General features: G+C 53.3%; 10 protein-coding genes, 1 non-coding gene and 1 pseudogene across 16 annotated transcripts; 6 read left to right on the top strand and 6 right to left on the bottom strand.

Annotated features, from left to right (window-relative positions):
- The first annotated feature begins 9,081 nt into the window (after positions 1-9,081).
- JUNB (JunB proto-oncogene, AP-1 transcription factor subunit) lies at positions 9,082-10,921 on the top strand. Its single transcript, XM_070416236.1, has one exon. The coding sequence runs from the start codon at positions 9,373-9,375 to the stop codon at positions 10,414-10,416; it is 1,044 nt and encodes a 347-aa protein (XP_070272337.1). The 5' UTR covers positions 9,082-9,372; the 3' UTR covers positions 10,417-10,921.
- A 2,718-nt stretch (positions 10,922-13,639) lies between these two features.
- PRDX2 (peroxiredoxin 2) lies at positions 13,640-16,712 on the bottom strand. The gene is made up of 6 exons (XM_070416232.1): positions 16,607-16,712; positions 16,023-16,134; positions 15,789-15,942; positions 15,107-15,229; positions 14,510-14,640; positions 13,640-13,959 (listed from the first exon to the last, which is right to left on the bottom strand). Exons 2-6 carry the CDS (start codon positions 16,123-16,125, stop codon positions 13,874-13,876), a joined length of 597 nt encoding a protein of 198 aa, XP_070272333.1. The 5' UTR covers positions 16,126-16,134; positions 16,607-16,712; the 3' UTR covers positions 13,640-13,873.
- Positions 16,713-16,761: 49 nt separating this feature from the next.
- On the top strand, positions 16,762-24,042 carry THSD8 (thrombospondin type 1 domain containing 8). 4 transcript variants are annotated; one of them, XM_070416234.1, is made up of 3 exons: positions 16,762-17,070; positions 23,048-23,253; positions 23,913-24,042. In XM_070416234.1, the coding sequence occupies exons 1-2, from the start codon at positions 16,920-16,922 to the stop codon at positions 23,245-23,247; spliced, it is 351 nt and encodes a 116-aa protein (XP_070272335.1). In that variant the 5' UTR covers positions 16,762-16,919; the 3' UTR covers positions 23,248-23,253; positions 23,913-24,042. The 4 variants fall into 4 exon arrangements, 2 of the variants coding, with proteins under 2 accessions (XP_070272335.1, XP_070272334.1); XM_070416233.1 differs by lacking the exons at positions 23,048-23,253; positions 23,913-24,042 and adding exons at positions 17,797-17,884; positions 19,746-21,159; XR_011471581.1 differs by lacking the exons at positions 23,048-23,253; positions 23,913-24,042 and adding an exon at positions 19,778-21,159 and having other exon boundaries at positions 16,988-17,070.
- Positions 24,043-24,177: 135 nt separating this feature from the next.
- RNASEH2A (ribonuclease H2 subunit A) lies at positions 24,178-29,336 on the top strand. The gene is made up of 8 exons (XM_070416231.1): positions 24,178-24,387; positions 24,587-24,658; positions 24,786-24,912; positions 25,016-25,103; positions 27,562-27,699; positions 27,805-27,892; positions 28,905-29,028; positions 29,145-29,336. The coding sequence occupies exons 1-8, from the start codon at positions 24,261-24,263 to the stop codon at positions 29,278-29,280; spliced, it is 900 nt and encodes a 299-aa protein (XP_070272332.1). The 5' UTR covers positions 24,178-24,260; the 3' UTR covers positions 29,281-29,336.
- A 1,644-nt stretch (positions 29,337-30,980) lies between these two features.
- RTBDN (retbindin) lies at positions 30,981-34,432 on the bottom strand. Its single transcript, XM_070416230.1, has 5 exons — positions 34,264-34,432; positions 33,495-33,561; positions 33,271-33,381; positions 31,894-31,990; positions 30,981-31,414 (listed from the first exon to the last, which is right to left on the bottom strand). Exons 1-5 carry the CDS (start codon positions 34,430-34,432, stop codon positions 31,187-31,189), a joined length of 672 nt encoding a protein of 223 aa, XP_070272331.1. The 3' UTR covers positions 30,981-31,186.
- Positions 34,433-39,256: 4,824 nt separating this feature from the next.
- Positions 39,257-73,523, top strand: MAST1 (microtubule associated serine/threonine kinase 1). Of its 3 annotated transcripts, XM_070416229.1 has the most exons (27): positions 39,257-39,321; positions 42,785-42,816; positions 44,821-44,909; positions 45,286-45,361; positions 47,235-47,313; positions 50,280-50,440; positions 50,570-50,645; positions 50,822-51,031; positions 54,752-54,853; positions 54,933-55,065; positions 55,142-55,209; positions 61,711-61,796; positions 61,885-62,093; positions 65,940-66,078; positions 66,196-66,328; positions 66,453-66,618; positions 66,719-66,820; positions 66,973-67,095; positions 67,532-67,641; positions 68,974-69,152; positions 69,228-69,478; positions 69,791-69,997; positions 70,209-70,438; positions 70,750-70,872; positions 70,965-71,101; positions 71,911-72,098; positions 72,184-73,523. In XM_070416229.1, exons 1-27 carry the CDS (start codon positions 39,283-39,285, stop codon positions 73,443-73,445), a joined length of 4,710 nt encoding a protein of 1,569 aa, XP_070272330.1. In that variant the 5' UTR covers positions 39,257-39,282; the 3' UTR covers positions 73,446-73,523. The 3 variants fall into 3 exon arrangements, with proteins under 3 accessions (XP_070272330.1, XP_070272329.1, XP_070272327.1); XM_070416228.1 differs by lacking the exons at positions 39,257-39,321; positions 42,785-42,816 and adding an exon at positions 43,069-43,172 and having other exon boundaries at positions 69,231-69,478; XM_070416226.1 differs by lacking the exons at positions 39,257-39,321; positions 42,785-42,816 and adding an exon at positions 43,069-43,172.
- Positions 55,412-55,518, top strand: LOC139011982 (U6 spliceosomal RNA). The gene has a single exon (XR_011471771.1). It is a non-coding gene; the product is annotated as a U6 spliceosomal RNA (small nuclear RNA).
- LOC139010070 (cytochrome c oxidase subunit 7A2-like, mitochondrial pseudogene) lies at positions 58,386-58,618 on the bottom strand (annotated as a pseudogene).
- A 237-nt stretch (positions 73,524-73,760) lies between the features above and the next one.
- Positions 73,761-76,106, bottom strand: DNASE2 (deoxyribonuclease 2, lysosomal). Its single transcript, XM_070413996.1, has 6 exons — positions 75,881-76,106; positions 75,616-75,763; positions 75,440-75,518; positions 74,979-75,134; positions 74,691-74,888; positions 73,761-74,292 (listed from the first exon to the last, which is right to left on the bottom strand). The coding sequence occupies exons 1-6, from the start codon at positions 75,973-75,975 to the stop codon at positions 73,913-73,915; spliced, it is 1,056 nt and encodes a 351-aa protein (XP_070270097.1). The 5' UTR covers positions 75,976-76,106; the 3' UTR covers positions 73,761-73,912.
- A 990-nt stretch (positions 76,107-77,096) lies between these two features.
- On the bottom strand, positions 77,097-81,157 carry KLF1 (KLF transcription factor 1). Its single transcript, XM_070413995.1, has 3 exons — positions 81,024-81,157; positions 79,561-80,386; positions 77,097-77,749 (listed from the first exon to the last, which is right to left on the bottom strand). Exons 1-3 carry the CDS (start codon positions 81,108-81,110, stop codon positions 77,574-77,576), a joined length of 1,089 nt encoding a protein of 362 aa, XP_070270096.1. The 5' UTR covers positions 81,111-81,157; the 3' UTR covers positions 77,097-77,573.
- A 5,481-nt stretch (positions 81,158-86,638) lies between these two features.
- On the top strand, positions 86,639-92,375 carry GCDH (glutaryl-CoA dehydrogenase). The gene is made up of 11 exons (XM_070416224.1): positions 86,639-86,819; positions 86,908-86,943; positions 87,233-87,376; positions 87,523-87,585; positions 87,860-88,030; positions 88,663-88,792; positions 88,875-89,091; positions 89,568-89,671; positions 89,937-90,062; positions 90,380-90,540; positions 91,802-92,375. The coding sequence occupies exons 1-11, from the start codon at positions 86,729-86,731 to the stop codon at positions 91,873-91,875; spliced, it is 1,317 nt and encodes a 438-aa protein (XP_070272325.1). The 5' UTR covers positions 86,639-86,728; the 3' UTR covers positions 91,876-92,375.
- Positions 92,376-92,492: 117 nt separating this feature from the next.
- Positions 92,493-94,777, bottom strand: SYCE2 (synaptonemal complex central element protein 2). The gene is made up of 2 exons (XM_070416225.1): positions 94,301-94,777; positions 92,493-92,984 (listed from the first exon to the last, which is right to left on the bottom strand). Exons 1-2 carry the CDS (start codon positions 94,667-94,669, stop codon positions 92,781-92,783), a joined length of 573 nt encoding a protein of 190 aa, XP_070272326.1. The 5' UTR covers positions 94,670-94,777; the 3' UTR covers positions 92,493-92,780.
- Between the last annotated feature and the right edge of the window lie 6,500 nt (positions 94,778-101,277).

Below are 101,277 nucleotides of genomic sequence, written 5' to 3'. Positions count from 1 at the left end.
CAATGTGGGCAGAGAAGAGCAGTGATTGCTAGAATGGGATGCAGAGAGTCATACTGTTGGGGATCAATGAAAGAGGTCAAAAGCCCTCATTTTGTGGCAGGGGCTCTGTATTTGGGGGAAGGATGCAACCCCCCACTTTTGGTGGGGGAAGTCCCCCAAATGTGGGGATGGTCTGGAGACCCCCATTTCATAGGGACAGAGTGTACAGGTCTGGGCCAGCAGCCCCCAGCTAGTTTGGGGACCCCACCCCCTCCTGTTTCCAGGAACAGCTGGGCCCAGCCTGTGAAGTATTGCTGGGAAGCCGGTGACTCAACCCCTCCCTGCGGCCACAGCTGGACCCCCGCCCGCACCCTCCAGCCTTCACATCTGGGCAGAGACCCAGTCATGAAGGCTGGGATGGGGACCCTGGGATCGTATAATTGGAGGATGGTGCCCTTCCCCCAGGGCTGACTACAGCTATAGGGTGGACACCACACCACATACCATGGGGGATTCTGACAGGCGCTCTGCACTCCAGACACATCGCTCCAGAAACTTCCATCTTGTCCCCCTCCTCACATCTGTATGTCTGAGTCCATGTAAAGCGTGCTCACATTTTGTAGGCATGAGATGGAGTGTTTGTGATTGTATGCACATGTAGGTGTGAGTCTTGGTATGTCTTGGAGCCCTGGGAATTTTATGCAACAGGCTATCTCTGTGTGATTTGGTGGTGTGTGGGATTGGGGGGCTCTCAGGGGCTGGAGTACATGCTCTCTATTGAGACCTTGCTTTGTGTCTATATACCTGTGTCTTTCTTTGTGTGAGAAGTATGTGACAACCAGTACCTCAATGTGGCTTTAGGGTGTGTTTCTGTGTGAGTGTGTCCTACTTTCTATCATATATCTTTCTGTGACATGTGATCCTGTCATGTGTCCTTGGCTTGTCCATGACCCCACAATAATATGGATGTCACTGGATGTGGCCTTTGGGTTTGTCCCTGTGACCCTACTTGACTTCATGCGCCGTTTGTGATGACCCTCATGGGTCTCCATGTCCAAGACTTTGTGTCTTACTTTGTCTTTTTTAAAATATATATATTTTTATTGATCTCAGAGAGGAAGGAGAGAGATAGAAACATCAATGATGAGAGAATCATTGATCGGCTGCCTAATGCAAGCCCCCCACAGGGGATCAAGCCGGCAACCCAGGCATGTGCCCTGACCAGGAATCGAACCCGGGACCCTCCAGTCCGCAGGCTGACGCTCTGGCCACTGAGCCAAACCAGCCAGGGCGTGCCTTACTTTGTCTTGATGGTGATGGTGTGGCTTTGTCAGAGTGCCTGTCTGTGTCCCCACCACAAACGGTGGGTGACAGGTGTGTCTGTGTCTATGTGACCCCATCCCGTCCGCTGCAGGGCTGGCTGGGCTCTGACGGCTTTGCCACCGCGTGGCCGGTGTCTCCCGTCCCGGGGAGCGCGGTGGGGGGGCCCTGGGCGGGCTGTGACCTTGCTGGGGGGCGCGCTCAAGTCACGGGACACAGCGCTCCGTGGGGAAGCGATGTGCGCACACCGGGTCGGGCGCGCTGCATCCTGCCTGGCTCTGCTGGGAAGGCTCCCGCCCCGGCTGCGGGGGCGCGTGCGTCGTGCGTGACGTGAGACACGACGGGGATCGCTGCGTGCGTGGAGCCCGACGCGGTCGTGCGTGCGAGCGAGCGCGGGGAACAGGGATGGGCCGGCTGAGTGTGCGCGTGCGGGGGCGACTGCTGGGGCGCGCGGGGCAGAGCCCGGCCCCACCCGGGCCTCGGGGCTCGGGGCGCGGGTGAAGTCCGGGAGGGGGGCGCCGTTAACCCCTTCCTGCCCGACCCGAAACTCGAGGCCCCTCGACGGAGCGCAGGGGCTCCCCCCGCGCCTGGGGGCCGTCCCTGCTGGGGGAGGAACCCCTGTCGAACCGAGACACCCCCCCCCCCCCCGGTTACCATGGGAACCGGAGCTTTCCTGCAGACTGGCCGCTAGCCCGGTGTCCTCCGCTCCCGAGCTTCCTCCGGCTCCCTGGTCTGCAGATCACGCGCTTCCCGCTCCTGGTCTCCAGGGAAGGGGGTTGGGGTCGGCGAGTCCCGGCCTGTGACTCAGGCCAGGCTGGTGGTCCCCTGGCCGCAGCGAACCTTGCTACCCCTTTCTGCCCCCATGACTCACCCCTCTCGGCTTTCCCCTGGAGTGACTCAGGCCCCTGGGGAGGGGGGCTGCGGACTCCGAGACCCCTCAAAGGGAAGGGGGCCGAGAACCAAAACCTGGGGACCTCCTGCTCTGGGGAAGGGGGTTCCTCTCTAACGGAGGGTTGGGGAGGGGATGTCATCCCCTGTCTGGCCCTAGCCAAGGTCACTAGGGGTTCCCCCCCCCTTGAATTAGCAGCCTCCCCCCACCAGGCCTCCCGGAACCCAGCCCTCGGCCCTTCCCCCACAGCCCACAGGAAGTTTTGGCAGAGCCTCTCATGGCGATGAAACGGTTAAAGCCGTTTTCTTATTCATTTCATCCAGGGGCCCCTTTTGACTCAGAGCAAGCTGGGCGCATGCCCCCTTGAGCCGAGCCTCCTGGGGGCCCAGGTTCATACTGCACCCGACATGTACCATTTTTAGAGAGAAAAAGGAAGGCGGTTGGTGCGCTGGCTGGCCTTCTTGGCTGGCATACCGAGACCTGGGTTCAGATCCTGCCTCTGCTCTCCTTGCTGTCTAGGTCTGTTTCCCCATCTGAAAATGGGGGAGAGTTATGTCCAGCTCATAGTGGCATGATGGAGATTAGGTGAATAATGGATGAGATTTTGCATCCAGAGCTGGGCACAGAAGCAGGAAGGGGTCTTGGCCCACAGAAGGACCCAGGCTCCTCTTGTCTCTCAGGCCTGAGTGTCAGGGTGTCTAGCAGGAGCAAGTCCTTGCCAGGCAGGCCTTGCCCCACCCAGGCACTCCGAGGCCTTGGGGTTCATCTTGTCCACCCCTGCCCTGGGCAGGCACCCAGGAAGTGAGAGGCGGGACAGGAATGAAGCAGAACCTGTTGGGCCTGTCGCCTCCCTACCCCCACCCTCATTCTGGGGCCTTGACAAGGCCCCCACGCTGCAGCCCCACCCCCCTGCTACCCTGGACGCCTGGGTCCTGACCCAAGGGTGGCCCGAGGGAAGGGATGTTGGCGGAGGCAGCAGCGTCTAGGGAACATCCTGTGGACTGCTGGCTGGACAGACCAGACGGGAGGGTCAGCCCCTCCCAGGGCAGGGCAGAAGTCAGCTAGGGGCAGAGTAAACAGGGCCCAGGGAGGCCAGACTTGCGGGGGGTGGCAAGGAGTGTACACATACGGTCACTCTGAGAGAGCCAGTCCAGACACACATACCCCTGGCCACAGAGAGACTGCCAACCTGGGACACAGTGACAGGGTCAGACACACATCTGGGCAAGATGACCCAGCAACGGCTGTCTCACAGACACAGTGGCAGGGCAGACTCAGGAGCAAGACTGAAATGCTGCCAAACACACAAAGCCATCCACAGGCCAGAAGCACGCAGGCAGGGTGTTCGTGACAAGGATAAATCAACTTGGCGTACAGGCAAGATGGACATACTAGCCATAAGCACAGAGAGACATTCAGGTGAGCACCAAGCCTGGCTGATCCAGTGGCATGGTCACACACACGCTGCGACAAATGTAACAGGCCAGAAACACACAGGACACACACACAGGGCTGGGCATGAGACATAAACAGACAACGCATGCATGTTGACAGACTCGGAGAGAGAGACAGTCACTTTCAGCACCAGCTGTACAAGGGGTGTTCAGACACTGTCAGACCTAACACACAAGACAAAGCAACATGTGCACATCCACTCACACACTAGCAAGATCATCAAAAAGATACTCAGAAGCAAAAGGGAAAAACATAAACCTATGTTGAGATGGAGAGGACACACACATACAATGACAGAGAGCCCCTCCGCAAGTTGTACACACACTCAGAAGGCTCCAAAGGACACCAAGACTTACAGGTACACACTACCTCACTGGTAACATTCACATGTCAGGCCCACTGACAGATGGGACAAATGGGAGAGGACAAACTGACATATTTACACATATGATCTGGACAGATACATCAAGCAGAGAGAGGCAGACAGGCCACAGTCAGACATTCATAAACATGTTGGCACAGAAACACCCTGACAGAACCTGTTGGCTAGCACGCATACACACACACCAGCCACAGAGTTCACACATATACATACACACACACATACACACACACACACACACACCAGACAGGCCACAGTGAGACAGTCATAAACACAATGGCACAGAGACACCCTGACAAAAACACACACATACCAGCCACAGACCTCACACACACACACACAGACCTCACACAGGTAAGCCATGGACCTCACACACACAAACACACATACACACCAGACAGGAATAAGTTAGCCATATGACCTCCAAACAGCACATGCATAGAGGCCAGCCACATGCAATTGATACCACAGACTGGTGGTCCATGAGGTCTGAAAAGTTGGCGACCGCTGCCATAGACCATAAACACATACCCACCATCCTCCCCACCCCCAAAGCAGACAGACCCTACACAGCCCTGCAGGGTTGGGCCAACACACAGACACAAGCACTGGGGAGACAGGCCTCACACACACTCTCACACACCCTGACAAGCCAGTCCTATGCAGCCCCACAGCCAACCAGCCAGGCACACGTGCTCTTGGACCATCTGAGGTACTATGGAGCTCTGGGCTTCCCAGTCTGTCTCTGTCCCCCTCCCCCCACAGATATCCCTGAACTTCCTCTCTCCAAACATTACCCCCAACTTCCCTCCCTCCCTGCTATTTGTCACTTCCTGGGAGGCCTGGCTCAGCTGCCTCAGTCCCTGGTGGGCTGTAGGCCTTTTTTCTTAGCACATCCCCTGTAAAGGGGGCACCCAGAATCTCAGCAAGGCCCAGGCCCCTCAAGACCTCACCAGGAGTGTGTGTGGGGGGAGACAGACTTAGTTTTATGGGAAACTCCCCTCATGCCCAGCTGAGTCAGCCTGAGGAGACAGCCTCTCCTTCCTGCTTCCAAGAAAACCCAGCAGCTTCCTCTCCAGCAGAGGGGGTGAGGGACCCCCAAACCACAGAGGTGGGGGAGGGAGGTAGCTGGCAGGGCAGGGGTTCCTGAGGGAGGACTTCGTGATTCTCAGCCTCTTCCTGCACGGCTGCCTGTCCACACCCAGGGGCAGGGACTCGGGAGGTTAGGTGCTGTGACTTGTGGGTTCTCGCCCTGGTTTGCCCAGGGCTGACTCACTTGCAGCCCCCAGCCCAGTTTCCTGGTGAGGGCCCCACTGGTCAGTGGGGTCAAGGGAGGAGGGGGTCACCAGACTATTTATAGGAAGGAGAAGTCCCTCATGTCAAAGCCGAAAGCCCCAGAGAGACTCGTGGGTGGGGGTACGTGAACTTCCCCCTTATCCTGTCCCCACCCGAGGCCCTGGGCCCCTGGGTGTGGGGGAAACTTGGGCACAGAGTCCTCCTCCAGATGCTGGTCTGGAGCCCAAGGGCTGGGCAGTCCCCTGCTGCATCTGGGCACCCAGGCCAGGGGGGGGGGCTATCCTCCTCCTGGGGGCCTTGGCGCCAGTGGGGCGGCTTGAGGGGGTGGTGCCCAGGCCACAAGGGTGAGACTGGCAGGGGCCTGGAACCGGCTGTACCAGCTGGGCTGGGCCCCCGCCCTCCCTGGCTGGCCCATTCCCCACCCCCTGCTCAAACACCCTTGCAGAGTGCATGGAGCCACTCAACCTCACTCCAAATACTGGCCTGTCTCCCCTCCCACCAGCATCCCTCCACCACGTGCCCAACTCCATTTCTCTCCGGATTAAAGAAGACCCTAAGTGAAAGGGCCTGAAAAGCTTGGCATACAGTGGTCTGATTATCCACAGTAGAGTGGCTAATGCTCTGGAGCCAGACAGCTCAGGTTATATCTCGTCACCAGCACTTATAGCTGTGGGATAGCAGGCAAGTTCTTTTCCTTCCCGTACCTCAGTCTTCTCATCTGTAAAATGGGGATACATAGCATGCATTTTGCTAGGTGGCTGGAAGCAGACAATTAGTTACTCTACTTAAACCACTTAGAAGAGTGTCTGGCCCATGGTAAGAGCCATATAAGTGTTAGCTATTAAAATGATAATTATTATTTCTCTGTCTGCCTATTTTAAGTGTCATTGCTGTCTGTCTGCGTGACACTAACCCTGCCCCCAGTTTGTCTCTCTGACCATCTCTCCCTACCCTGACCCTCACCCCCATTCACCCATTTTTCTTTGCTGTGCCTTTCCTTTCATCTCGACCCCATCTGGGCCAGTCAATACTCCCCTAGCCTGGCCAGTCTCAGCACTGGCCAGGGATGACTCACTGTGGCCTCCTGGCCCCTGGGACCTGCAGGTTGGCTTCCTGAGATATACCCTCTGGCCAGACCTGCCCAGCCCCCTAACCCTGCCCACTGCGCCGCCCCCACAGGGCCCCGGCCAGATGTCAGCTGCAGTTATTAGCATGGGCGGGAGACACAGGCCTTGGCAGCATGCCTGCCAGACTCAGCGGCCACTGGAATCTCCCTTGAGCCTGGGGCGGGGGAGGGGAGCAGTTCAAGCTAGGGAAAGAGCGTGGGGGCACCCAGGGGTCACAAGTACCTCCAAAGACCAAAGACAGGGATGCCCCAGCTTCTAGGGGACCTTCCTCTCCACAGCCACTGCTCTGTTGGACTTCCCCTTGCCCCCACATAGCTCAGTTTCTCTTTAACGTCTTTCATTTTCCTTCTCTCCTCCACCCTTGGTGAGTTCTGTACCTGCCCTACAAAGGCTGGCTAGCCCCAGCCCTCAGCATCTCTCTACTCTAAAGAAACTGCCATCATCCAAGAAGATAGAGGCCTCTCCCAGAGAGACTCAGCGTCCCACCTCTTGCTCCAGTGGCTCACGTCTTAACTGTTTTGAAGTCCCACTTTAAGTCTGACTAGAAGCCTCACCATCTAAACCTTCACCCTGCCCTTACTGGGGAAGGGCCTCTGGGTTCACCAAGATTCTTCCCTTGGGTTTTCAGGTCCTTTCAGATGAAGGAGGTACCCTGGGGAGAGAGGGATCCCACAAGGTATTCTGGATAGTTGACCGAACCCCCAGACTTAAACAGGAGTAGGAGTCCTTGCCCACATGAGTGTGGGAGAGGGCACCCCAGACCCTGGGGTTGCTTGTGGGGAGGGGCCCCAGATCTCCGGGCAGAAAGGATGGGTACCCCGCCCAAGGGAGGGGTCAGCGTCGCCAGCCCGCCCAGGCGCCAGGGACGCCTGGAGGCATTGCCCGCCCCCTCCGCGCCCCGTCGGGCTAGGGGCGAAGTCCGATCCAGGCCCGCGGGCAGGCGGGGACCTGCCAGGCTAGGTCGGGCCGGGCCTGGCAACACACAGCCCCATAGTGACTAGGTGGGGCCAGGCCAGGCGGCCGTGGCTGGGGCCCGGGGGTGGAGGCTGGGGCTGGTCGGGACTAGCCGTCGGGGGCCCGGGCGCGCCCTGGGACCTGGCAGATGCCCGGGCTCCCAGCTCCAAGCTTGGGGCCCAGGGACAGCGCTGGCCCCACCCCTTCCTGTGCCCTTATATGGGCGTCGAGGGGGAGACTCCGGGGACCGCACCGCCCCCCCAGAGGAGCGCGGACTCCGGCGTGTTGCCACGGCGACCAGGACCCGCTTCCCTCTGCTGGGCTAATGGAATCGTTCCCAAACTGCCTGCCTCCAAGATCGCTCGTGGGCACCACGGGCTGAACCATTGCTGGCGGGGGCCGGTAATGGGAGGCCTCTGAGGCTGGGCATGTTGGGCGCACCCCGACCTCCGCGGGGTCCCGCGCCCAGGTTCCTCTTCCGAGGCGCAGAGCCGGGCCCGATCCAGGGCGGGGTGCAAGGTCCCGTAGGAACCGAGTGACGGAGGCTGGGCCGGGCTCCTTCCCCCAGGGCTGTTGCCACACTTCCTGCCGCGGAGCTCTTCCCCGGCCTGTTTCTAAGGAAGGAGTGGGGTAGGGCGACCGCGCCCGGGCCTCCGGGCTAGGTCCAGGCACAAGGAGCTGACGCGGGGTCGGTCCAGCCCAAGGTTCCTGGGGATGGACTTCGGGATGGGGACAGAGCACGCAGGCGCCCGGAGGTCACCCACACGACGGGCGTCAATCAGGGAAGACCCAGTGGTCCGACTCCTCGGGGTCCTCAACGGCCCTTCCTTCCCTCCTGTCTCAGTGGGACCTCTGTCATTGTCATCTCAGCTCTGAAGGTGGCCCGACCCTCCTCATGCTCCTCCATCAGGGCATCGCCAACGACCCCAGGGACCCTGACCTGTGACCGTGTCTCCCTATCCCCCACATGTCCCCTCAGTGGACCCCAGGACCCTCATTCACTGCCTGCATATCTAGAGCCTCCTTCCCAGTTATGGGAGACCTCAGCCTCTCCCATGGACTCCATCTCCCCCTCCCCACACTCATCCCTTTTCCTGGGTCCAGCGCCTCCCATGAAAATGCCAGTCCCTCAGTCCCTCTGTCCTCAGGACCCCCCTTAATTCCTGAGCCAGGCGTCTCCTCTCCTTACCCCTCTCCCATTTTCCCTGCTTAACCCTTCCTTCTCTCTTCTATGGGGTCTCCCAGAGTATTCACAGCCCTCCACCCCCTCTCGGATACTACCGGCCCCTCAGACCTTCTGTGCACAACTGGGGGACCCCCCCAACACCCCACACACACACTTGCTCTGTATCAGTTCCTCGGGTCCCTCACCTCGTACTCCAGGGGTATCATCGCCCTCCCTGGAGCCCCTCCCCGAGGGCCTCGGACCCTCCCAGCAGCCCCTTCCTCGGGCGCCCAGGGATCCCCCTGAACCCCTCCCCCTGCAGCCTCGCCAAACCACCCAGCCCGTGGCCGCTGTTTACAAGGACACGCGCTTCCTGACAGTGACGCGAGCCGCCTCCTCCCCTTCCCCACGCTCCCGGAGGGGGGCGCGGGCCCGGCTCGCGCGGCGGCCAATCAGCGCGCGCTTCCGCAGCTGACAATCGCCGTATAAAGGCGGGTGGCTCGGGCGGAGCGGCCTGGACCTTGAGCGCGGCAGGCTAGCGTCGGAGCCCACGGACAGGGGGAAGCCGGGGGAAGCGACACCGAGAAGGCGAGCGCACCGGAGAGGGGCCGAGGGGCTCGCGAAGCCGCACCGAGCTCCCGCGCACGGCAGCCGGCGGGCCTCTCCCGATCGGCGCCAGCCCCGGAACGTGCTTCCCGGCGCCCAGTGCTTCCAGCCACCGCCGAGGACAGCGCACCGCTCGCTCGCAGCAGCGAGGCCCGGGGCGGCCCCGCAGGGACCTCCCCAAACCGCCCGGGCCGCCCGGATGTGCACTAAAATGGAACAGCCCTTCTACCACGACGACTCATACGCAGCGGCGGGATACGGCCGGGCCCCGGGCGGCCTCTCTCTACACGACTACAAACTCCTGAAGCCCAGCCTGGCGATCAACCTGACCGACCCTTACCGAGGTCTGAAAGCACCCGGGGCGCGGGGCCCGGGCCCGGAGGGCAGCGGTGGTGGCAGCTACTTTTCCAGCCAGGGCTCGGACACGGGCGCGTCGCTCAAGCTCGCCTCCTCCGAGCTGGAGCGCCTGATCGTCCCCAACAGCAACGGCGTGATCACGACGACGCCCACGCCCCCGGGACAGTACTTTTACCCTCGCGGGGGCGGCAGCAGCGGAGGCGCGGGGGGCGCAGGGGGCGGCGTCACCGAGGAGCAGGAGGGTTTCGCCGACGGCTTTGTCAAAGCCTTGGACGACCTGCACAAGATGAACCACGTGACGCCCCCCAACGTGTCCCTGGGCGCCAGCGGGGGGGCCCCGGCGGGGCCTGCGGGTGTCTATGCCGGCCCGGAGCCGCCTCCCGTCTACACCAACCTCAGCAGCTACTCCCCAGCCTCTGCGCCCTCCGGAGGCGCCGGGGCCGCCGTTGGGACCAGCAGCTCGTACCCGACGGCCACCATCAGCTACCTCCCCCACGCGCCGCCCTTCGCCGGCGGCCACCCGGCGCAGCTGGGCCTGGGCCGCGGCGCCTCCGCCTTCAAGGAAGAACCGCAGACCGTGCCCGAGGCGCGCAGCCGCGACGCCACGCCGCCGGTGTCTCCCATCAACATGGAAGACCAGGAGCGCATCAAAGTGGAGCGCAAGCGGCTGCGGAACCGGCTGGCGGCCACCAAGTGCCGGAAGCGGAAGCTGGAGCGCATCGCGCGCCTGGAGGACAAGGTGAAGACGCTCAAGGCCGAGAACCTGGGGCTCTCGAACACTGCCGGCGTCCTCCGGGAGCAGGTGGCCCAGCTCAAACAGAAGGTCATGACCCATGTCAGCAACGGCTGCCAGCTGCTGCTAGGGGTCAAGGGACACGCCTTCTGAGCACCCCTGCCCCGCACGGACATCCCACCCCCCAGCCTGGACGGCTGGGCGCGCGCCTAACACCGGGTGAGGGTGCAGGCGGTGGGCACCCGCCCCGGGGCATGGGGACGCCGAAAACCACACTGGACTCCTGCCCGCCCGCTCTGCGCCCAGCCCTTCCACCTCAACGTTTACAAGCCCCCCTTCCACTTTTTTTTTTGTATTTTTTTTTTCTGCTGAAAACGAACTCGATTCATATTGAATATAATATATTTGTGTATTTAACAGGGAGGGGAGGAGGGGGCGATCGCGGCGGAGCTGGCCCCGCCGCCCGGTACTCAAGCCCGCGGGGACACTGGGAGGGGACCCCTGCCCCCTGCCCTCCCCCTCTGCACCGTACTGTGGAAAAGAAACACGCACTTAGTCTCTAAAGAGTTTATTTTAAGATGTGTTTGTGTGTGTGTGTGTTTGTTGTTCTTTTTATTGAATCTATTTAAGTAAAAAAAAAAAAAAGGTTCTTTATTAATTTCTGTTGTCTTTTTTTCCAAGCCGGGCGGGCGGAGGGGGGAGAGGACGGGGATGCCCCCGCCCCGCTGCTGTTTGTGGTTCGCTTCGGTAGCTGTCCCCTCGCCCGCTCTGCCCAAGCACCTCGCGACCCCAGCCCAGCCGGGGTGTCCGCCCCGCTCGCGGTCCCGGATCCCGGGGCGGGAAAGCCCAGGGCGAGGACGCGGTCCAGCCTCCCGCACCTGGGGCAGGATGCCTGCGGCCAGACGCGCAGTGCGCAGGCGCAGCCCCACCCAGGCGCGCACGCCGGGGCTTTCCCTGTTGACGCAACGGAAGCGCTGCCCATATATGGGCGGATTCTGTCCAGTGACGCGACCGCGGTCTCCGGGCAGATTCCGGGAATCCCCTCCCCCGCTCTGCCCGGCAAGGGCCGCGGCGCCCGGAAGGAGGCCGGGATTTTCCCAGGCGGGCGGCTGCCTGGGCCCGGAAAGCCCCAGGCCTGGGTCCAGGGCGTCCGTGGTGGGTGGGCCGCGCTCCCGGGTCCAGGGAGCCGCCCCAGAGCCTCCCTCCCCCGGCTGGCGCCCGGGCCCCGCCGCGCCCACGCTGTCTGACCTGACCCGGGTCGGGGTTTGCTGCTGCCCGCGCGTTTGCCGCCGCGGTCCCCCTCACCTCCGCCAGGAAGGGCGGCGCCCGCCTGCCAGTTTCCCCTCCCGGTGCCAGGCCAGCATCGGGGCGACTGCCAAGTCTGGTCCTGCCGGGGTGGCTGGCCAGGCCGCCGCGCCTCCGTCGCTCTGGCGCGGGGCGCCTTTCCCCGCAGCTGTGACTGGTCTGTGGGCAGCTAGTGGCCGCAGCCTCGGAGCTGGCAGCACTCAGAACAGCAGAGACACCAGCCCACAGGGGCTGGATGGACAGAACAGACACTTCATTCATTTCTAAAGTCCTGAACAACCCAGCCCTGGAGACACAGCCTAGACCACAGCAGGCAGATAGACAATAAACAAGGAAAGAATGATCCCGAGAGGGTGGCAAGTGCTAGGAAAAGAAGACACAGGTGAAAGCGGGGCAGGGTAGATGAGCTGCTTTGGAGAACAGATGGGGGACACAGACCTTTAATGAGACCAGATTTGAAGCCCAGCCCCGGAAAAACCTGGGTAACAGCATTCTGGGCAGAGGGAACACATGCAGTTCCTGTGGCCAGAACGAGCTCAGCCTGTTAAGGAACAATAAGAAGCCAGTGTGCCTGGAATAGAATAAACCAGGAGGGTGGAGCTGAGGTTAGGGAAGACCACACAGGGCCTTGGGGACAAGTGCAGATAAAATTCCAAGGCTGAGATTAGTGACATCGGTGGGTATTGGGCTGGGCAGCAATATTAATAATGGGTCTGGATTAAATGAGCTTGTCAGTCCTGTTCTGTGGAAGTAAATATGGGCTCAGGGTGGCAGAGGCACTTGCCTGGACACATACAGAATCAAACTGCACTCCTGGGAAAATTGCCTTGCTCCTGACACCTGCCTCCTGCCTCCCAGCCTAACCCTCACCCTTCCACCCTAGGCGCTGACAGGCAGTTCTTTCAAACTTCAGAGGTGGGGGGGGGGGGGGGGGAGAGCTTGCTTACCAAGCACGTAGCTCAAGTTCCCACTTTAAAAAAAAATGTAGCTTTTAGAGAGGAAGGGAAACACAGATTTGCTGTTCCACTTAACTTATGTATTCAGTGGTTGCTTCTGACTAGGGGTCAAATCCCCAACTTTGGTGTATTTGATCTAACCCAGTGGTTGGCAAACTGCGGCTCGCAAGCCACATGCGGCTCTTTGGCTCCTTGAGTGTGGCTCTTCCACAAAATACCACACGCGGGCACGCACGTACAGTGCGATTGAAACTTCGAGGCCCATGTGCAGAAGTAGGTATTTTGTGGAAGAGCCACACTCAAGGGGCCAAAGAGCCGCATGTGGCTCGAGAGCCGCAGTTTGCCGACCACTGATCTAACCAACTGAGCTACCTGGCCAGGGCCTGGAGCTCCCACTCTTGGCTCTGTTCTCAGGACTGGGTCCCCATCCTCTTTCCCATAAAACTGGACTCTTCTTCCAGGCCCAGGAACCCTCCCTAGTAACCATTCACTGGGCCCTGAGCTTTATATACTTTATCTCTTATTTTTATTTTTGTTAATCCTCACTCGAGGATATTTTTCCATTGATTTTTAGGGAGAGTGGAAAAGAGGGAAAGATAGAGAGAAACACATCATTTGGTTGCCTCCTGCATGAGCCCTGACCAGGGGAGGAGCCTGCAACCAAGGTATGTGCCCTTGACCAGAATTGAACCCGGGACTCTTTGGTCTGCAGGCTGAGGCTCTAGCCACTGAGCCAAATCGGCTAGGGCCATACTTTTATCTCTTTTAACATGCATGGTGATCTGGCTTGGTTGTCTTTATTTCCATTTTCCTGATGAAGAAAACCAGGAAAGATCACATCTCAAAATAACATTTAAACCAGCCTGGCTGATGGTAAGATGTGGGGACTGCCCTGCAAGGCCATGTTCAGGGACTTGCTCTTGGCAAGGGGCAAATAGCATCCCCTACAACTGCCCTTAGGCCAACGGTGAGAGAAAACAGTGTACATGAGGTAACACTGCCACCCTGTGGTGAAGATAAGTAACTACAGCGTCAGTTTCTCAGGCCAGAGCTTAGGGGAAGGGGGTGGGGAACATGGACTGACAAGAGACAGAACAGACCACACCAACACAGACTCACAACTGTCCCTAATACTTTATTGGTCACCTCTAGGCCTGTGCCCGGTTGGGGAGTTCCAGCAATGGGTCACCACTCACCACTCACCACTCAGCTAGGAATATAAGAAGGCCTTGGCCTAGCCCTTCAGGGTCAGGACTGAGGAATTTGAAGGGGCAGGCCTGGCCTTTCCTGGGCCAGCACAGGCACACAGGTGGGGGCCAAGAGCCGAAGCTTGGCATCTGTCGGCCAGCCTAACTGTGTTTGGAGAAGTATTCCTTGCTATCATCCACGTTAGGCTTGATCGTGTCACTACCTGGCTTCCAGTCAGCGGGACAGACTGTGGGAAGACACAAGGATGTACATGTGAGGCTACAGCCCCATATTCAAGGCAGGGCAGCAGTGACAGGCAAGGTGAGATCCCGAGTTGCAGAAGAAAAAGCCCAGAGCCAAGTGGTCCAGGCTCAAGACCACACCACATGTTGACAGAAGCCCCCAAGTCCAATTGCAGGGCTTGTAGCTGATATTTTTATTTCTTTTTGGCCCCTCTAGCCCCATCTTTTTCCCTCAGCTCCACCCCTACTAGACTTTGAGAGGCTATGGTCAATCTGTGTCCTCCACCCACGAAGGAGGTCTGATCCCAACTAATTTTATTAAAGTCTGCCGTGGCACACATCTTCTCAAATACCTTTTCTGCAGACTTTTATTACTTCCCAGCTACCCACCCTTATATTGGGGTATCTCCCCAATCAGACTAGAAACTTCCTGCAGATGAGGCCCTGAGCTGAACATTCTTTGGAGCCTTCACATCCATGTTATATAGGTGATAAAGCGGGCAGTGAATGTCTACATGAGTGACAGAGGGGGCATGTGAATGTGTGTGCACTCACCTTCCCCGTGCTCATCTGTGTACTGGAAGGCCTGGACCAGCCGTAGAGCCTCATCCACAGAGCGTCCCACAGGCAAATCGTTGACAGTGATCTGGCGAAGGACACCCTTGCCATCGATGATAAAGAGGCCCCTGAAGATATGAGGGTTCACAGTGAAAAGCTGGTAGCTCCCACTGGCCGGGCCGGGGGAGGGAACACCATCTCTCTTCCAGCCACAGCAGCGGTTCTCAACCTGTGGGTCGCGACCCCTTTGGGGGTCGAACGACCCTTTCACAGGGGTCGCTTAAGACCACCGGAAAACACATATATAATTACATATTGTTTTTGTGATCAATCACTATGCTTTAATTATGTTCAATTTGTAACAATGAAAATACATCCTGCATATCAGATATTTACATGACGATTCATAACAGTAGCAAAATCACAGTTATGAAGTAGCAACGAAAATAATTTTATGGTTGGGGGCCACCACAACATGAGGACCTGTATGAAAGAGTTGCGGCATTAGGAAGGTTGAGAACCACCGAGCCACAGGGCTAATGGCAGGGAGGACATTGCCCAAGAGTGGTCCCCTCACCCTGGGGACCCCATTACCTGTAGGCAATGCCATCGTCTTCCTTCAGCACGCCATAATCATGGGACAAACTTCTGGTTACATCAGACAGCAGGGGGATGTTCATGGGGCCCAAGCCGCCCTCCTTCCGGGGGGTGTTAATCCTGGGAGTAGGGGAGACAGGGCTGGGACCTCAGGATGCCTGGCACAGCAGGGCACGCACCCTGTGGACCTGGGTGTGATAAGGGCTGAAGAAGGGGTGCTGGAGGAGAGAGATAAGGGGCTTTGGAGCAAGGCCCTGGAGGCCCCACCCACCCCACCCTGATGCGGGTGCAGGGGCTGTTTCCCACAGCTGGGAAGACTAAGCTAACGCTCTCATTCCAACCAAGTGGCTTCACATGTGCTGGTGCCCATCCTCCTCTCCAGCTGGGCCCAGCCCTCCACTCCCTTGAACTGGAGTTGCCACTTTCTTGAAATAGTTGCTGGGAGGGAGGCTGCTTTGCCCTAAATGAGATAAAGCGTTTGCAACTTCACACCAAGCAACTAGATTCCAAAAGCTAATTACTGTTGTCATCATCGGTAAAGACTTGGGCGTCATTGTTTCCAAGATGTGGGAAGGGAGGTGCAGAGGATGAGCAAGGCCACACTAGAACACACAGCTGGGACCCGGTAGAGGCAGAGGTCTGGCTGCACCCCTCCCTCCCTGCGGGTCCCCACTCCTACCAAGCCAGGTGGGTGAACTGCGAGTCCACGGAGACCCCCAGCACCTCGCAGCCCAGCTTGCGGAAGTCCGCGGCGCGCTCGCTGAAGGCGATGATCTCGGTGGGGCACACGAAGGTGAAGTCCAGCGGGTAGAAGAAGAGGACCACGTACTTCCCTGGAGGAGGGGGAGGGAATGGAGGAGAGTGAGGGCCCTGCACCGCCGCGCGCGCCCCGCCCCCACCTGGGCCCCCTCACCTCTGTAGTCGGAGAGTTTCACCTCCTGGAAGGCGCCGTCCACCACGGCGTTGGCCTGGAAGTCCGGGGCGGGCTTGCCGATGCACGCGTTGCCGGAGGCCATGACTGAAAGCTGAGACCCCCCGCCCCCTCCTGCCTGGTCAGTGCGCCCGGGAAGACCCTTGTCCTCCTTCCCAAGGTCACGCTGGGTGCTGGGCCCGGGGGCCGAGTCAGAGGGCGAAGGCAGGGGCCCTGTCCGGAACCCTCCTCGGTACCGGCTGTCCGCGGCTTCTGGACCACCGGGGACCCCTCCCTCCCGGCCAACAAGAGCGGCCCAGCCGCTGCCGCCCGGCCTCCCATGAGCAAAGTGACCTCAATGCGGTGGCGCGGGCTCGCCGCCCGGGGAGGAACCCCCGGGAGGAGCCCCCGGGAGCAGGGGGCGGGGAGCAAGCCAAGCTCTGGCCTCGATTCCCCAGCCCACCCCAAGGACAAAGGCGGCCACCAAGGCGGGTGGGGAACAAAGGCGGCCAGGCCGAGGCCCGGGAGAGGGCCGGAGAGACTCTCAGGGGGCTCCCCCCAGCCCCGTGCGCTCCAGGCGTCCCTACCTGCGTGGGGGAGGATGGAACGCGCACACCAGCAGACCCGCGTGGACTCGCGTTCTCAGCGCCAAGTGAGCGCAGGGCCGCGGAGCCTTATATGCGCGGCCGGAACCGTGACGCTCAGGACGGGGCGTGGTGACGAGAGGAGCGGTCGGGTCCACCGCCGCCGTCGGGGAGGGGGACCAGCGGCCGGGTCTGGGGGAGCCGCGCAGCCGCGGGCCGGGTCCACTGTGCCCACCCGTGAGGGCAGTGAGGGCCCCGCAGATCCCGCGCGGGGCTCGGCCCCCCCGGAGCGCGCCGGGAGCGGTTGGAGTCCCGCATGGCCCGGAGCTCAACTGCGCTACTGCTGTCGCCTCTGATGCTCCTGCTGCTGGCGACCCCGGCGCAGGTCTCCCCCGACTACCAGTACTTCGGCGAGCAGGGCAAAGGCGACACCTGGGAGCAGCTGCGGCTGCAGCTTCTGGGGAAAGGTAAGTGCAGGCGGAGAAAGGTGCCCCAGCGCCCCCCTTTGCCAGCTGGCTGCAAACGGACCCTCCTCAGTGGACTTCAGATCTCCGCCCAGCCTCGCACTTGGCGGCGTCCCTTGGGCTGGTCACTTTTCTCCGAGGCTCAGTTTTCTCATCTGTAAACTGAACTAGAGACTGCCTTTAAGCCGCTTACACGTGGAGAGGGGGCGTGAGCTGGGCCCACGCAGACACATCCCTAAGCACACGGGTACGTGGTAGGAAGCACAGAGAAGGGAAAGGAGGTAGCAGGCCAATTGCTGACGCCTGAGAAGGCCTGGCTGAAGAAGATAGGTAATTAATACTGTAGCTGGACAAGTGGAATGAAGTTAACTAGAAGAGGACGCTCTGCCAAGAAAAGGCCGGAGCCTGCAAGCGGGCCACGTCAGAACAAAGTCTTGCAAGCAAGACTTATTGTTCAGAGGCAGAACTTTCTTTAAGGTGATAAATAGTCCATGAGGGCATGGAAAGCCAGGGAGGGTACACTGCTGCAGGTGGAAAGGGTCTTTGTATAACATAGGAAATTAATAGTGTAATGTATAACTTAGCTCTGATGATCTCATAAGCATGCCTGTTAGTCATTGTCACTTGCTGTACTCCATTGTTATTTGCTGTACTCCCCAAATAAAAGCCATGAGGGCTTTGGGGGCTTTGCTACACGCCTGAGCGAGCGGTAGCCCTCTGCTTCTCTAGACTCAATCCTGCACGCCAAGCTCATCTCAGCGTCACCGTTCACAAAGAACATCAATATCTGGCGCCTGAACAGAACAGGGACCCGAAGGTGAGTGGTTGGGATCGGGCAGGACCGAAAGGGAGATGCCAGCGCAGAGTACCCGGAACTTTCGGCAATAGAAGCAGAGTCATGGGGAATAGCCCGTCATTGCAGAGTCAATATATCGCTGTCTTGTGATCATTATTAAAGAGCTCAGAGGTAAAAGTGAAGGATGAGGCTTTTAAAAAATTGTTTAAGGCAGTCCAGCAGCACTGTTGTTGGTTTAACCCAGAAGGAAAACAGCAGTTAAATCTTAAGTTGTGGAAACAAGTTGGAATGTCATTAAGGCGGGCTCATCATCAGGGAAATGCTATAGAGGCTGATGTGTGGGCTATTTTTAATGTCGTAACGTCAGCTTTACAGCCTTTTCAGTCTGATTCTGAAGATTATGAAGAAATTCCTTTGAGGTCTCGAAGTGCTGCACCAGGAGCTGGGTGTTTAAGTCCTGAGCCTCTCCCTCCTGAGAAATTGCAACCCCCTGAGCAGCTCCCGTTAGAGGTCCTGAACTGAGGGAGTCAAGAAAGGGACAGAAAACTAGCTGTCAAAATGAATTAGGAGGTTATGAAAGAATAGCCTCAGCCAGAGATTCAGAGCTGGATGTTTCATCTTCCGCTGAGACGGATGGTGATTTTTACACTCTCCTTAAGTTAAGGGAAAGAAAGAGAATAAAAGTCCTCAGGAATTGGCTGCACCGCCGCCGAAAAGTGAAAGTAAAACGGCACTAGCCTTTAATCCGGTGTTTGTAGCTGAGCCTCCACCCCCCTCCTGAGGACACAAAGAGCTGCTAATGCTCAATACTCTCAAGGGTTAAATTTATACAGGTTATAGATTAATTAATTTATATATTATTAATTATAATATTAGTATATATAATATAAATATATATTATTAATTTTTGCATATTAATTAATATAGAATTAATTTATACAGATTATAAATTAATTCCTTATTATTGGAATACAATAGCTAAGGTAGTATTAGCCCCAGGGCAATATCTGCAATTTAAATCCTGGTGGTGGGAAGAAGCCAGGAGAGTGGCGATGATTAACACCCAACAAAATCCACCTGGATGTAATTTTGACCAGTTAACAGGAACTGGGACATATAGTAGCTTACAGCAACAGGTGCTGTCAGAGGATGCTGTTATGGCACAGATTAAAGCTTGTTGCTTAAAGGCTTAGTCAAAAATGGAGAAGGCCGGCACCCCGGCCCAATCATTTTCTAAAGTTATACAAATAATACTAATATAATAATAATAACAATCTTATATAAATAATTAGTAATAATACTAATCTTCTTGCTGATGCATTAAAAACTACAATTCCCATCCTGTTAAATGCTATGGATTTGGAAAAGTGGGACATATGAAAAAGGATTATAGGAAGGCAAAGGTCCCACAAGGGAAAGCTAAACATGCTCCCAGAGTTATTAATGCAAATTATGAAGGAGAAATATTAGTTATAATGTCTGCTTCTAGTATTACAAATATAAAGGCTGGAGAAAAAATGGCACAGTTATTATTACTTCCCTATAAACAAATAGGGCATACAGCACCAGTTAAGTGAACTGGGGGATTTGGTAGCACAGAAAAAAAGGTTTTTTAGCATACAGTCTTAGGAGGCCAAAGACCTCAATTTTTACAGTTTATTCCCGGAGGGAATAAAACTTATCAGCCTGGTAGATTCTGGGGCTGATCTAACTATAATTTCTACTTTGCACTAGCCTCGATCTTGGCCAGTATACAAGGTGAATACAGATGCAGTGTCAGCTGCTAAAACACATTGGGACATAAAAAGGAGGTCCCGGTAGAACAACCTATCATGTATCAAGATATTACTACAAATCAATGGTACCCGACTACCGTTTTAAGGTGGGGTCGAGGCTATACTTATGTTTCCACAGGAACTAAGAAGTTCTGGATTCCTGATAAAAGAATCAAGTTAAGGCCTGGCGAGCAAGAGGAAGTGTGACGAAGCAGGACTAGAAGACCGGTTTGCGCAGCTAACCATCCAGAGAGGACAAACACATGGGGACAGGTGAAGCGCCTATGCCAGGAAGGGAAACATCTTGTGACTGACCATGGAAGGCCCTGTAACTAATGACTCTAATTGGATGCCTGGACTTTTTAAAGATCGTGGGCCTATGAAACCAGATGAAGAAGGGACAAGAATGTACAAGTATTTGACAGGAGTTACTGGAATGCCTGTGTGCCTGGGACTGGGTAATCATTGTTTGCAATTGGGTTATAAAGCCTAGTTGAGTGTGGCTAAAAACACCACTAATCCTTGAAAGGACCAGTCCAATGGACTCAAAGTACTGGGGAAATATCTTATTTTAATTGTACCTTGTTAACTTGTGTAAATAACTCTGTACCTTTTAATCACAGTAGAGAGAGCTTGTATCTATTGCGAGCCAGAACAGGAGTATAATTACCTGTACAGATGGATCGACTATGGCAGGAAAGTTCTCTAGCTGGAGCTCTCCAAGCCATTGTGGAAGGAATATTGAAGAGGTCAAAAAGGTTTATTGGCATGCTAATCGCTGTAATTCTTGGGTTAATTACAATAACAGCAACTGCTGCAGCAGCTGGGGTAGCATTACAGCGATCAGTCCAAACTGCTACTTTTGTTCAAGACTGGCATAAAGATTCAGAACGGTTATGGAGTTCTCAACGGAAAATTGATAGTCAAACAATGAACAATTAGCCGATCTTGAACAATCAGTAGTTTTATTAAGGGACCAAATCGTTAGCCTGCAAAGGCGATTACAGTTAAAGTGTGATTGGAACCATACTGGTATATGTGTCACCCCTGTACCTTATAATGAAACAGCTTTGCTATCTTCTCTGTCATGATTCAAACCTGCAGCAAAACTAAAAAGGGGGAAATTGTAGCTGGACAAGTGGAATGAAGTTAACTAGAAGAGGACGTTCTGCCAGGAAAAGGCGGGGGCCTGCAAGCGGGCCACGTCAGAACAAAGTCTTGCAAGCAAGACTTATTGTTCAGAGGCAGAACTTTCCTTGAGGTGATAAATAGTCCATGAGGGCATGGAAAGTTCAAGGGAGGGTACCCTGCTGCAGGTGGAAAGGGTCTTTGTATAACATAGGAAATTAATAGTGTAATGTATAACTTAGCTCTGATGATCTCATAAGCATGCCTGTTAGTCATTGTCACTTGCTGTACTCCATTGTTATTTGCTGTACTCCCCAAATAAAAGCCATGAGGGCTTTGGGGGCCTTGCTACACGCCTGAGCGAGCAGTAGCCCTCTGCTTCTCTAAACTTAATCCTGCATGCCAAGCTCATCTCAGCGTCACCGTTCACAAAGAACATCAATAAATGTAGCTGATGTGACAAGAAAAGCAAAAATTGCAAAGATTTAGGGAGAAGAGTGTTGCCAGGGAGCAGAGAAAGCATGTGCCAAGGCCAAAAGGCCTGATGGAATGTAACCGGAACCCAGACTCTGCTGCCTGCTGCCAGGAAAGTCAAATTTGTGAGATAGATGCTGGTGAAAAAGAAAGAGGTTTATTCAAGTGTTGGCCACCTGAGAAGATAGGGGACTCTTGTTGAAAAGCCCATCTCCACATCTCAGAGCGGGCCGAGGTTTTTAAAAGTATTTTTAAAATATATTTTACTGATTTTTTTACAGAGAGGAAGAGCGAGGGATAGAGAGTTAGAAACATTGATCAGCTGCCTCTTGCACATCCCCCAGTGGGGATATGCCCACAACCAAGGTACATGCCCTTGGCCGGAATCGAACCTGGGACCCTTCAGTCCCCAGGCCTACGTTCTATCCACTGAGCCAAACCGGTCAGGGCTGGCCGAGGTTTTTATAAGGAGGGAGAGGGAAAGCAGGACAAAGAGCTCAAGGGGCGGGGGTTGAAAAGTTCTCTCCTGGAAGACCAGCAGAGTCCATTCTGATAAGAACCTCAAAACTGGCCAAGTGATGGTCTAGTGAGCATGATCCTGGTTTTACCACTGAAGGTCGGCAATCCTCCTAGAGCTGGGATGACTGTAGGCCAGAGTCTGTATCTTCTGAGGTTAGTCCCTCTGATTCTTTTCGTTGTTGTTATTATTAATCCTCACCTGAAGATATGTTCTTCCATTGCTTTTCAGAGAGAGTGGAAGGGAGGGAGGGAGAGAGGGAGAGAAAGAGAGAGAAAGACATAAAGAGAGAGAGAGAGACAGAAAGAGAGAGAGTATTCAATGTGAGAGAGTTCCTAGGATTATTTTACAAACATGCTGTTTACCTACAAGTTACATATTAGTCCAGTCACCATCTGCAGAAACAATGTCAAAAGAATGGTGGGGTGGGTTACAGTTGATCACTGTTGCAAGAAGAATGAAAGAGGCCAGTGTTCTGTGATGGAGGTTTGGTGAGTTAAGGCCTGTCGCACAGAGGCCAGGGAGAAGTCAGTCCAAGAACCCGTAAAGCGGGGAGTGTAAGCGCTCTCCGTAAGTTGTAGTTGTTTTAGAAGTGATCACGCTCCTTGTTTTTGTTCCTCGAGCTAGCCCAGTGCCAGGGGCTTTAAGTATTGTTATTATGCTAATCATTCATTTAATTTACCAACTGACAGACCTGCTGGTCAGGTGTCACTGTGCTGGCCTGACAGGCTCATGATCATGTCCCTGAAGATGAATCAGCGTCTGAGGGTGGGCACAAAGGGTGTGGTGCCACAGTTTTAACTGGCACAGGTGGGAGGTGTCAGTTTGCAGTCTCTCTGGGTCACTTCCCAGATGTGTGAGCTGGGAAGGGTGGCTTGCTCTTTCTAGGTCTCAGTGTCCCCACCTGGGGCTAATGGGGTCATCCATGGGAGGCACCTGGCACAGAAGCACAACCCTGCAAACATGAGCTGTTGCTCCGCCGGTGTGGCTCAGTGGTTGAGCATCCGCCCATGAACCCAGAGGTTATCGGTTTGATTTCCTCATGGCACAGACAGGTTGTGGGCTCCATCCCCAGTAGGGGGCATGCAGGAGGCAGCTGATGAATGTTTCTCTCTCATCGATGTTTCTATCCCTCTCCCTCCCTCTGTCTCTAAAATCAATTTAACAACATTAAAAACAACAACGACGAACTGTTGCTGTCAGTGTTTTTAGCCTCCTCCCTCCCTAGAGGAGGGTCTAGGGGTACATAGGTTCCCCCCATACACATAACACCTGACCCTCCATCCCTAGACGCAGAGGACTCGATCCTTGGCCCGTGGGGAAAGTGGCGCTGTCTGTGCGACCTGGGCACGCAGGAGCGCAGCCGCGAGGTGCTGGGCACAGCGCCAGACCCGGTGTTCATGGACCGCGAGGACCTGGTGCAGGTGCTGCCCTGCCGGCTACGCGATTGTTCATCCTGCAAGCCAATGGACTGCGACTGGAGGCCCTGAGTCCGGGTTAGAGGCGGGCCCGGAGGAGGCGGACCGGGTGGGCTGGGAAGTCCCCAGGGTGGGCGGGAAGAAAGGAAGAACGGGGGTGGGGTGGGCGCAGAGGAGGTGGGCATCGGGAAGGGAGACCTGGAGCCCTAGGTCTAGGGCTTGAGGCTGGTGGGGGGAGGAGAAAGCTGAGTCCGGAGATGTGAGCAGAAAGGACGTTATCCGGGCAGAAAGGAAGATAGTGGAGGAAAACAGATGGAGGAGCCGTGACCCTGAGGAAGGGCCATGAGCCTGGTGAGAGCTGGGGACCCCCAGGCAGAGGAATGAGCCCTGCTGAGACCAGAAAATAAGATGGGGGAGAGGAGAAGGGCGGGGTGGGGGACAACTGACCCCTGATATACAAGAGTCTCTGAGGTCTTGGGGTCTCAGACCTCCGTTCGGAGGAAGGGGAGGCTTCGTCCGAATGAGACAGAGGCTAGTAAGGGGCGGGCGGAGATCCTGATGAGGCGCCGAGAGGCAGGTAGATGAGAGAGGCAGTCCAAGGCCTGAGCCCAGTGGGGTGGGGACACCTCCTCCAGGGCGCCTAGACTTTGTGGAGGGACAGGGATCGCGGTGGCAAACGGCCTGAGTCCAGGTGGGGGACGGGAGTTCTGGGAGTGTAATGCTATTTCATCTTACAGGCCTGACGGGGCCGTTCCCTTCCAGTTCCGCTCAGTTTCCCGTTTAGTTCCCGCTTCTCCCATCTGCCGGGGCGGGCGAGGCTCGGGAGACCTCGGAGCGGGGCTTGGAAAGCGACCCCTCCCACCCGGTTTCTGAAAGTCAGAGCCCTGGGCTCGGCCTCGGGAACTACAATTCCCAGCCCGGCCTAGGGCAGCGGCGTCGGCGTCGGCTGCGCCAACGTCACGGCGGCGGGAGGGTTGGGGGCGTGTCCTTCGCGCTGATTGGTCAGGTCCAGCCACTGAGGAACCTGCGGAAAACGCGCGCCGAGACCTGCGCCTGCAGACCGGGTTCCTGCGGCCGGTAGTGGCATGGATCTCGGAGAGCTGGAGAGAGACAATACGGGCCGCTGTCGCCTGAACTCGCCTGTGCCGGCAGTGTGCCGCAAGGAGCCGTGCGTCCTGGGCGTCGATGAAGCAGGCCGGGGCCCGGTGCTGGGTGTGTCCCCCGGGCTGGGGTGGAGGAGGGACGTGATCAGGGGGGTGCACATTGCACTGGAATGGGAGCCGGGATTGCACCGGTTCCGTTGTGTGTGAGGTGATAGCCATGGCATTGGTGATGGCACCGGAAAAAGTGGTGATAATGGAACAAGGATGGCGGCTTTCATGGGCTCACTGGTTGGACCCCATTTTTCCAGGCCCCATGGTTTACGCCATTTGTTATTGTCCCATGTCGCGCCTAGCAGATCTGGAGGCCTTGAAAGTGGCAGGTGAGCCCTTGGTGTATGTCTGGGGAAGGGGGTTCCTGGGCCTGTGCAGGGGCGGATGTACACTGGAGGGAGAGAGCAGGAATTGGGAGAACCAGCTGCTCCCCTTCTCTCCCAACCCTTTTCCCAGACTCAAAGACCCTGTCGGAGAGCGAGCGGGACAGGCTATTTGCGAAAATGGAAGAGGATGGGGACTTTGTGGGCTGGGCACTGGACGTGCTGTCTCCAAACCTCATCTCTACCAGCATGCTTGGGCGGTGAGGGGTCCCCAGGAGGGGCCTGGGTAGGGGGGCAGCCAACTTGGGCTGGAAGGGATTGGTGGCTGGAATGGGTTTGACTGGGCTCTGTTCCCCACTGCAGGGTCAAGTATAATCTGAACTCTCTGTCCCATGATACAGCCGCTGGGCTGGTGCAGTATGCATTGGACCAGGGCGTCAACGTTGCTCAGGTGAGCTGTTGAGTTGCTCCATTTGATCACCTCAGGATTAAGTGGGAGTATGAGTGCAGTGGGCAATTCAGCATCAGACATATGTAATACCTCAAAAATATTTATTGCTGCTGTTGACTTCCTACTGCTTTTCCTACCCTAAATATGTGACCCACTAAGGACCATGGTGGGGCCCCAGCCCCACCCCCATCTATCTCTACCCTAAAAGCTCAGTGTCCGGAACAAATCCCACATCTGTCCACCTGTCCTAGCCCAGGGCACTCTCCAGTCCTGGATGCCTGCCCCATTCTCTTCCCTGGTTCCCCCACTTCCAGCCCCCTCTCCTACAATCTGCTCCCAAACAGCAGCAGCTGACAGTCATTTTTTTTTTTAAATGTAAATCTCAACATTTAATTTTCTGAGTACAGTGGAAATTAAATCAGGAACATTCACAGCCAAGGGGAGCCAAATGAGATTAAATTACCAGAGAGAAATATAAGTTGGCATGGTATCGAGTGCTCTGAGACAAAGAACCAGCTGTTTTGAGAGAATGACATGGGCAAATACACTTGAGGGAGGGAATGGAACAAGGGAGGCCTTGCTGACGAGGTGGCTGAGATCCAGAAATGGAATGTGGAGCTGATGATGCCATACTGGAGCAGACAGACAAGGGCCCTGCCCTTGGGTTCATGCCCAAGTCAGGGAGATGGATGTTCAGCTAGTAAACAAATAATAAAGGTGATTTGTGAGAACAAAAACTGCTACAGAGATCACTTTCCCTCTTACCTCTCTGCTCCGGCCATGGGGCCTCCCCACCTCAGGGCCTTTGCACTGGCTGTTTCCTCTGCCTAGAACAATTTCCAGATCTCCACCCACAAGGCTCATTCATTCCTTCATCTCTTCCAGGCCTTTATTCAAATGTCATCACCTCAGGGTGACCTTCCCTGAATTGCCCACCTCCATTTAAAATGACAGCCACTTCACCCAGCTGGTATGGCTCAGTGGTTAAGTGTCAACCCATGAACCAAGAGGTTACTGGTTTGATTCCCAGTCAGGGCACATCCTTGGATTGTGGGCTCAATCCCCAGTAGGGAGCATGCAGGAGGCAGCCGATCAATGTTTCCCTCTCATCGATGTTTCTACCTCTCTATCCATCTCCCTTCCTCTCTCTATAAAATCAATAAAAAAATTGTAAAAAAAAAATGACAGCTTCCAATTCTTCCCTATCCTTTATTATTTACCCGGTTTCTTTTTTTTTTAAAGATTGTATTATTTAAAAAAATATTTTTATTGATTTCAGAGAGGAAGGGAGAGGGAGAGAGAAATAGAAACATCAATGATGAGAATCATTGGTTGGCTGCCTCCTGCATCTGTGCCAAGGTTAGCCCCTCGCTGTCCATGACCGGCTCCCAGCATCCCTTTAGGCAAGGGGCAGGTGTGGATGCCCTGAGGGAGGGACATCTCAAGTGCCTGTCTTGCCCACATGCTGTACTAGCGATCAAGCCCACAACCTGGGCATGTGCCCTTGAGTAGAATCAAACCCGGGACCCTTCAGTCCACAGGCCGACGCTCTGTCCACTGAGCAAAACCAGCTAGGGTTTACCCTGTTTCTTGTCTGTGGCCCTCACCAGGGTGTCCCCTCCATGAGAACATGGATTTTTGTCTGGTGTGTTCATTGCCTTGTCCCCACTATTAAGTGCATCCCATGGTATGCAGTAGGTGCTCAGTAAATGTAGACTATTGATGTTCTTTGTGAACGGAGACACTGAGGCAAGCTTGGCGTGCAGGATGAAGTAGAGCAGAGGGCTATTGCTAGTCAGGCAAGTAGCAAAGGCCCCCAAAGCCCTCATGGCTTTTTTTGGGGGAGTACAGCAAATAACAATGGAGTACAGCAAGTGACAATGACTAACAGGCATGCTTATGAGATCATCAGAGCTGTTATACATTATACTATTAATTTCCTATGTTATACAAAGACCCTTTCCACCTGCAGCAGGGTACCCTCCCTTGAACTTTCCATGCCCTCATGGACTATTTATCACCTCAAGGAATGTTCTGCCTCTGAGCAATAAATCTTGCTTGCAAGACTTTGTTCTGACGTGGCCTGCTTGCAGGCTCCCACCTTTTCCTGGCAGAACGTCCTCTTCTAGTTAACTTCATTCCGCTTGACCGCTACATAGACTGAGTACAGCTTGATCAGAAAAAGACTCTTTGGTTCAACAATAAAGATATAAAAATAAACAAATAAAGTTTAATTTGTAGAACTGCAAAAAAAAAAAAAAAAGAAAGAAAGAAAAAAGACTCCCTGGGAGGTGATGCTTGAGCTGAGACCCCTGAGAAAAATGCATCCTGGGACGAGCCAAGAGAAGAATATTCCAGGCAGTGGGAACAGCAAGCGCAAAGGCTATGAGGCTGGCTCATTTGCACAGTTGTTTGTCTCGATGTTTGTTGAATGAATACTTTTCTGCCACCACTGCAGGTATTTGTGGACACTGTGGGAATGCCAGAGACATACCAAGAGCGGCTGCAGCAGCGCTTTCCCGGCATTGAGGTGACAGTCAAGGCCAAGGCAGATGCTCTCTATCCCGTGGTCAGCGCTGCCAGCATCTGTGCCAAGGTTAGCCCCTCGCTGTCCATGACCGGCTCCCAGCATCCCTTTAGGCAAGGGGCAGGTGTGGATGCCCTGAGGGAGGGACATCTCAAGTGCCTGTCTTGCCCACAGGTGGCCCGAGACCAGGCCGTGAAGAACTGGCAGTTTGTGGAAAAACTACAGGACCTGGACACTGATTATGGTTCAGGCTACCCCAATGGTGAGTGGATAGTGGTAGGGGCTGCTTTGGAGCTGTCCTGAGATAGTGATGCTGGTGGTAACTCTGACAAGGCAGTCCTGAGAGTGGTTCTTCTTACCCTGCTCCGCAGTGGGGGAGGCTGAGGCCCAGACTGGGGGCCACTTGCTCACAGCCATCATGTGGCAAAGCTGGTTTCCAGCTGGCAGGCTCCTTCCTCCCTGCTCCCTTCCTCCCTTCCTCTCTCTGCTCTCTGGAGCCCCAGTGAGAGACTGAGACCCATGGTGGGTGTCTGTCTGTTTGTTAAGGGGAAGGGGGCGGGATGAGGGGCCCTGGCTTATGTCCCATGGCCCCAGCTTAAATCCATCGTTTTCTCCCAGTATGAGACTCAGTTTCCTTGTCTGACATGGAAGTGATTGTGCTCCCCCAACACACACACATAGAAGGGCAGAGTTGAAGATTCAAGGTGGTTGGGTTCAAGGAACCCCTTGACCCTTCTGAGACCCAGGAAGAGACTGGCAGGTGGGTGGGGCGACACAGTCTGTGATTGGAACTTAGATGAGCCAAAGTGAAGAAACCAGGTCCAGGCCAAAACAGTCTGGCCAGCATTTGGTGCTTACTGAGTGCCTGATGCATGCTGTGTAGGGTCAAGCCTTGGGGACATAGCTGTGAGCAAGACAAACAAGGATTTCCCTGTCCCCACTGAGCTCATGGTTACATGGGGGGAGACGGACATTAACCTGATGACCCACAAATGCTGGTTTAATGACTGTTGTCCTATGGGGTAAAGGAGAGGTCTCAGAGGCAGTCTTCTTAAATTGTACCTGAGCAACTGTTGGCCAGGTAGAGAGTCTAAGAAGAACTGCCTGTGCAAAGGTCCTTGAGGCAGGAAGATGTCTCAGGTAGTGCAAGGTGCCTTAGATACTCAAGAGGAGGCCTGAGATGAGATCATGGGGCCTCAGATGGAGTCTAGGGAGCTGGGGCTTTATAACAGAGCTCAGGGGCTGTCACCATTGCCACTCCACCCCTTCCCTAGATCCCAAGACGAAAGCATGGTTGAGGAAGAACGTGGAGCCCGTGTTTGGCTTTCCCCAGTTTGTCCGGTTCAGTTGGCGCACGGCCCAGAGCATCCTGGAGAAGGAGGCGGAAGGTGTTACGTGGTGGGTGTCCCAGAGGTGCTGTGAGGAGGGAGGGAGGCTAGGGCTCATCCCAGCCTGGGTGGGTGCACCCCCACCCCCAACAGCAGGTGGTCAGTGTCACCACCTCTCGCCTACAGGGAGGACTTGCCAACAGGGGATCAGGAAGGACAAGGGAGGATTACATCCTATTTCAACGAAAAGCCAGGAAACCGTCCCCATCTCCCCCACCGGTACTTCCAGGAACGTGGCCTAGAGTCAGCGACCACTCTCTAAGAGCCAGCCTGTACCCCTTTTACCTTCAGTTTGTGATTAAAATTGCTTTAAGGAAAGCCAGGCATGGGGGTTGTACTTTGGGGTGGAGGTGGCTGGACCCAGCCGCTGACTTTTGTAATCTAAACAAGGTAGTGGGCACTGGGTGATTGATTTTATTTTTTAAAAATTTATAAGAGTTTATTTGAGCCAAAATGAGGACATATGCCTGGGAACAAGATTGCAAATGCTCCCTGGTTCTATTTAAAAATATATACTTGTGTGATGCAGAGTTAGGAAGGAGCACATTGAGAAGCACCCTGCCCCAGCTGACAGGTGGGCTTACCTGGTATCTCAGTCTGTTTGGGCAGCAATAACAATATACCAGACTGGGTGGCTTATTAACATCAGACAGTTATTACAGTTCTGAGGATGGATGTCCAATGTCAGGGTGTCAGCATCGTCATGTTCTGGCGAGGGCTCTCTTCCGGGTTGAATGCTGCCACCTTCTCACTATGTCCTCACATTGGGGAGAGGGGGAGGGATCTCTGTGGGATCCCTTTTATACGGGCATTAATTCCATTCCTGACAGTCCCACACTCATGACCTAGTTGCCTCCCAAATGTATCACCTCTTTAATACCATCATCTTTGGGGGTCAGGATTTCAACATAGGCATTTCAGAGGGGACACAAACATTCAGACCATAGCAGGTGCCTCCTAGGTCCCTCCAGAGATAACCCATGTTACAAACATTGGTACAGGTATATTCTTTCCCTAAGTTTTTGTTTTTTACACAAATAGGAGGAAACTATACCCTACATAGTGCACATTCCTCTTTGTGCCACGTATGTCTTGGAGGTAATTCCAAATGGGTATCTAAAGACCTGCCTCATTGCTTTACAGCTGAAGAGCTCTCCGTGGCATGACTATCCTGTAGTTTAATGCCTCTTAATAGACACTGAGTTATCGCTCAGCTTGCTGTTAAACCTGTATAGTAGGGAATTACGGGAATGGGCCATCATTTCTTGTGCACAGCTTTGTAGGATAAATTCCCAGAGGTGGGGTTGCTGGGTAAAAAATGTATGTGTTTATCATTTGGAGAAGATATATTTTCCAATTGCCCTCTGTGGAGGTTTGTACCTAATGGCACTCCCACCAGTAACGGAAGTGAGCACTGAGGGCAGGGAATGAACCTGAGCTATTTCAGCAGTGCCTAGACACAGGAGGCATCCATCAATCTTGCTCTATTGAATTAAAGAGACCTTGCCCCTGTTTGCCAGGTGAGGATAAAGAGGAGGAGGATTAGTAGTGGTGCTTACAATCCAAATCCCGAACCTGAGTCCAGTCCTTTGCCTTAGGGCAGTGGTTCTCAACCTTGGCTGCACATTAGAATCACCCGGGAATCTTTAAAATTCTGGTTTCTGGGCTCGGAGGATTTGGAAGAATGGGGAGGAAGGAAGGCGGCTACTTGTGTGTCGGGGAGCTTCTTGCTGGTTGCACACAGTGGGAGAACACACCTCCTACCCCGTCGGTCAGCCCTTCTCTGACCCCGTCCCTCCCCCTCCCCCCATTTCTAGCACCTGCGTATTCCAAATGATACACCACTGTGAATCAGCCCCGAACTCGGACGGGAGGGTTAGAGTGGGACCCATCAGTCTGGCAACTGTCTTTCCCACCTATTTCCCCAAGAGGCTGCCACATCAAGTGCTCTATTGGCCACTTTATTCGGGGGAGAGGGGGAAATGAGCTAGAGTTGAGTTTCTCTAGTAATCGGAGAGGAGCGAATCTCTGGGGTTCTAGCGAGGAGGGACAGGGCTCCGGGAACTAGAAGGCAGAGAGGGAGAGGGGTGGAGCTCTGAGTGACTATGGGGGCCGGGCAGGGGGTGGGGAGTGGAGGGACGCCTCTTCCCTCTAGGGCCGGGCGCCCCCTAGGGGCCGCTGCCGCTGCCACTGCCGCTCCCGCTGCCTGCCACGTCCTGGATCCAGGTGCGAAGGTGGCGGGAGCGTGGGAAGGCGGCCTCCCGGGCCCTGCGTCCCTGTCTGCGAGTCGGAAGCACCGAGATGGAAATGTTGAGGCAGTCGCCACCGCCAGGAACTACCACCGGCAGCGTGTAGCCCGGAGCCGAGCGGCAAAGGTCCACCCCGTCAGCGAAGGTCTGGGAGGAGGGGTGGCGTTAGGGCCCGAGTGGGCGTTTTCAGGAGGGGGGAGCGGGGGGACTTACGGAGGGAAAGACTGGGAGTTCCTTAGTAGGGGCCAGGGGAGCGGTCTTGGGGAGGACGGTTCCCGCCTCTTGGTCTTTGTGGGAGTATGGGGGAGGGGGCGCGGGGACTTGAGGGCGAGTAAGTAGTTCTTACTGGGTGCCAAGGGGCTGGGGCCTTGGGAAAGGTGAATGGGCTTCTGGACCTGCAGACTGTGGATGGGCCTAGAGCAGACAGACCCTTGGGAAGAACAAAATAGGTCTCTGTGGGCCTTAGGGAGGCTACAGGCTTACGCATATGCCTTCCACTGTGGAGGTTGGGCTGGAGAAGGGGGAAGGGTGGGAGCAGGGTCTTGGGGTGCTGGAACAGACTCCGACCGAGGCCATAGTACGGGGAGGTTTCAGCCTCTTCCCCGAGCCCGCTGTCCCATGCTCACCTGCCCGTAGGTCCTGCAGCCGGGGTTGCAGTCCCTCTTTTCTAGGGGTGGGAGGCAAGTCGGGCCGCAGGTGATAGCACTTTTGCAGATGGCAACCCTGGGGTTGGTGTGTGGAGAGAAGGTGGGTAAAGGAGCTGCGGTTGCGTTCCAATGGGATTCCTGCTCTCCAAGGATCTGTGTCTCTCCCCCGCCCCCTTCCAGGTCCTGCCTCTTAGTACCACGCCCCTACAAACACCACCCTCCAGATTTCACCCCGCCTCATATTCTCTCTATCTATCTATCTATCTATCTATCTATCTATCTATATATCCCTAGCCAGTTTGGCTCAGTAGATAGAGCGTCAGCCTGCAGAGCAAAGGATCTCGGGTTCGATTCTGGTCAAGGGCAGGTACCTTGGTTGCAGGCTTCCCCCTTGCCCAGGCCCTGGTCCGGGCATGTGCAGGAGACAACCAATCAATGTGTTTCTTTCTTTTCTTTTTCTTTTTTAAAAAAATATATGTATTTTTATTGATCTCAGAGAGGAAGGGAGGGGAGAGAGATAGAAACATCAATGATAAGAGAGAATCATTGATCGGCTGCCTCCTGCACACCCCACACTGGTGATCGAGCCTGCAACCCAGGCATGTGCTGTGACTTCCTGGTTCATAGGTCGATGCTCAACCACTGAGCCATGCTGGCTGGGCTCGATGTGTTTCTCTCACATCAATGTTTCTGTCTTTCTCTCTCTCTTCCACTCTCCCTAAAAATAAATGGAAAAATATCCTCTGGTGAGGATTAACAAAAAAACAAACAAAAAAATTTTAAATTGATTTCAGAGAGGATGGGAGATGGGGAGAGAGATAGAAACATCAATGATGAGATAGAATCACTGATCAGCTGCCTCCTGCACACCCCACACCAGGAATCGAGCCCACAACCCGGGCATGTGCCCTGACCGGGCATGTGACCTTCTGGTTCATAGGTCACAGCTCAACCACTGAGCCACACCAGCCAGGCCCACCCCATATTCTCTACCCATACCCAGAGCTTGGTCACCACTGGCCGAGTCCCTGCCCATCACAGACCATCTGCTATAAGCTAACCCTTTTGTTTGTTTGTTTATCCAGGTTTTCCCTTTTAGCTTCTGTTTTCAATCCAGAGGCTCCTGCCCTTTATTTAAAAACCGGTTCCTGGGAGGCCACGCCTCCCTACTGCCCATCTAAGCCAGGGGTTCTACAGGCCCCTCCCCTTTCTGTCTGGCTTCAAAACACCAGGCCTCATACTTTAGAACCTGGCCACGTTGGAGGTAGGCATGTCCCTTCAAACCCTAGGACCCGTAAGCTGCAGATCCTGCCTTCGGCCCCACCCACAACATAGGCCATTCTTCCCACCTCCTACCAGGCATGGCAGAGCTCCGGGCAGAGCAGTTGTGTCTCGTGTACCCTCAGTAGCAGGAAGCGGAAGCGACTGCGGAGAGCAACTTGGAGGTGTCCCAGAAAGGATCCGCACCTGGACATTGGGAGAGACAGTACTGGATGGGTCAAGATGCCAGGGGGCTCTGGCCCCTGGTTGGGCAACTGGAGCAAAAAGCACAAGGAAACACTGGGGGGTGCTGTACTCGCCTGGGGCTAGGCTTCCTGCAGCCCTCCGAGAGGATTCCAGGTTCCAGAGCCTCTGGCGCGTTCATCTCTGAGGGACAGCAAACAGGGCAATAGAGAAGGGAACTTCTTTCAGTTGAGGCTTTGGATCCTCATGTAGGGCTGACCTCAATAATATAATTCCTCTCAAACATAAAACAAGATACTTTGAGGTGCAAGTAACAATCATTTATCATAATCATAATCAGCTAATTATTTTCATGTCCCTAGTAGTGGTATTAGTGCTCAAATGCTTGCATACACCCCTTTACAACACCCCTATGATTTCTATTATTTCTCCCACTTAAAAAAAATTTTTTTTTTTATTGATTTCAGAGAGAAAGGGAGAGGGAAAGATAGAAACATCAATGATGAAAAAGAATCATTTATTGGCTGCCTCCTGCACACCCCACACTGGGAATTGAGTCTACAACCCGGACAAGTGCCCTGGCTGGGAATCGAACCCTGACCTCCTGGTCCATAGGTGGATGCTCAACCACTGAGCCATGTTGGCCAGGCTCTCCCACTTATTAATGGCCCACATAAGGCCAGAGAGGTTAAGTGACTTGCCTAGGGTCACACAGCTACAAAGTGGCAGAGTTTGTATTTGAACCCAGACAACCAACATTCTTAAGCACTAGCCCAGGCTGCCCACCCTGGTCACTCTAAGTTCCTGTTATAAGGAAATTGTCATTGCTGTGTTGGACTGTGCATTCTTGGGAGTTAGGGGTTAGGCAGGGTCTGGAGTGCTCACCTGCTAGGTGCAACTGGCCTGTACCCAGATCAGCTGCCAGCCTATGGTGTCTCTGGGACCTAATGGGGAGTGCACGGCTCCCTCCACATGCCCCTAGCAGGATCCATGCCAGGGTCAGTTGCAGGACCCAGGCCAGGCCCCTTGGTCGTGTACAGCCCCTGCAGGCCATGTCCACCTGAGATAAGAGTCAGCTCAGTTATGGGTGAGGTTTGGCTGTCCTTTTCTGTGAGCTCAGGGTGATCCTCTTGATGTACACTCAAGGATGGTACCAGGCAGAGCAGAGAATTGGCAGTTGGGAGGCATTGACCAAAGACCTTAAAATCCCAGGGGGCCACCGAGGCCTGGCTCTGACCCAGGAGTCCGCCCCCGCCCCCCCCATCCCAAGTGTTACCCAGTGTTACCATGCTGCCCCACCGCCCTCACTGCCACCAGAACCTCCCACCCTTTCAGCTCTTGGACAGCCCCCTCCAGCCTCAGAACTAAGGGGACATCTCCAGCTCTTTCAATGTCTTGCCCAGTAAGTCCTGTCTTCTGCCCAGTCTCCGCCCTCCCTCTCAATCCCCGCTGGCCCCTCTCATGGTCACCTTCTCAGTCTACAATCGGCTTAGGGGCTGCTACTCAGGGCTGGGCCTTTGGAGCCAAGCTTGGCTGTGGCAGGAGTCAGGTTCTGCCGCTGGGGTCCAAAAATCCCAGGTCAGAAGACTGAGAGTCTGTGGAGACAAGACGATTCCCCCCCACCTCCACCCCCATGCCCCCTTGGGGCCCCTCTCACCTGTTAGCAGGACTAGGGTCTAGGGTGCTGCTGAGACACCTCAGGGTTAAGTCCAGGAAACGGACTAAAGGGGCGTGGTTTGATGCAGGGAGGTGTTTTCCAGCACCACGCCCCCTGCCCCAGCTGACCAAAGGCTGAGGACCTGGGACTGGTATATGTACATACATCCTTGTCTTTATTGTTGAGTTGTGGCATAAACTATGGATCTATATGTATGGGGAGTGTGTGTCATGTCGAATGAGGGTGTGTGTGTGTGGCTGTGTGTGTTTTGTGTTGAATGTATATTGTGTGCAGTTTAAAAAAATATATTTTTATTGATTTCAGAGAAGGGAGAGGGATAGAGAGATAGAAACATTAATGATGAGAGAGGATCATTGATTGGCTGCCTCCTGCACACCCCCTACTGGGGATCAAGCCCAGAACTCAGGCATTTGCCCTTGGCCGGAATCAAACCTAGGACCCTTCAGTCTGCAGGCTGATGCTCTATCCACTGAGCCAAACTGGCTAGGGCTGTTGTGTGCAGTTTATATGTGCCTATTTCTTGTGTGGCTGTGTATGTGTTCAAATTCTGAATGAGGAGAACTGTATGTGTTCCAAGCCAAGTGTGTCCAGTTGAGTAAGAATCAGGTAATAAATGTAGGGAAGGGGAGTATAGGATCAGGTTAGAATGGGTGTCCTGTGAAAATGTTGGATCAGTGAGTAGATAAAGTCAGTGGGTAAAGATTGTTTTGTTTTAATTTTAGTTTTTTTTTTAAATCCTCACCCAGGGATAGTTTTCCATGGATTTTAGAGAGGGTAAGACAGAAAAATATGTGAGAGAAACACATTTGATTGGTTGCCTCCTGCACATGCCCCAAACAAGGACTGGGCCAGGGAGGAGTCTGCAACCAAGGTACATGCACTTAAGTGGAATCGAACCTGGGACCCTCCAGTCTGCAGGCCAACGCTCTATCCACTGAGCCAAGCCAGCTAGGGTTAATGGTTGTGTGTTGTTGTTTTTTTAAATATATTTTTTATTGATTTCAGAGAGGAAGGGAGAGGGAGAGAGAGACAGAAACATCAATGATGAGAGAGAATCATTGATCAGCTGCCTCCTGCATGCCCCACATTGGGGATTGAACCCACAACCTGGGCATGGGCCCTGAATTGAACCGTGACCTCCCGGTTCATAGGTTGATGCTTACCACTGAGCCATGCTGGCCGGGCAAAAGGTTGTTTTTTAAAAAACATATGTTTTTATTGATTTTATCGAGAGGAGGGGAGAGGGGGAGAGAAACATCAATGTTCAGAGAATAATTGATCAGCTGCTTCCTGCATGCCCTCTACTGGGGATTGAACCTGAAATCCTGGCATGTGCCCTGACCAGGAACCAAACCATGACCTCCTGGTTCATAGGTCAAGGCTCAACCACTGAGCAACACCAGCTGGACAATGGGTAAAGGTTGTTGATCATAAATGTTGAATATGAATGAACAGGAGGATGTTGTGCTGTGTAGAAAGGGTGTGTCTGCATCTGAAATATGTATGTGTGTCCCAGTTTGTGTAAATGTGTGTCCCTTGAAACATTTCTTCAATTCGTTCAACGAACATTTATTGAGCACCTGCTCTCCCTCAGATTCTGGGGATGCAATAGTGCCCAAGACATGCAAATCTCAATCCTCATAGACCTGACATTTTAGTAGGAGAGTCTGATAAGAAAAGCAGCCCTTGCCGAAACCGGTTTGGCTCAGTGGATAGAGCGTTGGCCTGCGGACTGAAAGGTCCTGGGTTTGATTCCGGTCAAGGGCATGTACCTGAGTTGCGGGCACATCCCCAGTGGGAGATGTGCAGGAGGCAGCTGATCGATGTTTCTCTCTCATCGATGTTTCTAACTCTCTATCTCTCTCCCTTCCTCTCTGTAAAAAATCAATAAAATATATTAAAAAAAAAAAAAAAAGAAAGCAGCCCTTCCCTAGCCAATTTTGCTCAGTGGATAGAGCGTCATCCTGTGGACCAAAGGGTCCCGGGTTAGATTCCTGTCTAGGGCATATATCTTGGTTGCAGGCTCCTCCCCGGCCCTGGCCCTGGTTTGGGCTCATGCACGAGGCAACCAATTGATGTGTTTCTCTCACATCCATGTTTCTGCCTTTCCCTCTCTTCCATTCTTCCTAAAAATCAAAGGAAAAGTATCCTCAGGTGAGGATTAACAAAAAAAAAAAAAAGAGAGAAAAGAAAAACAGACCTGCAGTTGGTATGTGAATGTGTGTGTGTGTGTGTGTGTCCATGTGTTGTTTTGGGATGATCATGTGTCTGCATGTTCAGTGAGAGTTTGTGTGTAGCTGAGCTTCCTTTGGTTTTTGGAACTGTGTGTGCATGCTTGTGTTTGTATGTGTTGTGTGTGTTTGCACTTGCTGAATGTGTGTGTTTGCATTTTCTAAGTATGTGCAGAGTGAGTTTTTGTGTATATATGTGTGTGTCTGTTTGCTGAGTATGTGTGTCTGTTTGCAAAGTGTGTGTATGTCTGTGGAGTATTTGTTTGCAGAGTGTGTATATATGAGTATGTGAGGCTGAGCATGTGTTGGTATGTTCATGTTTGTGTGTTTGCAGAATGTATGTGTATGTGTGCATGTGCCTGTGCTTGTAGAGTGTGCACATATGTGTTTTTGTGAGTGATTACCACAAATCTCTCTCCATTTCTTCTCAGGCTAGTGCAGAGTTTTTGTCTATTTTACTGACTGTTGTACTTCTAGATCCCAAAACATTAATTTGCACACACTAGGTGCTCAATACAAGTTGAGTAAACGAACCAATTAGGAGGCACTGTCTTTGGGCCCTTCTGTGGGCATCCATTGGTATCCTGGAGGCGTCAGCACCAAGACCTGGTGAACCTAACTTCCCCTGGCCCATTTTGGTGCAGTCCAGGGTGCTTGTAGGTCTACGCCTCCCGCCAGCCATTCCTCTCCCCTGACCTCAGCCCCCAACCCTGCGCGCAGATTTCAGCACCGCGGAAGGAGCTCCCGACAAATCAGCACCACGGAGAGCACCCACAACAACACAAAAATGCGGACCAACAGAAATGAAATAGATTACTTAGGCAAAGGCGCAGATATGAGGAGACAAGCGCCCAAGGGACACCCAGACCTAGCCCCCTCTATCCCCTTGTTTGAGAAGCTCGTGTCGCTCCTGTCTAGTGACCACGACCTCCACAGCGCCCAGGCCAGTTATGGGCCAGACTCTTGGGAAGACCCCAGTTTCTAATTCCTAGACTTGGCGTGGGAAGCTCTCTGATGCTTTCCACTCTCTGGGAAGCATGGTCAGTATGGCTTCAACTATGGGAACACCGCGGAGGGGGGGGCGGGTTTGAAAATCGCTCCAGCTTCCCACCTTCCCAAAGACCAGCTAATCATCCCTATAAATACAGACTGGCCTGGCCTGGCCTGGCTCTTTAATCCTGACAGGGAAGGAGGGGGTCACTAGCGAGGCTGAAGAATCTCTGTTTGGGAAAGGGGGGCGGTATGTGGATGCAAATGTTTTTCTGAAGGGGCATCTCCCGTGAAGACGGGTCTTCTTGGTGAAAATGTCACTTTAAAATCTCTCTCCTTGGGATATGGGGAGTCTCGTGGGTGGGGACAATTTCCCACAGAGAATATGGCATTTAGGGGGCCGCTCATTCACCAGGCTCCCCACGTGAAATGTCTGTCACCCGTGGGACTTTGCAGAAGTGTTTCTTCCTGGGGGAGGGGAGCTGGTGAGAGCAGGACTCGCCTCTCAGTGACCATCTGTCTCGGGAATGATTTTCTGGGTGATCGGAGAGTTTGATTGGCGAGGGCCTCCCTGCGGAGACGATGTCCCCATGGGAATGTGTCCCTGTTGGGTCGCGGGGGCACCCCCATAGGAAACATATCTGTGAGGCTATCATTCTAGGTATTTCTTGCGCTGGGCTCTACCCATGAGCATGTCTCTCCCCTGGGGCGCCTCCTCATAGGGGTCCCTCGGTAGCTCGGCTGTCTCTCCGGTTATCTGGAGGCTCCTCCCCCGCCTCCCCCACCCCCCAGCGCAGGGGACCTTGGCCGAGGCCGGGCTCCAGCGCCCAGACGCAGTGACGGTGCCAGACCCGCCCCACTTCGCTCCGCCCCCGTGCCCCCCCCACCCCCCAGCCGCCGACGCCGCGGTCCCCGCGGCTTCTCACTCCCTCCCTCCTCCCGCCGCCGCTGCCACCACCGTCGCCTCCCTCCTCCCTCCCCCGGGCTGCAGCCGCCTCTGCCGCCATGGACGACTCGGGCCTGATCCGCCGCCGGAGGCTGCAGGTAGGTGGTTGCCCCGGCTATGGGGAGCGGAAGGGGTCGGCGCCGTGGGGCGGGGCCGGGCTGGGGGCCGAAGAACTTGCGCCGGGGTTCGCCTCGGCGCCCCCTCACCTGGCCTCGGGTTGCTACCCGCACGGAACGCTGTGGCCGAGCGTCCTGCCGCGCTGGGAGCCCCGCCCCTCAGGCGCCGCCCGGGGATCCAGGGCTCTGAAGGAGGGGGTGCAGCTCCACTTTGAGGATAGCCTGCGGGGCGCCCGGCCCGCCGGAGGGGAAGGGGCCGAAGTCATCACCCTGCAACTCCGCCGGGCTGGGGTGAGGGGGTCCAGAGCAAAGTTACTGCCCCAGGGCGCCCGCCCCTCGGGGCCGCCAGCACCAGCGCAGCCGTAAACATGTTTGTGCGGCAGCCTCGCCCCTCGCCACCTCAGGCGCCTTTGGAGGTGCGGGGACCCTCCGGAGACGTCCATGCACCTGCCCAGCCACCAGGCTGCTTCCTACTGACCTAATTGGACAGGCACCGAGACAGCCTCGCTCTCTATTGCCCTCCCCTCCACGACACCTCCCCCATCCTCAAGTCCAGCGCAGCTTGTGGGTGGGCGGGAGCGATTTTTAGCTCCTTGCAGCCTTAGAAGATGCTGGTCTCCAGGCTGCGCAGGCCCGGGAGGCGTAGGCCCACTGCTCGGAATCGGACACTGAGGACTGTTGTGGAGTGTAGGGAGGCGGGGACACATCGGGAACTCCCACTTCCAGGACGGGTGGGGATTGTGACGCTGAGAAGGGTCTTCTCCTGTCTTTGGTGTGTCCTTCTAAGGGTTAATAGAGCGGTTTGGTGTTGCTCCCAAATAGACCCCAAAGGGAAAACTGATCAAAGCTTCACCCCAAGGCCTGCCTGGGGTCTGGTCCTTCTGAGCCTTTTTGGAGCTCAGTCCTGTGCTAGATAATCCGGAGGGGTTTAGATAAAGCCTTACGGGGTCCCAGACCCAGGCTACATCTCTTGTCTGGAGCTTGGGAAAAGCAGCGGGGGGTGGTTTCCAACCCTCATTCAGGGCCTTGTCCTTTTCCGGACTTCTCTAACCCACCATCCCTGAGGTTGGAGGCCAAGGTGAGCTGATCAGTCACTGCAGCAGGAGAAATCGGGGTCAGACAGCAGGAAGGACTTTCCAGGTGTCTGGATGATGCTGGAGCCAGACCTATGGTGCAAAGCTATTTTGCTTTCACACAGAGCTCAGATGGTCTCATCTGGGAGCCTTGGACTCTGTAAGTCTTCCCTCTCCGTTCCAGGCCTGACTTAGGAGAAAGGGTTCTGAGGAAAGGGAGGGAGCTGCGGCAAAGCCAGAGCAAGTGCTGAAGGAGCCAGACCGGGTACGCGCTGTCGGATCTCCAGGAAAAGGGAGGGGAGGGGCGGGGCCTGCCTGAGCTGTGCCTCCGCCCTCCAGGCCGGCGCCGATTCCCATTGGCTCAGCGCCACGCGGGATTTCTGTCTCCCGCAAGACCACACCTCCAGCCCAGGATCCTCCCACTCACCCTCCAGTCCACCCGGAGGCAGCCACTAGTTTTTGCCACGGGCGCGAGTCTTGCTCCTACCTCTTCCCTCTGGCAGGGTCGGGTTAACCGGTTCGTTGTCTGGATACACCCTCACGCTGGTGCAACCCCTTAAGAACTGTCCCACAACCTCTGAGCGCCCGAGGGCTCCCTGTGAGCAACTGGGATCGTTTGGACAGCATCCGGGTTCCCATGCCCTGTTCGCAGCGCCGTCCATTAATCCCAGGGAGATGGAGCATCTGCTTGGCAGAGCCATTCTGCAGCTGGGGATGGATGTGACGTCTGTTACACTGACGCCAAGGATCCAAATCCTCTACGGCTCCAGTTTGCCCCTTTGTTCGACCTTAGAATGTTTAGGACCGCGAGCGGATGGAGCTAGGTTTGAGGACTTCTCCGGGAGGGGCTTAAAGGTTTCTCAGGAGCTCACCTTCAAAAGCCAAGTGTACCGAGGTCTGGAGTCCAGGGCTCCGTGGCCAGAAAATCCAGGTCTTGATTTCACTTGGGCCATTGCAGTCTTGCAGCCGGCCAGGCTGGTCCAACATGCAGCTCATTCAAGCTGATCCTGCGAAGAAAGGGGGAAAACCCGGTATGGATTTCAAGTCACCCAGTGGCTCTGTGGGGCAGGACTGCTGCTGTAGACATTGTGCCCTTTGACCCCAACCATACCTGTGTCCTCTGTACATGGGAGTGGGAAGTCCCTCTGGCCCATCTCCTGTCACGCAGGGTGTCCATCCACAATAGTTCCTGTTCCTGTGACCTAATATTGAGCATTAACTATGTGCTAGGTATCATGCTGAGGTGTTAGGCACCTGCATCATCTCACAGAATTCTCTTCGAGGCACAACTATTAGAAGGTCATTTGCCAAGAGGCAAAGCTGGGATTTGGACCCAGGGCTTTCTGCTTTCAGGAATCCCAAAGATGATGAATTTCCTCCTGGTTGGAATCCCCCAAAAATGAATTTTTGAAACCGTCACCCAAATTTTGCAGCCCTACCCAATCCCCTTTATTCACACCAGCCTGTGGACTCAGGACTGGCTGGAAGGTGGCACCCCTCTCCCCACTGCTCTCGGAAGAGTTCAGACCTATGCAATTTCTGGTCCCTGTAGTGACTTCCTGTGTGCTTAGCAAACAGAATATGACCATTCTCTGATGTGTACACATAAAATTAATGGCTACTAATTATTATCACTGCCATTATCAAAAAAGACCACCTAGCCATCGTCTAATCCCCAATTCAAATCTCCGTTTTGAGCCACTCTAACTATCCCCATCCCCAACCCTGTGGATCTGGCTGGGAGTGGGATAAAACCCTTGGAATGTGGAGGATTCATTCATTCATTCATTCATTCATTCAACCTTTCATGCTTGAGCATGCCAAGTTCATTCCTGCCTCCATGCCTTTGCAGTTTCCTCACCTTGAATGCTTTCTCCACAGATGCTCCCATCTTAAAAGTCACCTCCCCAGAGTAGCTCTCTCAGACCTGCGTGACCCCTCCTAGCCATTTCTCATCATATCTCCTCGCTTAATTTTTGTTAAATTCATGACACTCATTACTGTCTAAAACGATGTCATTCACTTCTATATTGATATTTTTTGGTCTGCTTTCCTCTTCTGAATGCTGGTCCCAAAAGGGCAAGAATTTTTGTTTCATTCAGTTCTGTGTCCCTAGTGCCTAGCACAGTGCCTGGCATACATACAGCAGGTGCTCAAGAAATATTTTTTAAATAAAGACTCCTATTTCATTTGCACATACATACATTGAGATGCCAACTCAGGAGTCCTCTATGGGGCCCTGTGCTGGTCTCTGATGTCAGGGGAAGAATCAACCTGATAACCCTCCCCGCCCCCCTGCAGTCCTCAGCGCATGGCCGGCTGTGGCTGCTGGCCCATGCTGACCTCTATCTTTTTGCTCCTTTGCCTTCCAGAAGGATTTGCCCCTGCCCCGGAAAAGCAGCAGGTGAGCCTTGTGGAGACATGCGCTGGGCTGGACGCCCCTTCTCCAGCCAGGGTTGGGGTGCAAGGCAGGCGCGGGCGGGGCCTGGCGCATTGGTGTCCAGCAGCGCCCCCTCCTGGCAGGCGGCAGCCACACGGCCCTTCCCGCCCCTCCCCTCCCCTCCCCTCCCCTCCCCCGCCCTCCTCTGCCCGCTGCGGCTTCAGCCTCCGCCCCGCGCACTCGCTCCCCGCGCCGCCGCTGCTGCCGCACCTGCCACCATGTCGCCACCGCCGGGTCATGTCTGACTCTCTCTGGACCGCGCTTTCTAATTTCTCGATGCCTTCCTTCCCTGGTGGCAGTATGTTCCGCCGCACCAAGAGGTAGACCCCCGATCCCTCCCCCAAACCCTGACCCGGCCCTCCCCCACCCAAGCCGCCCCTCCAGACGCTACTGCAGGGCGGGGCCCGGGACCCTGCACCCGGTCCAGCTGCGCCAGAGGTGCCCGCGCTGCGCCTTCCTGCCAGGGATGGGGCTGAATGGGGAGCATGGAGGGGTCGAGGCTGGGGGTACGCTGGAAAGGATCGCGGTGTGGGGGGGGTGCTGCTCCGGGTCGGGGGATGCAGTGCCTTTGTCTGCTGGCGCTGTGGGCTCTGGCAGCTCAGGGGGGGTAAGGGAAGAAGGGGAGGGTGGGGGCTTGGCACCTTCAGAACAATAGCCGAAGCCTGGCCTCTCCCCCACCCCCACCCCCCACGCCGCGTGCTCAGGCCTGGCTCACATGCTCAGTCACTGCGGCGGCGGCGGGGCGGGGTGGGGGGATTGAGGGGAATTTAGGGGCTGGGGGCTCCCTCCTCGGAAGCTTGAATACTGAAGGGCAGAAAGGAGGGGGGTATTTTTACCATAGCACACACTCCCCCCCAACACAGCCTCAGACAGAAAATAGTGACACACAGTGTCACGTAGGACATGAAGTCACACACACATATACACACACAACAGCCCTAGTGGCCCAGATACATCCGGGGAGCGCCACGCATACCCAGCCAGACAGTGGGCATAGGTCAGAGACCTGTACAGACCCACGGGGTCACCCCCAATGTCACACAATAACAAATAAACCCACAGGTACACTATTTCGTACACCCAATAAGATGTTACCTGTATGGTTGGTTACCTGTAACACACATGATTTTGCTACCAGAGATGCACACACACACGTGGCAATGACATCCATGCATGCAGTGTTACAACACATGATATCATCTAAGCATGTCGCATGCTATGTCACACGGATGCCAGAACAAATGGACACAGGTTCTCTTGCAGAGCATGAGATACATAATATCACACATTATCACGTGCAAGACTCATACAGGGTTGGCACACACAATCGCATGCTCAGACATGCCCAGCGTCACAGGGTGTTAAACCTACACACAGTAAATGCCACCCATGGACACTCACGGTGAATGTCACATGCAGACGCAAGGACAGCATCTCATACAGACTTTGCCGCATAAAGACATAGACACAGCTGGAGCAGAAATCATGCATCACACAGATTTACAGCACACACTGGCATATCCATCATGCACCAGTGACATCACACATTGGGTCATATAGACACACAAAAGTACAGGTTGTATCACACAAGTCAAACACAAGGACCGTCACACATGATGCCACGCTAGTGTGGATGTGCCCAGCGCTGAACTCACACACTGGGTGCCAGCCACATGTCTCGCACAGACCTAGACATACAGACACTCGGTGTCTCCAACAGTGTCACACAGACAACATGACTGTCACTCCGTGACGGAAACTATACCCCACATGGTCACACGTGGCTCCCACGGGATGTCTTTCACATACACGTCCCACCTGCATCCCCTCCATTCAATCTGTATCCTCCTTGACTGTCTCCTCCCCTGAGCAGTTTTCTGGGGGCCCTTCCCACAATGGGAGGGGGCTGGTCGGGCTCACAAACTCCCTGGGCTGCGGCCTGGCACCTTTGCCTCTCCTTCCCTGCAGCTGCCGTACCAGTAACCGGAAAAGCCTCATCCTGACCAGCACGTCGCCCACGCTGCCGCGACCCCACTCCCCACTGCCTGGACACTTGGGTGAGACAGGTGGTGGGTGTGGACCAGACTGGAGGAGGCGTGGCCACAGGAGAGGGGTGTGTCCATGCCGCAGGAGGGAGGGCGGAGACTGGACAGAGGATAGCGTGGTCAGTCCGCAGTGGCGGGCAGAATGAAGGGTCCATACCCGAAGGGCGTGGCTATGGCAGAGGAAGGCAGTATCGACCTGAAGGGGCTGGGCTAACTCCGTATCCAAAACACCTTCGGAAGGCGGGGCCACAGCGAAGGGGGCGTGGCCCACTCCCTCTGGGACTAGGCTAAAGAGGGAATAGCTGCTGCTTGCAGCCGCTTTGGGGATCAGGGAGTCTGATGGGGTTGCCACCAGCCTAGCCTGAAGACCCGCCTCTTTCCGACACAGGTAGCAGTCCCCTGGATAGCCCCCGCAACTTCTCCCCCAACACCCCCGCCCACTTCTCCTTTGCCTCTTCCCGAAGGTGAGTCCCTGTCCGCTGGGCCCCAGAACCCTGTCGGACCCTCCCCACCCACCGTCTGGGCTGCCATCTGTTCCCTTCCTAATTGGGCCTGAGTCAGGACCGGAGGGCTCCGCTGAGTGCCCCAAGGTCCCCGCGGGAACCAGAGCCCAGCCTGGGGGGCGGGGCCTATAAGGGGGTGGGGCCAACCGCCTGTGCGAAATCCGGGGCGGGAGCGGGTTTCCTTCGCTGAGCAGCGGAAGCCCTGGGTCCGCCTCGCGCCCAGCGCTCCTGGCCAGGTGTTTCCATAGCAACAGGACGGGGGACAACAGAGAGGAAGTGCGCAAGCGCAGACTCCGCGGTGCCCTTCTAGGAACTCTGGATGCCCATTGTGGGGGAGGGCGCCTGGGGCCATTTCTTGAGCGCCCAAGAGGAGGAATCTCAGGTTTCCCTCTAGGGAGGGGGTGTCTGCGTGTTTCTGGAGTGTCTCTAAATGCATTTTCTGGGGCCTCTGGCAAAATTGGCGGAGGCCGAGAGATTCCTTGAATATTTGGGAGAGAAACTTCTGGAAGTCGCCAGTGTGTGTGGAGGGGTCTCTTTTTCTTTGAACTTGACTCATTCTAAAAGCGTTGTCCGAACACATGCTGTGTTCTGGGAGGTGAGCATAGGGGAACGACACCCCCTCTGAACGCAGAGTTGAGTTGGGGTGGCCGGCCAGAGAACCAGGGTTACTGCAAAGGCTGGTGAAGACTGTGGTGGGAGTCACAGGAGACTGTGAGGACGGAGGGCCTTTCCCTGGGGAGAGTGGAGGAATGAAAACCAGAAAATGGCTCCAAGATTGGGCCTAATGTGGTCACCTGCACGGAGGGTGGGCTGAGCAGGGCAGTGCCTGGAAGGAGGGAGGAGTCCAGTGTGCGGGAGTGTGTCCTTGTGACTGTGCCCTCGATGTATGCCATTGTGTGGGAGTGTAAGTTTGTGAGGTTGTGAATATGTGAAGCAGCCTGTGCCTACACATGTGTCCATGGGGAGTGTGTATCAGCATGTGAGCGTGAATGTGTGTGAGTGTGAATGTGTGTGTGTACCTGTAGGGTTGTCAATGTTTGTGAATGTGTGAGGGAATACGCACCTCCCTGTGTGTCTCCATGTGAGTGCGTAATCTATGTGGGAGTGTGAATGAGTGTGTGGCTGTGTGAGAGTTTGAATGTGTGACGGTGCGTGAGGGTATCTTGAATGTATGTGTGAATGGGAAAGAGTAGAGAGAGTGTGTGTGAGGGAGTGTGTAGCTGTGTGTGTATTAGAATGCAAGTATTGGGGTTTTTGTAAGTGTCTGTGTGTATATGTGGCTGGATGCCTGATTTTGCAAGTGCAATTGTGTTAGGGTGGAAAAGTGTGATATTTGGGTCCAGGTATGGTTCACCTGTGAATGTGTGTGACTCAGTCCATGAGCACTAGTCACACTAACACTAGTGGGTGTGGCCAGGAGAGAGAGTGACCGATGTGAGAGCCTGTCTCAGTGTGTGCGTGTCTGAGAAGACCCAAGGGGTCTGCTTCTGTGAGCTTTCTCATGGGGGGGGTCCTCTGGGGTTGATTTTTGGGGTCCTCTGGGGTAACTTTTTTGAGTGGGCTGTTCTGGTCCTCCTTGGGATCCTTGCTGGGGACCAGTGTGGCCTGAATATGGCAGGAGAGGAGGATTATGGGAAGGAGCAGAGGAGACTGGTGCCTGACTAGAAGACTTCCCCTTTACCTCCTTGACTTGGAGGGCCTCCGGGAATCTCAGAGCACAGATATACGCCCCCAATCCCTGCGCTGGCCCTGGCCGGTGGCTTCTCTCACAACCTGAGAAGTGGAGGGGACTGGTGGGACCTGGTAGCCTCTGAGCACCTTGGCTGGATTCCAGGGCGGACGGACGCCGTTGGTCTCTGGCTTCGCTCCCTTCGTCTGGCTATGGCACCAACACACCCAGCTCCACTGTCTCGGTGAGTGTCGTCTGGGTGGGCAGGGGATCCTCTAACCCAAAGGCCCACGCCCAGGCCAGCAGCTGGGCTGGCCTTATTGGGCGTTTTGGGTTTTTCTTGTCCTCGGAGAGTCACCTGTCCATCTATTAGTGAGTTGCAGGTCCCACCCTTTCACCCCCAGCCCTGTTCTCTACCCTCACTATAGCTTCTTGGGGATCCTATTCATCACCAACTTATTTTACAGATAATGACATGAAGCCATTTGCCAAGTGTCCAAAGCTAGCCAAGGCCAGTGTCTGTCCTTTATCCAGAGCCCATTTGCTCACCCACTGCAATACCCAAAGTTCCTCTGTCCATCTGCCCCCTTTTCTACCTGTGTGTCTGGTTTGCTCATCCATCCACTGGAATGCTGTGGAGCAGATATTTAGCATGTGACTGTCATGTGGTGGGTGAGCTCTACAAGCTGAGCAGGGTCCAAGGATTCACAAAGCCCTCATGGAGGGAGATAGACCAGTAAGAAGGCATTTACAATGGGGGAGTGGAGCTGTGATGGGAGTAGTGTAAGGGGAAGTGGTAGCAGAGAGGAGGCAACTGACTTCGCTAGGGGAGAGTCAAGTAGGCTTCCTGGAAGAGTTGGCATTGAAGCCAAGACGAAGGATCAGCAGGAATTTGGCAGGTGGAAGAAGGGAGGGAAGCGTGTTCAAGGAAGGTGGAACAACAGAGAACTGGCCACATTGGGAAAGTTGAAAATAACCTTGTGCAGTTGGACTTTGGGTTGGAAGTAGAGGAGTCAAGGTGAGGCAGGCCAACACCCTGATTATGCGAGGGCCTGTTGGCCAGGGCAGGGAGGTGGATTTTATTCTAAATGTAGGGGGAAGTCATAGAAAGGCTCCCCCCCCCCGCCCCCCCGTATCCTATTACAATTTCAATCTGAACTATTTGAAATTGTGCTTTTGTAGGTCATAGATTATGTGCTTTTAAAAATGATTTTAGTAGATACTGATGGGGTAGAGAGTTTTAGGCAGGGGAGTGAGTGATGTGATGTTTAAAAAGAGCATTCTGGCCCTAGCTGGTTTGGCTCACTGAATAGAGTATTGGCCTGTGGACTGAAGGGTCCCAGGTTCGAATCCAGTCAGGGGCAGAGGCCTGAGTTGCAGGCTCGATCCCCAGTAGGGGGTGTGCAGGAGGCAGCCGATCAATGATTCTGTCTCATCATTGATATTTCTAGCTCTCTCTCCCTCTCCCTTCCTCTCTGAAATCAATTAAAAAAAATATTTTTTTAAAAGAGGATTCTGCCTACAGAATCAAGTGGATGTCCTTGTGTCTCTCCACTGATATCTGTGGGTCTGTGTTTGCCCTGACTGCATGCCAGGCCCTGACCAAGGACCAAGCAGAGCCAATCCCTGTCCTCAAGCAGAGCAGCCAGTAATCCTATATAATAAAAAGAGTAATATGCAAATAGACCGAGCGGCAGAACAACCAATCAAAGTGTAATATGCTAATGATATGCTAAGGCTGCTCAACAGCTTGCTATGATATGCACTAACCAACAGGGGGCAGTCAGTCAGTTGGTCAACCAGTCGCTATGATGTGCACTGACCACCAGGGGGCAGATGCTCCCATGTGTAGGTTAGCTTGCTGCTGGGGTCTGGCCAATGGGGACTGAGCAAGATGGGCCGGACACACCCTGGAGCCCTCCCCAGCCTGTCGGTGCACTGGTGGGGTCCCTCAGCCTGGTATGCACCTTCTCGCAATCCGGGACCCCTCGGGAGATGTTGGAGAGCTGGTTTCAGCCAATCCCGCAGGCCACTCCCCTTGGGAGGGTGCCAGACACAGGGATGAGCCTCTCCCAGTCGGGACTGATTGGGCGCAAGCCCGCAGCAGGTACAATGGGGCCAGGATGAGCGGGAGCAGCAGGTAGGAGCTGCAGGCGGCATTGGACTGCAGGTTTTGGCCGGATCCCTGCAGGACACCCAGAGGGACCCCACCTGTGCACAAATTCGTGCACTGGGCCTCTAGTAACAAATAAATGAGTAGGAGTCGAGGTAACGCAGGCTGAGACCCTGATTTTGCTGGGGCCTGTTGCCCAGGGTAGGGAGGTGAATTTTATTCTAAATGTAAGGGGAAGTCATAGAAAGGCTTTTTACATAAAGATGTAATAAGTCAGGAGACAAATACAACAAGAAGAAACAAGAGAGGGCAAGCACAGGAAGAGATAGGTGTGTGTTCAGAGGAGGCCTCTCTGAGAGGTGACATTTAATCCATAGTCGATGTGCTCCAGGCAGAGGGAACAGTCAGTGCAAAGGCCCTGAGGCAGGAGTGTGTCTGCCTTGTTCAAGGTTTATCAAGAAAGCCATAGCCCAGCTGGCACGGCTCAGTGGTTGAACCAGTCGACCTATGAACCAGGAGGTTACGGTTAGATTCCCAGTCAGGGCACATGCCTGGGTTATAGGCTCAATCCCCAATGTGAGGCATGCAGGAGGCAGCTGATCAATGATTCTATCTCATCATGGATGTCTCTCTCTCTCTCTCTTCCTTCCTCTCTGAAAAAAAGAAGAGAGAAAGAAAGCCATAGCTCTGTGGCTGGAATAGAGCAAGTGAGGGGGAGAGTGAGCAGAGGTGATGACAGAGAACAGGGCCAGATGTTAGTGCAGAACCTTGTGGGGTGTGGGAGGGACTTTAGTGTTCATTCTGAGTAAAGTGGGAGCCATGGCGCGTTCTTAACAGAGAAGGGATGTGACTTGACTCTCCGGTGTTAACAGGCTCTCTCTAGTCACATCTGTGTCTGTGTTACTGTTACCATGCCTGTCCTCGTCCCTCTGTTGCCTGGAGTCCCAACCTGGGCCCTGGGATATCCAGGATCCTGGTCCTAATCAGGCCCTAATACCAACCTTGCCAGTAGTCCATCCACCCCAGGAACCCCAGGCCGGGGTCCCAGGATGTGAGGGGCCCGCAGTAGCTCTGACCCTCGTTCTGCCCCTCCCCAGTCTTCCTGCTCCTCCCAGGAGCGCCTCCACCAGCTGCCCTACCAGCCCACCGTGGACGAGCTCCACTTCCTCTCCAAACACTTCGGCAGCACCGAGAGCATCACGGATGAGGATGGCGGCCGCCGCTCCCCCGCCGTGCGGCCCCGCTCGAGGAGCCTCAGGTGGGCCGGCATCCCCCAACTCCAAGCGGCATCCCCCAACTCCAAGCGAGTCTAGGGGCTTGTGCACCGCGAGGCCCCGGTCCCCGCGAACAGGCGGGGGACTGGACAGGATGGGCTTCTCTCCCACAGCCCCGGGCGCTCCCCCTCCTCTTATGACAACGAGATCGTGATGATGAACCACGTCTACAAGGAGAGGTTCCCGAAGGTGAGGCGGGGTCGGAGGCGGCTGCGGGGCGGCCGGGCGGCCCGAGCTCTGCTCGCCCTAGCCCCGCGCGCCCCCTGGTGGCCGGCGCGCTCAGCGCAGTCTCCTGCGGCCACAGCCCTGGGGCTAAGCCCAGCCCCGAGCGCTCGCTCACACCGCCTGGCCCCCCTCCTCCGCAGGCCACCGCGCAGATGGAGGAGAAGCTGCGGGACTTCACCCGCGCCTATGAACCTGACAGCGTGCTGCCGCTGGCCGATGGCGTGCTCAGCTTTATCCACCACCAGATCATCGAGCTGGCCCGGGACTGCCTGACCAAGTCCCGCGATGGCCTCATCACCACCGTCTACTTCTACGAATTGCAGGAGAACCTAGAGAAGCTGCTGCAGGATGTGAGTGCTCGGGGAGGCCAGCCCCATCCCTGACTCTGCACCCCCACATCAAGCCAATGCCATCCTTCACCCCACACCCACTCGCGGGGCTCCTAACACGTTCTAGGCGCTGGTGGGGAGCTGAGGATTCAGGGGTGGAAAAGAAGGACATGGTTCTGATGGGGAAGTAGGTATTTAACCTCCTTCAGGTCTTTACTGTCACCTTCTCATGTCCGCTTTTTATTTTTATTTTTTAAAATATATTTTTATTGATTTCAGATAGGAAGGGAGAGGGAGGGAGGGATGGAAACATCAATGATGAGAGAGAATCATTGATCAGCTGCCTCTGGCACACCCCACATTGGGGATGGAGCCAGCAACCCAGGCATGTGCCAGGAATCAAACCATGACCTCCTGGTTCATAGGTCAACGCTCACCACTGAGTCAAACTAGCTGGGCTCAGGTTGGCTTTTCAGACCCGTCTATTTAAAATGTCAAACTTGGGCCCTAGCCGGTTTGGCTCAGTGGATAGAGGGCTGGCCTGCAGGCTGAAGTCCCAGGTTCGATTCAGCAGGAGGCAGCCGATCAATGATTCCTATCATTGATGTTTCTATCTCTCTCTCCCTCTACCCTCCTCTCTGAAACCAGTAAAAAAAATAATAAAATAATTAAAAATAAAATGTCAGACTCTGCTCACACTCACCACCCACTGTCTCTTTAAGATTTTACCTTAGCACTTAGCACCATCCATCACAGTGTCTGTTTTTTCTTATCTTATTTCTTGTCTCACCTACTCCAATGTCAGTCCCACAGGTGGGTGATGAGATTGCCGGTTTGTTCACTGTTGTATCCTGACTGTCCTGCACATAGTAGGTGGTCAATAAATGTTGATTAAATGAATGGATGAATAAATGAAAGTAAACAAGGTAATGTCCCTACTCAATGATAATGCATAGCATTTTTTGAACACCTAGTATGTGCTGGACACTGTGCTAGGGCACTGGGGACACAACAGTGAACAAACCAGAGAAAGATTCCTGCTTTGCTGGGGTTGCCATCCTAGTATGGGAGATGGGCAGGAATATGAAAACAGACAAATGAAGGGAGTCAATGATTTCAGCTGATGTTTAAGGCTATGGAGCAAATAGAATAGGGCAACCAGATGGAGTGTTAGGGCTTTCCTTGTAAGGTCCAGGAGGCCTCCCTTGAGGAGGTTTCTTTGAAATTGGAAGAAGAAGAATGAGGAAGTGGCAGCTATAAAAAAAAGCTGGGAGGAATGTGTGTTGAGCAGGGTGAGCAGCACATACAAAGGCCCTGAGATGAGGAGGCAGTCTGGAAAATTCCAGGAGCGCAGAAGCCAAGTAACTGTACTATTTTGAGAAGATGAGGTTGGATAAGGGTATAAGGACCAGAATATAGGGCTCTGGGCTCCTGGCCCTCTGCCCTGAAGGACAGCATATTGGTATGATTACATACTTTGGCATCAAATCTGATTTGAGTTTGGATTTTGCCACTAGGTCCATAGGAGTCAAGAGCACAGACTGCAAACAGTATATATTCCCCTCAGGTCATCGCTTATGTACTGTGCAGCCTTTGCGAAGTCACTTAACCTCTCTGTGCCTTTTGCTATAAAAAGGGGATTCACTCATTCTTTTTTATTTTTTAATCTATTTTTATTGATTTCAGAGAGGAAGGGAGAGGGAGAGAGAGATAGAAACATCAATGATAAAAGAGAATCATTGATTGGCTGCCTCCTACATGACCCCCTACTGGGGATCGAACCCACAGCCTGGGCATGTGCCCTTAGCCAAAATCGAACCTGGGACCCTTCAGTCTGCAGGCCGACGCTCTATCCACTGAGCCAAACCGGCTAGGGCCTCACTCATTCTTTAATGCTACAAATGTTTATTAAGAATCTAGTCTGAGGCCAGCACTGACGTAGAAGCTGAAGAGTCCCTGCCCTAGGGGAGCTGATATTTTAGCCGGAAGAAACAGAAAACAAACAATAGGCATCAGGGCTGGGATTAGGATGCTGTACGTGATTGATTCCCCCAGCCCCCAGAACATTGAAGTAATTACTGAAGAAGTTGTAAAGTAGGTATATTCAAACTTAACATTATTTTTTTAAACAATCTAGTAGGTAGGTGTTTATTTATTTATTTATTTGTTTTTAATCTATTTTTATTGATTTCAGAGAGGAAGGGAGAGGGAGAGAGAGAGATAGAAACATCAATGATGATTTGCCCTAGCTGGTTTGGCTCAGTGGATAGACCGTTGGCCTGCAGACTGAAGGGTCCCAGGTTCGATTCCAGTCAAGGGCACATGCCCTGGTTGTGGGTTCGATCCCCAGTGGTGGGCATGCAGGAGGCAGCCGATCAGTGATTCTCCTCATTGATGTTTCTATCTCTCCTTCTCCCTTCCTCTCTGAAATAAATATAAATATATTAAGAAAAAAAAAAAAAAGAGCCCTAGCCGGTTTGGCTCAGTGGATAGAGCGTCGGCCTGTGGGCTGAGGGGTCCCAGGTTCGATTCCGGTCAAGGGCATGTACCTTGGTTGCAGGCATATCCCCAGTGGGGGGTGTGCAGAAGGCAGCTGATCGATGTTTCTCTCTCATCGATGTTTCTAACTCTCTATCCCTCTCCCTTCCTCTCTGTAAAAAATCAATAAAATATTTTTTTTAAGAAAAAAAGAGAAACATCAATGATGAGAGAGAATCACTGATCAGCTGTCTCCTGCACCTCCGCACCCCTTCACATTATTTTAGGTTAAGTATTTTATTTATAATTAATCCAGAATTTGTTATACTTTTACTTTCCTGGTTTTAGTGGAGACAAACGTATCAATAATAACATTTTTGTAAAAACCATTAAAGATTTTGAAAGCAGGCATAGATTGTCACGTACCTTCCCTTTTGCTTCAAGCTCCAACATGCCCGTGCACGGCACTTGTTGCATCCTGTCCTTATTTAAATTTTGCTCTTTTGCTTGTCACGCATTTTATGCATTCATTTTGATTTTTCAAATATCGCATTAAAGTGCTAGGGATCTCAAAGGGTAAGGTTTTTGGTGCCAAGGTGCGTGCCTCTTCCCCTCACCCTGCTGGGCATGACAGAAAAGTTCATATGTGAGCTGTTTGAAGGGTATTCATGTGATAGAACAAGGAATAGGGTCATGGTGATTGAGGTGCTGCCAGGAAATGGGGTGCAATTTTAGATTGGGGTGGGGAGATGAACTCCATCCGGTTGCCCTGTTCCATTTGCTTCATAGCCTTAAGCATCAGCTGAAATCATTGACTTCCTTGATTTGTTTGTTTTCATGTTCCTGTCCATCTCCCATCCTAGGATCTGAACCCCAGGAAGGCAGGAATCTTTCTCTGTGTTACCAGTGCCACTGAGTTGCATGGAGGTGACAACCGAGTGGCAACCTGAAGAAGGAGAGAGCCACTCAGGGATCTGAAGGGAGAGCCTGTCAGTCAGAGGGATGCTGACTCAGCTCACATTATAGGGCTGTTTTGAACATGAATTGAATGAGTGAAGGTTTTTGGACAGTGTCTGCTATAACAACAGTGATCGTTATTTTTACTGTGAGGCCTGTGCCTCAGTGTTCTCACCTATAAAATGGGACAACAGCAGCAGTGTGTAGCCAGTAGGATTGGGCGAGGGGCCTGGCTGAGGCAGGGCTTGTGTAAAATTTGCCATAATCCCACCCCAGGCCAACCACATTTTGTGCTCCCGTTCCCAGGCTTATGAACGTTCCGAGAGCTTGGAGGTGGCCTTTGTCACCCAGTTGGTGAAGAGACTGCTCATTATCATCTCTCGCCCGGCGAGGCTGCTGGAATGCCTGGTGAGGGGGCTGGGAGAGGGGAGGGGGCTGGCGGGGGCCCCTCCGAGCCCACCGCGAGCCCGCCCCTGCCCTGCCTCAGGAATTCAACCCCGAGGAGTTCTACCACTTGCTAGAAGCAGCGGAGGGCCACGCCAAGGAAGGGCACCTGGTCAAGACAGACATCCCTCGTTACATCATCCGCCAGCTGGGCCTCACCCGGGACCCGTTTCCAGGTGACAGCTGGGGGCACAGGGGCCGGAGGGAGTCCACTGGGACCCTGGCCTCCACTCACTCTCGGTCCCTTCCTAGACGTGGTGCACCGGGAGGAACAGGACAGTGGCGGCTCCAACACGCCCGAGCAGGACGACCTGTCTGAGGTAAGGCCGGGCGGCAGCAGTCAGCACTCTGGTTCTGGCTGGATAGGCAAGGTTCACCTCCTGGCTCTCTGCCCGCAGGCTGGGTAGATCTGGTCTCTGCTCCGAGCCTCAGTTTCCCCATTTGTCAAATGGGTTAATAATAGGTCTTCCTCCATGAGCCTTTTTCTTTTTATGGTAAATTACACATAACATAAAATTTTTAGTGCTTGCTTCGGCAGCACATATACTAAAATTGGAACGATACAGAGAAGATTAGCATGGCCCCTGCGCAAGGATGACACGCAAATTCGTGAAGCGTTCCATATTTAAAAAAAAAAAAATTTTAAATGAACAATTCCGTGTATTTAGTACATTTACAACTTGTGCAGCCATCACCTCTATCTAGTCCTGGAGGATTTTCATCGCGCAAAAAGGAAACTACAGTGGGGCCTTGACTTACGAGTGTCCCGACTAACGAGTTTTTTGAGACACGAGCCATCTCTCGGCTGATTTTTTGCTTTGAGTTTCGAGCTAAAATTCGGGTTACGAGCCAACTTCAGATACCCCACCGCTAGTTGGTGCAGCGAACGTCACAGTGAACGCCACAACATCAGCCCACCATCATGTGTCTCACTTGTTCACTTCTTGATTTGACATACGAGTAATTTGAGTTACGAGCTCCGTCACGGAACGAATTAAACTCGTAAGTCAAGGCCCCACTGTATACCCATTAGGCAGTTATTCCCCATCTCCCCACCCCTGGCCCATGGCAATCACTGACCTGCTTTCTGTCTTTATGGATACGCTTGTTCCGAACACCTCACATACATGGAATTATTCACTCTGTGGGCTTTTGTGTCTGGCCACGTGTTTTCAAGTTTCATTCATTTGTAGCATGAATCAGTGCTTCATTCCTTTTTGTGACTGAACAATATTTCATTGTATGGATAGGCCATATTTGTTTATCCATTGTCCACTGGTGGACACTTGGGTTGCTTCCATTTTTTGGCTGTTGTGTAAATAGAACATTTGTGTACAAGTATTTGTCTTGAACAACTGTTTCAATTCTTTTGGTATATACCTAGCGCTGGAATTGCTGGGCGATATGGTAATTCTAGGTCTAATTTAGAGAGGAACCACGCATGGGGTTTTGAGTGAGTTGAGTGCCTCTCTGTGTTAAGAGCTCAGCGAAGTAAAATATGCCACAACCCCACTGCCAGGAGAGCCACTATCTGCCATAACGGCCATGCGTGTGCTTCATCTAAACTGTCTAGTGTTTTTCAAAACTTTGAAGCAAAATATAGAAATCAGAAGATTTTTGACTCAAATCTGGGGTTGGACCTCCTTTTGAAAAAAAATCAGAAGTTCTAACAACACTATGGTGGGACCAGTTGGCACTGAGTGGGGGCTGCCTTATGATATGGGGTACCTTCCCCCAGTGACCCATGGCCCCCACCTGGCCTGCCTCACCCCTGAAGGCATTTGAGTTTCTAATCTTTGTTTCCGATTGTATCTATTAACACACACACACACACACACACACACACACACACACCTTTCCTATATATATGTAAATATATATATATATTTAAAAGAATCTCACTATACATGCCATTTGTTTAATTTTTTGAATAGGTAATGGAATGACATCACTCAAAAGTCTAAAACTCTAAAAAGGTATTTATCTTTGATTGTTGTTTGTAGGATTCTACGTAATTTCATTTAATCAAACTTGTTAATTGAGTGATTCAAATCTTCCATCTCCCTATTCTTTTTTTTCTTTTTCCTGATTGATCTCATAGTTTCTGAGATATGTGTTAAATCCTTGTTTTGAGCTATTGCTCCCTATAATTCTGTCAGTTTTCGTGTCAGATATTTTTAGGCTATCTTGTGTTGTTTCATTCATGTATTTATTCCACAACCAAAATCATAACTTAAAAGTCGTAACATTTTTAAAAGGTAAAGAAAGGAGACTTTGTATCACAGCTGCATTAATAAAATAGACATTAGTCTAAAATGCAACATGAAACAGGTGTTCTGTTCCCATGTGGAATAAATACATAATAATTACACATAAAATTTTTTTAAAATATATTTTTATTGATTTTTTATAGAGAGGAAGGGAGAGAGATAGTTAGAAACATCGATGAGAGAGAAACATCGACCAGCTGCCTCCTGCACATCCCCCACTGGCGATGCGCCCACAACCCAGGTACATGCCCTTGACCGGAATCGAACCCGGGACCCTTCAGTCCGTAGGCCGACGCTCTATCCATTGAGCCAAACCAGTTTTGGCTACACATAAAATTTCACTAAAGATCTGAGGTGAGGCAATATCCCTTTAAAACAAACTATCCAGTGAATAGAGGCATGCTGCCAGTAATTTCTATGAACATTTTACTGCAAGATGGAAAACTCCCCAAGGTAACTGCAAACTCAAACCCCTTGTCTCATGCACCTGGCCTTGGCTTTCGTCTTCCTTCCTCAGACACATCCGAATCCAGAAAGGCTTCTGCACCCCATGCTCAGAAACGCCACCATGAGTCCCCAAGGACCTCAGCACAAACTGCTATTAATAAGCCCATATGCAGCCCTAGCCGGTTTGGCTCAGTGAATAGAGCATTGGCCTGCGGACTGAAGGGTCCCAGGTTCGATTCTGGTCAAGGGCATGTACCTTTGTTGCAGGTTTGATCCCCGCCCCGGGTCGGGGTGCATGCAGGTGGCAACCAGTCAATATTTCTGTCTCTCTCTCTGTGTCTCCCCCTTCCTTCCACTCTCTCTAAAAATCAATGGAAAAATATCCTCAGGTGAGGATTAACAAAAAAATAAATAAATAAATAAATAAATAAGCCTATATACAGCCTCCAGGGAAATCAGCTACACGAACTCGAAGAACCGCAGCATTTCTTTGAACATTAGTTTTAACCGTCCAATGAGCTCTTTCAGGCCAGGTGCTTGTCCTAAACAAACCAAAATATTGTCTTATTATCTTTATTTTTCCTTGAAAATGTTAAGAAAGCCATTCAAGTAAAAAAAATTTTTTACAGAAACCATAAAAATTCAAAGGTTTTATGCCCAAAAGGAAACCAGTTCTTTGCAGCCTAACTCATTTGTTTCTGGGCTGTGAAGAGGGAGATGAGGCCTCCCGCTGTCATGCCATGGTGGTCTGGTGAACATTTGGTCAGGCAGGCATCGTTTTAGATGGATGGGCACTCCATAGATTTCTGGAAAGTTTTCTGCAGTTCTGGAGCTTTGTTTTTCCGGGCATAATCATATGCAGTAAAATCAGAAGTTGGTGTGGTGGTGCTTCTGTGGAAACCACAGGCTTTAATCCCTTAGGGTTATAGGCCTCAGAAGCCCATGCTCCCACCAATTTCTGCGTGAAGCCACTAAACTTATAGTACACTAGAGGCCTGGTGCACAAATTCATGCACGGTGGGGTCTGGCCGGCCCACCCCAATGGGGGCCTATTGGGCCAGGCCAGCGGGGAGGAGGGGCTGCGGGAGGTTGGCCGGCTGGCCCCACCCCGATCAGGGTGTTGGGGGCCCATTCGGGGCCAGGCCAGCAGGGGGGTGATCGAGGTCCAGATCAGGCCAGTTGGCTTCCACAGTACGCACCATAGCCACCAATTGTTCTGGTTGTTCTGGTCGTTCCACCATTCCGGTCGCTGGGTTTTTATATATATAGATGATGCCCTGTGTTTGGCTATTCACAGCTGTTGCCTGTGAGACTGCCCCAAGGAAGGTTTAGGCTACATTCTTAGGAGCATATCAGTTCAATATTTTTAAAAAATATGTTTTTAGCCAAAACCGGTTTGGCTCAGGGGATAGAGTGTCGGCCTGCGGACTGAAGGGTCCCGGGTTCGATTCCGGTCAAGGGCATGTACCTGGGTTGCGGGCACATCCCCAGTAGGAGATGTGCAGGAGGCGGCTGATCGATGTTTCTCTCTCATCGATGTTTCTAACTCTCTATTTCTCTCCCTTCCTCTCTGTAAAAAATCAATAAAATATATTTTAAAAAAATATGTTTTTATTGATTTAGAGAGAGAGAAAAGGGGGGGAGAGAGAGAGAGAGAGAAAAAAACATTGATGTGACAGAGAAACATCAATCAGTTGCCTCGAGCATGCACCTTTTTTTTAAACTTTTTTTTTTATTTAAATAAGGAGAATTCTTTCATATGGAAAGAGTTAGTACAATCACATATTTGAAAGGAGAAACAATAGGTACTGGACCGGAGGGAAAGGGAAAGGGGTGAGTGTGCCACCAGCCTGGTGAACCCATGATTCCATTCCCATCCAAGACAAAAGCGTCCCCAAAATAATGTATGAACAAGCTGCACATTACACCTTTAGCCATCGCCTGCCCTTTCAAATATCTGGTCTATGTGAAAAGACAAACAGAGGAAAGGCCAAAATAAAAGGAAACAAAATCCCTCTCAAGAACAAAATCCCCAAACCCTTTTCACTACGAAAGGCGTGAGGTCCGAAGCTTGCAGCACAGGATCCCCTGGGAGGCTTTGCAACAGAGCATGCACCTTGACCAGGATCAAACCCACACTGGGAATTTGCTCTGACCAGGAATTGAACTGTTGACCTGTCAGTGCACAGGACTATACTAACCAACTGAGCCACACTGGCCAGGGCTCATTATTTTTTTAATCTCATAGATCTTTTTGTGTAATATTTATGTTCATAATCTCTTTGTCCCTAAGAAAAATAAAAATAATTTTCTAAAAAGGTATACAGTGAAAAATCTTAGATCCACCCTTGTCCTTTACTGCCCTATGTGCCCCCAAATATTATTAGTATATGTGTTGCTGAGTACTTCCCAAATATGATTATACTAGAGGCCCAGTGCACGAAATTCGTACACTCGGGGAGGGTCCCTCAGCCTGGCCTGTGCCCTCTCACAGTCCAGGGGGATGTCTGACTGACGGCTTAAGGCCCGCTCCCATAAGCTATCAGTTGGACATCCTTAGCGCTACTGCGGAGGTGGGAGAGACTCCTGCCACTGCCACTGCACTCGCCAGCCGTGAGCCTGGCTGCTGGCTGAGTGGCACTCCCCTGTGGGAGCGCACTGACCATCAGGGGGCAGCTCCTGCATCGAGTACCTGCCCCCTGGTGGTCAGTACGCATCATAACAACCAGTCATTCCACTGTTCTGTCGATTTGCATATTAGCCTTTTATTATATAGGATAGTTCTATTTTACCACTTTTTTTAAAAATATATTTTATTGATTTTTTACAGAAAGGAAGGGAGAGAGATAGAGAGTTAGAAACATCGATGAGAGAGACATCGATCAGCTGCCTCCTGCACATCTCCTACCGGGGATGTGCCTGCAACCCAGGTACATGCCCTTGACCGGAATCAAACCTGGGACCTTTCAGTCCGCAGGCCGACGCTCTATCCACTGAGCCAAACCGGTTTTGGCACACTTTTTTTTTAATACAAAAGTATATAGTACATATTATTACTTGCTCCCTCCTGCCCCCAATAAAATACTTGGGAGAAGTTTCTGAATCTATATACTGATAGATTTCTAATTTTTTAAAAAAATATTTTTATTGATTTCAGAGAGGAAAGGAAGAGGGAGAGAGAGAGATAAAAACATCAATGATGAGAGAGAATTATTGATCAACTGCCTCCTGCACACCTCCTACTGGGAATTGAGCCCTCAATCCCAAGCTTTGACCGGGAATCAAACCTTGACCTCCTAGTTCATAGGTCAATAATGCTCAACCACTGAGCTGGGCAATTTCTCATTCTTTTTAACAGCTGCATAATATTCCTTTATTCAAATGCCCATTATGAGTTTATTGAACCAATTTCCTATCGATGAACATGTCAATTGTTTCTAATACTTGCAATGAGCAAGATAGTACATATGTCATTTTCACATATGCAAGCCTATCTGTAGAATTATTTCAAAAGTGAAATTGCTGGATCAAAGGGAATGTACATTTATAATTTTATATACACCGAAGTACCTTCCATGGGGGTTATACCAATTTATTCTCCCAAAAGCAAGGTATAAAAGTACCTGTTTCCCCACAACTTTACCCACAGAGTGTGTCAGCCTTTTGGCTTTTTTTCTTTCTTTTTTCTTTTTCCTTTTGCCAATCTGCTAGGTGAAAAATGATATCTTGGGTAGTTTTAATTTGCCCTCTGACATTATATGTGAGGTAGAGCATCTTTTCATATGGTAAGAGCTCTAAAGTCTAGTTCACAGATCTTGCCTATTTTTTCTCTTCAATTGCTAGGCTTCTAGTTATGGATTTCTGGGAGTTCTTTCTATATTAGGGTGATTCTTTTGTAGGCCTCTTTCCTAATGGAAAAAAGTTGGGAATATAGCTTCAAAGTGAGACCGTCTTGGGCTCAAGGCCTGATTTTGTTGCTTCCTCACTGTGGCACTCGGATGAAGGATGCATCCCCACCGTGCCTCAGTTTCCCCATGGCTAATGGGGTAACAAGAGTCTCCATCTTACCATGATGATGGTGGTGGTCTCATGTTCCCCCTTCAGGGCCGCGGCAGCTCCACCAAAGCTAAGAAACCGCCTGGCGAGAATGACTTCGACACCATCAAACTCATTAGCAATGGTGCTTACGGGTGAGCCACCTGGGGCTCTGGCGGGGGGAGGGTAGCGGAGGCCGGGTGTCTCGAGGTGATGGCCGGTCCTCGCTCTCTCCCCCTGCAGCGCTGTCTACCTGGTGCGGCACCGGGAGACGAGGCAGCGCTTCGCCATGAAAAAGATCAACAAGCAGAACCTGATCCTGCGCAACCAGATCCAGCAGGCGTTCGTGGAGCGCGACATCCTCACCTTTGCCGAGAACCCCTTTGTGGTCAGCATGTTCTGCTCCTTTGAGACCCGGCGCCACCTCTGCATGGTCATGGAGTACGTGGAAGGTGTGGCTGCCTGCAGAGCTGTAGGGAAAAGGGAGATTCACGCTGGTCAGGGCTACTGAGTGGCCTGCCTGAGCCCCCGGCACCATATTGATGATCCACCTATTCACCCATCCAGTCACTGACCATCCATTCCATCTGTTCATTTCTATCCAGCCATCTATTTAGTTGATCTGTTTTCATTTTATTCAATATCGAAACATCCATCCAATTGTCCATTTATCCATCCATCCTTCCATCTCTTCATTTGCTGTTTTTCCACCCATACATCTGTTTATACATTACACATCTATTTTATTTTTAATCCTCACCTGTGGATATTTTTCCATTGGTTTTTTAGAGAGAGTGGAAGAGAGAGGGGAAGACAGAGGGAAGTACTGACGTGAGAGAAATATATCGGTTGGCTGCCTCCTGCACGTGCACTGACCAGGGCCCAGGCCAGGGAGGAGCCTGCAACCGAGATATGAGACAGGTGCCCTTGACCGGAATCAAACCCTGGACCCTTCGGTCCTCAGGCTGATGCTCTACCCACGGAGCCAAACTGGCTAGGGCCATTATACATCTATTTTTTAAAAAAAATTAATAGACTTCATTTTTTAGAGCAGTTTTAGGCTTCCAGACTAAGTAATTAGAAAGTACATTGAGTTCCCACATACCCCTTTCCTCCAGTCTCCCTATTATTTACATCTTGCATTCGTGTAGTACATTTGTTATAATTTATGAACCAATATTGATACATTATTTTTTAAAAAATATACTTTATTGATTTTTTACAGAGAGGAAGGGAGAAGAATAGAGAGTTAGAAACATCGATGAGAGAGAAACATCGATCAGCTGCCTCCTGCACACCCCCTACTGGGGATGTGCCCGCAACCAAGGTACATGCCCTTGACCAGAATCGAACCCGGGACCCTTCAGTCCGCAGGCTGATGCTCTATCCACTGAGCCAAACTGGTTAGGGCAATATTGATACATTATTAACTGAAGTCCATAGTTACATATTAGATCCACTCTGTGTTGCACATCTATTTTCCATTCTTCCATCTTTTTATATGTCTGGCCATTTATTCATTCATAAATTATTCACCCACTTACACACCATCCATCCATCTACCAATACCTATTTATCTATTTATTAATCCACCATCCATCCTTCCATTTACTATCTGTATTTTTATTATTCACCCAAATCTCCATTCTAGCAGCCATCTCATCTAGCTATCTCTATCCACACATTCATCTACCATCCATCCATCAGTTTATCCAGCCATCTAGCCATCTAGCCATTCATCCAACCACCAATGTATATATTTTTCATGTTTATCCAACCACTCATGCTGATAGTTATCCAAATACTATTATATCATTGCCCAAACCCACACATACTATGCTTATTAGGATACACACGTGATCTTCTGGGGCTGCAGTTATACCACTCCTCAACCTCAGTCAGCCATCCATTCATTCAGCAGATGTCCCCTCATTGTCTCCCTTATGCACCTGCTGTGCTAGGTGCTGGTGGCACAGTGGGGGCCAGACAGGCGCACTCCCCTCTCATGGAGATTATATTCTGGGGAGACAGACAATAAACAAAACAAGCAAAGGCAATAAGGTCATTTCATACAGTGAGGACAGTCATGAGGACCTTAAGGCTTAAGGAGGCCATAGGGACATAGGCGGGCAGGGGCCTCTCTGAGGCCTGCACTAGACCTGGAAGAGGGCCCCCAAGCACAAAGTCTGTTAGGTGAGAAGGCATCTGGTTTTGAGGTAGCAGTTTTCAGCTGGTGCCACAAGAATTTTTAAAACATGCAATACCTGACTTAGCCAGTGGCACTGACCTCTTTTTTTTTTTTAATATATTTTATTGAATTTTTACAGAGAGGAAGGGAGAGGGATAGAGAGTTAGAAACATCAATGTGAGAGAAACATCGATCAGCTGCCTCCTGCACACTCCCTACTGGGGATGTGCCCGCAACCAAGGTACATGCCCTTGACCGGAATCGAACCTGGGACCCTTAAGTCCGCAAGCTGACGTTCTATCCACTGAGCCAAACCGGTTAGGGCCTCTTTTTTTTTTTTTCTGTTAGATTGTCAAATAAAAAAAATGACTACAGCCAGAACAACAATGGCTGTTTGGTGTGGATGAATCAAAATTATACCTATTTGTATTGGTCAGATTGGCAAAAATAGACATTTTCTGGTGTGCTGAAGAATTTTAGTTATTAGTTTATGTGTGCCATGAGATGAAAAAGGTTGAAATCGCTGTTTTGAGGAGCAGCAATGGAGCTGGAGTCAAGTGAGCAAGTGAGAGGGAGGGTGGGGGTAGATGAGGGTGGAGAGGTAAGGGGTTAAGCCTGCAGGGCCTTGCAGAGCCTGGACTGCATTGGGTTTCATGCCAAATGCAACAGGCGGCCACTGGAGGGTTTTAAGCAAAGTTGACATGGTCTGACTTACGTTTTAATGCTATTTATTGAGCTGCTGTGTGGAGGAGAGAAGAGGGAGACCAAGATGGAGGCAACTGCATGGGTCTGAGGTCAGGCAGAGGAGAGAAGTGGGTGGAATTGGGATCTTTGATGGGTTGAGCACACAGTAAGTGTGCATTCTTGGGCCTCCTGAACAAGGCCCAGCCTTAAAGTCTCATTTGCAAGTCAACCCAGCTTTGTTCTCAGTGTAAGTGTGTGTCAGTATTACCTGGGGTTGTGGCCAGATGCAGATTCCTAGGCTCCATTCCTAGGTCTGATCATCAGTTTCCTGGCAAAAAACAAAAAAAAAAAGGAAGACATTTAGTGATTTGTGAGCAAAACATCCATGTTGCCTTCAGAAATGTCTGTATCCAGATGCTCAAACCATGTCATCAGGAATCTCTCCATTTCTTGGCTCTGCTCTCCCATGTGTGGGCTTCCCTTAGATAGGCCATAGTGAGGTGTCATCCAGCAGATCCCACTTACATCCTGCTAGTTTAGCCATCTTTGGGGAGAGTGGAAAGTTGGAGGGCTGAGCAACTTGGGTTTGCTGCTGCACTGGGAAAGAAATCTGGTCCTTGTGAGAAAAAGGAGGAACGCCTATTGGGGGAGCCTAACATATGAATGCCGATCACAGTAAACCTGGTGGGAACCAGGAATCTACATTTTAAGGCACAAGACATTCAGGATTCGAACTCCAGGAGATCAAGGGCGGTGTTCCCAGACGCAGTTGATACCCAGGCAGCAGTTGGTACCCACCAAACCTCATTTCCACCAACTCCCTCCACGATCCAACCTCTGAGTCTCAGATCAAGCCAACTTTGGAAGATGGTTAAGGGGACAAGAGGAGCCCTGGCTGCTGTGGCTCCGGTTGGTTGGAGCCTTGTCCCGTGCACTGAAAGGTTGCGGATCTGATTCCCAGTCAGGGCACATAATCTGCGTTGCAGGCTCACTCCCCAGGCCCAGTGTGGGGATGCTCCAGAGAGGCAGCCCCATCCATGTTTCCCTCCCTCCCTCCCTCCCCCCCTCCCTCCCTCCCTCCCTCCCTCCCTCCCCCTTCCCTCCCTCCCTCCCTCCCTCCTTCCCTCCCTTCCTCCCTCCCTCCCTCCCTCCCTCCCTCCCTCCCTATCTCTCTGAAAAGGTCAGTGAACCTGTCCTCAGGTGAAGATTTAAAAATATATTAAACATTTATAAAGAAGACAGGAGGAGCCTGGTAGAGGGCACTTCCTGTGGGGCCCGGGAGAACGAGGCGCCTCGCTGTACTTCCGTTTTCCTTCGCTGCAAAATAGGGGCATGTGAGGTGGGGACTGGTGCTGTCGTGCATGTGGAGTGCACAACCCTGGGGCAGGGGTGCTTCTCTCTTTACATGGGCCTCCTTCACACGCAGGCGGGGACTGTGCTACCCTGCTGAAGAACATCGGGGCGCTGCCCGTGGAGATGGCCCGCATGTACTTTGCCGAGACGGTGCTGGCACTTGAGTATTTACACAACTACGGCATTGTGCACCGTGACCTCAAGCCTGACAAGTGAGCCTTGACTTTTCCCGTCACCCCCGCCCCCTGCCCCTATGTAGGCGCTGGCATGGAAGGGCCAGGAGGGAGGTGGGCAAGCCTCACCTCTGAGACCCCTGCTTGTGTTTGCAGCCTCCTCATCACCTCCATGGGCCACATCAAACTCACGGATTTTGGCCTCTCCAAAATGGGGCTCATGAGCCTCACCACCAACCTGTATGAAGGCCATATCGAGAAGGATGCCCGGGAGTTCCTGGACAAACAGGTGTGTGTGTGGCTGTGGGGGGAAGGAGCCAGCAGGGCTTCGGGGCTCAGGGTGGGGTGGGGAGTGCCGCCCCCCTCCGAGGCCCCTCCTGTGGCCAGAGTGCAGGCTGACCGCCTGCCCCTAGGTGTGCGGAACCCCAGAGTACATCGCGCCCGAGGTCATCCTGCGCCAGGGCTATGGCAAACCGGTGGACTGGTGGGCCATGGGCATCATCCTCTACGAGTTCCTGGTGGGCTGTGTGCCCTTCTTCGGAGACACGCCCGAAGAGCTGTTTGGACAGGTCATCAGCGGTGCGTGCCTCCTTGGTGGCAGGTGGGGGGCCTGGGGACACGGGCAGACCCAGGGCCTTTTGTACCCAAAAGTGACCCCCCCCCCCACCTTGCTCTGCAGATGACATCCTGTGGCCCGAGGGAGATGAAGCCCTGCCCACAGATGCCCAGCTCCTGATATCCAGCCTCCTGCAGACCAACCCCCTGGTCAGGCTTGGGGCAGGTAAGGGGTCTGCTGTACCGAGAAGCTAAGGGCTGGGCTCCAAGTGCTGTGGCCCTGGAGTAGGAGACGGGGGTGGGTGGCCGGGCTCGGGAGCTGGCCCTAAGCTGTCGCAGGGATTCTCTCCGGGACCCCATCCACTCCTCCCTTTCCAGGGGGTGCCTTTGAGGTGAAGCAGCACAGTTTCTTTCGAGACCTGGACTGGACAGGACTGCTGAGGCAGAAGGCAGAGTTCATCCCCCACCTGGAGTCCGAGGATGACACCAGCTACTTCGACAGTGAGCTGGGAGAGGGGGTGGAAGCTGGTGAGAGGGACCATTGGGCAAGGCCTGGGCTGGAGCCCAGCTGGGTAGGAGACCCGCCGCCCAGACAGAGGAGAGGGATGGCCTGGCATAGGGGTGAGGCTCAGTATGAGCAGTTGGTAGGAAAGGAGGGTGGAGCCTGGATAGCAGTGAGTTCTGGAGTTGGGCCTGGGCTACTGGGCAGTGCTAGGACCTAGAAGGAGGCAGGGCAGGGGCTGGCTGGAGGGGAGGGGGGCTGGGCCATAGATGGGGTCTGCGGGTGTGGCCTCTGGACGCTGGGCTAATGGAGCCTCTGAGAGTGGGCAGAATCCCAGCCTGGAAGCAGGGCCAGAATCAGATTCTAGATTGGGACGGGGCCATGGCGGCGCCTGCAGCCCTGAGGAGTGGTCACGGTCCACCCCCCCATTCCCAGCCCGCTCAGATAGGTATCACCACGTGAACTCCTACGATGAGGACGACACGACGGAGGAGGAGCCTGTGGAAATCCGCCAGTTTTCCTCCTGCTCCCCGCGCTTCAGCAAGGTGAGCCAGGCTGGGTTAGGGTGGGGCCAGACCCGGGAGGGTGGGGCGAGGTCGGGAGGCGGGGCTTGGGGGGTGGGGGGGTATCTTTTTCTCCAGCAGGATGAGGGCGGAATTGGAGGTGGGCCTGAGTGGGCGGGGTTGCGGAGCTGGGGGAATCCCGGTAGGCCCCAGGTCCCCCGGCTGGGGAAGTTACTGAGGGGGCGGGACTCTGAGAGTGACAGGGCCTGGGTGTACGGGAGGGCTTTTGGCATTGGGTGGAATCTAACAGGAATCTGGACAGCAGCGGTACTGAGGATTCACAGTGGGGCGGAGCTAGGTCTAGATGAGGCGGGGTCGGGACCTTGGGGTGGAGAGGATGAGCAGTGGGGGCGGGGCAAAGGTGCACGAGGTCTCGCCTGGAGGAGCAGCGTATAGTGGTGTGGAGAGCCCAGATTGGGGTACATATGATTGGCTGGGAACTGGGAAGGTGGGGCAGGAAGGAGGGCAAATTCGTTAAGATATGAGTAGGATTGCCCTAGCCGGGTTGGCTCGGTGGATAGTGTCGGCCTGCGGACTAAAAGGTCCCAGATTCGATTCCGGCCAAGGGCACATGCCTGGGTTGTGGGCTCGATCCCCCACATCGGGGAGCATGCAGGAGGTGGCCAATCGATGATTCTCTCTCATCATTGATGTTTCTATCTCTTTATCACTTTCCCTTCCTCTCTGAAATCAATAAAAACATATTTTTTGAAGAGATTATGGGCAGGGTCTAAGGCAGCGGTTCTCAACCTGTGGGTCGAGACCATCGGAAAACACATATAGCATATCAGATATTTATTTTTTTATTTTTTATTTTAAATATGTTTTATTGATTTTTTACAGAGAGGAAGGGAGAGGGATAGAGAGTTAGAAACATCGATCAGCTGCCTCCTACACACCCCCTCCTGGGGATGTGCCTGCAACCAAGGCACATGCCCTTGACTGGAATGGAACCTAGGACCCTTCAGTCCGCAGGCCAACGCTTTATACACTGGGCCAAACCAGTCAGGGCTAGCATATCAGATATTTACATTACAATTCATAACAGTAGCAAAATTACAGTTATGAAGTAGCAACGAAAATAATTTTATGGTTGGGGGTCACCACAACATGAGGACCTGTATTAAAGGGTCGCGGCATTAGGAAGATTGAGAACCGTATATGTGGTGGGGTCTGAGCTGCAGATTTGTATGTGGTTGGGCGACAATTCAGAGATGGGCGGGGCCCAGCCTTGGGAGAGCGGAGCGTGTCCAGTAGCAGGAAGCCCATTGGTTCGGGAGCGTGCCTCTCACCACCGCTCGCCCTCCCTTGCAGGTGTATAGCAGTATGGAGCAGCTGTCGCAGCATGAGCCCAAGACCCCGGTGGCGGCAGCGGGGGGCAGCAAGCGGGAGCCGAGTGCCAAGGGTCTAGAGGAGAAGGTGGCCGGCAAGCGGGAGGGCCTGGGTAGCCTGACCCTGCGCGAGAAGACCTGGAGAGGGGGCTCCCCAGAGATGTGAGCAGGGGCAGGGCTAGGTTTGGGGAGCGGGAATGAAGAGGCCTGTCGCCTCTGACGACGCCCCCCTTTCAGCAGCAAGCGCTTCTCGGCATCCGAGGCCAGCTTCCTGGAGGGGGAGGCCAGTCCGCCCCTGGGTGCGCGCCGCCGGTTCTCGGCGCTGCTGGAGCCCAGCCGCTTCAGCGCCCCCCAAGAGGATGAGGATGAGACCCAGCTGCGCAGGTCTGCCAGGCCCACCTCTGACCCCCCAGGCTCACTGGACGCACGGGTCCCCAAAGAGGCAGCTCAAGGGGATGGCTCTGCCAGTGGCGGGGACTCCGAAGCCAGTGAGTGCCCCCTCCTGCCGCCTTCCCCAGCTCCCCCGCGGCCATAGATTGAGCATTCAGTAAGCCTGGTACTGTTTCTGGTCTGGGTTCTCATCAGCCTGAGGAACGGGGTACCCCGCATTCCACGCTCTCAGTCAACAACGCATTTGAGCACTTCTGTTTACCAGGGGTTGTGCCGGGTGCATGTCACCTGCTCCCAGGAAACTGACATTCCAACAAGGGTGAGACGTGGGAAAAGCATTCCAGGCAGAGTGAACACAGGCCAGAGGCCCTGACCTTGGACTGCCTCCTCACCCACCTGCTCTGTTGCAGCGGACCAACCACGCCCAGGTGACCTCTGCCCACCTTCAAAGGATGGGGACCCATCAGGCCCGAGGGCCACCAATGACCTGGTTCTGCGCCGGGCTCGGCATCAGCAGCTGTCAGGGGACCCAGCAGTAGAGAAGCGGCCTTCTCGAACCGGGGGCAAAGTCATCAAGTCAGCCTCTGCCACTGCCTTGTCCGTCATGATTCCGGCAGGTGATGCTGGGCCCCACCTGGCAGGGAGGGCCTGCCCCCATTTGTGCCAGGACAGGCCAATGAAGACGCTGCATTTTTCCTGTGCACAGTGATTGGCACTGGGGTGGACCAATGAGAGCTCTGGGACTTTGACTAAGGAGGTGGGAGGAGCAGATACTGGGAGAGCTGTGATCGCTGGCCTTGACCTCTGACCATGGTTCTGTGTCTGCAGTGGACCCTCATGGAAGCTCACCCCTGGCCAGCCCCATGTCTCCACGATCTCTCTCCTCCAACCCGTCCTCGAGGGACTCCTCACCCAGCCGGGACTACTCACCGGCTGTCAGTGGGCTCCGCTCCCCTATCACCATCCAACGCTCTGGCAAGAAGTACGGCTTCACACTGCGAGCCATCCGCGTCTACATGGGTGACTCAGACGTCTACAGTGTCCATCACATTGTCTGGGTGAGCACTCATGGGTGGGGTCTGTGTTCCAAGATGGGGGGTGAGGGAGAGAAGCTCCCCTTTAACCCCCAGAAATGAGGGACAGTTCATTCCGGATCCAGGACGCCTGGCTGAGATTCCTATGACCTTCAGTGCCCTTCCCCCTCTGAGCTCCAGTTTCTTCAGTTGTAAACTGGGAAGAGTAATTACTATTTCATAAGGTGTTACAAGGATTCAAGTAAATGCAGAGCTAGGTGTGGGGCACATCAGCTTAGGGAGCTTCCTGGTTACTGATCCTGTTAACCCTGCACCGTGTGGCGCCCTGTCCCCAGCACGTGGAAGAGGGGGGCCCAGCCCAGGAGGCAGGGCTCTGTGCGGGGGACCTCATCACCCACGTGAACGGGGAGCCTGTGCATGGCATGGTGCATCCTGAGGTCGTGGAGCTGATCCTTAAGGTGAGTGCCAGGGAGGTAGCGCGCTGGGGAGAGGGGAGCGGGGGTCCTGGGAGCTGGAGCTGCCTGAACATTTGCCTCCCTTCTTCCCCCAGAGTGGCAACAAGGTGGCAGTGACCACAACACCCTTCGAAAATACCTCCATTCGCATCGGCCCTGCCAGGCGCAGCAGCTACAAGGCCAAAATGGCACGGAGGAACCGGAGACCCTCGGCTAAGGAGGGCCAGGAGAGGTGGGTGGGACCGAGTGCGGAGGCGGGGCTATACAAGCAGGCATAGAGGAACACTCCAGGGTTTGAACAGTGGGCAGGGCTAACATGGGAGGGCCGGGCCACAACTGTGGACAGGAGAAAGAAGTGTGGGGGCTACCGAGTAAAGAGCAGAAACGAGAGGACGTGGGGGAGCGGGGGGGGGGGGGGAGCACGGGCGGGACAGTGCCAGGTGCCTGAGCTGGAAGAAAAGCGTTGGGTTGTGTCTTGGGCGGGGCCAGCAGACATGGATTAGCGAGGGCACAGTCCAGGAGGTGGCCTTGTCCTTTTGAGTGTGTGTAGTCCACTGGGAGGGCTAGGAGAAGGGGTTTCTACCTGGAATGAGCGAGCCAGGCAAGGCTGGGCCAACTGAAATAATTCTTCCCTAATAGGTAGGGGGAGCTGGGAGAGGGAGGTGGGGCCAGGAGAGTGTTCTATTTTGATTAGTGGGTTTGGCCTGAACAAGTCGCGAGTGGGGATTTACTAGTGAGGAGCCAGACTGAACTGAGTCAGGTGAACTTCTTCCCTCCCTGATTGGTGAGTTGTAGCAGGAGAGGGCGGGACTAGAGAGGTGGGAGGAGCCAGAAGAGGTTGGTCCTGCTTTGATAGGTGACTCCAGCAAAAAAATAGGTGGGAGGAGCCAAGCGGACCCAGGTGGGAGGCTCTTTTGGTTTTGATAGGTGGGTTGTAGCGGGAAAAGGCGGGGCCATAGGAGTGGGCGGTCCCAGGGGCTGAAGCCGAGCCGGGGGTTGTGAATTTGGTCTAAGGTAGACGGCCCTCTCCTTACTCCCCAGCAAGAAGCGCAGCTCCCTCTTCCGCAAGATCACGAAGCAGTCGAACTTGCTCCACACTAGCCGCTCGCTGTCGTCACTAAACCGCTCGCTGTCGTCCAGCGACAGCCTCCCGGGCTCGCCCACCCACGGGCTCCCGGCTCGCTCACCCACCCACAGCTACCGCTCCACACCCGACTCCGCCTACCTAGGTAAGCTCTGGGCCGGCGCCGGGCGGCGGAGGCGGGTCCCCCCGCGGTGCCGGCCCGCGGAACACCCCCTCTTGCCCACCCTCAGGTGCCTCGTCCCAAAGCAGCTCCCCCGCCTCGAGCACGCCCAACTCCCCGGCGTCCTCGGCGTCGCACCACATCCGGCCCAGCACGCTGCACGGCCTGTCGCCGAAGCTGCACCGCCAGTACCGCTCCGCGCGCTGCAAGTCGGCCGGCAACATCCCGCTGTCCCCGCTGGCGCACACGCCGTCCCCCACGCAGGCCTCGCCGCCGCCGCTTCCCGGCCACACGGTGGGCAGCTCCCACACGACCCAGAGCTTCCCGGCCAAGCTGCACTCCTCGCCGCCGGTGGTGCGCCCCCGCCCCAAGAGCGCGGAGCCCCCGCGCTCGCCGCTTCTCAAACGCGTGCAGTCGGCGGAGAAGCTGGGCGCCTCGCTGGGTGCGGACAAGAAGGGAGCGCTGCGCAAGCACAGCCTCGAGGTGGGCCACCCGGACTTCCGCAAGGACTTCCACGGGGAGCTGGCGCTGCACAGCCTGGCCGAGTCTGATGGGGAGACGCCGCCTGTCGAGGGGCCTGGTGTGCCCCTGCAGGTCGCTGTCCGCCGCCTGGGCCGCCAGGAGTCACCCCTCAGCCTGGGAGTGGACCCGCTGCCGCCCCAGGGCACCTCCAGGCCGACGGGGGCCTTGAGTAAAGAGGAGTCCCCCGGCGGTGCGGAGGCCTGCACCCAACCCCGCGCGACGACTCCCGTAGTCCGGACCCTGGAGCGGGATGCCAGCGGCACGCGGCACCAGAGTGTGCAGACGGTGCAGACCGAGGATGGCTTGGGTGGGGCGGCTAGGGCGGTCGCCAAGGCCGCACTGAGCCCGGTGCAAGAACATGAGACAGGCCGGCGCAGCAGCTCCGGTGAGGTGGGCACGACCCTAGTGCCCATTGTGGTAGAGCCCGAGCGGCCTGGGGCCAAGGTCGAGGTGCCCCGGTGTCTGGGCTCGGACTCTAAGGGGTTGCAGGGATCCGTACCCCTGGTGCCTCCCGCACCAGAGATCCTCCGAGGCCCCGAACGCCGGGGGCTGGAGATGGTGGAGGAGCGGATCACGCAGAGCGGGCCTCGCTCCAAGCCCACCTCCCCCAAGCTCTCCCCAGAGGCCCAGACCCCTTCTGTAGCCCCTACGAAAAATGCAACAAGTAGCACAGGGCCCCCAGCCCCACCCACTCCCCTGCTCCAGGCCACCAAGCCTGAGGTGGGGCTGACTTCCAGGTACCCCGCTGAAGCTGTGCCTCCATCAGGCCTGACCAAAAGGGCCCCCTGCCCCATGCCCCCTGGCCCATAGCTGAGGGGGCCGCTGGCCCTGCACTGTACAGCCGCCTGTATACATATGTACACATATAAATAAAGTGTGTCTGTGCTTCGTGAGCTTTCTGAGGCTTGCCCCACCTCCCTGGCGAGGCAAGGTTTTAGCCCTCCTGCCTGTGGTCTTGTTAAGGGGAGGAACGCCAGTCCTGGTTACTATAGAGAGGGGAGGGGAGTCTTATGTGGATCTTTCCTTGTGGTCTCACCTATGAGCCAGCTGCCCCTGGGCCCCAGGAAGCTGCAACGCTGTTCTGAGTCCCAGCACCCACCTGAAGAAAAAGTTAACAGCCCCATCTACCACTTTCCTTTTATTCCTCATAAATTTTGAGTCAAGTGTTATGGTTCCCATTTTGCAGATGAGTAGACTGAGTCACAGGTTAAGGCACACAGTTAAGGTCACACAATAAGGGACTGAACTGGGATTTAAACTGAAGTCCAAACGGGCTCCTATATGCTCTGCTGGGCTTTCTGCAGATGAGGTGCTGCTCTGCTCTTACAATGTTCCCAGGCCTTCACCAGAGGCTGGAAGGCTTTCCAGAAGGCAGGCAGCTTGGTACATAGTGTGCCCCCACCTCGGTGCTCCTCTGCACTGTTCCGATTCATGTCACCCACACAGGCCCAGGGCCCTTCTGGGGCTACACACCACTTGGAGTGGTCCTTTGAGGTATTGAAAGTGGGCCCAGCTGGTCCAGGGAAGGCTACCTGAGTCACATCCAGCACTTGCTGGGCCCCGGAGCAGTTGGAGGGCAGGATGCCAGCAGAGTGTTGCCAGAACTGGACCTGCAGATTGCTTCCAAGGGCTTCTGCCAACCAGCCGGAGTATAGGTCTGCAGAGGATGGAATGCGGGCATGGGCAGGGTCAGGGTCAGTGCTAGGGAATCCCTAGGCTACTGGCCCTCTCTGAGCTCAGTTTCCTTGGTTGTCAATTCCTGGCTAACAGCTCTTACTAAACACTACATTCATTACTTCATTCACAACAACTCTTTACAGTAGATATTAATACCCCCATTTTCCCAGATGGGTAAAATGAGTCCAGGTAAATGATGTACCTACCACACCACCAGAAACCAATGGCTGAGCCCAGGCCTGTGGGTTGTGTATCTCTCATGTGTTTATGGCTCCCAAAGAGTTCTAGTTCCCACCTCCAACTTGCTCTCAGCCATGGACACACCTGACACCACCTCTGCAGAGAAAGCATTCTTCAACCCACACCCTCAGGGCTCACCATCTCCAAATTTCCCAAATTTGGCAAAGCTCTGGAAGGTGGCCCCGGCCTTCGATGTGAGTGTCACGCTGCTGTTCCAGGGTCCGTCGAGAACATGGTGGCCCTGGACCACCTCCCCCAGGTCAGGTAACTTCTTGAGGAAGAGCCCTTCCAGCTGGTGGGCATACACATTGGGGTAGGTGTAGCGCAGCTGTCTGCCTGGAAGGCAAGGGGAGGAGAAAACTAGGGACTGTTCCACATCCTGGTCTGGAAACCAGGGAATCACCCTGCTTCCTTGTCCCCACTCACCAATCGTTGAGAACTGGTCGAACGGAAAAGACACGCAGAGGAGGGTCTGCCCATATCTGTGGGCTTTAAGAGACCAGTTGTATGCAGCGGGTGGAGGGAACCCTGGAACGCTGTGGATCAGCCAGAAGCCCTCGTCTTTGTCCAGAAGCAGCACACCTGAACCAAAAGACAGGCTCAGGGGGAGCTGCTCAAGGCATCCCAACAAGCACATGTGCAGCCAGGAACGTCCTGGGTTTGCAGGGAGTGTGGAGAGGGTGTGGGCAGTCTCTGGACCGCTGCTGAACTCTTTCCGCAGCCCACTGTTGTCACAGTCCAGAGAGAGGCAGCATTTACCTGAGATAACCTGTTACCCTGCCCCTGTGTCCTAAAGGAGCCCCCTCCCGCCCCTGCAGGTCAGGAGTCAGCTGGGGGAAATGCATAAGGAAGCCAGAGCCCTTCTCCAGCCCCCAGTCTGGCCTCACCCTTCGTGTGCCCGCGGCTGGAAGAGTTCTGAGTCCCGTAGTTATTAGGTGGCTGGTCATTGTAAAGTAGGAAGGCAAGCTGGGGGAGATGGATGGGGCGACATGAAGTTTTCCCCCAGGCGGGGCCCCCCGGAGTCCCACCTGGGTTCTGCCGGCTCCCCCCTCTCCCCCTTCACCTGGCTGGTGTTCCGGTACAGCGGCAGCAAGCTGCGGCCTACGGCGCCCTTCAGGCTGTCCATGGACCCCGTACCGTCGCGCCAGCCCCCTGAGCCCGCATCCAAGTACTTGTACTTGTTACTGGCCGGCAGCTTGTAGACGACGAACCTGGAGGTTGGGAAATGGACAGAAACGGAGGAAGGGGAAGAGAACAAGCCCCCGGCTTCACCCGGGTGCAGCCATCCGCAGTCCGGCCCGGAGGGCACGGTCGGGCCCCGCACTCACCAGTCCACGGGCTGCCCGGAGTCCCCGTAGCAGGTCAGCGTCCCTGCCGGGACCCAGAGCAGCGCGCCCAGGAGCAGCAGGCTCAGCGTGGCCATGGGGCTGGAGTCGGGGAGTCTGTGTTGGGACCCCGAGACGCCGGATCACGAGTTGGACCAGGCCGGGTCCTTGGTGACTTTCATTTCCCCAAACCCTCCAGAGTACCCAAGGCGGAACCTCTCGGGATGAAACCCCGCCCCTGAGATGAGAAGCTGAGATTTGAAGAGGCAGGCCCTGCCCCTGGGGGCGCGGCTTCCTTTTGGCGGTCACTCCCCTAAGATCCGGTCCTCATTCATCCAGCCTACGGTCGCCTCCTATTTCCATTGGATGCGCCCCCTGATAGACTCCACCCCCTGACGGCTCAGACCACGCCCTTTGACGGCCCAGTGGTTTTGCGTGTCGCGGCCCCGACTCTACTCCTGGCCAATCACCGCTCACGTTCTTCCGCTAGGCCTCGCCTCTGTCTCTTTTGATTCTTGTTATCCCAATCCACTCTCCCGCCAGACCCTGTTCCTCCCTCGGCTTATGGGTGAGACACAAATTTATTTATTTTTTCCTTTCCAGCTTTACAGCCTGAGGTCCAACTCTTGGGACTTTTGCTCTCTTAAGGAGAGTTTGTGCCTGGCCGGTGTGGCTCAGTGGTTGAGCATCGATCTCTGAACCAAGAGGTCACAGGTTCGATTCCTGATCAGGGCACATGCCCGGGTTGCAGGCTCAATCCCCAGTAAGGGGGCGTGCAGGAGGCAACCGATCCATGGTTCTCTCTTATCATGGATGTTTCTATCTCTCCCTCTCCCTTCCTCTCTGAAATCAATAAAAAAATATTTTTATTTAAAAAAGGGGAGTTTGTGCTCCTTGTCCTCTCCCCTGTCGTTCTGCATATTTTCTTGAGCTAGCCAAGGGGTCACTGGATCATGGCATGGTGAAGGGTGCTGTGATTCTGGGGCCGGACTGGGGCCTCTTAAAGGGAGATGGTCCCTGTAAATGTCCCTGGGGTTAAGGCAGGAGGCAAGGAGGATGTAGCCTGATCTTGGGGTGGGGGAAAAGGGGAGGCCAGGCCTGCAGGACCCTGAGGGGTATGGCTGAGGTTAGGAGGTGAGTGTGAGAGTATGCCCCCCCAAATCACCGCTGGGGTTACATCTTCTTCCCATCATCCAGCACCCAAAACTCACAAATCCAGGCCACAGCTGAAGCTTTATCTAGGAAGAGCATTGGTACAGGACCCATAACCATTCACAACAGACGCCAGCCACTACGCGGAGCTGGGACGTTACAGTGTGAAGAACCAGGGTCTCTGAGAAGCCTCACCCCATAACCCCTTCCGCTGTCCAAGGCCGCCTGTGAGCTGGTCTGAGGGTCCAGCTCTCCAAGGGTCTGTCTCAAGTGTTTGAGTGTCCATCTGAGTCCATTTATTTGGAAGTCTGTCTCGTTGGGTCTACGTGACCCTGGGAAGTCTCTGTGTGGCTCCCTGTGGCTCAGAACATGTGGGAGCTCCCCCAGGTCTGCCTATGGGCCAGTCCTTGTTCTTCCTGGGGATCTGTGGGTCGAGAGTCCGGGCCAGGATCCATCCGAGGGAAACCGCCCTGCGTGGATCTGCTCCTGTTCCATCCCCAGACCCCAGGAAGGTCCAAGTGCCGGGGGTGGTGGTGGGGTTGGCTCAAATGTGACGCTTCATGTGCAAGGCCAGGTGATCCGAGCGAGAAAAAGCCCGAGGGCAGAGCTGGCAGCGGAAGGGGCGCTGTCCCGTATGTTTCCTGTAGTGGCGGGTCAGCTCGTCTGAGCGCGCGAACCGCCAGCCGCAGCCGTCCCACGTGCAGGCGTATGGCTTCTCCCCTGGAAGGCAAGGAGACCATGAGTGCCACTGTCTGCCCCACTCCTCCCTCAGGTCCGCCACTGCATCTGGCCACACTCCTTTGCTCAGCCTTGACCAGGACTAGGGTGAGGAGAGCGAGGCGTTTAGGGTGCAAAATTTAAGGAGACACTCTCTGGCCCTCTGCAACCCCGACCCTTCTTGTTCCGAACCTGCATCTGGCGCCAAGCCTGTTTTCATCTCCTGGGCCCAAGTCATATCCCCTGCACCACTGGCCCATTTCCTGGGCCCTGTTACCCTCCCCCTGTGTCCTAAAGTCATCCTACCCTCATCCTTTGGCCTGTCCCCTATGGTCCAGACCCCTCCTTGCTTCAGGGGCCCCTCCAGCTACTGCCCAACCCTGCCCCTGGCCTTGACCCTTAGAATCCCCTGGTGTTCCAGGCCCTGTCTGCGGTGATTACGCTCCCTGCCCTGCCCCTCACTACACCTGGCCCCACCATCTATGCGGACCCCTAAAGCAGCGGTTTTCAACCAGTGTGAAATACCTATTTAGTCAGGGTCACTGACTCCTTTACCCTTAGGTTGTTAAATAAAATGACAACAACTAACAAAACAATAGTCACCCATTGTGAGTGCCCTGTTTTGAACCATAAATATTTAGGTCATATAATAGAGTTGTATCTTATTGGTCAAGTCTCATAAGAAGGTTACATCTGATTGGTTAATTCTTGGTACCAGAAATCCTTATATGCAAGCATAGGCATCTGATTTTTTTTAAAAGTCACTTTAGAGCAAAAAGGGTAGGTAATTACTTTTTTTTTAAATCAGTCATTTTACCTATTTTTTGTCAGATCGGCAAAAAAATATAACTTTTTTTTTTTTTTGGTGTGCTGCAGAATTTTAGTAATTAGTTTATGTGTGCCAGGAGATGAAAAAGTTTGAAAATCGCTGCCCTAAAGCATAGGTCTCACTCTTCCTCCTCCCCACCTTTATTCCACAGCCTCACTCCGAGACCAGCTTCTCCTGGGCCCACCCTCCTCTGTTTTCCAGCTATTTCTCCGTATCTTCCTGGAACCACTCTGCATCTGAGCACATGAAGCGGACTCTGCCCTGTATCTCCCCCTGAGCTCCTACCAGGGACCCTACAGTCTGGCCCGCCGCCATGCAAACAACCTACTCTCTATACTCCTGGCTCCGTCCCCTGAGCCCCTGACTCCGCTCCCCGCTTGCCACAAACCTGAACCCTGCATCTTTGGCCAGGCCCCTGGCTAGCCAGACTTGGCCCCTCCCCGTAGTCCCTCCTCCAGCCCCGCCCCCTACACCACTTGCTAGGCTTTCTGCTCCTCAGCTGGGGCCCAGATCTCTCTCTTTAAAAAGTATATATATTCGAGGGAGAGAGATAAAAACATCAATGATGAGAGAGAATCATTGATCGGCTGCTCCTGCACGCCCCCTACCGGGGATCGAGCCCGAAGCCCGGGCATGTGCCCTTGACCGGAATTGAACCCAGGATCCTTCAGTCCGCAGGCTGACGCTCTATCCGCTGAGCCAAACCGGCCAGGCCGGGGCCCAGATCGTACCTGTCAGTTCCCTGAAACGTAGCTCAGATTTTCCAGGTGCTCTCTCTGCCTCCACCCGCCTCCCACCCCCGCTACTTGGCCCGTAGCCCTGCTGCTGAGGGTCCCGGTCCGCTTCCAGCTGCCTCTGTCGCGTTCCTCGCCCGGAGACCCCGCGTAGCCCCTCCTGTCATTACGGACCCGCCCCCTGGGCCGGGCCTCTAGCCCCGCCACTCTGCTCCCGAGGTGCCGCCTCCAGCCCCACCTCCGAGCCTCACCCGTGTGGGTCCGCAGGTGCGCCTTCAGGTGCGAGCTCTTGGTGTAGCTCTTGCCGCAGCCCGGGTACGTGCACGTGTGCGCGGCCTGCCTCTTGCGCGCCCATGAGCGCCGGCTGCGCTTGGATTGCACGGTCTCCGCGGTCCCTCTCGGGTCCCCTGCGGTTCCCCCGAGTCCCGCACCCGCCGTTCCCGGTCCCAGACAATTCAAGAAGGAGGGGGGCGCGGCGGAGCCGGGGGCGGGCGCCGGGAGCCCGCGGAAGAGCTGGAAGTGCCCTTGGTACTGCGGCGCCGGGTACAGTGCTGGGTACCCGGAGAGCAACCCATAGGGGGCGCCGGGCGCCGCAGGCACCGAAATCCCGGTCCGCGGAAAGTAGCTGCCGGAGGAGCCCGCACCCGGCCCCGGGTACACTGGCTGCAGCGGCAGTGCCTTGGGCTCGGGAGCCTGGACCAGGGCTGGGCTCACGAAGGCGTCGGAGGCTGGAGCTTGTGGGACCGGGCGCGCCCAGCCCGGGTGCTCCTCTGGACCCAAGGGCGCAGCCACCAGCCCCAGGCCGCCCGCGTACGCTTCCAGGGCCTCGGGCTGCGGGGGGAAGTGCGTTCCGGGACCTTCGCCCGGCGCCAGAGCGCAGGTCTGAGGCAGGCCGCTGGGCTCTGGGCCCGACAGGTTGGTGAAGAAGAGATCCAGGTCCCAGGCAGTGGCCGGATCCCTCTCGTCGTCTTCTCTCTCCCCAGGCGCGTCCTCCAACTTGGGCCTCACGTGGAGGAGCGGCCGAGTCTGGTCCGGGGGACCTGGGCCCAAGTCCTGCACGTCCTCAAAGCGCCACCACTGCGGGAGGGAGCCCATAGCGTGAGACTTCTGCGGTCCCCAGGGTACCCTTCCCGGAGACGGAGGGGCCTGGTGACCTGATGGGGCAGGCTGGTCTGAGGCTCCAGAAGGGGGTCTTGTTTGCTTGTCTGTGTTGTCTGTCCCACTCCCTCACACTGTCCCCGACCCCCCACCCCCCACCCCAGCTTCAGGGACAGAGGTCTATAGGGTCTGGCTGGCGACTGGAGATAAGACTTACACTATCTGGAGTTGTACTTAGGCATGGGGGAAGGGGTGGCAGGGCCAAGAATGGGAGGGGGGCAGCCTTGCCTCAATTTCCCCCCAGAAACTCCCACTCCTTTCCAATCCCCCTATAAGATTAATTCCCAAGATTCTTGGATGTCCTCTGGTCACCTTTGTTCTTTCCTCCTGATACCTGGCGTCCCAAGGAGCCTAGACCACCACGGGGTTCAGCTCCGAGCCGTAGTTTTCCAAGACAGAAATAGGCCCTCACACCACATTCAGATCCCTGCACGGGACTGAGAACCCCCAGCCCGGCCAGGTCTCTGGATCCCAGGGCTCGATGCAGACCTGATCCTCAAGCTCTGTGACTGCAGACCCGACCCCAGCCAGCCACCTAGACCCTGCCTGGCCTCACCTTGAGGAGGTCTTCCTGTGTGTCTGGAAAGGGGCCGAGGGCAGTCAGCGTACTGATGGAAGGCAAGGTGGTGTCAGCTGTGGCCATGGCTGGCTGGTGCCCACCCAAGGGCCTCAGGTCTCCTCTCCCTTGTGGCCTCGTGGGCTCTGAGGCTCTGATGGCCCCTTGGAAGGCTCCTCTCTGCTCTCAGCTGATTGGCTGCAACCCCTGATAAGGGTCAGGCAAGGCGGGGGGTGTCACCATTTCTGGGGAACAGAACTTGCCTTGGCCTGTTTGGCACAGTGCCTTAAAGACTGACCCTGCATCCAAAGCTCAGTCAGATGTTCAGGGGCTAGAGGTCCAGAGGTTTGGGGGTTTGGGTGTTACATAAAGTGAAGTACTGGCTCCCCCAAAGAAGGAAAGACTTGGAGGCCTCTCATTTACCTACCTGGAGAGGGGGTGACAGGCAGAATGGGGGTTCTGGGAAGGGGCTTCCAGATCCCCCTCTCCCTCAACTGGGGCCCTGCACACCCCTCCGTCTCCCCCTCCCCCAAAACAGAAACAGCCGTGCTGATGGCGGGACTTGGCACAAGCTCCCTGCCAGGCCAAGCATTATCAGACACCCCAGACGGTGGAGGCTGCTATCAGGTGGGGGCCCACACAGCCAAAGCTCTGTCCCTGGTGAGTGGCAGGGCTAGACGCTGGAGCTTCACGTTAGCTTGCCTTGAAATTGCCTGGGTTATGAACTTTCAGGGTCTGAGCCCCGTGGCAGGAGGGCCCCCTGCTCATCAGCCTCCACTGCCTACTGCGGACTCCCAGGGAGCGCTGCGGGGAGTGGCTGTGTGGAGGCTGAAGCTGGTGCCACTACAGTTGGGTCTGGGGAGAAGTTGGCCGCCTCACCTGGATGGGATGAAACCATTGGATTGGACCACAGGAAGCACCTGGCTTGCTGGAGACCCACTCCAACACTGGCCCTGGTCCTGCTACTGCCTGATTTCTGTCCCACAAGGGGGCAGGATCCAAAGTGCTCCACCAGGACCTCCACTGTGGTGCCCTGGGGTCCCGGGGTGGGCAACGTGAGCACACATCAGAGACATATAGTTCACACATACATTTACATATGTGACATATGTAACATGCAGTTACATAATGCCACAAATTCCTGGTCACCTCAGCCACACTGACCATGTAGACCCTGCCATGTACTTGTCTGTGCATCACACACATAAACCATGTAGTCAGGAAGATACAACCATGTGCTGTTTAGTTACACAATGTTGTAGTCACATAATCCCTCAGACATAGAATTCACAAGCACACGGAATTACCCAATCACATACAATCAGACAATTATAGTGGCGTGGTTTAGCTACAACTAAACAGACACAAGGGCATTCTGAGATATGTGGTCACAAAACTATAGAAGACGCAGTCACACAATCCTGTCAAACATAGATGCAGCCTCAGACACAAACACACAGCCCTTTACAAACACACAGTGATGTAGTTCTACACACAGCTAACATTAGACACAGCCTCAGCCACAGCCACAGCCACACAAAGGACCATACGAAATCTACAACCTTTTGCAGTCACGCCGCCTATTACTGGTCACACAACTGTACAGATGCCAATGTCCGGCCATAGGGGCACACTCATTCAAACGCAGGCAACTGCACCAACATGGAATGAAACACCCTAATGGGAAAGACACAGGACCTTGCCCAGACACAGACACACAATCAGAGGTGGTGTGCCACAAATGCATCACACAAGAAGACAAAAAATTATGTGCTAATAAGTTTTTTGGGTGGGGGCAAAAAGTAATGTAAAAGCCAGTTCTTCACACTGACTAGAATGACTACAAGAAGAAGAAGAGAAAAAAGGAACATACCAATTGTTAGCAAAGGTGTGGAGCATTAGAACCCTAGGACACTGCTGGTTGGAATATATTTTTTAAAAATTTCCTATTCAAATCCTCTGCCCATTTTTTAAAAATATTTTTTTATTGATTTCAGAGAGAAAGGAAGAGGGAGAGAGAGATAGAAACATCCATGATGGGAATCATGGTGGATCAGCTGCCTCCTGCAAGTCCCCCACTGTGGATCGAGCCCATGTCCCAGGCATGTGCCCTTGACTGGAATTGAACCTGAGACCTTTCAGTTCGCAGGCCGACGCTCTATCCACTGAGCCAAACTAGCTCGGGCTGCTGGTTGGAATATTAAATGGTGCAACTACTGTGGAAAACAGTTTGATGATTCTTCAAAAAGTTAAACTTAGTGTTACCATATGAACCAGCAATTTCCCTCCTAGTATACACCCAAGAACTGAAAACAGGGACTCAAACACAGCAGCATTACTCACAACCGCCAAAAGGTGGAAACAGCCCAAATGCCCATTATGAAACGAGTGAGTAAACACAATGTGGCCCCTTCATACAATGGGATGTTATTCAGCCATAAAAGGGTTGAAATTATAATACATGTTACAATGCGGATGGACCTCAAAACAAGTGAAAGAAGCCAGTCACAAAAAGCTACATATTGTTCTATGAAATACCCAGAAGAGGCAAACCTATAGAGAAAGAAAGATTAGTGGTTGCCAGGAGTTAGAGCCGTGGTTCTCAACCTTGGCTGCACATTAGAATCACCTGGGAATCTTTTTAAAATCCTGATTTCTGGGCCTCATCCTCCGGAAATTCTGTTTCTTTGTTACTAATGTTGTGGCCCCACCCCATAACAAAGAAACAGAATTTCTGGAGGATGAGGCCCAGAAATCAGGATTTTAAAAAGATTCCCAGGTGATTCTAATGCGCAGCCAAGGTTGAGAACCACTGAGTTAGAGGGAGGAGGGAGTGGGAAGTGACTGCTAATGGGTACAAGGTTTCCTTTTGGGATGATGGAAATGGTCTGGAACTAGATAGAGGTAGTGGTTGTGCAACACTGTGAATGTACTAAATGCCACTGAATTGTACATCTTATTTATTTTAATATATTTTTGTTGATTTCAGAGAAGGAGAGAGAGATAGAAACATCAATTATGAGAAATATTGATTGGCTGCCTCCTGCATTCCCCATTCTGGAGATTGAGCCCGTAACCGGGGCATGTGCCCTTGACCAGAATCGAACCCGGTACTCTTCAGTCCTCAGGCAGACACTCTATCCAAATCAACTAGGGCTTGTACACTTAAATGGCTAATTTTATGGGACTTTTACTTCAGGAAAACAAATGGCTGGAATTAGAGTGGTTTTCTGGAGAGAAAACCCGTCTCTTCTAAAAAAAATTTTTTTTATTGATTTCAGAAAGGAAGTGAGAAACATCAGTGATGAGAGAGAATCATTGATCAGCTGCCTCCTGCACGCCCCCTACTGGGGAATTGAGCCGGCAATCCGGTCATGTGCCCTGACCAGGGAATTGCACTGTGACCTCCTGGTTCATAGGTCGACACTCAACCACTGAGCCACACTGGCCGGGCAAAACAGAGTCTCTTTTAAGGAGACATCTTGGTTTAGGACAAGGCACTAAACAGGCGTGCTGACTCTGAAAGATGAGGCAACAGAGTAAGGGGCCAGAGAGAAAGAGGCATTTGGCTTCAAGATGAGGCTTCTGGGAGGATGTGGCCTGTAGGAATACTGGACTTTGAAGGACAGCAAGGCCTGAGCCTTGATTTTGGTTTCCCCCTGGGCATAGAGAACTCCAGCACCCACAACAGCTTCGGGGCAAGGAGCTTTGGAAGAAAGGAAGGAGTAGAAAGAGGTCACTGGCTCCAGGAGGAGGGTGGTGTCCAGAAAAATAAGAGCTACGCAGAATCCCAGATATTTCAGGGTGGCGTTGGACTGCCTACTGTGTGAGGAAGAAGATTCAAATAATTTTATTTTTATATTAAGGAAAATTCAGGCCCAGAAAGCGGGAGAATCCAGGGACACCAAGACCTCAGGCACTTGGGGACTTGCAGGCCAGAGATCACATTCAGACACAACCCCACAGTTACTCCCATCACACCCAGTCACAGTGTGTGAGGCAGAGCGTGCTACACACACTACACTCCCCAGAGTATCTATGTGGGAAGAAGTGTTCCTGGGTGGGCAAGGGCCTGTTCTGGGAGTTGGGAGGCCTGGATCCCAGTCCTGGTGCCTGCTCGGCACATGGCCCACTGTGACCTTGACCAAGTCTATTTTGCAATCTGGACCTTATTTTCTCCAAATGGGAATGGTCAGGATATGGTAGATGTGTGTCTTTCATATATAGATATGTTCAAGCATGATGCACCCAGACATATGCAAACTGCATAAATGCTCTTTTTTTAAAAAAATCTTTTTATTGGTTTCAGAGAAGACGGAAGAGGGAGAGGTAGAAACCTCAATGATGACAGAGAATCATTGATTGGTTGTTTCCTGCACGTCCCCTACTGGGAATCGAGCCGGCACCCCAGGCATGTGCCCTGACCGTGACCTCCTGGTTCATAGGTCGACGCTACACCTGCTGGGCCATAAATGTTCTTAAAAGCGACCTAGGTAAGTAAGGCCACTCACTCAGGCATATGTCACAGGCAGGCACATAATTACACACAACTGCACATAGGCTAAAATACACTGACATATATAGATATACACAATCACAGACATAAACACAAATATCTAGTCATATTATCACAAAGATAACAGCCACACCTAGAGAGAAAACCACCGAAACACAGACACACGGACACACAGTCACACAGATACAAGCTTGCAGTCACACAGACAAGAAATTACAAAGACATTCAGCCACACTTAGGACCAGTCACCGACAGTAACACAACCACTCAGTCAACAGTCCCAACGCCACAGGCATAGTCAGTCCCACCCACATTCAGATACAGTCACTCTAGCACATGGACACACAGAGATGCTCGGAACCACCGAGCGCAGAGAATCGCACCAGGCCGCACACAGGCACACACTGTCACCTGCGGCGACCCGTGCTTCGGACAGACCGGCAGACAGGTTGGGCTGAGGTGGCCCGTCAGAGCCCACCTGCTGCTCACATACTCCGCACCCCATTAGAGGAGACCTCCAGGTCTGGACTTATTTTTCTCCTGCCTCAGTTTCCTCCTTTAACCCCTAATTCCTTCGCACACGCCTCCTGCAACTGGCCAACCAAGAGGGGGCCGAGCCCCCTCCTAGGGCCAATTAGAGCAGGAATACAGGTGGCCAATCGGGTTGGCAGACTCGTGTGCGTGCGTGTGCGTGTGCGTGTGTGTGTATGTGTGTGTGTGTCCCTCTCCCTCCCCTTCTCTCCTCTCTCTTTCCCTCCCTCCTCTCTCTCTCTCTCTCTCTCTCTCTCTCTCTCTCTCTCTCTCTCTCTCTCTCTCTCTCTCTCTCTTCCCCCCCTCCCCCTCTTTTCCTGTTTTGCTCCTTAAAGGAGCTCTCGTTCCTCGGTCTGTGTCCGCGGCTCCCTGGGACAGGCCTGCCATTGCTCCTTTAAAAAGCAGGCCCGTGAAGGAGCCCGTCTGAGGACGAACCAATGAGAAGCCCCATTCGGCCTCCGCCCCTCCCACCCCGCCCCCCGCCGGAGGTCAAAAGCCTCCGTCAGTTGTTCCTTGGCCCGTAAAGGGAGCTGGAAGGCGCTGTCTGGGGACTGGCCAGAGGGGCGAGGGGCGCAAGGGACCGGGCCTGCGGCGGGAGCCACCCCGCTCTGACGTCCCCGCGCCTCCAGGTGCCGTGGTTGCTGCGCCCGCCGCCCGCATGGCCCTGAGAGGCGTCTCCCTGCGGCTGCTGAGCCGAGGACCCGTCCTGCGCTTGCTGCGCGGATGGGGCTCGGCCGCGGCGCTGACCGGTCAGTGCCGGGTCGCGGGTGGAGTGGGGAGGGTGGAACTGGAGACTCCAAGAGTTTTCCGGGGTGATTTCTCGTCCTGTGTTTTCAGAGAAGGGCGGGAAGACTCAGAACCGACCGGACAAATGTAAGGACCCCTCGTCGCGCGTGCGTCTAAGGCCCTTGTCCTGCTGTCTGTCTGCCCGGTGGGCACTGTCCCAGAGTCCGAGGGCTGCCCGGGCAGGGAGGCAGGGCCGTGGCTAGGGCCGGAGGCACTGAGTCAACAGTGAGTTTCCGGGGGAAAGGCCCCCGTGCCAGTCCTGTTTGCAGCCCACATCCGACCTGGGCCCGATGGGGTGGAGGATTCTGGGAGAGGCGCGCGGTGGGCTGAGGGAGATGTGGGCTGGGCTGAGTTGAGCCCCTGCTCCCTGTCCCAGCCTCGCGCCCTGAGTTTGACTGGAGGGACCCGCTGGTGCTGGAGGAGCAGCTGACAGCTGATGAGATCCTCATCAGGGACACTTTTCGCACCTACTGCCAGGAGCGCCTGATGCCTCGCATTCTGCTGGCCAATCGCAACGAAGGTGCCCAGGCGGGCTAGTGGGCACCCTGTCCACCATACACACCACCTCTGCCTACTCTAGCTGGGCTTCTGGGCACCTCTGTCCCTGGGGTGGGGTCTCCAGTGGGCCAGAGGTAGGCCTGACCTTGGTCATCTGTCCATTTGCAGTTTTTCACCGGGAGATCATCTCGGAGATGGGGGAGCTTGGTGTGCTGGGCCCCACCATCAAAGGTAGGGATAAGTCTCTCTCCACACTCGACAGCCCCACCTGTGTGCTGGAAAGCCCCTTACTTCCCGGAGCCTGTTTCCCAGTCTGCAAAGTGAGGCTGTTGTCCCTCAGTCCCGCTGTAGGGCTGAAATGAGTAAACCCTCAAGCGAGGGCCACCTTAGCACTCCCTGCTTGGGTGCCCCTATGTATCTGTCTCTTGGGCCTCAGGAGTCACTGGTCCCAGCTGGCAGGCTTTGCCCCCCATTGCCCTGTCTCCTCTCCCCACTCCCCCACCAGGGTATGGCTGTGCTGGAGCCTCATCTGTGGCTTATGGGCTCCTGGCCCGGGAACTGGAGCGGGTGGACAGTGGCTACAGGTCAGCAATGAGTGTCCAGTCCTCCCTCGTCATGCACCCCATCTATGCATATGGCAGCAAAGAGCAGCAGCAGAAGTACCTGCCCCGGCTCGGTGAGTGGCTTCCTGTGGAGCTTGGTGGAAGACAGTCCCCGTGGTCTGGAACTCAGGGATGGGGCTGTCCCCTGAGCCTACCTTCTCTTCCCACTTCAAGGATAGCACCAACGGCCACCTGTACCCTCTGCCAGAGCCTGGGCTTCATCCCATAAATCCTGGCCATCTACTCCTAGGTCTCTCTTGACTCGGGCCCCTGCTCACAACCATCATCTCCCTCTTGATTTGCTTTGTTTCCCCCATCCCAGCCCAAAGTTTAAAGTCTTAACTTCCTGACTGGGTCCAAGAGGCCTCATCTGTGGTCACTCTCTTGATGTGTTGCCCTAGTCAGACTCAGTTATTTGGAACTCTAAATGTACCACTGGGCCTTTGCACATCCTTTTCCCACATCCAGGACTGCTTTCTCCACGCCTTCTCCTGTTTAGCTTTCATGCCCCTTCAAGAGATTTAGGTGACTCCTGTGGGTCCCCCATCATGGCATGTGACTATGGCAGGGGAGAGGGAGACCTGTCCCTTCACCACCTGAAGTGCTGTGAAGGCAGGGCCAGATCTGCCTTAGCCTGGCTCAGTGGAGAGGGTGACCCTTTTCAGTTGAGGGTGTAAATGAGGGACACCCTGTCTCATACCTACAGCCAAAGGGGAGCTCTTGGGCTGCTTCGGGCTCACAGAACCCAACCACGGGAGTGACCCTGGCAGCATGGAGACCAGAGCCCGCCACAACCCGTCCAGCAGGAGCTACACCCTCAATGGGGCCAAGACATGGTGAGGGGCCTGGGTACCTCAGGTGGGTAGGCAGAGGCAGAGGGGTGGCAGCCAGATCCTCACTGTCTGTCCCACCCCCTAGGATCACCAACTCGCCTGTGGCCGACCTGTTTGTAGTGTGGGCTCGGTGTGAAGATAATTGCATTCGGGGCTTCCTGCTGGAGAAGGGGATGCAGGGCCTCTCGGCCCCCAAGATCCAGGGCAAGTTCTCCCTGCGGGCCTCAGCCACGGGTATGATTATCATGGACGGTGTGGAGGTACCAGAGGAGAACGTGCTGCCCAATGCCTCCGGGTTGGCGGTGAGCAGAGCCACCTTGGGAACTGGTGTTGGGTCACATGCTGATTCACCTTTCTTGGGCAGGCCCTGTGTTGGGGACCAGACAGACATGGTCCCTGTGCACGTCCCTTTCTGGTGATTATCTTGCTCATACTGGCTCTGCCCAGGACACATTGAGCCAGAATCAGCTTAATCCTTTGACACATGCACATCTTCCTGTCTCCTATGTCAGCTCCTATATCTGAGCAGTCAGTCCAGATCCTGGGCTGGGTAGAACTGTGTGAAAATCAAGAATGAGTAGGCACTGAGCAAGGCCTGCCATGCATGAGCTTTGGTGCCAGGGCTGCGTGTGATTTAAGTGGCCTCCCTAAATCCCCCCATTTATACTGACTATGTGTCTGGGTGTCTGAGGAGAGTGTCCCCCTCTTCAGAGCTGGTTCTGCACACACCCTCTCAGCTCTTTCCTGATGGAGATAAGGTCCCCTTTCAATCCTATAGGGTCCCTTCGGCTGCCTAAACAACGCCCGGTATGGCATTGCCTGGGGTGCACTTGGAGCTGCTGAGTTCTGTTTGCACACAGCCCGGCAGTACACCCTGGACAGGTGAGTGGGGGCTGACCTGAGAGCTTCAGGTTCCATCCTGTACCCCACTGGTGACTCCCCAGCCCAGCCCACCAGACCTAGGCTCCCTGCTGTGTGAAATAGCCGGGGAAGGCCCGCTGAGCAGTGATGGGTTGAGTCAACGATGGCCAGCACGAGTTCGGCAGGGACTGAGGCAGCCTGGAAAGGCTACCTGGGCCAGTGGAGCCCTGGGAGAGGACTGGAGAGTGGGCCCCCTCTTTAACTTACCCTGACCTTGCCTGCCTAGGATACAGTTTGGCGTCCCACTGGCCAGGAACCAGCTGATTCAGAAGAAGCTGGCGGACATGCTCACCGAGATCACACTGGGCCTTCATGCCTGCCTGCAGCTTGGCCGCTTGAAGGATCAGGACAAGTAGGGGCCATTTGTAGTGGGAGGCAGAGTGGGACAGCTGCCACAGGACCCTGTGCTTCTCCTGGGCATGGTGGTTGCTGGCCCTGAGAAGAAAAGTCCTTCCTACCTGGTGGCCCTTGGGGTCCTGATCCCTTTTCTCTTGGCCTTGATGGGCCAGGGCCCACCCTTCTTGTCCCTCATGGGGAGCCTGGTGCCTGCTGCTTTGACTGTCACATGGGGAATCCTCCCCCTGGCTGGTTTGTCTAGGGTGTAGGGGTGCCTGGAGCAGGATCAGCTCTTTGTAATCAACACTTGTTACATATCTGTGTTGCTTCCAGGGCCACTCCGGAAATGGTCTCCCTGCTGAAGAGGAATAACTGTGGGAAGGCCCTGGACATCGCCCGCCAGGCCCGAGACATGCTGGGGGGAAATGGGATTTCTGATGAGTATCATGTGATCCGGCATGCCATGAACCTGGAGGCCGTGAACACCTATGAAGGTGGGGCTGGATTCTTCAGGGAATGGGATGGTTGCAGTGGCCTCACTATCTGGGGAAGAGGGGCAGGGACAGCTGTCACCACTGGCAGCATGATATGAGGCAGCTCCCACCCTATATTCCTCATCTGAGTGGCTCACACTGGGACCTGGGATGTGAGGTGCTCTCTGATCTTTCATGTTGCTTGGAGGTGTTCCCAGGAGTGCTGATGGCTTTCTCAGGCAGCCCCAGAGTGGGGCATGATGCCCAGTGAGCTGGTGATACAAAGGAGAATACACACAGGCCACTCCATGTTATGTTAAGAGAAAGAGAACCATTTGCACTGTGGTGTTTGCAGCTGGCAACTGGATGTGATGCAAATGGGGTCTGGAACCCATGCCTCATGGGAAAACAGATGTGGAAAAAGTGGGACTGAGTCCTTGAAGGTGTAGGAGCTTCCTAGGCAGAGACGGTGAAATAGCTTCTGTGTGCTATTCTGGATGGGACATTCCACAGACTAAAAGAGGGAGGGGTGGGGGGATCCTACAGGTGGGAATGACCCTTAGGATAAGAAGAAAGGGTCTTCAGATGATTTTAGGAAAGGGAAGGGAAGGGTCAGGTGTGCACTTTAGAGAGTAAACAATCATTTTGCTCCATATAAGGGAGACAGTAATCTTTGCCTTCTGACCCTGGAAGCTGAAGAGCAAATGAGAGCACGGAGGCATGTAAAGTGTTACCCAAACTCAAGGGCAAGTGGCAGCCTCAGGACAGAGTAGCTCAGCTGGGCAAACCATTAAGTGATGTTTGCTTTCGCATCCTTCCTGTGGATGAGAAAGGGCCTGATGTGCGTCCAGAACCCATCAGAACTCACCACCTCCATGGGAAGGAAGCATGGCTGGGTTGAAAATCAAATGTTTAATGAACTGTGCAGGGCTGGGGTGGGGTAAATTTGCCACATGTTGGGGACACCAAATCTGGGCCCATGATGGTGGCTGGACTCCCTGCCTTTGGGTCTGGCACAAGCTTTTTGTTTTGTTTTTTCTAAGATGCATTATAGAACTGTGAAAAACAATTTTCTCAGTGTGGCCAGAATGGTGGCCTCTGAGCCTTCTCTTGGTGGCTGTCACTAAGAGGTAACTTTCTCAGAAGCTGTCAGCATTCGCCATCTTTATGGGCTTGTTCTTCTTCCAAAGTAGTAGCCTGGGGAGGGGAAATGAAGATTGACTTTAAAGGGAAGTGGTAAGCTGTTAAGACACCAAACTAACTTTGTATTTATCTTGTCCAGGTACTCATGACATTCACGCTTTGATCCTCGGAAGGGCAATCACAGGGATCCAGGCATTCACAGCCGGCAAGTGAATACACTTCACCCAGGAGCCTGGATGGTACCGAACCCCTTCCCAGGGAGCAGCTGTGCTCTGCGCTTACTCAGGGAGGTGGCAGATGGAGCCAATTTTTATGTTGGGAGGTGAGAGACACTGATTTTTAAATTACAAAATTTCCCTTTTGAAGTCACTCATATGTGCTCCTGATAAAGAAGACGGACTCTGTACCAAGTTTCTCAATCCAGTGGACCCCACTTAGCTTGGAACAGAAGCTTCTCTTGACAGGAAGCAGGGAAAAGAAAGAGAGTGACACAGAAGCAACCTCTGTGAGACCTGATCTGGTGTCTGACCGAGCAACAACCCTCCCTCTGAGTTCCCTGTGTACCCGCTGACCTTCCCATCTGGGGGATAAGTGCCTTATGCTGACGTTGGGGCAGAATGTGGGGGAGAGAATAATAAAGAGTCTGGGAGGGGGGCAATGGGGTGAAAATTGGGGACATCTGTAATACTATAAAAAAAGAGCTGCATGTCTGATCCTCAGTGTTGGGCCACATTTACTTGTAACCACTACATGAGTAGTCCTTTCAGTCACAGGGAAATGAACATGAGTGGGGGCTGGGAGGTACTCATGTGGGAATTTCTTGTGCCCCCACAGTGACCTGGCCCTTGTCTGCATCTTTGCCTCTGCTGTAATAAGTAAACCTGGTTAGGCACTGCTCAGGGCTGTGGGTGGAGGGGACTTTGTCCTTTCTATCACCACAGAGCTGGCCACACAGGAGTGGGAAATAACAGTGGGCTGGCTTCTCAGCTCCAACACCCCATGTTTACAGGAGAGTATGGCGCCACAAGCGAGATGGCAGGAGCTCCCGGTTCTGTTACATTTACTTTCATCTCAGCCCCTACAACTCTCCTCCTGCAGAGCCTCCTGTATGGGTGTAGTCATACCTCTGGCTGGACACACAGGTCTTGGAAGTCTTTGTACACAGTCTCCACAGTGTGGCACACTTGTTTGAGCTCTGTTTCCAAATGGCTGATCTTTGCCATTTTCTGGGTGAACTCTTGGAGCTTTTCCTGAATGATCTTGTTGTGGTGATTATAAAGTTGATACATCCTCTCCTCTAGCTTCTCTGTCAGATCTGAAACCTTTTAAACAATATGACATGTTTTTGAAAAAATCAAACCAGAGGCATCATAAGACATGTGTTTTAAGTGGCTCCCTAATATTTCTGCAGTTTATCATTAAAAATTGTTAAAAAAAAAAAAAAAAGGCCAGCCTGTAATGGCTCTGTGGTTGAGCATCTACCTATGAACCAAGAGGTCACCGGTTCAATTCCAGTCAGGGCACATGCCCTAGTTACGGGCTCAACCAATGATGTTTCTCTTTCATCAGTGTTTCTTTTTAAAAATTATATGTGTATTGACTTCAGAGAGGAAGAGATAGAAACATCAATGATGAGAGAGAATTACCCCGATCAGCTGTCTCCTGCACGCCCCCTACTGGGGATCGAGTCCGCAGCGTGGGCATATGCCCTTGACTGGAATTGAACCTGGGACCCTTCAGTCCCGCAGGCTGACACTCTAGCCACTGAGTAACACCAGCTAGGGCCAATGTTTCTATTTATCCCTCTCCCTTTATCTCTAAAATCAATAAAAGCATAGTTTTAAAAAATGGTAAAAAACAACTCCAGTGAGTAGGAGTGAAAATTGCCTATATTAAGAAAAAAATTTTAAAGCAAGATTGCAAAATGATGTATACCGTATAGGCTCCACCAGGTTAAAAAGAAAGTACATAACAGAGACTAGAAGAAAATATGCAACAAAGTAGCCTCTGGGTGGTGGGATCATAGGAATGTTTTCATATTTTTTTCTGCTATGTTATGCTCTATTTAATTTGCTATGTGTACTGGTAGAGATGGGAGGGGGCAAAAAAGGTGGGGAAAAGTCAGCCTGTTGTCAAGAGATGTCCTACTCCTGAGATCCCGTGTGCATTCTGAAGAAGCATCAGGGGTAATCATTAACACTGTACCTGAACATAACAGGCTTTGTTAGACATAAGCCCTGGTCATGTTGAGGGATCTCTACTCTGCCACCAAAGCCATTTGACTTCCGGAGGAAAAATGGTTGTGTTAACACAGATTATGCCTCAATCCTCTACTCCCAATAGCCATTAGTCCTGGTGTGTAATAAGGTGACCGGGCTGTGGGTGCAGCTAGGCCTCGGTCTCTCATTCTGAAAAATTATTTCTAAACCTTACTTTTCCCATCTATAAAATGGGTCCATTCTTTGCAGAGCTGTTGGAAGGGTAAAATGAGGTAACAAATGCAAATTGCCTGGCACCATGCTGGGACCATAACATACTCCACAGTGGTTCATTCTCCTACCCTTCACCTTTTAGATAAGGGCTTTCCCTGCCCCACCCACTGGGGTTTTGCAGTGTGTGTGTGGGGAAATCTTATCACCTTGATCTTGAGGCTGTCCCTGAAGTTGGTCATGAGTGCATGGTCCTTCTGCCTGCTCTCATTGATGTTTTCGATCAGCTCCTGGGCCCTCTTCTTCAGGATCTCAATGCTAGAGTCCAGAGATGAAAAGTAGGGTCCCGACTTCCCTTCCAGCATCATCAGCTGGCGATTGGCACTGGAGGTGGCGATAGAAGGGCTAGAAACCTGACTTCTGAAAGTATAGGAAACCGAGGTCAGCCCCAAATTCTCCCCAGAGTGGCTGACATGAATTAGCTCCATGGTGGGAGAAGAAACAGTGTTGTGTATCTCCTGTGGGTGACGCTTGGTTATTTCATGCACCACTTCTGCCCTGAGAGGCAGGGATGACATCCCTATTTTATAACTAAGAAAACAGACCCGAAGGCACACAAAAAGCCTGCCCAAACTTCCAGAACAAGAAAATCTGCCTGACCCCGAAACACATAGTAATTTTATAACATCAACTTGCTGTTCTGAAATGAGCATCAATAATTCTATTTATAAATAGTATAGATGCTTTCTTAGATGGATCTTCCTGTCACCAACCTGCTGTATTCCTTTCTAAATTTTTTGGGTGATGTCTGCAGCCTGCAGTCGATCTGGGGTTTAGTGTACCTGCAGGACTCTGCTCCCACTAGATGAGGCAGCCAGTCAAGAATTATGTTAAAAGATTTTTTTAAATGCACAAAAAAGTTAGTTATGTTTGTACACTGTATACATAACTATAGTAATCTAATTCAATTAAATGTCATATTAGTAAAATGGTAAAAAAAGTGACGGCTGTCTAATAAAGCTAAATTGAATGAATAAAAGTGAGTCTAATTTTTAAAAAATATTAAATCAGGTATGGGGAGACAACTATAGATTGGAACAAAGATCATAAAAATCTAGAAGGATCTGGCCAATGTGGCTCAGTGGTTGACCTATGAACCAGGAGGTCAAGGTTCAATTCCTGATCAGGGCATTTGCCTGGGTTGTGGGCCCGATTCCTCGTATGGAGCGTGCAAGAGGCAGTGGATCAATGATTCTCATTGACATTTCTATCCCTCTCTACCTATCCCTTCCTCTCTGAAAGCTATAAAAATATATTTAAAATAAATAATGTTTTAAAATCTAGAAGGACTCTGTATACAGATCACTTTGTCATGGCTTGTAAGTTTTCATTCTTCTTTTAAAAATATATTTTTATTGATTTCAGAAAGGAAAGGAGAGGGAGAGACAGAAACATCACTGATGAGAGAGAACCATTGATTAGCCACCTCCTGCACACCACCCACTGGGGATCGAGCCTGCAACCCAGGCCTGTGCCCTGACAGGGATTCAAACCTTGACCTCCTGGTTCATAGGTCAACGCTCAACCACTGAGCCAAACTGGCCGGGCCACTCTTCTTTAAAAACAAAATTGGAAATTGTAGGTAATACATTATTAATGAGGTATATGGGGGAAAAAGTTGCAATCTGGTCAGCAGACTTATTAATGTTTTAAATTAAGATAAAGTGTTTAAGCCCTGGCCAGTGTGGCTCAGTTGGTTGGGGGTCATCCCATGCACTGAAAGGTTTCTGGTTCCGTTTCCCTGTCAGGGCTCACACCTGGTTTGCAGGCTCCATCTCTGGTAGGGGGGTGTAGAAGGCAGCCGAGAGGCAGCAGATCTATGTTTCGTTCTCACATTGATGTTTCTCTTTTTGTCTCCCTTCCCTTCCTCTCTAAAAATCATTTTAAAATCTTTTTTAAGAAAGGTGAAATGTATAAGGCAAGCTTTATTTATTTATTTACTTATTTTGCTTTTTCTTTGCTTTATCTGCCAGCATGTTCTATCTGCCAAGCACCTTGTCACTGCTTTGGGGTCTGTCTGCTCATCATCTTTACCTCATAACTGAGGACACAGGCTCAACCTGGTTACTTTCTCAGGATTAACAGCTAGTCTGTGGCAGAGCTGGGTGTGGCACCCAGCTGGCCCAACTCACAGCCCATGTCCTGCTTCCTCCTGGGTCCTCAGTTTCTCTTTTATCCTTTGAGGTCCTCCCAATTCTGAGACTTGGAGGTGCCAGCCACCACAGGGATTCCTGAACATGCCAGTTCATACACAACTATAAAGTCTGCCCTGACTGGAAGCCAGTCACTGCTTACTTGGAAAAATACATCTTGATTTTTAAAATATATATATATTTTTGATTTTAGAGAGGAAGGGGGCGGTAGAGATAGAAACATCAATGATGAGAGAGAATAATTAAATGGCTGCCTCTTGCACGCCCCCTACTGGGGATTGAGCCCCCACCCAGGCATGTGCCCTTGACCAGAATCGAACCCAGGACCCTTCAGTCCACAGGCCGATGCTCTGTCCATTGAGCCAAACCAGCTAGGGCTACATCTTGATTTTCTGATGCTTTCTTCATAACACTATTTTTCTTGGCTTTTTCCTGACAGCCTGAGCTCTTCCTTTTGGCTGAGAAGAGAAGTACAGTGAAATCGAGGCCCACGGATCTAACTGTCCTGGTCCTCGTGCATTCCTTGCCAGATTGCTTCTTGCCTCTGTGTCCTTGCACCTGCTCTCTGACTCAACCCATGAGACCTAGCCAGACCACTGCCTCCTTTCAGAAGCTGTCCAGGACCCCCGTACCTATCACTACGTTAGCTTGTCACTACTCACAGCCCTATCTCCCCAGAGAGATGGGTCACATTTATCTTTGCATTCCTAGCATCCAGCAAATAGTAAATCCTCCACTGTTTGCTGAATGAATGAAGGACACCTTCTGTCAGACCTATTCCTCCCTCCTTTGGCTTCTCACAAAGCATGCAAGTTCAACAGCCTCCAAGACAAGACACTGTGTCCAATGCATTTTAAGATGGGAATGCTGATATTTCTATAGCAAACATTTACATCAGCTAGAAAGCAACAGACCAACTAAAGCAGTGGTTCTCAACCTTCCTAATGCCGCGACCCTTTAATACAGTTCCTCATGTTGTGGTGACCCCCAATTTCATTGTTTTTGTGTTTTTTTAAACCAAAACTTGCTCTTTATTCCAGTTCTCTTTACCTACTACAGAAACTTTTTTTTTTACTGCTTAAAGTATTACAAAGGGTATTACATATGTGTCCTTTTTTTTCCCCCCGCCCTTGACAATCCCCTGGCCTCCCCTACCCCCCAGTGTCTTATGTCCATTGGTTATGCTTATATGCATGCATACAAGTCCTTCGGTTGATCTCTTATCCCCCTCCCTCCTGCCCCCCAACCCTCCCTGCCCTTCCCGCTGCAGTTTGACAATCAGTTTGAGGCAGGTCTGCCTCTGTATCTATTATTGTTCGAAAGTTTATAATGGTCTTTATTATCCATGAATGAGTGAGATCATGTGGTATTTTTCCTTCATTGACTGGCTTATTTCACTTAGCATAATGCTCTCCAGTTCCATCCATGCCGTTGTAAATGGTAAGAGTTCCTTCTTTTTTACAGCAGCATAGTATTCCATCGTGTAGATGTACCACAGTTTTCTAATCCATTCATCTACTGATGGGCACTTAGGCTGTTTCCAGATCTTAGCTATGGTGAATTGTGCTGCTATGAACATATGGGTGCACATATCCTTTCTGATCGGTGTTTCTGGTTTCTTGGGCCCAGTTTCATTGTTACAAATTGAACATAATTAAAGCATAGTGATTAATCACAAAAACAATATGTAATTATATATGTGTTTTCCGATGGTTTAGGTGACCCCTGTGAAAGGGTCGTTCGACCCCCAAAGGGGTTGCGACCCACAGGTTGAGAACCACTTAACTAAAGGCTCTGTGAGCATTCTTGTCTTGTTTGCTAAGCAATTTACAACCTCCGAGCATACAATTACTCTTCTTTGTTAAGGGGAGGTGAGGCAGAAGGATACGAGTTCAGATCTGTGACACAATGACATTTTAACATTCAGACTTTTGTAATATCTGGATGCACATGGAGAACACAATGCTTCTAAAAGGACAGCCATGCTTTGCACAGTGGTGATGGAGCTGGGGTCATGGGTTCCAACACCTGGCTTTAACTTCGCTAAGATCTCAAACACTAACTACCCTTCTGTTCTAAACCCTGGGCTCAATCACTTCACTCTCTGGCTGATGGTCTCAGCCCCTCTTCCCTTCTATTCTGTGCCACACCCACTTGCCAAAACCCCACCCTGGCTCTCTATAACCAACCGCTGTTTCCTCTCTCTCTCTCTCTTTCTCAAAATATTTTTATTGATTTCAGAGAGGAAGGGAGTGGGAGAGAGAGATAGAAACATCAATGATGAGAATCAATGATCTGCTGCCTCCTGCATGCCCCCTACTGGGGATTGAGCCCACAACCCAGGCATGTGCCCTGACCAGGAATCGAACTGTGACTTCCTGGTTCATAGGTTGATGCTCAACCATTGAGCTACACTGGCCCAGTCAAGCCTGGTCTCTTTTCTCACTCTCAGGAACCTGAGCCACACTGAGAAAATCATGACCTAATAAACAAGGTCACTACAGCGTCCTGCTCTCCAGCCTTAGGGCCACTGGGTATCCTGTCTGTGCTCTGGTCATTCCTCCCACCAGCCATACCAAACCATCATTCTCCCATCCCTGACCCCACCACACTTGTCTCCCCTTCCCCTGAACAGATACAGAAATATGCAGGCAATAACCCCCTCCACTGTTCACACTGCCCTTCTTTTTTCCAAACTCCCAGCTGGGCAGGCAGGTGAGTCATTCTGGGCTCCCAATCCCCTGCCCTGTATCTCACCCTCTTGTGTATTTGTCTACTTCCTTTGGCGGTTCTTCCTTCCCACCCCCAGGGCATGTCTCCTAGCATTTTAAAAACACCATCAACACATCCTCTCCCCTCAAACATCAGGTCTTCCTCAGCGAGTCACCTCCCTCTTTACTCCCCATCACCACCAAGATTCTAGAAAGTGATGCCAACGCTTTCTGAGCACATTTTCTCACCTTCCACTCGCTTCTCAGCCCACTGCAATCAGTTCTAAAATGAAGCAGCAACTGCCTAAGTCCCCAGTGATACCTGGCAGACACCTCCCTTGACTCTTGGCAGCAGCTGGTGCTATTGACCATCCCCCCGCAACCCACCCCTGTAATTCCTAACACCTGGTGTCCCCAAGCTCTGTCGTTGGCCTTACTCTCTTCCCTTCACACCCTTGTACACACTCTTGCTCCAAAGACAGGCCTCACTCACATATATCTTCCCTGCTGACCTCTCCTGTCAACACCCCTAGGCCCCAGCTGTCCTCTATGCACAACCTGTCATTCCCCAAAGGCCCACTTGTAGCTGAGTATGCCCCAGCAGTCCCTTTCCCTGAGTCCTGCCTGCATCTTCTAGAAAGTCTTCCCTTGCAGAAACCGGTTTGGCTCAGTGGATAGATCGTCGGCCTGCAGACTGAAAGGTCCCAGGTTCGATTCCGGTCAAGGGCATGTACCTGAGTTGCGGGCACATCCCCAGTGGGAGATGTGCAGGAGGCAGCTGATCGATGTTTCTCTCTCATCAATGTTTCTGACTCTCTATCTCTCTCCCTTCCTCTCTGTAAAAAATCAATAAAATATATTTAAAAAAAAAAAAAAGAAAGTCTTCCCTGGCTGGTTATGTGCACACAGCACCTACAGTGTCACTGCCTGAACCTCAGCCTTCCCTCCGGCCTCATTCATCTTCATATCCCTATACCTCCTCCTCATGGCAGGATTAATAAAGGTGTGTCAAATAAAAAAATGACTAGTGGGGGCTTTCATTAACATCCATACTTCCATGTTTCCCTAACTTATCGTCCCCAGCCCACACTTCTCCCTGAGCTCCCAACCACGGGTGACAATGTACCAGCTACCTCCCAGCCCTTGCCACTGGGCTGTCCAGAGGCATCTCAAACTCCTCCACATTTGCACACCAACATCATCATCATTTTCCCCCTTACCAAAGCCATCTGGTTCCCAAGCCAGAAACTTAGCAGTGAGCCTGGAGCTTGTCTTCTCTCAGTCCTTACATATCCTGTCAGGAAACCCTCTCATTTCCACCTCCTTAACCTCCCTCAAATTGATCTAGAGAACCCCCACCAGCCACAGGATCAAGTCTAAATTCCCTAACACAGCACCAAGGCCTTCCAGGACCCTGGGCCTCTCTCTTCAGCCTGACTCTTTCTTTTTTTAAAAAAAGTTTAAAAAATATATATATTTTATTGATTTTTTACAGAGAGGAAGGGAGAGGGATAGAGAGTTAGAAACATCGATGAGAGAGAAACATGGATCAGCTGCCTCCTGCACACCCCCCACTGGGGATGTGCCTGCAACCAAGATACATGCCCTTGACTGGAATCGAACCTGGGACCCTTCAGTCTGAAGGCTGACACTGTATCCACCGAGCCAAACTGGTCAGGCACAGCCTCTTTCTACCCTCCACTCCCAGCAATTTGGAACTTTCCACAATTTCACCAAACCCATCGGCCTTTACTTGAAATGACTTTCCCTTTCTGCAACTTTAGGAGGTAACACTCAGAGCTTCTGCTAGTGCACCCACACAGCACCTTAACTTACAGATCACAACACTCTTAGTTAATTCAGAGTTTTTTTCCAGGATGCTGTGCAGCCTGGGGATAGGGGCTTGCTGAATACCTAAATGAATGAACAGAGCCTGGTGTAACATTCCTGCTGGAACCCTTCTTGTATCCATGGTTGCCTTATTGACTCAGCAGTGTAAGAATCCTGACATTAAAATCAATAATAAGGGGGGGGGGATAAAATCAATAATAAAACCAGGTGCCTCTTTTTGTGTAATTGCTCACAACCTGTTTGAGCTGCTGAAGCAGTGGTTCTCAACCTTGGCTGCACATTAGAATCTTTTTAAAATCCTGATTTTTGGGCCTCATCCTCCGGAAATTCTGTTTCTTTGTTATGGGGTGGGGCCTCAACATTAGTAACAAAGAAACAGAATTTCCGGAGAATGAGGCCCAGAAATTAGGA

This window comes from Myotis yumanensis, unplaced genomic scaffold, assembly GCF_028538775.1.
Source record: "Myotis yumanensis isolate MYYU_CA2020_CCGP unplaced genomic scaffold, mMyoYum1.0.hap1 SCAF_5, whole genome shotgun sequence".
In the NCBI taxonomy this organism is placed as follows: domain Eukaryota; kingdom Metazoa; phylum Chordata; class Mammalia; order Chiroptera; family Vespertilionidae; genus Myotis; species Myotis yumanensis.
This window is presented reverse-complemented; position numbering and strand designations above follow the sequence as displayed.

Coding starts and splice junctions, on each gene's coding strand:
- JUNB (XM_070416236.1), top strand. CDS start 9,373: ATGTGCACTAAAATGGAACAGCCCTTCTACCACGACGACTCATACGCA.
- PRDX2 (XM_070416232.1), bottom strand. CDS start 16,125: ATGGCCTCCGGCAACGCGTGCATCGGCAAGCCCGCCCCGGACTTCCAG. Junction 15,230..15,788: donor CAGTTCACCCACCTGGCTTG/GTAGGAGTGGGG, acceptor CCCTACTCCCAG/GATTAACACCCCCCGGAAGG. Junction 14,641..15,106: donor GACGATGGCATTGCCTACAG/GTAATGGGGTCC, acceptor TCATATCTTCAG/GGGCCTCTTTATCATCGATG.
- THSD8 (XM_070416234.1), top strand. CDS start 16,920: ATGGCCCGGAGCTCAACTGCGCTACTGCTGTCGCCTCTGATGCTCCTG. Junction 17,071..23,047: donor GCTGCAGCTTCTGGGGAAAG/GTAAGTGCAGGC, acceptor CTCCATCCCTAG/ACGCAGAGGACTCGATCCTT.
- RNASEH2A (XM_070416231.1), top strand. CDS start 24,261: ATGGATCTCGGAGAGCTGGAGAGAGACAATACGGGCCGCTGTCGCCTG. Junction 24,388..24,586: donor AGGCCGGGGCCCGGTGCTGG/GTGTGTCCCCCG, acceptor CCATTTTTCCAG/GCCCCATGGTTTACGCCATT. Junction 25,104..27,561: donor AGGGCGTCAACGTTGCTCAG/GTGAGCTGTTGA, acceptor CCACCACTGCAG/GTATTTGTGGACACTGTGGG.
- RTBDN (XM_070416230.1), bottom strand. CDS start 34,432: ATGGCCTGCAGGGGCTGTACACGACCAAGGGGCCTGGCCTGGGTCCTG. Junction 33,382..33,494: donor TGCAGGAAGCCTAGCCCCAG/GCGAGTACAGCA, acceptor CCCAATGTCCAG/GTGCGGATCCTTTCTGGGAC. Junction 31,991..33,270: donor CCGGAGCTCTGCCATGCCTG/GTAGGAGGTGGG, acceptor CACCAACCCCAG/GGTTGCCATCTGCAAAAGTG.
- MAST1 (XM_070416226.1), top strand. CDS start 43,090: ATGTCTGACTCTCTCTGGACCGCGCTTTCTAATTTCTCGATGCCTTCC. Junction 61,797..61,884: donor ATTAGCAATGGTGCTTACGG/GTGAGCCACCTG, acceptor CTCCCCCTGCAG/CGCTGTCTACCTGGTGCGGC. Junction 70,873..70,964: donor TCGTGGAGCTGATCCTTAAG/GTGAGTGCCAGG, acceptor TTCTTCCCCCAG/AGTGGCAACAAGGTGGCAGT.
- DNASE2 (XM_070413996.1), bottom strand. CDS start 75,975: ATGGCCACGCTGAGCCTGCTGCTCCTGGGCGCGCTGCTCTGGGTCCCG. Junction 75,135..75,439: donor CAGCCGCGGGCACACGAAGG/GTGAGGCCAGAC, acceptor CTTTTGGTTCAG/GTGTGCTGCTTCTGGACAAA. Junction 74,889..74,978: donor CGACCAGTTCTCAACGATTG/GTGAGTGGGGAC, acceptor CTTGCCTTCCAG/GCAGACAGCTGCGCTACACC.
- KLF1 (XM_070413995.1), bottom strand. CDS start 81,110: ATGGCCACAGCTGACACCACCTTGCCTTCCATCAGTACGCTGACTGCC. Junction 80,387..81,023: donor CACAGGAAGACCTCCTCAAG/GTGAGGCCAGGC, acceptor TCCCTCCCGCAG/TGGTGGCGCTTTGAGGACGT. Junction 77,750..79,560: donor GCACCTGCGGACCCACACGG/GTGAGGCTCGGA, acceptor CTTGCCTTCCAG/GGGAGAAGCCATACGCCTGC.
- GCDH (XM_070416224.1), top strand. CDS start 86,729: ATGGCCCTGAGAGGCGTCTCCCTGCGGCTGCTGAGCCGAGGACCCGTC. Junction 86,944..87,232: donor TCAGAACCGACCGGACAAAT/GTAAGGACCCCT, acceptor TCCCTGTCCCAG/CCTCGCGCCCTGAGTTTGAC. Junction 89,672..89,936: donor CGGCAGTACACCCTGGACAG/GTGAGTGGGGGC, acceptor TTGCCTGCCTAG/GATACAGTTTGGCGTCCCAC.
- SYCE2 (XM_070416225.1), bottom strand. CDS start 94,669: ATGTCATCCCTGCCTCTCAGGGCAGAAGTGGTGCATGAAATAACCAAG. Junction 92,985..94,300: donor GGGACAGCCTCAAGATCAAG/GTGATAAGATTT, acceptor ATTGTTTAAAAG/GTTTCAGATCTGACAGAGAA.